This window comes from Artemia franciscana, chromosome 10 (assembly GCF_032884065.1).
Source record: "Artemia franciscana chromosome 10, ASM3288406v1, whole genome shotgun sequence".
In the NCBI taxonomy this organism is placed as follows: domain Eukaryota; kingdom Metazoa; phylum Arthropoda; class Branchiopoda; order Anostraca; family Artemiidae; genus Artemia; species Artemia franciscana.
Genome location: NC_088872.1, coordinates 8,372,388 through 8,511,244, shown reverse-complemented (window position 1 = coordinate 8,511,244; position 138,857 = coordinate 8,372,388). Strand labels below are relative to the sequence as shown.

General features: G+C 35.3%; 1 protein-coding gene, 2 long non-coding RNA genes and 1 pseudogene across 4 annotated transcripts in view; 2 read left to right on the top strand and 2 right to left on the bottom strand.

Moving 5' to 3' along the window:
- Window positions 1-4,267: 4,267 nt before the first annotated feature.
- On the bottom strand, window positions 4,268-9,606 carry LOC136031738 (uncharacterized). The gene is made up of 2 exons (XR_010618572.1): window positions 9,505-9,606; window positions 4,268-4,722 (listed from the first exon to the last, which is right to left on the bottom strand). It is a non-coding gene; the product is annotated as an uncharacterized LOC136031738 (long non-coding RNA).
- Window positions 9,607-17,525: 7,919 nt separating this feature from the next.
- Window positions 17,526-87,652, top strand: LOC136031737 (alkylglycerol monooxygenase-like). 2 transcript variants are annotated; one of them, XM_065711443.1, is made up of 9 exons: window positions 17,526-17,644; window positions 25,742-25,869; window positions 34,110-34,267; window positions 54,100-54,203; window positions 62,748-62,910; window positions 65,603-65,754; window positions 73,731-73,865; window positions 82,714-82,827; window positions 87,288-87,652. In XM_065711443.1, exons 1-9 carry the CDS (start codon window positions 17,534-17,536, stop codon window positions 87,549-87,551), a joined length of 1,329 nt encoding a protein of 442 aa, XP_065567515.1. In that variant the 5' UTR covers window positions 17,526-17,533; the 3' UTR covers window positions 87,552-87,652. The 2 variants fall into 2 exon arrangements, with proteins under 2 accessions (XP_065567515.1, XP_065567516.1); XM_065711444.1 differs by lacking the exons at window positions 82,714-82,827; window positions 87,288-87,652 and adding an exon at window positions 82,511-82,684.
- A 30,185-nt stretch (window positions 87,653-117,837) lies between these two features.
- Window positions 117,838-117,948, top strand: LOC136032519 (small nucleolar RNA U3; annotated as a pseudogene).
- A 13,139-nt stretch (window positions 117,949-131,087) lies between these two features.
- Window positions 131,088-138,857, bottom strand: part of LOC136031736 (uncharacterized) — a 52,661-nt gene continuing 44,891 nt past the window's right edge. Inside the window, exon 3 of the long non-coding RNA XR_010618571.1 lies at window positions 131,088-131,347. This is a non-coding gene — a long non-coding RNA (uncharacterized LOC136031736). The remainder of the gene's footprint in view (window positions 131,348-138,857) is intronic.

The following is a 138,857-nucleotide window of genomic DNA, read 5'->3' as shown; positions in this document are numbered from 1 at the left end:
GTTTATCCTCTTACTCTCAAAACTATATGAAGGATTCCTTTCAGATTGGCTAAAGAAAAAAATCCTACCTCTTACTGACCTGAGGCAATTTGAGAACCTAAAATCCACTTCTACTTCCCAACACCTCGTTTCTCTTGTTGACCACATCGGGAAAATCCTTGAAAAGCCTAATTCCTGGCTACATTTAATTTCCATTCCCTCCTCTGTTTTTTTTAAGTTTACCCTTTAATTTTTATATGTTTTATATTTCATTCTCTTTTTTGTGTTTATTCGCTTATTTTCGTCCCCCTTTTTTGACCAGTTTTCATTTTTTAGCTCTTTTATTGACTTTATGCCGTCAAATTATTGACACTTATATACATGCATACATATACGTATATATATATATATATATATATATATATATATATATATATATATATATATATATATATATATATATATATATATATACATATATATATATATATAATGTCCCTTTTAGTTCTTTCTCTGAATTGTATTTGTTTAAGTTTAGTTTTGCAGTTTTTATCTTTTTAATTTTTTAATTGACTTATTACAGTTTAATTATTGACTCATAAATGATTATTCAGTATGATTTTTCTTTTTCGTTGTTGTTTTTTTGCATTTCTGCCATAATTATTGCAACCATGTGATTTGTTGACTCCGAAGTGCCAATTCGGCCCTTTCTGGCATTGTGATAGAGATCTTTCTGAAATAAATATCTTATCTTACCTCCCGATGCTGTAGCAAAATTAGGAGAGGGTGCTAGGGGGCGGTAATGGGCAAAAACATTGTAGGTCTAAGCCAATATTACACTTCCAGCTTTAATTCCCTGTTCTCAGAAGAGTCTAATACGTAAGAACATTGTTTCGGTGGATTCCAGCCCTTAGAATGGGGCCCAAAAAGGAACCAAGAGCTCTATTTTAGTCAGCCCAAAATCGATTGTCTTAAATCCTTGGGCCAGTATGACTCCAGTGCACAAGAAAAAAAAAGTAAAATAAAAACTCGTTTTAAAGGTCAGAAGTCCATATAAAAATCAAAGCAGTTTTCAGTAGAGCAATAGTCCCAATTTGGACATTAGAAGGTTTGAGGAGGTCGCACTTTTTCTCATATTTATAGCAATTTATGTTTGTCTTAAATTTAATCAGATTTACATTTTAATATCCCTCCATTTTAAGATTCATCCATTTGTCCATAGCAGTATCTATGGCCTTTATGCTTAGTGTAATTATCCTTTTTGCACCACCTTTCATTCATAGTAATTTCTAGTTTTAACTTAGTAATATTAAATGGCTTTATTTTAAACGTTTTAGGTTTCAATGTAACTCTTTTACTTTTCTTTGAAATTTTTTCTTTCTGAAAAATTTTTTAAAGTAAATTTATGAAAATACTAATACAAATGATGCATAATAAGCAAAATACTAGCATAAAAATTTCAGTATTTAAAAAACTAACTACCAAGTATTTTATACTAGACTGCCATCTATATTTAAAACACTTACCAGCAAGTCATATAAATTTTCTGTTCTCTTATTTTCGTCAATGCCATTGCGATAACTTGATAACACATTTAATTCATACAATTGTAGATAGCTTTTTTTTTATTATATAGCAGGTATTTAGGTTAGGTTTTCTTACTCAGCAATCAATACATGATTATTTCAATTTATGGTTCGTTCTAACACTTTAAATAGATAGCAGAGAGGCATCTTCCAAAAAGAGTAAAAAAATTAGTATTTGAGCCTGATTCTAACAGATGAGTTTACTAACCCCAAAACATTTGTTGAACTTTTAAATATGTGTGTAGAGGGACGTAACTTTTTTTAAGCTATAATTGGCCGCATTTCCTTAATAATTATAAGGCCATACATAGCGCATACTTTTGAAGTCAGAAATTATTTTCCTGACAAGCCCTCATTTTGAGGTTTCTTCATGCTGACTTATTTGAAGCTGGCTAGATGTGGTGTTTTTTCCAACTATAACCACGCTTTACGCTAGCTTTTGAAGTAAGATCTCTTTTTACATTAACCCTCATGTTGAGCTTCTTTTCCACACTGACTTGTTCAAGATTGAGAGACTATCTCCAAAAGTCCTAATTCAGTATTTGCGAATTTACTTGCTGTAAAGGTTTAAGCTCTTGCAATCTCAGCTAACTTGCTACTTAATGGGGTGGCCAAATGAATTTTCGGCCTTGATTGTTGAGTTAAGTTGATTTGAGGTCACCTTTTGTCATCATGGACCTTGTAACCAGATTGCGGCTTGTTTCTCATTCTTGAATGTGCAGGAAACTTCCGACTTGCTATAAACTAAAAGACGATATACAATTTTATAGATAAGGCACTACATATTTCCAAGTTATCAGTCTTGGACAAAAATTCCAATATGAGATCAATTATTGTTAATGAATGTCCACTTCCATGTAGCATGATTTATCTGCATTGGTAAACCATTCAATGCAAATAAAATCCTGAATCTTTTGTCTGTAATTTACGTATGATGGATAATCAAACAGAATATGTTCCAATGTTTCATTTATTCAACAATTGTCACAATTGAAATTTTCACCATAAAAACGTCCCATGTAACTTTCTGTACCACAGTGTCCTGATCTTATACGAAAAGTAGCTCTTCCTCTTTGTCGGTTAAGATGATAGTATATTCCAAGATTTGATTTGATTGAGGTCACGCTGTCATTGCTTATTCTGCTTATTGCTGTGTTACATAGCCATAGTTGGTCATTCGTTGTTATCTTTTGTATTATGTTAGCAATTTGGCATATTTTATTTGGTGTGTCTGGCATTAAAATTTCACCATCTAATATGGGAATTCTCGGGCTTGAGCGTCCATGCTCATATATTTAAAATATCTGCCAAAACTACGCTGCCCTTTCTAACAGTTTGTGGTAACGAACTGTTAGTTTGGAGCGACCTGACGCAATAGTAACCGACATTCTAAAAAACTGAATTTTGATACAAATAGATACATCAAAAGAATCGGATTTTTATGTTCATTTTAAACATATAAAATTTGAAAATCTGAGAAAATTTGCCTTATTTTCGAAATAAGGGAGAAACACCCCTTAAGGTCATAGAATCTTAATGAAAATCACATCATCAGATTCAGCGTATCAGAGAACCCTTCTGTAGAGGTTTCAAGCTCCTATCTAGAAAAATGTGGAATTTTGTATTTTTTTGCCAGAAGAAAGATCGCGGATGCGTGTTTATTTTTTTTTCCAGTGGTATTGTATCGACCCAGTGGTCCTAGAATGTTGCAAGAGGGCTGACTCAAACGGAAATCAAAAGTTATAGTGCCCTTTTTAAGTAACCAAAAAAATTTGAGGGCACCTAGATCCCCTTTCATGCTCATTTTTTCCCAAAGTCACTGGATCAAATTATGATATAGCTATTCTTTTCAGCATAGTCGAAAAATCTAATAACTTTGAGGACGACTTAATCCCCCACAATTCCCAAGGGAAGGGTTGCAAGTTAAGAACTATGCCCATTGTTTACATATAGTATTGATTATTGGGAAGAATACAGACGTTTTTAGGGATGGGGGATTTTTTTATGGTGGGGGGGGGCGGAGGAGGGCTTACGTGGGAGGATCTTTCCATGGAGGTAATTTTCATGAAGGAAGAGAATTTCCATGAAGAGGGCGCTGAATTTTTCAGTATTATTAAAAACAATCAGAAATTAAAAAAAAAAAAAAATCAAATTTTCAACTGAAAGTAAGGAGCAACATTAAAACTTAAAACGAACCGAAATTATTACGTATATGAGGAGTTCGTCCCTCCTCAATCCCTCGCTCTTCACACTAAAGTATTTTTAGTAATTTCCTAAGATCTATTCATCCTTATTAAACGGCCTTTGTGATTCAGGGGTCATTCTCAAGGAATTGGAACAAAATTTAAAGTTTAGCGTCAAGAGTGAGGTATTGACGAGGGGGCAAACCCCCTCATATACATTATAAAATTATGAAAATATAGAATTTCGTTAGGTAAGTTAATTTCTAATTTATGTATATTTAATACTAATAAAAATGTTCGTATATCAAATTGAAGTTCTAGTGCCCTTTTTAAGTAACAAAAAAATTGGAGGGCTATTAGACCCCCACCCTGCCCCCTTTTTCCTCAAAATCGTCAAATCAAAATTTTGAGAAAGCCATTTAGCCAGAAAAAATGAAACTAATATGCAAATTCTGTTTTAATTATTCATGTACAGTAAGCCAAAATCAAAACCTGTATATATTCAAAAATGTTCAGAAATTAAACTAAAAAGTTTTTATAACTGAAAATAAGGAGTGACATTAAAACTTTAAACGAACAGAAATTACTCCATATATGAAAGGGACTGTCCCCTCCTCTACGCCCCACTCAAGTTTCTCAAGCTGCTTATCCGGAAGATACATTAAAATAGGCATAGAGCCAAACGATAGCCCATTCAATGCAATCATAAATACATCTTTCAGTTTTATTGTCCAATCTGAATGATAAATGGTTTAAATGATATTTCCTAAGAGATACTAATTGGGCATTTCTTGCTAAATGTTGCCTCGGATGTGTGCTCCATTTCCTCTATTTTGTCTTAGCTGTTGATTCCCATAATAAAATTTGTATCCAGGAATCTGCAAGATAGCTGAGTTGTGGCCATTTAACCAAGCTTCGGTAAGACTGATAGCTGAGTTGTGGCCATTTAACCAAGCTTCGGTAAGACTGATAACCTGAAAGTTAGAAAGTTCAGATTTCTCGTTTGAGAAAATCAAAAGAAGAATCTGATCATTGGCAGTTAAGGTAGAAAACTTTGAGGTCTATCACATCACCTTCACCATACTCAGATTAAATTTCCTTTTTATACAAATACTTTGAAATTTTATGTTTAAATTGTCCAGCTATCACAACATAATGTAGCTGCCTCATAAACATAGCCCAAAAACCTGCACTTGAAGGATCCAAATTTGAAAACAGCTAATACTCCAGGAATCGCCATTGTAACTACCCATAGTCATTAAATTTTAGAAACCCTTTGGTGCATAGTTTCCTTTCCCAACCCTCCAAAAAAATAAAAGAGTAAAAAACAAACACAAATTAACAAATTACACTTCAGAACACCAATAATAAAGAACAGTTCACAAGGAATTGTAAATTCTGATCTTCATCCTCCTTTGGAATCTTTATGGGAAACTTACGAAGAGAAAGATCATCGTGAAAAAGTGAATAGATGCTGAAGATCGCTATTTATTTTACATTAAAAAACAAATTCGAAAGTAGCAGTAATAATAATAAATATAATAATAATCTTTTATTGCCCATCATTATCTACAAAACCACAAAAATGAAAAGTCTATAAAAATACGTTCAGGAAAGTAGAAGTTTAATGCATTTTAATGTTTTTTTTTGGCAGTTTGAGTTCTGTGAAAGTTCGTTTTAAATAAAGTATCATTCATTCATTCATAGAATCAAAATCTACCCGCTTTGGATACGACTCAGTTCTTCTTCAGAAAGTATCTAAGGGGCTCGTGACTTCATGTCTGGTCGATGATGTGGTGTTGCTAGTCCAAAAGGGCAGCCGTAGTAGGTATTTCACATTTTATAAAACACTTTCTAATATCAGCAACATCACTTCGAATGAAAAACTGCCAAAAAGGCGAAAGAGCAAGCAAATGCGGGACTACAAAAGCACTGCAAAGAGATCGTTGGATAAGCGTTACCAAACTTAAATTTCATAGCAACTAAAAGACCAAAAGCTTTCTTATTCTTTTTCAAAAAAAAATCTTTCAACAAAGTTCGTGCTGTGTGGCAACTTTTCCCAATTGGTACTCCAAGGTATGTAAGGTGATCTTATTCATGAAGGACATGAACAGCAACAGACAAACAAACTGACTCTTGGATACAGCGTTATAAAACCAGGAATTCAGTTCTACTCTTGTTTAACGTTAATCCGATATGGTCACACTCCTCTGACGATGTACAGCAATTCTGTTTTATTTCAGTCTGCGTTAGTCTAATGTTCAGAATATCATCAGCGTAATTTGCTACCGAGCCATCACCCCCTTTAAATATACAAGGCCTCACAACTAGATGCTTAGGTTCAGTAATACTATTATTGAACAGGGGCGGAAGAGCCAAAGCTCCTTGTCTGATAAGTTTCTTAATCGGGACTTGCAGAGTAAGTTCATTAACACCTGGCAATATAATGATCTGAACTTTAGCATTCAGCTTCCTCTACATATCCCAAAATATATTTACAACTGAAGAGCTTTACAACAGTTGAGCTTTGGTAGTCCTTTGCCTTCCCAAACTTGGATCCTCTAGAGTCCTGTCAAGTGAGTTTTGGTATCTATAGCATTAAGTGGGTAGCCTTGTCTGGCAACCGTTCATGTGCTGGACTTTAAGATAGTTGAGATGGATGGAAAAACCTTTGTGAAGTGAACAATTATTCGAAGCCTTCTAACGAAGGAACGATTTTATTTCTCCAGAGACATTAAAATTTTAGAAATAGTTGTCACCAGATTTTGGAGCTTCTGCAAGTTTAAAAGTATGTTTATCTCTAGGTGAGTAGAAATTTCAAATTTGTTTTCATAAACTCATTTTTGTCGTAATTGATCGAACCGGTATGAGGTATTAAAGTTTCACCAAATTAAATAAAACTGCAACTTAGCTCCCGTCCAAGTGCTTTAAGCCTTAGCCCTCTGTTAAACCAATTTGCTAATTTGGCCTTTGCTAATAGGTTTTTCCCTTAGGTAGACTATTTTTTGGTAACCAGTATCACGAAAGGTAATTTATGTTATTATCTGGAAGTTTAAATTAATAGTTCGCGTGACTACCCGTAATAGGCAATGAAAAAATGACGAAGAGCGAGTTAGTTATATTATTTTGGTGAACATTTTCCACTGCCTGCAATCATTTCTTTTAATTTTCAACAGGAACCTCGATTAAGGGAGGGGGCAATTGCTCAGCCCTAGGTTTTGAAAAATCCTTGTTTTTATATTTTAATTAAAAACTACAGTGTCTTTTTTGCATTTAATCAGTAAATCGATAGAACCAGAAAGTTGAACCCTCACAGATTTTTAAATATTTTCACCCCCCTCCCCATAATTTTCCGTCGATTGACGCCCATAATCATCAATTTACAATTTGCGTTTCATAATTTTAAGCAATCTGATTCAACAGATCAGTGCTGTAAGTCTGATGGTATCCGTTATCCTCAAAAAAAGAAAAGACAATTTTTTATTTAGCAAGGAAATCGTATAATTCCGAAATAAAATTTTTATTATTAATGTTCCTCTCTACCGATAGAGGTTAAGTCAACGGTTTCACCACTACACAAGAGATTGGGTATTTCTTTTTTTGGCTAAATGGCGTAGGCAATAATGCTCCTAAACCAATGAAATGAATCTTAGTTTTGATCAGACGATTTTGAGAAATAAGGGGTGGGGAAGGAGGCCTAGTTGCCCTCCAATTTTGCTGTTGTTTAAATAGCAACTAGAACTTTTAATTTTTAACGAACGTTTTTATTAGTAAAAAATATTCGTAACTTAAGAATTAACTCACGTAACAAACTTTTATATTCTTATATTTTTATTATGTATATGAGGGGGTTTGTCCCCTCGTTAATACCTCGTTCTTCACGCTAAATCTTAAGTTTTGTCCCAATTCTTTAAGAATGACCCCTGAATCAGAAAGGCCAAAGAATAAATAGTTGAAATTATAAAAATACTTTAGCATAAAGAGCGAGGTATTTATCTCCTCCTAAATACCTCACTCTTTATGCTAAAGTATTTTTAGAACCCCTCATATGCGTAATAATCTCTGTTCGTTTTAATGCTACCCCTTACTTTCAATTGAAAAAACTTTTTCGTGTTTATTTTTTCTTTTCTTTTTTATAGTAATGCTAGAAAATCCCCCGCCCTTTTCATTGAATTTCTCTTCCCCCATGACATATTCCTCCAAGGAAAGATCCTCCCACATATCCCCCTCCCCTCAACCCCACCCCCAAACCAAAAAAATCCCCCTGAAAACGTCTGTACACTTCCCAATAACCATTATTGTATATAAACACTGGTCAAAGTTTGTAACTTGCAGCCCCTCCCCCAGGAACTGTGGGGAATACATCATCCCCAAAGACATAGTTATTATGGTTTTCGACTATGCGGAACCAAATGGCTATCTCAAAATTTTGATCCGTTGACTTTGGGGAAAAAATGAGTGTGGCCTAGGTGCTCCAGGCACCTAGGCTTGGAGGGCCTAGGTGCCCTCCAATTTTTTGGTCACTTTAAAAGGGCACTAGAACTTTTCATTTCTGTTACAATTATTCCTCTTGCAACATTCTAGGACCACTTGGTCGATACGATGACCCCTGGGAAAAAACAACAACAAAAAAACAAATAGACCCGTGATCTGTCTTCTGGCAAAAAATACGAAATTCCACATTTTTGTAGATAGGAGCTTGAAATTTTCGCTATAGGGTTCTCTAATACGCTGAATGCGATGATGTGATTTTCGTTAAGATTCTATGATTTTTAGAGGGTGTTTTCCCCTATTTTCCAAAATAAGGCAAATTTCCTCAGGCTCGTAACTTTTGATGACAAAGACTAAATTTGATAAAACTTATATATTTAAAATCAGAATGAAAAATCTGATTCTTTTGATGTATCTTTTAGCATCAAAATTCCGCTTTTTAGAGTTTCGTTTACTATTGAGCCGGGTCGCTCCTTACTACAGTTCGTTACCACGAACTGTTTGATAGCATAGTAAAAGGTGACAATGATCTTGGAAGGATAAAACTGTCAGATTTGACCTTTATGTGTGATAGGGTTAAGATAGTAAACATACCGAAACAGATACTTTTACATAATTAGAAAACTTCTAAACAAACAACGAAACATATAAAAAGAAAAAGTCAGACAATTGACGAAGCAACTGAAATCGGAAAAACTTCTCAATACTGAATTAGTGAAACACGACGAATAGCCTAAGGAAAATATGAGGAGTGTAATATTTTTGAATCACAAGGATATTTAGGTAAACGCAGTGTTTTTATATTTTCTTTTTCAATAAATCCTCAACGTGATTAAGTAGAAAAAGTAAACAACTTTGAATTAAAGTACCTAGTTGCTAGATAGTATAGACAAAAAAAGTAATCTTATTTGTCCCAAAAAATTTAAAGAATACCATGATCTTTTTTGTAGCTCATCAAGAACTGATGGGAATCTGACAGGGATTACATCAACAATTGAATTTTTACAAAAGATATTAAGGGACTGATCCCTGTAAATAACTCTTTTGTTTCAATAGCGTTTATCCAAAGTACACAGTCCTCCATTCACGCAATTCAGAAAGAGGACAAATGTTATTGTCGTCATTATGTAACTTCAATTATATCAAGTTTAATTCCCGTTTTTGTTTTATTTTAAGTCTTTTTTTAGCAAAAAAAAAAAAACACACAAAAAACTTGGCTTCTGCTATTTTATATTGTTTGCTTATAAAATAGGAAAACAACATACCTGAAAACAAACCTATTATAGTTTAAGATATATAACTGTTGGTATTATTTTCATACAATAAATTACTCGTAAAAAAGATGAACCTTAAGACGTTACTTATCTTTTAGTGCGCGTATTTTTTCTATCTTAGCAATAAGAACAATTTAATACAAACATTGCGTTGCTAAGTAGTGCACCATTATCTCTAAGCCTAATGTTTGTAAAATATTACTCACGTTAAATATATTTTAGGAACAAATTAGTATAGATTTAAGAAAACAAAAACAAAAATTGAACAGAGTAGGCGGTAAAGTTGAAAAAATAGAAAGTGGTAATACTAAAGTAGAAAAATGAGGAAATAGAAAATGGGGAAGTGAGGAAGTGTTTACATAATTTATTGCATCACGTACGCCTGCACAAACTTTGCCAAATTAAAGGGGGTAATAAGGGTAATAGAGTGAGAGTGTTTTTGTCCTTCTTTATTATTATTATTATTATTTTTTAAATAAATAGGTTGAGAATCAGAGGATTGCAGCCGTCCAACATTAGGCTGTTTGAGCCTTCCCCCGGCGGTTGTGTGTATGTATAGTTTTTTGTAGTTTAGTAGTTAATAAAGAGTTTATTCATTCAAAATTTATTATTATTATTATTATTATTATTATTATTATTATTATTATTATTATTATTATTATTATTATTATTATTATTATTATTATTATTATTGTTATTATTATTATCATTATTATTGTTATTATTATTGTTATTATTATTATCACTACGGACAGACTAAAAAAGATGAGCTGGGACTCATGCCACAATGGCTCATTGCCTAAAAAAAAGTAAAGAAAGCCACTAGGCAGTTGATACCCCTTCAGGCTTAGTATTCTGAGAGTGGGCTTGCCTATATCTTATTCTCGCCTTTGTAGAAGAGATGTCATTGCTATTTTCAATATGCCTACTACTGTTTTCATCTCAGCCTACCCCCACCTACTAGATTCAGACCAGCTTGGACAGGCTCCTCCCTTAAAAGTATGGGGAAGCTCACACGCTACTGTCGAGCTATCAGTGTCAAGTGAGATTTGATCCTCAGGGCTTTTACTAGCAAGAGAACTTCTCTCTCACCCTAGATTGGTCTCTCAAAGGGTCTTTCTTATACCACAGTCGACGCTTCATATATACAGGAGATTCAACCCTGGATATTATTTTGAAAGGCATTACTGGGTTTAGACCATCCAATATCGGCTGTATATTCCTAAAAATCCCCAGCCTCAGGGTCAGACACTGGGCAGAACAGCGAGTGGCTGGGTGGTTACTAAAATTAGCATTAGAATGCCACTATTTGTACCTAGTACTGTCAGAGGCACAACGAAAAGATTGCCGCAACTCCTCCCTTTAACCGTCCATAAATTACACTGTAGGAATTAAAACAAGGATTTAGATGTTAGCCTAAAGACTGAGTGGCTTCTAGAAAAACTAGCTTATAGACGATCCTAAAGAATCGTTACAATATGCGAAAAATGAGAAATAAAACTCCTCTGAGGTAAAACTCTCTAGCATTGTCTAAGTAAAAAGCCATGTGCCTTCAGATTCCTATTATTTTATTTTTTTTCTATTTTTCCCACCGTCACTTCGTACGAAAGGATGGTCTTTGAAACTTAGGAACGGGCATGTTTGATTGAAAATTGAAACTTCTATTGCCTTTTTTAAGGGTTAAAAATTGTTGAAAAGCAACAAGCCCACATCCCGTGTACTTCTCTGCTACCCCTCCTTTAACTTTTTAAGACATCCGATCAAAATTTACAGTAAGCTATATATATCGAAAAATAGAAAGGTTGAAAGTAAGTATTCGGGGATGAAATAAAGCCCAGGAGCCCCTAGGAAAGGAGGCGTAAAGTACACAAATTGCCAATTGGCTTACAGATAGGAGCAAGAAAACTGCGAATTTTGTTGCGGGAGAGGGTTATTGAGCCCATAATTTTTCTCTGTTCAACTTGAAACTTAAAGCCGTATGTCCTTTGATCAAGATGAGCCTAACGTGCAAACGATAATGTATTTGGGCCAGGAGCCTTCAAAAATAAGACCCGGAAAAAGGTCAAAATTTGTTCACCAAGTGGCTCTAAGCTTATGTTCTTTAGTCCTTGGGGTAAGGGGACCCAAGTACGGAAAAAATTGGTGCTCCTAAAATGGGACCTGAAAAGGGTAAAAAAGGGCCACAAAACTTGAGTTTTCTGAACATCTTGAAACTTAAAACTGTTAGTTCCTGGACTAAATTACTTCGATATATAGTTTGCAGATATGGGCTTACAAAAAAAGAGGCCCTGAAAAGGACATTTTTTTTTGTCTATTGGATCTGAACTTACATCTGTAGGTCTATGGGTCATGGGGGCATAAATGCACAAGAAAAAATTAAAAAAGTATATTCCTTCAAAAATACGGCCCAAAACCTTCTTTTAGCTGTTTCTCGGGCTCCAAACATCAGCTTGATTCCTAACCCACTTCAAGCATGTAGCAGTAAATGCCTGACCAAAGGGGAACTACATAAAAAAAGAAGAAAAATCAACTTTGTCGTAGGGTCTCCAGAATTTTCCTCCCAAAAGGGCCAACATTTTATTTTTTCTGGGCTCAAGACTAACTCCTTGGCCAGGAAGAATATAATTCACAAAAATAAAAGAGAAGAAAATAATGGTTTCCTAGAAAACGGACCAAGAAACTTCTTGCCTTCAAATAGCTGGAAACTAACAGCCGTAAGTTCTTGAGTTAAGGGAAGCCTCATGCGAAAAGAATATTTAGGTTGGAAGCACGGGCACCAAAAACTTAGGCCAAGAATTGCCTATTGACTTGATGAATACCTTTCTATCATTTCAAATTTCAAGGGTCGTTACCTCGGCAAACGGGACATGAAACATTCCTTTGGGGGGAGTTTTAGGGGCACTTCTCTAAATGGGACTCAAAAAGTGGCAAAAAAGCTTTTTATGTGAGCTTAAAACTTATCGAGGACCCTGAAGTAGAGAAACGTAGCGGAGTTTCCCCGAAAAAGAGTAAAGAGCCCTCCCTCCCAATAGTTTGAAACTTACATCCGTAAGTTCCTGGATGAAAATTTATTGGGGTCATGGGCTTCCTGTATGTGAACCAAAAAGTAGTTTTTGATTGGCTTTAGACATAGCCTTAATTACCTTCGGCAATGGGATCCTAATTTACAAAAAGAAAAAATGCATAAAACTATTGGCTTGCCTGAAATTAGGCCTTAAAAAAGCAAACGAATTCATTTTTTGAACAGAATGGTTTCCTTTTCTTAATCAGATATTAATTTGAAAAAGTACTTCGCAAAAACATGAGTTTTTTGAATAAAATTAAATAAGACGGGAAAGAATAATGTCATATAATAATCAAACAGTTCGTGGTAAGGAGCGACCCGGCTCAATAGTAACCAAAACTCTAAAAAATGAAATTTTGATACCGATGGCTACATCAAAAGAATCGAATTTTAATGCTGATTTTTAAAATATATAAGTTTCATCAAGTTTAGTCTTACCTATCAAAAGTTAAGAGCCTGAGAAAATTTGCCTTATTTTAGAAAATAGGGGAAAACACCCCCTAAAAGTCATAGAATCTTAACGAAAATCATACCATCAGATTCAGAGTATCAGAGAACCATACTGTAGAAGTTTTAAGCTCCTATCTACAAAAATATGGAATTTTGTATTTTTTGCCAGAAGGCAGATCACGGATGCGTGTTTATTTTTTATTTTATTTTTTTTTTCCAGGGGTGATCGTATCGACCCAGTGGTGCTAGAGTGTTGCGAGAGGGCTCATTATAATGGAAATCAAAAGTTCTAGTGCCCTTTTTAAGTAACAAAAAAAATTGGAGGGCACCTAGGCTCCCTCCCACGCTAATTATTTTCCCAAAGTCAACGGATCAAAATTGTTAGATAGCCATTCTATTCAGCGCAGTCGAAAAACCTTATAACTATGTCTTTGGGGCGACTTACTCCCCCACAATCCCCGTGGGAGGGGCTACAAGTTACAAACTTTGACCAGTGCTTACATATAGTAATGGTTATTGGGAAGTGTACAGACTTTTTCAGGGGGATTTTTTTGGTTGGGGGGAGGGGTTGAGAAGAGGGGGATATGTTGGGAGAACTTTCCATCGAGAATTCGTCATGGAGGATGAAAATTTCCATGAAGGGAGCGCAGGATTTCCTAGCATTATTAAAAAAAAACAATGAAAGAATAAATATGAAAAAGTTTTTTCAACTGGAAGTAAGGAGCAGCATTAAAACTTAAAACGAACAGAAATTATTACGCATATGAGGGGCTCACCTCCTCTTAATACATCGCTCTTTACGCTAAAGTATTTTTAGTAATTTCAACTATTTATTCTACGGCTTTTGTGATTCATGGGTCATTCTTAATGAATTGGGACAAAATTTAAGCTGTAGTGTAAAGAACGAGGTACTGACGAGGGGGTGAACCCCTCATATATGTAATAAATACATGAGAATACAAAAGTTCGTTACGTAAGCTAATTTATAAGTTACGTATATCTTTTGCTAATAAAACCATTTGTAAAAAATTAAAAGTTCTAGTTGCCTTTTTAAGTAACCAAAAAATCGGAGGGCAACTTGGCTTCCTCCCCCGCTCCCTTTTTTCTCAAAATCATTCGATCAAAACTATGAGAAAACCAGTTAGCCAAAAAAATAAATATGCAAATTTTGTTTTAATTATTCCTCTGTGGAGAGCCAAAGTCAAAACATGCATTGATTCAAAAAGGTTCAGAAATTAAATAAAAAAAACAAGTTTTTTAACTGAAAGTAAGGAGCGACATTAAAACTTAAAACGAACAGAAATTACTTCGTATATGAAAGGGGCTGCTTCCTCATCAACGCCCCACTCTTTGCGCTAAAGTTTTTTACTGTTTTAAAAAGAAGAGTTGAGAGAAAGAGTCAAACTTTAGCGTAAAGAGCAGGGCGTTGATGAGGAAGCAGCCCCTTTTATATACCAAGTAATTTCTGTTCGTTTTAAATTTTAATGTCGCTCCATACTTTCAGTTAAAAAACTTGTTTTTTTTATTTAATTTTTCGAACTTAAAACAAACAGAAATTGCTATAAATGAATATGGGAAATCCAAAATGAACATAAATTTACATTTTAACATAACTTAATACATTTTAACATAATATAGTAAATACATAAAATATCATACAATATAATGATGCTCGCAATAAATAAAATAAAATTTAACAAAAACAAATTAATAGCTATGAACAAAATTAGATTTTTTCTCAGGTGGTAAAATGTAGAAGATGATTAACTGTTACAAATCAAAAGAAGGAACCCCAAACTCTAAGTTTATGTCATACAAAAGAAGTTTATGCCGTGATCTAAGTCTTGTCAAGAAATGTCAACTGTCAGTCTAAAAAAAAAAAAAAAAAAAAAAAAAGTAAATTATCAATTTTTGAGTTATAATAAATTTCTTTTCAAATTATGAATGGATTGAAAATCTGTAAATTGAACACATCATCAATATTTCATAAATATCTCCTAGTTTGCTAATTGAAACAGATCGTGGTACCGAACTGTAGTAAGGAGCGACCCGGCTCAATAGTAACCGAAACTCTAAAAAACGGATTTTTGATACCAATAGATACATCAACAGATTATAGGTTTTATGCTGATTTTAAATATATAAGTTCCATCAAGTTTAGTCTCACCCATAAAAAGTTAACACCCTGAAAATATTTGCCTTATTTTCAAATAAGGGGGAAGCATCACCTAAAAGTCATAGAATCTTATTGAAAATCACACCATCAGATTCACCGTATCAGAGAAAACCCTACTGAAAAGGTTTCAAGCTCCTATCTAAAAAAAATTTGATATTTTGTAGCTTTTGTGAGAAGAAAGATCACGGATGCTTGTTTGTTTGTTTTTTTTTCCCAGAGGTGATTGCATCAGCCCAGTGGTCCTAGAATGTCACTAGAAGGATCATTCAAACGGAAATTAAAAGTTTAAGTGCCCTTTTTAAGTGATTGAAAAAATAGAAGGCAACTAGGCCCCCTCCCACACTCATTTTTCCCAAAGTCGCTGGATCAGCATTTTGAGATAGCCAAATTTGTTCAACATAGTCGAAAAATCTAATAACTATGTCTTTGAGGATAACTTAATCCCCAACAGTCCCTGGGAGTAGGGCTGCAGGCTATGAGCTTTGCCCATTGTTTACATATATTATTGGTTATTGGGAAGTGTACATATGTTTCCAGGGTGGATTTTCTTCTGGTGGTGAGGGAGGGTTGAGGGAAGGGGGGTTACGTGAGAGGATCTTTCCATGGAAGAATTCATCATGAGGGAAGAGAATTTCCATGAAGGGGGCACTGGATTTTCCAGCATTGTTTTAAAAAACAATGAAAAACTAAATAGAAAACAAGTTTTTTCAACTGAAAGTAAGGAGCAACATTAAAACTTGAAACGGACAGAAATTATTAAGTATATGAGGAAGTTCTTCCCCTCCTCAATACCTTGCTCTTTACGCTAAAGTATTTTCAGTAATTTCAAAAGAGCTATTTATTCTAATTAAACGGCCTTTGTGATTCAAGGGACATTCTTAAAGAATTGGAACGAAATTCGAACTTTAGCGTGAAGAGAGAGGTATTGAAGAGAGGGTGAACCCCCTCATGTACGTTATAAAATATGAGAATATAGAAGTTCGTTACGTAAGGTAATTCGTAAGTTACGTATATTTATTACTAATAAGAACGTTCGTAAATAAAATTTTAAGTTCTAGTGGCCTGTTTAAGCAACCAAAAAAACTGGAGGGCAACTAGACCCCTTACCCTGCCCACTTTTCTAAAAATCGCCCGATGAAAACTTTGAGAAAGCCATTTAGCCAAAAAAGTAAAATTAATATGCAAATTTCATTTTAATTATTCATGTGTGGTGAGCCAAAATCAAGACCTAAATTAATTAAAAAACGTTCAAAAATTAAATAAAAAAAAAGTTCTTTTAACTGAAAATAAGGAGCGACAATAGAACTTAAAACGAACAGAAATTATTCCGTATATGAAAGGGGCTGTCCCCTCTCAACACCCTGCTCTTTACGCTAAATTTTGACTCTTTGTCACTTTTCTACTTTTTAAAACAATAAAAAACTTTAGCGTAAAAGGTGGGATTGAAAGAGTTGAAGGTTGAAGAGGGGACAGCTCCTTTCATATACGAAATTATTTCTGTTTGTCTTAAGTTTTAATGTTGCTCCTTACTTTCAGTTAAAAAACTTGTTTTTTTTTTACTAAGAAATAAGACACGAGATTAGTGTTTAGATTAATGTCGCAAAGAATTATTTTCAGATAAAAGTATCATGTTTGTAATTAAGTTCTTTGTTTTCTTTGTTTTTTTTTTGCAAAAGCTATTTTTTTCCAAGACGAAGATCAAAGTAGATGATTTCTATGCCCATTTACCTAAACACAGATCAGGGTGAAGCAGGACTCCAAGTATTTTTAACCTATGCCTCCAATAAAACAACCAACTTCTGGGTTCAGCTGATCTAAATATCTCATGATCTAACTACCATTCTTTGCCCAAAAAGGTCAAGACCAAGAGGCCAAAGAAGAAGGTTTTTGGTCATTATTAACTTAAGCATGTATTACATAAAACTAGGAACTTCTTTTAGAAAGGCAATATTTATTTTTAGTTTACTATATGAAGAATAAAGAAGATAACTTCTAAGCCCCCTTCCCAACAATAAGTGTAGGCTTTCCCAGTATTTTCAACCCCCTAAACCCCCATTTTTAATGTTTTATATGAAGAATAAAGAAGACAATTTCTAAGACCTTGCGCTAATAATCCATGTAGGCTATCCTAGTATATTCAACCCCAGAACACCCCCTCCTTTCCTTCCTGAAAAGCCATCTAATTTAACCGCCACTTATTTTCCTAAGTAAAACGACATTTTGATTATTGACACGGACAAAAATTATCTGAAACTAGAAAAAGATAACATATTTCTAATTAATTGCGCTGCTCTCTTTGGCATTGTAATGTATATTTTCTAGTTTCCAAGATGGATGTTGTATCGAGTTTTCTTGTGAAACTAGGAAGATTGTTTTACGCTGTTAATCCAGCATCATCGACTTTTAAAAATGTTCATGAAGTTCCACCATATGTCGTAGAGGTAATGTATATCTTTTCGGATTTCTGCTTGGAACACTAATCCATTGAAGCCTGGGAGAGGGAGCGTTGACAGAAAAGGATAAAGGGGCTAATGAGCCAAATTGCGAGTTACTTCACCGTGAAAATATTGATATAACGTACATTTAAAAAGTTGAAACACTGGTGTATAGTTGCATAACAACTATGAAAATGAACTTTAGGGAGTATTTTTTTCGAGGGGGGGGGGGGTAGAGGGTAACTAAAGTCTTAAAAAGTGTCACTTTGGGCAAATATTATATAACTGGTTGTGAGGGGTACTTCAAAATGATTTAGGACGAGGGTGGTTGTCAGCCCCTATGTTTCCCTTATTTTTACGAATATATTTGGAATAGTTTTATGAAATTGGTTATATTGGTAACATACTTCCGTTTATTGTTCAAATTGAGTGTAATATTGAGTTGTAAATTCATATGCCTTTTTCCACAGAAAGTGAAGGAGGGTGGGGAGTAGCTTCCCGTAGGAACAAGATCCCGTATAGGAACTAGGAACAGGGGTTGTTACAAAAGGGGTTGTCGTGTGAACTTTAAGAGAGGCTCATTTGATTGGAAACGTATAGTTCTAGTTCCCATTTAAAAGTCAAACATATGGAGCGCTACTAACCCCCAAACCTCACATTTTCTTTTTCCAAAACGTATTCAATCAAAATTGTGAGATAGCTACTTTGTTACCAATAGTCCAAAAATCATGTAACGCTGTCCTTAGGGTGGGCACAATCCCCCCGAGCCTATGAGCAAGGGTTGTAAGTTATGCCCCTAGCCATTTATGGCTTTTATGGAACGGGTGGTCGCATAAACTTTGGATCAGATGGAGCTCATTTGATTTGAAGTCAGGAATCTTAGTACCCCTTTTAAGAGTCAAAAGTGAATAGAGAGCAATCAGCCACCAAGCCTATCATTCTCCAAAATCTATCTGATCGAAATTTTAAGAGAACTATTTTGTTCAGCATTGTTGAAAGGTCCAGTAATTATCTCTTTGAGGATTTCAACCTCACCACAGTCCTCAGTACAAGGGCAGTAAGTTAGGCAATTCGTTCATTGTTTACACATAATGTATGTTATTGAAAAAGCTATGCATGTTTGAACTTTACTTTCCAAGAAGACGAAGGGCATTAAGGTGAGCCTTTCAGAGAATGTCGAGGAAAGTGTTGTACTAAATTAAAACACGTTATGTGTATACAGATTGTCAAAATGGTGTAACGCTGGAATAAATTAGTATATAAATCTGGAAAATTAAGGAAATGATAAGGGGATGATCAAAAATGTAATATTTGCATGCTACAACTACTACTACAACTACCACCACTACTACTACCACAATACTCCATTTGCAATTTGCAAACTTGAACTAAATCAAAAGACACCATGTGCAAGCACATTGCTTGCACATAGCGTATTTTGGCGTATTTGGCGTACATAGCGTACATGGGGTATTTTGCTGGCAAAATACCCCAATCTACTTATAAGTATCTGCCCGCCCACAGGGGCCTTACTCGTTTGCTTTAGTTTCTTGTTCGTTCTGTTTTGTGTAGTGTTTGTTGGTACTCCGCTTTGATTTTTTGTAGTGGGTCAAAAATAAACTATTATTATTATTTATTGTCAAAGTGGCGTATCTCAAGAGCTGATTTGGGTATTAAGTTAGAACTTTCAGAGAATGCTTAAAGGGGGAGATCATCTCACTAAAAGGCAACATGTGCACACTACCACTAATACTATTGTTACTGCTACATTTACTACAGATACTACTTATACTACTACTCTACTAATACTTCTGTTGCATCTATTTGTAAGGCGAAGAGCAATGAAATAAAAATTACAAGAAGTATATGAACATACAGGTTATCAAAAGGACATATAAGCAACGTCACTGAAATGGCTAATTGTATTAAGTTGAAAATTACAGGAGTTGGTGAGAGGGATATCCTACTGATCAAAAGGCAATATGTTAATACTACTGCTGCTAGTAGTACTACCGCTATTCAGTACTATTACTAGTAATATCAATACTACTACTGTGACTACTATTACAGCTATGCCTAAGGGCATGAAGGTGAAATTTTCAAGGAGTTTTAAGGGGGAAGGTGAACTGAATCGCAATACGCCTTCTGGATGCAGCCTGTCAAAAGGGTGTAACAGCAATACATTTGGAATAGTTTGGTGTGAGAAGTTGAAACTAACAGAGTTTGTTGTGAGGGATATTTGCATCCTAATGCTACTGGTTCTACTCATACTACTACTAGGCCTACTGTTACTATTATTACCACTTCTATTGCTACTGCTGCCACTAAAGGTGAGGTCACTATAATTAATTCTACATGTACTACTGCTTCTATTGCTATTAAAACCATGGTTCTTAAGGCAAAAAATTTGGGACTTATAAAAACTGTATGGCTGACTGACCGTATTTCAAAAAGTAGGTTGAACGAAAAATGTGGTTCAATCCTGCTTTCTAGGGCTATAATGAAAGAAAGGTTGAGATGGCTAGGCCAGGTTCTGCGGATGAAGGATGACAGATTGCCGAAAATTTAAAGGAAATGAGAACTTCCTGGAAGGGTGTAAAGAGGGAGGCCTTGAATAGATTACGTTGGAGGAGGAGCGTGCGTAGCTGTGTTGGCCTCAGGTGGCTTGGTGCTGAAGTGAGTTATTAGTAGTAGTAGTAGTAGTAGTATTAGTACTCGGGGTGTTAAGGTGAAACTTCTGAGGCTATTACTATTACTACTTCTGCTCTTACAATTTAAATAAGTAAAAAGAGTGTAAGTGTATACAGGTTATCAAACAACATAGATAGAATCTTTTGGGAATGATATTAAGTTTTATTTTTCAGGTCAACTTCAGGAGTTATTAAATAAAAAAACAAACAAGTTTTTTTAACTGAAAGTAAGGAGCGACATTAAAACTTAAAACGAACAGAAATTACTCCGTGTATGAAAGGGGCTGCTCCCTCCTCAATGCCCCGCTCTTTACGCTAAAGTTTGACTCTTTCTTTCAATTCTACTTTATAAAACAGGAAACGAATTTAACGTAAAGAGCGAGGTGTTGAAGAGGGAACATCCCCTTTCATACTTGGAGTAATTTCTGTTCGTTTTAAGTTTTAACGTCCTTACTTTCAGTTAAAAAAACCTGTTTTCTTATTTAATTTCTGAACGTTTTTGAATTAATGCATGTTTGATTTTGGCTTTTCGCACATGAATAATTAAAACGAAATTTGCGAATTAATTTTTTTTGCTAAAAGGCTTTCTCTTAGTTTTGATTGGACGATTTTGAGAAAAGGGGTGGGGGAGGAGGCTTAGTTGCCCTCCAAATTTTCGGTTACTTAAAAAGGCAACTAGAACTATTTTTATTAGTAAAAAATACACGTAAGTTACGAATCACCCTACGTAACGAACCTCTATATTAGTATATTTTTATTGTGTATATCAGGGGGTTTGCCCCCTCGTTAATACCTCGTTCTTTACATTAAAGCTTTAGTTTTGTCCCAATTCTTTAAGAATGACGCCTGAATCACAAAGGCCATAGAATAAATAGTTGAAATTACTAAGAATGTTTGAGTGTATTGAGCAGGGTATCTAGGAGGAGATGAAGCCCTCATATGCATAATAATCTCTGTTCGTTTTAAGTTTTAATGCGGCTCCTTACTTTCAATTGAAAAAACGTTTTCATAATTATTTTTTCATTGTTTTTGAGATGGAATTTCTCTTCCCCGTGACAAATTCCTCCAAGGAAGATCCTCCCACGTAGCCCCCTCCCCCGACCAAAAAATCCTCCTGAAAACGTTTGTATACTTCCCAATAATTATTGCTCAATGCAAACACTGGCCAAAGTTTGTAGCTTGCAGCCCCTCCCCGGGGACTGTGGGGGAGTAAGTCAGCCCCGCAGATATAGTTATTATGTGTTTTGGCTATGCTGAACAAAATGATCGGTCTTCTGGAAAAAAATATGAAGTTCAACATTAACTTCGGAGCTTTAAACTTCTACAGTAGGGTTCTCTGATACACTGAATGATTTTGTCTAGATGCTATGACTTTTAGGGGGTGTTACCCCTTATTTTCCAAAATAAGGCAAATTTTCTCAGGCTTGTGACTTTTGATGAGTAAGACTAAATTTGATAAAACTTATATATTTAAAATCAATATAAAAATCTTTTCTTTTGATGTATCTATTAGTATCAAAATTCCGTTTCGGTTACTATTGAGCCGAGTCGCTCTTTACTACAGTTCGTTACCACAAACTGTTTGATAAAGTTAAATTGAAAAATACTGTTTGGGTCAGGATTAGAAATTGTTGAAAAGGTTTCTCTAACGTAAATGGAATAGTTTAACTAATGATATTAAGATTATTGGAGACCTCAATGGATTGAGGGAAACCATTAAGGAATTGCTTTTTGCTGATTATGAGTTTTGACTGATTGATTTATTTGATGATTGTGGGGATTTTGTTGATTTGCTGTTCCTGGAGAAAAAGTATTATATATGATATCCTTTTGTATTCATTGTTTAGTGTGATGGTATAAGTGGTGTCGGAGGCCAACTGTTCTTTGTGTTTTACGGTCTTTTTTTCTCTCCCCCCCACGGAGAAGCTTTGCTTTTTAGGGGAAGTAGCAATATTTTTTTTTGTATGTTTTGTCAAAAATCCTACACATGTCAAAACCCTCTCTCTCATATAATAGGAACCCAAACTATGGATTCTTATAAAAAAACTGAAAAAAATTTTAAATATTCTTTCCCATGAAAAAGACTATGTCAATAAGAAACGAGCAAAAATTAATTTTAAAAACTTTTTCCACCAAAGAAGCTTTTCAAAGAAAAGTAATGAGCTCCATTAAGCCATTAATGAACAGAAATGAATTAAAATAATCATCCAAGTGTAGAAATACCACAAATCATGTCAATAGATAAAAAAACTCAAACGAATTGGAATTACAATAAATAACCGAGTCAAACAAAACACGAGCAGAAATTAACATGAGTAGGGCTCATGACCCTCATGCCTTCTCAAGACCAGAACATAATTTGGGCTTTACTGAAGACAAAAGAAAAGTTTTAAATATTTTCCCTTTTCGCAGTTTCATAAAAAAAAATTACCAAATTTTTAAGGAATAAATATCAGTATATGTCAATTAAACTGTCAATCCACGTTCATTTGTTTTGTTTTTAACGTAACGTAAAATAGTAAGTATGCTTACTACAAACTCATCAAGAGTTTGTGTGCTTATCAGGTTTGGTTGACAGGGTTGCCAAATTTATGGTCCATGAATTTGTCCCCTGAGCATCCAAAAATGTGTCATTTTTAGCTAAAATTTGTCCATCTTGAAATCTCAAAAACAAAAGGCTATTTTTTTTTTACCAGTTGTATTATTGACCAACATTTTACTTTCAAATACTTTCAATTTACTTTCAAATACTTTCAAATTTACTTTCAAATTACTTTCAAAGCCGCCAGATAACATCCAATATAATGAAAACGAAAAAATTATTACAAAACATTGATACAAAATTACCAATTGAGAAAAAGCACAAAGCGTAATATAAACATATAAACCCTGGAGAAAATGCTTTACTTACGATATCTCTGACCAAAAACTGGATGACCAAAAAAAAAAAGAAACTTTAAAAAAAAAAAAAGAAAGAAAAAAGCACTGCTTTGCTGACAAGTGACATTTGTCTTTGTTTATCATTAAATAAAAAAAAAACAAGTTTTTTTAACGGAAAGTAAGGAGCGGCATTAAAACTTAAAACGAACAGAAATTACTTCGTATATGAAAGGACTGCTTCCTCATCAACGCCCCGCTCTTTACGCTAAAGTTTGACTCTTTCTCTTAACTCCACTTTTTAAAATAGTAAAAAACTTTAGCGTAAAGAGCGGGGCCTTGATGAGGCTAGATTCTAGGACCACTGGGTCGATACGATCACCCTTGGAAAAAAAAAACAAAAAAAAAAACGAACAAATTATCGCGCATCCGTGATCTGTTTTCTGGCAAAGAATGCAAAATTCCACATTTTTATAGATATGAGCTTGAAACTTCTACAATAAGGTTCTCTGATACGCTAAATCTGTTGGTGTGATTTTTGTTAAGATTGTATGACCTTTAGAGGATGTTTCCCCCTATTTTCGAAAATGAGGCAAATTTTCTCAGGCTCGTATTTTTTGATGGGTAAAACTAATCTTGATGAAACTTATATATTTAAAATCAGCATTAAAATGCGATTCTTTTGATGTAACTATTGGTATCAAAATTTCATTTTCATTTTTTAGAGTTTCGGTTACTATTGAGCCGGGTCGCTCCTTACCACAGTTCGTTACCACGAACTGTTTGAATATACAGCTCCAATTCGGAAATGCTTCGTTTTATGTCACAAATCTACATATTGCATCTCTGTTTTGTCCTTTCGTGTCCCAAATTTCTAAAATGTGTCACGATTTTGCCCTTTCATGTCATTGTGTCCCGGCACATAGAATATGTCCTTTTGACTAAATGTATCCAGTTGGGACAACCTGTTACTCAACCCTGGATACATGTACAGTTCTACTCCTCAGCATTTAGTTAATGAAAAATTAAGCAAGAAAAAACAAGTTTTAATTTCACCAAAGTAGTGAACAAAAAATAAAAACAAAACAGCACTTTAATTAAGAATTATTCCGAATATTTCGACCCCACGTCCGGGAGCCTTTCTCAACGGGAAAAAACAACGGAAAGAACGGAAAAACAACTAAAAATGTTAAAAAAAAAATAAAAAACACGCAAAAAAACACGATAACTAAACACACGAAGAAAAAAAGAGAAAAGAACAACTCACATTAAAAACAAACATCTAGCACTTATGTTACAACATGCGAAAAAAAAACAAAGTGAATGTCTATAGTGAAACCATATAATGAAAGCATTCGCTTTGGTTTTTTTCTTATGTTGCAACATCAGTGCTGGAAGTTTGTTCATAACGTAAGTTGTTATTCGTTTTTTTTTCTTCGTGTGTTTAATTGTCGTGTTTTTTTCGTGTGTGTTATTTTTAAAAAACATTTTCTTTTGTTTTTTCGTTTTTTTCCGTCGAGAAAGGCTCCTGGCCGTGGGGCCAAAATATTTGGAATGTTTTTTAATTAAAGTGTTTTTTTTTTGTTCACTGCTTTGTTGAAATTAAAACCCGTTTTTTCTTGTTTAATTTTTGTAAATGGAAAAGCAGTGTCGCCTAAGAAATTATTTAGTTAATTTAAAAGTTTTAAAAGTTTAAAAATATTTTATAGGGTTTATGCTTGTTTCAAAGTACCCAGTTTGTATTTAATTTATCGATCTTTCCTGAGTTTTATGACTAAAGATATGAAGCTCATTAAAAATGATCTCTAATGGATTTATTATTTCACTTTTATGCATAGTTGAAATTAAACTTATCTTCATCAGAAATTGAAGATTTTAACATTTGATTTTTGTCGAGTTAGTTGTTTAATAGGCTACTTTTTATTTTTATACTAAACGGAAGATTTCCAGCCCAACCCCTATTCAATTTTACAATCTTTATTTTAAACTGCCTATTTGTTTTCAAAGGGAAATAAATATTTATCTAAAGGGAAAATGCCAAAAATAAAGGGAAGGGTATCAACCCCCCTAAAAATAAAACATAAGAAATGCAGAGCTTTATTTCGCTCGAAAAAACAAAACTTTTCGTGAAAAAAAAACTGCTTGAAATGTTGCCCCTCCCACTTGAGGCTGTTGCTGCCCGCCATCTGTTCACTCGAAAAATTCACTTACCAAATGGAAATTCATGAAAGTTAAGATTAATTTTGAATTTCTGCCTGCACAGTTTTTTTTAGAGATAATAATTATTATTCTAAAGGCAAAAAGTAAAGAAAATCAAGAGCTCCACAAGAGAAAACAGGGTTTCAGGCCTTTGAGAAAATACAAAAATAATAAACTTTATTGCACTCAGAATAAAATAAGACAGTTATCTGGCAAAAAATACCTGTTCTCAAACACTATCCCTCCTTCACCCACTGCAATATCCCCCCTCCGACAGAAAAATTTTACATATAAAAGTGGTCTATTCATGCAAGTTTGAAGAAAATTTTACTTTTAGGCTGCACATTTTTTCGTTTTGTTTATTGTGCTGGAGAGGATCATTCTTATTCTAAAAGGCAAAAACAAGTCACAAATAAATGACTCGATTACTTCAGTGTCAAATGGTCTATTCATGGAGGTTTCCAAGTAAGTACCAATCATCTTCTATATCTATATATATATATAAAAATAAGTTGTCTGTGTGTGTGTGTGTGTCGAGTGACGTCATGTTTGTGTGTCGACTGACGTCATGTTTGTCGACTGACGTCATTTTAAGGATTGAGCTGTATGCGTCATGAAGTTGTTTGTCGACTGACGTCATGTTTGTCAACTGATGAAATTACATACCGGGACACCGGGACACAAATGACGACCGGGACACAGGGAATATAAATGACGACCGGGAACCTCAAAGAGAAATTACAGACTGGGACACCCGGACACAAATCACGACCGGGACACAGGGAATATAAATGACGACCGGGACACAGGGACACAACTACAACGGGGACGCCGGGGGCACAGGTTGGATATATAAATGACGACCGGGACACAGGGATTGTTCGAATAGAAAATACAGACCGGGACACCGGGACACAAATGACAACCGGGACACCGGGACACAGGGAATATAAATGACGACCGGGACACTCAAAGAGAAATTACAAACTGGGACACCGGGACACAAATGACGACTGGGACACAGGGAATATAAATGACAACCGGGACACAGGGACACATCATTAGAATAATGAGGTATAGATCTGAATATGGATTGTTTTTCCCATGGACAATTATATGTTGCATGTTCAAGAGTCAGTAAACCTTATTCTAATGATTGCCCTTGAGCTTTGTTGATGGTGATTGCTAATCGAACATTCCCTGTGTCCCTGTCGTCATTTATATATCCCCCTGTGCCCCCCGGCGTCCCCGTTGTTGTTGTTTCCCTGTGTCCCGGTCGTCATTTGTGTCCCGGTGTCCCAGTCTGTAATCTCTCTTTGAGTGTCGCGGTCGTCATTTATATTCCCTGTGTCGCGGTGTCCCGGTCGTCATTTTTGTCCCGGTCGTCATTTGTGTTCCGGTGTCCCGGTCTGTAATTTCTCTTTGAGTGTCCTGGTCGTCATTTGTGTCCCGGTGCTTTGTTGATGGTGATTGCTAATCGAACATTCCTTGTGTCCCGGTTGCTTTCTCTTTGAGTGTCCCGGTCGTCATTTATATTCCCTATGTCCCGGTGTCCCGGTTGTCATTTGTGTCCCGATGTCCCGGTGTGTAATTTCGTCAATCAACAAACATGACGTCAGTCGACACACAAATATGACGTCACTCGACACACACACACACACACACACACACACACACATACACACACACACACACACACACACACACACACACACACACACACACACACACACACACACACACACACACACACACACACACACACACACACACACACACACACACACACACACACAGACACACACACACACACACACACAGACAACTTATTTTTATATATATAGATAAATATATAAAAAATGTAATAAATAATAAAATGAATAATAATATAATAAATAAATATAATATAATATAAATAATATAATATAATATAATATAATATAAAAATATAATATAAAGACTTTATAATTAAAAGACAAAAGACTTAAATATAATATAATAAAAGGTATAAATATAATTGTTTTCTTTAACTACCACTGGCGGTGAAATTAAACCTGATTGTTTGAATTTGAAACTTCTCGTCACCATGTATATGTAAGGAAATAAAGAGAAAGAGAAGTTCAATTTTAATAAAAAAAAACGTCCATATGCAGTTGTATTGTTTTTGCTGGTAGCGGGTGCCAAATTAAAGACAATAATATGACTGAAAAATCAGCAAACAAAACAAGCACACAATTTTTATGGACGAAAAGTGGTCGTAAATTTAACTACTTATTTGTGCTTATTTATTTCCACGGATTAACATGATAACACTGATGAAAATGTATTATTCCACTAAAAACTCCATAATTTTGAAAAAAAACAAACAAAAAACAAATCTTAGGAAACCGTGGCTTTTAGGCATGAATAGACCTAACTTGGGTCCAGGAGTTAGTACATGCTTTTGTCTTGATGTCGTTGGTGTGTTAAGGTTTTAGTCGATGTCATGATGCTTGAAGAGAAAAAACTACTTTGAATATAAGAATTATAGAAAATCAATATATATATATATATAGGTTGACAAAGGCCTTTTAACAGATGAACCGAATTGTATACCCGTAATCTGGATTGTACATAATCATATTGATCCATTGACATTCAATACCATGAAAACCATTGGAATTGTGAGTTAGCTCGAAAGAGAAATTGCGGATTTAGGTTTTTAATTTTGCCGGTTTTGTGGGTATTAGATAGTTGGTACCTATTATTTGTTTCCAATGTATTTGATGATAAGACCCAGTTGGTTCCAGTGGTAAGACATGTAGGGGACTTGTAAGTAATAATCGTCTGCTAGGCTACAATCATCTTTAGTGAAGAGGGGTTTGTAACTTTTGCTAGTTGGTATAGCCTACCCATACTCACTGTAACCTAGAATTAAGTGTTTACGCAGCGGGTACAAACGATAACGTAAAACAACGAGGCAGTTTCGTAATAATTAATAGAGTGTCATCTATGGTATTTTGATCCTAAGAAGTTACGGATAGCTTTATAATACCAATTAGATTATATAAGATATTGTTCCAAGTTTTGATCCATCACGATGTCTACGATTAAAAGGATAAAGTTCAACTGGCTGCAAAGTCAATTTAGTCCCTTCTTTCGATATTCTTTTGTTATTGTTGTTTTTTCAACGCTGAGGAATAGCCTTTGATCATGTGATTACTGATCGCGTTCTTCTTTGAACATAACGTTTTAAAAGCTTCGATAGGCTGACAACTTCACCGTTTAACCGATAGCAAAGAAACAAAACCAAAGTGTTGGTCTCGCAACACTTTATTCGGCGAAGCCGGACAAAGGTTGCCACAACACTTCACGTTTCTCAGGCAACGTAGGTCTAGTTTGTCTTAAGTTTGTCAGTTTTAGTTTGCTAAAAGTTGTTTGAAATGCCGACTATTATAGATTTAAATACTTTTATAAAATTTTCACTTTTTTGAAATTGATTTGACTAGGCTAGATGGAAAACTGTGAGTGGCGGTTTATCATTCGAGAAAAGTTTGACAGTATTCTAGCATATTCGATCATCGAGAAAATATACTGGCCATAAAAATGGAAACTGCCCATCCATCATTATTCCAATCTTCAAGAAAGGGATTAAATAAAAATGATGCCTACTTTGGTTCTCGTTAACGAACGCATGCAGAATCTGACTGGCTTCGCGGAGTTGACTGTTGAAAATCACGCAGAAGCGATATCTTTGAGTAGAGCTAGAGATCTGGCGGACATCGGAAAGATAGTTCGATACATTGATCCCCTAGAAACATTCAGGCAGGATTCACGGCTGTTGAGCGTGGTTATTGGTGTCCGCGCTTCATCATCTGTAAACGCAGACGATGACAAATCTGTGAGAGAAACGATTCTGAAGGATATGGAAGAGAAAGACATTGACAAATATGTTTTCAGGAGAAAGGAGAAAGCTGTAACTATGGCCGATAAGTCATCCATGGTGATAGATAGCGAGAGGGTAATGGTCGACCCAGCTCTAATCTTCCAACGTGTAGCTGCAGTGGCTGGCACCAGTGGTTCTGACTTGAACGAGGTTCTGTCATCCGAGCTCTTTAGTTTTCCACCATCGATCTTTAGTTCTTTCGAGGTGGTGGGGATAACCGACAAAGCCTCTCTAATAATTGCACTTATAAAAATTGAGGGGCTCGATGGTCCAGTGACATTGCCAGCCACCCAGAGAGTTTTGGACGGTGGCTGGCTAGTCTACAAAATCTTATGGACTACCGGATCCACATACTCAGAGGTGGCAGGATCTTACGTTGATGATGTCACAAGACATTTCGGCCAGGCAGCAGTAGTTTTTGACTCACTGATACACCAACGACAAAAAATTGCACACAGCTGAAGAGAACCAAAGGTTTGTCGTGTCCAACGATTACATTCTCTCCTAACATGAAGATCGTCAAAAGTGAGGAGGAATCTCTGAGAAATACTAAAAATAAACAACGCTTCATCGATCTACCTACTGAGAGGCTGGCGAACTCAGGACTCAAAGTTCTACATGCTCATGATGATGCCGATGTCTTACTTGTACAAACTGCAGTCAGTTGCGCTGAAACTTCCTCGACCACTTTAAGTGGGAATGATAACGACCTATTAGTCCTTCTGCTATACCATATCAAGCTTGATGCATGTGCTATCTTCATGCAAACAGACACACATGGAAATAACCGACGAGTGTACAAAATAAAAAGGATCAAGAACAAACCAGGAACCGAAGCTGCAAAAAATCTACTCGTTTGCCACGCAATGTCTAGCTGCGATACAACATCTAGACTTCACGGCGTAGGGAAACCAGCAGTGTTTCCTTGTCACTTAGAAATGGGATTTGCAAAGATGCTTGCAAGATCTTCATGACACCAGGATTCAACCACTAGGAGATCGCTGAAGCTAGAGAGAAAGCTCTGCTCCGCATCTACAAAGGGAAAATAAAAGAGAAGACCCTGAAGGATGTCCGGTTGTGAGCATTTGCAATGTGGGTTGCAAGTGCAAATCCTTTCGTTCAGGCAGAGTGGCTACCACCGACTTTGGCTGCCGCAAAGTACCACTTTTACAGGTGATATCTGCAAATAATGAAGTGGCAAGACACGTCCAATTCGCTAAAGTCCGAAGAGTGGGGTTGGCACCTCTCCTCGTCACGGAATATATATCTTCCCATAATGCCAGATGCTTCACCAGCACCGGAGAACCCGCTGAAGAGGGTGTGGTGCCAGTGCACCAGCGGGTGCGAATCGCTCAGATGCAGCTGCCGTTGGAACGGTTTGCCCTGCAGCTTTGCCTGCGGGGAGTGTAAAGGGGCGTTATGTGCTAACGCTGAAGCACGACAAGATGAGGACGATAACGAAGAGGAGCGGGAAGAATAATTAGCTTTAGGTTGTACTTTAAAATCAAAATGTTCTTGTGATGAATTTACCTGAGTTCTAAACGTTCCTTTTTATAACTGATTGATCTGAAATTTTGATCTCGATTAAAGAAGTGTTTTTTCAAGATGTTATACCTAGCAACCCCTCATATTACAGGCCCCTTAGAGGTGGAAATGCGATAAATAGTAAACAAAAATGCTTTTGGACCTTATATTTGGCAATACGGTACTCTATTTGATATAAAATGATCCTTTAGCCGGAGCGATCCGACAAATAATGATCTTCGTACTTTACCCCCCCCCCCACCGTTCCTTGAAGGTGAAAATTGATACTGGGGTACGAAAAACTTGATTTCTGACGTCAGATTCAGATTCTTCATGCTTCATTTGATAAAAAACGACCACTTAAACCCAAAAATACGTCCAAATAGAAATTCTGATTTTCCCCCTTATTTTCCCTCTTCAAGAGAGGTCTCAGTGGGATTTGGGGGGATTTTTTCTGTGTGATTAAGCTGATTTTTCTGAACATTTTGGTGTAAAAAAAATTATGTTGCAATTTCCCCGAGGTCAAACCGTATTTTTCCTCCACTATAAAAGAGGGAGAGTTATTTAACTTCTCTTTCTAACATACGCTTAAAAAATGAAATCATAGGTGCAAATAACGTCTCAAAAGTAAATCTATGGAATAAAAGCACACTTTTTGACATGGAAATATGGACCAGTACATGTTGATTTTCATTCTTTCAGGACATGTTCTTATTTTTGCAATTGGAATAAAAATCATCCCTCCATAAAGCCATTCATTACCTTCTTTACTCATTACTTTAGAAATAACTTGCTAGTTGTTGAGATAGTAAAGTGGATGCCACAATCCTGTTGATTTTATCCAGTTCCCTTTCTTGAAGATTGGAATTATGATGGATGGGCAGTTTCCATTCTTATGGCCAGTATATTTTCTCGATGATCGAATATGCTAGAATACCGTCACACTTATCTCGAATGATAAACCGTCACTCACAGTTTTCAATCTCGCCTAGTCAAATCAATTTCAAAAAAGCGAAAGGCTTATAAAAGTATTTAAATCTATTAAAATGCTTATAATAGTCGAAATTTCAAACAACTTTTAGCAAACTAAAAGCGGTAGTAGTAGTAGCAGTAATAGTAGTGGTATACTTGTAGTGCCTTTTCATGTTTTGACGTTCCCCTCAACGTTCTCTGAAGGCTTCACCTGAATACCCTTATTGTTTTTCGAGACAGAGGGTTAATAATGGGAACCTAACGTGCAGCCTTTTTCCCAAGGCTGAAAGGGGTCATATCATCTTCGGAGGTATGGTTATTCGTTTTTCCAACTATGCTGAACAAAATGACTATCTAAAAGTTTTGATAAGTGCTATTGGAGAGAGGACAACAAAGAACGACGAGGGAAGGGGCCTGGCTGCCCCCGTCACTCTTGACCCTTAAAAAGCACTAGAAATTTCACTTTCCTATTGAATGAAATCCTTCCGAAGTTTCGGCTATTGGGTTCGACACAATCAACCTTAGGGAAAACAAAAAACATACATAGAGCCCACTTTGATCTTTACTTAGGCAGCAGTATTGTAATACCTATGAATAATTGAAGGAAAACATCAACTATACATCGGAAAACAACTCTCACTATTTACAGTTTTCGGACTATACACAAACCCAACTTGCCTTTAGGGAACTTTAACCACAGAGACAAAGAGAGATTACTTTTAAAAGTGTTGTAACTCAAAACTTTTCGTTCTATTTGATTTCAATTGTCAATAAGAATTAACCATTAAGATTTTATGTTATTTTTACCTTCTTAAAACTGCCGTAGTAAAAATGGGTAAGTATACGAACGTATAAAAGAAGTGGGGTTATTAGGAAAACTACAGTTTCTCCTTGAACAACAAGGGAAAACACCTTTTTTGTATGGAAGCAGTGATGTTTTCTCTTTTTTACTGTTTTGCTATTTCCATATCGGGAGGGTGGTCTTGCCGAGCCAGTCGTAATAAAATCTTGGGAGAGGACTCATTTGAAAGAAATCGCCATAGCTAGTGTCTTATCTAAAGTAATAAAAATAATATTAAACTAAATTTCAATTTCTGGCTAATGTTTCATCTTCATATAGAAGATGACATAACAAATGCATATTTTCAAAATTCCTCCTATGGTGTATGACACAATATTTGGGTAACTCCGTCACCGTATTCCCTGGCCACAGAATGTTGGGAGGGGACTCATTTGAAAGAAAATCGCCATATCTAGTTTCTTATCTAAGTAACAAAAAATAATAGTAAAATAAATTATAATTTCTGACAAATACTGCATCTTCATGTAGAAGATGATATAACATGTGTATCTTTTCAAAAGTTGCTCCTCTGGTATATGACACCATATTTGCGTAGATCCACAACCGTATTCCCTGGTCATAGAATGTTGGAGAGACTCAATTGAAAGGAAATCGCCATATCTAGCGTCTTAACTAAGTAACAAAAAATAATATTAAAATAAACTGCAAAATCTCACAAATGCTGCATCTTCATATAGAAGATAATATAACATATGTATCTTTTCAAAAGTTGCTCCTCTGGTGTATGACACCACATTTGGGTAACTCCGTCACCGTATTCCCTGGTTATAGAATGTTGGGAGCGGACTCCTTTGAAAGGAAATCATTATATTTAATGTCTTATCTAAGTAACAATATTATACGTAAACAATGAGCAAAGTTCATAATTTCTTAGACCACACTGCTTTTCCATTTACGAAAAAATAATTGAAGAAAAAACGGGTTTAATTTTTATAAAGCAGTGAACAAAATAAAATATAAACTACACTTTAGCTAACAAAAATAAAAATACTCCGAATATTTCGGCCCCACGTCCGGGAGCCTTTCTCAGCGGAAAAAAAAGAAGAAAATTACACACCAACAATTTAAGACTTTTTTTAAAACATTATAAATAAAATGCCACGACAGCTAAAACACCACAAAAAATATAAACAATAAAATAAATAAGAAACAAAACTCACATTATAAAGCAAACACTCCCTCACTGACTGTAACGTTAGAAAAACTAAAGTAATTGTATATATAAAGTAATTGTATATGTGGCAGAGGAAAGTGTCAATATATACAATTACTTTAGTTTTTCTAAAGTTACAGTCAGTGCGGGAGTGTTTGTTTTATAATGTGAGTTTTGTTTCTTATTTATTTTATTGTTTATATTTTTTTTTGCATTTTTTGCATTTTGTGCTAATAGGTACGACAGTGTTAATTCATTTTTATTTATAGGATATTGTTTCATGGCATCGAACACGTTGCTTATTTTTACATATATGAGAAATGGGGAAAGGGCAATCTAGAACTGCCCTGGGATTCAACCTGGACTTGGGTAATAGCTGCAATTGGGATGGATTTTGGCTACTACTGGGCCCACCGAGCAGGTCATGGTAAGCCGATAGTCTTCATTGTCAGACTGTGATATCCTGATTAACAGTTCTTTATTGCTCTGAGAAAAGGGAATTTGTTCTAATAACGTGAGCGGAATACTTTTATGCTGCTAAGTAGAAAAAAAAAATCATTTTGATGAAAATTTAAATGAAATAGATGATTTTGAAGAGCACACTGCCTTTCCATGGCGATAAATAAAAGTTCAAATAGGGATAAATCCTTTTAATAGACAAAGAAAAATTTCACAAAAAATACTGGATATTTTGGTCACATATGCAGTGACCGTAATCGGTAGTAATACTTACTGATGGTCAAAATATCTAATATTTCGTCTGTATTCTAATATTTCGAAATATCTAGTAGTACTGTTACCGTCATCAATATTACTACTGATGACAGTCACTGCATATGTGACCGAAATATCAAGTATGTTTTGTAAAATTTATCACTGTCTTTAGAAGGATTCATCCCTATTTGAACTTTTTATTTAAATGAAATAAAAAAAAATTCTCAAAGGGAAGTAAATTGATACAATAATAAAAATTATGCCAAATATAAGGAGGGTTGCTCTATCCTTAATTTCCTGCTCTTTACAGTGAAGTTCCATAGTGCTTTAAAATTACTTCTTATTCCCATTCAATGGCACTTTTGTTTGAGGAGTTGATCGTAAGCAATTTATTCTTTTTATTCCAATTCAATTTTTCTTGTGTTTGAGCCTCAGTTCTTTAAAAAAAAATGTAACAACATCCAAATTTTAGTCAAATTAGTCACAACGCTTTTTTGGGTGAACGAGTGGGGGGATCGCATGTGTTGCAATAGATGTTTTTTTTAGAGTTTTGGTTTTATTTTTCAAATATCAGTGTGGCCCCCCCCCCATATATTCTCACTATTTACGATAAGGATTTATAGTATCTTAAAAATACTTTTAATTCCAATTCAATCGTTCTTGTGCTTGAGCCTCAGTTCTAAAAAAAAAAAAAAAATGGGACAACTGTCAAATTTTAGTGGCAAGAATGTGGGACTTAAATGGGGCTTCCCCCTGATATTTTGAATAACTGTTGTTTGTTTTAAGTTTGAAAGCTGCTCTTTATTGAAAGTTGCTCTAGATTTTTAAAATTAAGAAAGGAGGCCGTAACTAAATTCTTGTTTGTAGCGGAACTGAATTTGTCGTGACCTGGAAAGAAATAAGGCTAAACTAAATATTTGATATATAATGATATCAACTGCTAAAAAGCCCATCAGTTCAAAATTTTGATTTTACTGTAATTTAATTTTTTATTTTCTATGTTGTAATAAGTACGTAAGAAAATGTTTGTAATAAAGCGGCATTTTCAGTAAAACGCCAAAGACGCAGTAGGCTTTAGACTTTTACAGTTAGGGAAGGAGGCAATGCCCATACTTTTCTTTGAATTGATTTTTGTTCAAGTTTTCTTCTTCACTTGATTAGTCACAACGCTTTTTTGGGTGAAGGAGTGGGGGGGATCGCATGTGTTGCAACAGATAATTTTTTTAGATTTTGGTTTTGTTTTTCAAATATCAGTGTGGCTGCACCCCCCCCCCTTATATACTCCCACTATTTACGATAAATATCTATAGTATCTTAAAAACACTTTTTATTCCAATTCAATCGTCCTTGTGTTTGAGCCTCAGTTCTTAAAAAAAAAAAAATGGGACAACAGTCAAATTTTAGTGGCAAGAATGTGGGACTGAAAGGGGGGCTTTCCCCTGATATTTTGAATAACTGTCGATTGTTTTAAGTTTGAAAGTTGTTCTTTATTAAAAGTTACTCTAGATTTTTAAAGTTGGGAAAGGAGGCCGTAACTAAATTCTTGTTTGTAGTGGAACTAAATTTGTCGTGACCTGGAAAGAAATAAGGCTAAACTAAATATTTGATATATAATAATATCAACTGCTGAAAAAACCCATCAGTTCAAAATTTGATTTTAGTGTAATTTAATTTTTATTTTCAATGTTGTAATAAGTACGTAAGAAAACGTTTGCAATAAAGCACCATTTTCAGTAATGCACCAATGACGCAGTAGGTTTTAGACTTTCAAACAGTTCGTGGTAACGAACTGTAGTAAGGAGCGACCCGGCTCAATAGTAACCAAAACTCTAAAAAATGGAATTTTGATACCAATAGCTACATCAAAAGAATCGCATTTTAATGCTGAGTTTAAATATATAAGTTTCATCAAGTTTAGTCTTACCCATCAAAAGTTACGAGCCTGAGAAAATTTGCCTTATTTTAGAAAATAGGGGGAAACGCCCCCTAAAAGTCATAGAATCTTAACGAAAATCACACCATCAGATTCAGCGTATCAGAGAACCCTACTGTAGAAGTTTCGAGCTCCTATCTACAAAAATGTGGAATTTTGCATTTTTTTGCCAGAAGGCAGATCACGGATGCGTGTTTATTTGTTTTTTTGTTGTTTTTTTTTTCCCCAGGGGTGATCGTATCGACCCAGTTGTCCTAGAACGTTGCAAGAGGGCTCATTCTAACGGAAATGAAAAGTTCTAGTGCCCTTTTTAAGTGACCAAAAAAATTGGAGGGCACCTAGGCCCCCTCCCACGCTAATTATTTTCCCAAAGTCAACGGATCAAAATTCTGAGATAGCCATTTTATTCAGCGTAGTCGAAAAACCTTATAACTATGTCTTTGGGGACGACTTACTCCCCCACAGTCCCCGTGGGAGGGGCAACAAGTTACAAACTTTGACCTGTGCTTACATATAGTAATGGTTATTGGGAAGTATACAGGCGTTTTCAGGAGGATTTTTTTAGTTTGGGGGAGGGGTTGAGAAAAGGGGGATATGCTAGGGGAACTTTCCTTCGAGAATTTGTTATGGGAGAAGAAAATTTCCATGAAGGGAGAGCAGGATTTACTAGCATTATTTAAAAAAAAAAACAATTAAAAAATAAAAGTGAAAATGCTTTTTCAGCTGGAAGTAAGGAACAGCAATAAAACTTAAAACAAACAGAAATTATTACCCCTATGAGGGGCTCACCTCCTTCTAATACCTCGCTCTTTACGCTAAAGTATTTTCAGTAATTTCAACTACTTATTCTACGGCTTTTGTGATTCAGGGGGTCATTCTTAATGAATTGGGATAAAATTTAAGCTTTAGTGTAAAGAGCGAGGTACTGACGCTGGGGCGAATCCCCTCATATATGTAATAAAAACATGAGAATACAAAAGTTCTTTACGTAAGCTAATTTATAAGTTACGTAAATCTTTTACCAATAAAAAGATTCGTAAAAAATTAAAAGTTCTAGTTGCCTTTTTAATTAACCAAAAAATCGGGGGGCAACTAGGCTTCGTCCCCCGCTCTTTTTTTCTCAAAATCATTCGATCAAAATTATGAGAAAGCTACTGAGCCAAAAAAAAAAATATGCAAATTTCGTTTTGATTATTCCTCTGCAGAGAGCCAAAATCAAAACATGCATTGATTCAAAAAAGTTCAGAAATTAAACAAAAAAATAAGTTTTTTTAACTGAAAGTAAGGAGCGACATTAAAACTTAAAACGCACAGATATTACTTCGTATATGAAAGAGGCTGCTTCCTCATCAACGCCCCGCTCTTTACGCTAAAGTTTTTTACTGTTTTAAAAAGAAGAATTGAGAGAAAGAGTCAAACTTTAGCGTAAAGAGCGGGGCGTTGATGAGGAAGCAGCCTCTTTCATATACGAAGTAATTTCTGTGCGTTTTAAGTTTTAATGTCGCTCCTTACTTTCAGTTAAAAAAACTTGTTTTTTTTATTTAATTACAGTTAGGGAAGGAGGCAATGCCCATACTTTTCTTTGAATTGATTTTTGTTCAAGTTCTCTTCTTCACTTTATTAGTCACAATACTTTATTTTTCTTATTGTTAGACGTTTCTGTTCTTTCCGACTTTTATTGGCATTGAACATGCCTCGTTTGATACTTTTTCTTATTAAAAAATAAAGCGTTCTATTTTTTATATTTACTGTCCTTATTCGATGACCAGCATTAACCCCCTGGAAAATACTCATCTCCTACAGAAGACATCCCTATGGAAAATACCCTACAGAAAATAACCCTCCACAGACCTCGCCTGGAAAATTTCACCCCACGCAAAGGACTACAGATCTCAAATTCTGATTCAATGAACACACTCTGAAGTTTCTGCGACTTTGAGGTGGAGGTCGGATGAGGAAGGGACAATCCTCCTCCTCTACGGAATAAATTTAGTTCATTTTGCGGTTTACTGTTATTCTTCACTTTCATAGTAACTGCGTAGAATAGAAATCTTCCCAGAAATCGTAAGGGACTCCATATTAATTTCACATTTTTGATGCGTTTTTAAAGTTTCTCTTGAACCCCAAGTCCAAGTTTCTCTTCAACTGAAAGTAACATCAAAACTTAAACGGACAGAAATTATTACGCATATGAAAGGGGGTTCCCCCTCCTCAAGACCTTGCTCTTTGTGCTAAAGTTCTTACTTTTTTTTTGTCCTAATTCCTTAAGAACGACTCCTGAAACACAATAGCCGTTTAATAAGAATAACAAGCTTTCTTTTTTCTCAATTTGCAATCACCTGTTATAAAAGAGTGTTGGTGTGTGCAGAATGGGGAAAGGGGTGAAACCACTTTGTCACTAAGACTAGGAATAAGTGAAGATGAAAAGGTGACGTTCGGTAACGAAAAGATTGATCAGATGGACAGCTTCACTTACCTTGTTAGTATTATTAGTAAAGAAGGTGGGAGCAGTGAAGATGTTAAAAGTAGAAAAGCCAAGACTCAGGGTTTTTTTCACAATTAAAAAAGTTTGGAAGAATAGGAAGAATAGTCTGCAAACCGAAATTAGAATAATGGAAGCTACACTGGTGATAGTGATCAAATATGGCGCGGAATCATAGGTGCTCTGACTAGAGGATGAAGATTTGCTAGATGTGATCTAGAGAGATTACCTATGGATTGTTCGGGGTATCCGGCTGACTGACGTATTCTAAACAGTAGGCTCTAAGGAAAGTACAATTCAATCTTAATTTCTAGGGCAATAGTGAAAGAAGGGTTGAGATGGCTAGGGCACATTCTGCGGATGAAGGATGGCAGATTATCAAAGATTGTCCTTTTCGGCCAACCGTCTAGGGCTAAAAGGAAAGCAGGTCAACCGCAGTTGGGGAGGGAGGATATCATAAACAAAGATTTTAAGGGAAAGGGAGTTTACTGGGAGGGTGTAAAGAGAGAGGCTTTGTATAGATGTGGATGGAGGAGGAGCATGCGTAGCTCTGTTGGCCTCAGGTGGTTTGGTGGTTTGGTGAGTTGTTAGTAGTAGTAGTAGTAGCATTGAATATTATAAATATTTTAACAGCAAATGCAAATTATTGAAAACATCAGTGCCGGCCCGGAAGTATTACGGTTTCTGCCAATTTTTCATGTGGAGATGTTCCGGCGGAATCATCCGGGAGCTAAACTGAACGTATTTTGATTTCTGGAAAATTATCTCCACGGAATGAGGCATCTTTGGAGGGATTGAGAAACTGATTAAAGATTAAAGGGTTATTCAAATAAAACGAAGCTAAAGAGAATTTGTCAGGCTGAATCGTCTGCAAGCAATTTTACAGGGTGAGGGATTTCCAGCGATAATGGAACTGTCTGGAGCGAATTTGACGGGGAGAAGGTTTACTCTAAGTTGGATGGAAATTCACCGAAGGAGATTTCTATGTGGGGAAGAGTTGCCCCCTCCATATATGAAGGGTGTCCCCCTCCTTACCCTACTCTTTACGCTGAAGTTTGACTGTTTGTCCCAATTTCTTAAGAGCGTTTACTGAAACATTGGGAATTTTTAATTATTATAGGAAGCTATTTTCATAATGGTAACAGCTCTAGCGTAAAGAGAAAGGCAATGAGGAGGGGGCATCCTTTCATATAAGGAATAAATATTTCAAAATTAATTTGCTTATTTTATTTTTATTTTTCTTGTACGATGACCCAAATTCGAACCTGCATTAGTTGAAAAACGTCCAGAAATTGAATAAAAAACAAATTTTTTTAATTGAAAGTAAGGAGCGACATTAAAACGTAAAACGAACAGAAATTATTCTATATATGAAAAGGGCTATCGCCTTCATCCCCTCCTCAACGCCTCAATGTTTATGCTGCAATATTATCAAAATATTACCTCATATTGGAAACATATTTTCAAGTGCAATGAAAACCTGTCTGATATTATTCAAATCTAGCTTGGTGCTATTAAAATCGTATGTGTATTATCAAAATTTTTCCAAGTATACCAATATATGGTGTGGCATTATCAAAATCTGGTCTGATGTTATCAAACATCTTGCATTGTATTATCAAAATGTTACCTTATATTACCAAATCTAGTCTAGTATCATCAAAATCTTTTCAGATATTATGAGAATCCTCTCTGGTATTATCAACATCTTATAAGCTAATATCAAATATTGTGAGTTGTTAACAAAATCTTGCGTGGAAACATCAGAATCTTACCTTATATTAACAAAATATTTTGTGGAAGATGGTAGCATAACTGAATTTTAAGATAGAGCAAATTGAGCTAACTGCTTTCAAGTTAGGTTCGTTTAGGTTCACTTATCGTGCCGGCCCACTAAGGTATGCAGTAATCTAAAACTAAGCTCGAAAGATGGTAGCACTTGAGGTATTGAAAATGTCTTGCCATCTAGACTTTTAATGTAAAACTCACTGAAAGTATCTAGCTTTCATTTGATTTTTTTGTGCGGCTGACTCCCTTGGTACTCTATGACTTGTCGTCGACAAAACCTCGATTTTTGTATGACTTAAATAAGTATTTTTTGTATATTGGAAGAATAAATGTTTACATCATCCATTAAAAGTGAAGATGAAATATTCTAAGAAAGTTTGTGCACATGATAGAGTTGTCACAGCAATGAATGCTGACAAGGACAAAAATTTAAACCATAAAACAACTACTAGTGGTAACAATACGGGAGTTTGTGTGTGCATTGTCGTCACAGCGAGAGATTAGTTTTCTTCGGAGTTTCAAACATTACTAATGGTGGATATGCGAGAGTGAGATATCAAGAAATGATACCACTCAAAGAGAACGCAAGCCTGAAACTATTAGTGGATGAAGAGGGACAACTTTTTGCTCATTGTGTGGGTAATACTTTACAAATTGATAAAACCCATCGCCATTTTCAGGCATTATCATTCAACAAAAGGTCAAAAGAAGACAGGCATACAAATCTAGCAATATCGTTAACCATATCTTGTCTATATGCCAAGAGTATAAACTATCTAAAAATAATGTGGCAATAGACAGTGAAATCGTAAGAAAAATAAAAAGGTTGTTGACATTGGTAGATTATTTCACCAAGGAATATAAGAACGAATCGATGAATGACAAAGTGCAAGTGAACATTATTAGTACCATTGATCGTATACCAACAGATACAGTCAATGAACCTAATAATACCAATGACAAGACGCATATTAAACATGTAAATGACATCATAGTAAAAATTGTGTATGATTCAAAATGGACTAATGACTATTCTACTGGTTATGAACTAAGAAAATAGAATCGCTACACTACTAAGAGAGAACCTGAACAATTTTTTTATGAAACCGATTCAAAATGTCCAAAGTTGTTCAATGATGTTAATAATATGTAATATGGTATGTAACATTGTTTCAATAAAAATGTTCCTTTCCTGTTTGGTGTTATGATAAGGATTTTTAATAGGTTCGTTAACGAGTTATAAAGGAAATATTAGATTTCCTTAATAACTCGCCAGAATTTGGTACTACCATAACAGATTTTGATAATACCATACAAGATTTTTGTAATACTTCGCAGGGTTTTGATAATATCACATACAGTTTTGATAGAACCATGCTAGATTTGGATAATATAATACAAGTTCTTTAGTACAAGAAACTAGTTTGTTAAAATATTTAGTTTTCATTATATCTGACAAGATTTCCGGTAGTTCAAAAATGTTTTGTTCAAATGAAATAAGATTTTAATAATACCACACAAAATTTTGTTATTAGCTTGAAAGATTTTGGTAATACCAAAGAGGATTCCCATAATATCTGACAAGATTTTGATAATAGCACGCAAGATTTTGGTAAAACTTGGCAAGATTATGATAATGTCCAAGAGGATGCTCATAATATCGGACACGATTTTGATAATACCACGCAAGATTATAGTAATAATTGCCAAGATTTTGATAATCTTCTATATATATAAAAAAAAGTTGTATGTTTGTTTGTTTGTACGCATATGACCTCATCATAAGTATATAAGGCTTTGTATATGACGTCATTATGTTCGTTTGTTTGTACGCACATGACCTCATCATAAGTATATAAGGCTTTGTATACGACGTCATTATAAGTATATAAGGGGGCGATTCAGAGAGAAATTTTAGTAAAAATCCTACAATGGCAGAAGAAACAGCCGAGGAAGCGGCTCAAAGAGTTAATTCAAAGAGAAATTTTAGTATAAATCCTACAATGGCAGAAGAAACAGCCGAGGAAGCTTCTCAAAGAGTTAATGTCAAAAGGCTTGCGGCTAATAGAGAAAGTAAGAAAAGAAAGCGGGCCGAGGAATCACAAGAACAGCGTGAAAACAGGCTTGTGTCTCAAAGAGAAATTACCAAAAAATCGTGCCGAGGAAGCACAAGAACAACTTGAAAACAGGCTCACGGCTCAAAGAGAAATTACCAGAAAAAATCGTGCCGAGGAATCACAAGAGCAACGTGAAAACAGGCTCACGGCTCAAAGAGAAATTACCAAAAGAAAGCCTGCCGAGGAATAAAAAGAGCAACCTGAAAATTATCGCCTGGCATTCTGGTACAGCCCAGTCGATGATTATAGCTTGAGTAAATGTGTTCAAATCGGGACTATGTCTAAAATTTGACCATATTGCAAGGCCTTGAAATTTAATGGTGAAACAATGGGAATGTGTTGCGCCTCAGGAAAAGTTAAACTTACTCAACTGGCTGCACCACCAGAGCCATTGAAGACTTTGATTACTGGAACTACGTCAGTATCTAAGCGTTTATTATCGAACATTCGAAAATATAGCTCATGTTTCCAAATGACGTCGTTTGGGGCCCAAATTGAAAATCAAGATAAATTTATGCCTACTTTCAAAGTAAAAGGGCAAATTTATCATAGAGCAAGGTCCCTTCTACCATTCTCAGGTAAGAATCATAAATTTTTACAATCAGTGATAGCAATTCTGAATTGAATGCACGTTGCAAAACTTCTCCCGATGTTGAAAGGTCTATCGTTTGCCAATTGCAACATCTTTTCCACGAAAACAATGATTTAGTTTGCCTGTTCAAAACAGCAATCGATGTGATGCCTACTGATACGCATAAAATTGTTATTTCAGCTGACAAAACACCTATTGGCGAACATGTGCGTAGATACAATGCTCCAACTATCGACTAAATGGCAATCGTTATGGTCAGTGATCAGTTTTTATCTCGAGATACTATTCTTCATAAGCGAAGCGCTCAGTTGGTAAGAATTGCTGAAACTCATCGATGCTATGATTCCCTACTATATCCTATCATTTTTTGGGATGGAGCCGACGGCTATCACTTTAATAATAAATTGATAGATCCAACCACTAACAAACAAATGGATAAGAAATGTAGTGCGATGAATTATTATTCCTATAGACTAATGATTCGTCCTAAAGACGAAAATTATATTTTAAAATGCCGTCAATTGTTTCCCCAATACATCGTTGATATGTATGCAAAGATTGAATCAGAACATTTGCTATTTATCCGTCTGAATCAGACCAAGCACCGCTATGAACAATACATTCATTTGCGAGATGCAGTTGTAAATGAATGTAATACCACTAACGTTGGAAGATTAACGATATTACCTTCGTCATATGCTGGCAGTCCCCGTCATATGCATGAATATGCTATTGCTTATTTTCGTCTCTATGGTCGTCCAGATTTATTTATTACATTTACATGTAATCAATCTTGGGACGAGATACAGCAGCTTAACTTCAAGGACAATCGGTGGTTCATAGACAAGACATTATGGCCAGTGTCTTCCGGCAAAAGTTGAAATCACTGATAAACTACATAGTTAAACTTAAAGTGTTTGGGTCAGTGCGATGCTGGATGTACTCAGTGGAATGGCAAAAACGAGGATTGCCACACACACATATTTTAATCTGGCTACATGATAAGATTACTTCTAATGAAATTGACGATATGATTTCCGCTGAAATACCTGATGAAAATGTCGATAAGGGCTTATATGATATTTTGGTAAAAAGTATGATACATGGACCTTGCGGTGCACTGACTGAAAAATCACCATGCATGGCCAAAGGAAGGTGCAGAAAGCAATATCCTCGACTTTTAGTATCCAGAACAATTACCGGCAACGATGGTTACTTGCAATATAGAAGAAGATCTACTGAAGATGGCGGTAAAACAGCAATAATAAAGAAGCATAACGGTACCACCATCGAAGTAGATAACCAGTGGGTTGTTCCATATTCACCTTTATGATCAAAAACATTTAATGCTCACATAAACGTTAAATACTGTAACTCCGTGAAGGCAATCAAATACATATGTAAATACGTCAACAAAGGCAGCGACACGGCAGTTTTTAGCTTGCAGTCAGAAATCAGTGATATCGATGAAATCGTACAATATCAGGCTGGAAGATGCATAAGCAGTAATGAAGCTGTTTGGCGAATTCTTTCATTTCTGATACATGAATGAAGTCCAGCTGCTGTTCACTTAGCGGTGCATTTACAGAATGGACAACGTGTTTATTTTTTGGAAACCAAAGTGCAACAAAGAGCTCCGAATCCACCGGATACAACGTTAATTGCTTTCTTTTCGTTGTGTCAAAATGATTCTTTTTGCAAAAAAACTGCTGTATACTGAAGTACCTTCGTATTACACGTGGAATGCTAAAAAGAAATCATTTGAACTTCGATAACAGGGTAAGTCAGTCGACGGCCAACCTACCATCTTCAAAAATACCGCGATAGGAAGACTCTACACCATTCACCCCAATCAACATGAATGCTTCTTTCTCCGCCTGCTTTTGGTGAATGTACCCAGTCCGACGTCCTTTGAGTATTTGAGAACTGTAAACGGTACTATACATGACACTTACCGTAGTGCATGCCAAGCTCTGAATTTATTGGAGAATGACCAACACTGGGATAACTGCATCAATGACGCGTGCGAAACGTCAACTCCAAGTCAAATTCGTGCATTGCTTGGAATCATACTAACTTCGTGCTATCCTTCAGCTCCTACAGAGTTATGGGAGAAATATAAATCGAAAATGGCCGAGGATATACTCCATCGAAAACATTTAGAGACGTTAGATATGACCTTTGATTTTACATCATAAATTCATAACTACACTTTAGTTATTATTGAAGATTTGCGCGTATGTATGGCAAACAAACCTCTTCAGGATTTGGGAATTCCTTCACCTAATCGTAACGCTGCTCTTTTGACATGTCTAGAATTAGATCGTGAATAAAGTTACAACACGAGTGATCTATTGTCGTATATACAAAATAATATTTCTAAGTTAACGTCTGAGCAAAAAGACATTTATGATAAGATAATGCATTGTGTAGATAACAACGTTGGAGAAATTTTCTTTTTGGATGTGCCAGGAGGTACTGGTAAAACGTTTGTGATAAAATTGATTCTGGCATCAATTCGATCAAAAAATGACAGCGTTGGCAATTGCGTCGTCCGGAATAGCCGTAACGTTGCTGCTTGGTGGAAGAACTGCTCATTCCGCTTTGAAATTACCTCTGAATTTCCATTCTACAGAAACTCCCACGTGGAATATATCCAAATCATCTGGGATGGGTAAATTATTGCAGCAATGCAAACTTATTTCTTGGAATGAGTGCACAATGGCACACAAAAAATCGCTCGAGGCTCTGGAGCAATCATTGCAAGATTTGCGAGGAAATTCGAAACCCTTTGGCAGCACATTAATATTGCTTGCGGGAGATTTCAGCAAACATTACCTATACATCCCCTGTGGATGAAATGAATTCTTGCCTGAAAAATTCTAATTTATGGGCACTTGTAAAGACATTAAAATGAACTATAAATATGCGTGTCCGATTGCAAAACGATGACTCTGGTGAAATATTTTCAGATCAATTGCTGGCAATTCGAAACGAAAAGCTCCCAGTAGACTCAATTTCAGGACGTATACAACTGCCTGCTGAATTATTTAATTTAGTGACGTCCAAAAATGAATTAGTTGAAAAGGTATTTCAGAGTATTATAACCAATTATAAAAATCGCAAATGGCTCAGAGAACGAGCGATATTTGCAGCCAAGAATAAAGACGTCCACGAAATTAACAATATTATTTTGACCAAGATTTGAGACCAGGAAGTAATTTACAAGTCAGTCGACACAGTTCTGGAACCAAATGAAGCGGTTAATTATCCATCTGAATTTTTAAATTCCCTAGATCTCCCAGGGTTTCCACCACACGCGCTACAACTAAAAATAGGCGTACCAATAATACTGCTACGAAATATTAACCTACCAAAGCTTTGCAATGGCACGCGACTTGCCGTACAAAAATATTGGAAAACGTAATAGAGGCAACAATCTTGACAGGGCCTTTTGAGGGTGAGGCTGTTCTTATTCCTCTTATTCCCATGATTCCAATGGATCTGCCTTTTCAATTTAAAAGATAGCAATTCCCGATTTGATTAGTATTTGCAATCACCATCAATAAAAGCTCAAGGGCAATCATTAGAAAAATGCGGTATAGATCTTAATACAGATTGTATTTCCCATGGACAATTGTACGTTGCATGTTCGAGGGTCGGTAAACCTGACAATCTATTTATATGCACAGACAATGGGACAGCGAAGAATGTTGTATATTCGCAAGTTTTACGTAGTTTATTTATAGTGTATATGTATATCTATTTATCTATCTATCTATATAAAAATAAGTTGTATATATGCATGTTTGTTTGTAAAAAGAGGGTTTGCATATGACGTTATTAAAAGTATATAAGGCTTTGTATATGCACAAACAATGGGACAGCGAAGAATGTTGTATATTCGCAAGTTTTACGCAGTTAAAAACATATATATATCTATCTATATTCACAGGTGGTACACAGGGACACAACTACAATGGCGCGTAACTAATATGGCGCGTAACGCCTTACGCGCGTGGGGGGGATTGGGGAGGGGGCGCAAAGTGCCCCCACCAACTAGGTGTTGATGTGGCGCGGAGCGCCACGCCAACAGCTAGTACCTCATAAAATTTTGGTAACACCTTACTAGATTTGTATAATATAAGACAAGTTTTGATAGTAGTAAAAACTATTAAGTCAATATGAGCTAAGATTTTGATAATATCGCGCATAGTTTTGTCATCACCTTGCAAGATTTTGATAACACCAAAGAGAAGTTTCGTAATATTTGAAAAGATTTTGAAATTACCACACAAGATTTTGGTAAAACTAGGCAAAATGATGATGATATCAGGCACAATTTTAATAACATCGTGCTTGATTCTGATAATATCAGACAAGTTTTCGTAGTTCCAAACAATATTTTTTTAGTATCAGGTAAGCTTTCGATGTTTCCACGCAAGATTATGTTAATCACTCGCGAGATTTTGATAATACCTTTGATAATTTCACGCAGATTTTGGCAATACTTGACAATGTTTGGATAATACCATTTAAGATTTTGATAGCACCAAGCTAGATTTGAATAATATCTGACAGTACCAATAAGTTTTGACAGTACTAGAAAATGTTTTTCTAGTGCAATATTTTTTTATTACCTTAGGATTCTCATAATATCTGACAAAATTTTGACGACATTAGACAAGATTGGATAATACCAGGAAAGATTTTGATAATGCAATGAAAGATGTCTGATAATATCAGATGAGATTTTGATAATACTAATCAAGATTTTAGTAACACTTGGCAAAATGTTTGTAATACCATACAAAATTTTGTTATTACCTTGTAATATTTTGATAACACCAAATAGGATTTTCATAATATTCGACAAGATTTTGATAATACAACGCAAAATTTTGGTAATACTTTGCAAAATTTTGATAATACCATGTACGATTTTGATAGCAACTTGCTTGTTCTGTTAATATCAGACAAGTTTTGGTAATTCCAGAAAACATTTTTTTAATATCAGATAAGATTTCAGTATTTCCACTCAGTATTTTTTAATAACTATGGATGTCGATCATATCAGAGAGGATTCTCATAATATTTGACAAGATTTTCATAATGCTAGACAAGATTGGGCAATACTAGACGATTTTGATAACGCAATGTAAGGTGTTTCATAATATCAGAAACGATTTGGGTAATACTTGACAAAATTTTGATAATACCACTTACGATTTTGATAGCACCATGCTAGATTTGGATAAAATCAGGACAATTTCTGATAGCACTAGAAAATGTTTTTTAATATGAGGTAAAATTTTGATAATACCACATAACATTTTTTTATTACCTTGCAAGATTTGGGTAATAACAAAGAAGATTCTCATAATATCTGACAAGATTTTGATAATATCACACAAGATTGTGGTAATACTGGCAAGATTTTGATAGTACTACATATGATTTTGATATCACCGTGCTAGATTTGGATAATATCAGGCAAGTTTTGATAGTATTAGAAATTTTTTTTTTAATATGAGGTAAAATTTTGATAATACCATAGGAAATTTGGTTATTACATTACTATATTTCTGTTATAACAAAGAGTATTCTTATGATAGCTGACAAAATTTTGATAATATTAGATATGATTTGGTAATACCATGCAACATTGCATGGTATAATTAAAATAAATATTTATTTAAAGGTCAATAAGTGAAAGATAAAAAAAGAAAGATAAATTTAATTAGATGAAGTTTAGATATTTTAGTATATTCAGGTGAGGTGGTTGTACGTCCGGGGAGGGAGGGAGGAACCCTATGGTTAAGATAAAAAAAGTATATAATGAGGAGGCGTGTGGTTGTGTCGAAGAGTGAAGTGGGAGCCGTAATGCGTGTTAGTGAAGAATATTTTATGTTTATGGGTCTCAACGTGAGTTTTGTCACAGAGCAGTGTACTTTAAGTTTAGTTATTTCCTTTTTTTAAATTAAACCCGATTGAACCTTGAACCTAAACCTTGATAATGCACTGTAAGATGTATGATAATATCAGACAAGACTTTGATAATACCAAACTAGATTTTGGTAATACTTGACAAAGTTTTGATCATACGATCTACGATTTTGATAGCACCAAGCTAGATTTGAATAATATCAGACAAGTTTTGACAGTAATAGAAAATATTTTGTCAAAATGAGGTAAGATTTTGATAATACCACACAAATTTTTTTTTACCTTTCAAAATTTTGGCAATACCTAAGAAGATTCTCATAATACCTGATATGCAAGATGTATGATAATATCACACAAGGTTTTATAATACCAAACAAGAATTTTGCAATAATTGACAAAATTTTCATTATACCATTTATAATTTTCATTGCACCAAGCTAGATTTGAATAATTTTAGACAAGTTTTGATAGTACCAGAAAATATTTTGTCAATATGAGGTAAGATTTTGATAATACCAAACAAAATTTTATTATTACCTTGCAATATTTTGGCAATACAAAAGAGGATTCTCATAAAAATCTGGAAAGAGTTTGATAATTTCACGCAAGATTATGGCAATACTTGGCAATATTTTGATAATACCACATGCGATTATGATAGCAACATGCTAGATTTGGATAATATCAGACAAGTTTTGATAGTTCTAGAAAACATTTTGTTAATATGAGGTAAGATTTTGATTATAAAACACAAATTTTTTTATTATATTAGGATTTTCTTAATATCAGACAAAATTTTTGATAATAGTAAAGAATATTCGATAATACTAGGCAAGATCTTGATAATGCAATGCAAGATGTTTTATAATATCAGGCAAGATTTTGATAATACTACACAAGATTTTGGTAATACTTGGCAAAAAAATTTTTATACCACACAAAATTTTGTTATTACCTTGCAATATTTTGATAACACCAAAGAGGATTTTCATAATATCTGACAAGATTTTGATAATGCCGGGCAAAATTTTGATGATACCACGTACGATTTTGATAGCAACATGCTTGTTCTGTTAATATAAGACAAGTTTTGGTAGTTCTAGATAATATTTTGTTAATATTGTGTAAGATTTTAGTATTTCCACGCGATATTTTGTTAATAACTTGCAAGATTTCGATAATACTATATAAGATTCTGATAATACCAGAGAGGATTCTCATAATATTTGTCAAGATTTTAATAATAATAAACAATATTTGGTAATACCATGCAAGATTATGATAATGAAATGTTTTTAATCAGAAATTTTTTATATTTTTTACTTTCATAATAACAGTGTAGACCAGAAATCTTCCCAGAAATCGGAAGGGAGTCCATACTAATTTCACATTTTTGATACGTTTTTAAAGTTTCTCTTGAACCCCCCCCCCCCTAAAAGACCTTTACTCGAAATCACCCTTTTGATACTTTTTTGCTGAGAAACTTTTCCGTTGAGAGGGGGGGGTTACCGGCATGATTTTTAAGAACAATCAGAAATTTTAGTCTTTTCAAATGAAAGTATGCTAAGAAAACTTTTTCACCTCAGATCATCTGTAAGAAATGTTTTTGGTGGAATTTTAAGCAACAATGGAATTGTCTTGTGGGAACTCCCATGTAAAGGTGTAGGGCATTTTTACGTTGGCTTTTTTCCGTAGGTAAAGGAATTTTTCACGGGGCTGGGGAGCCGGATTTCTCTGTGTAACTAAAAGCGATAAAAAATTTAATTATAAAACAAGCTTCTTCGACAGAAATTAACATTAAAACTTAAACGGATAGAATTTATTACGTGTATGAAAGGGGGTTCCACCTCCCCAAGACCTTGCTATTTGCGCTAAAGTTTTAACTTTTTTGTCCTAATTCCTTAAGAACGCCTCCTGAAAAGAAATAGTTGTTTAATAAGAATAACAAGCTTTTTTCTCTCAATTTGCAATCACATATTATAAAAGAGTGTCGATGTGTGAAAAATGGGGAAAGGGGTGAAACCACCTTGTCACTAAGAATAAGTAAAGCTAGGAATAAGTGAAGATGAAAAGGTGAGTTTGGTAACGGAAAGATTGATGAGATGGACAGCTTCACTTACCTTGTTAGTATTATTAGTAAAGAAGGTGGTAGCAGTGAATATGTTAAAAGTAGCATAACCAATGCTCAGGGTGTTTTCTCACAGTTGAAAAAAGTTTGGAAGAATAGGAAGATAAGTCTGCAAACTGATATTAGAATAATGGAAGCTACACTGGTGATAGTGGTCAAATGTGGCTTGGAATCATAGGTGCTCTGAAAAGAGGATGAAGGTTTGCTAGATGTTTTCTAGAGAGATTACCTACGGATTGTATAGGGTATCCGGTTGACTGACGTATTTTAAATAGTAGGCTCTAAGAAAAGCACGATTCAATCTTAATTTCTAGGGCAATAATGAAAGAAGGGTTGAGATGGCTGGGGCAAATTCTGTGGATGAAGGATTGCAGATAATACCATATAAGATTCGGATAATACCAGAGAGGATTCTCATAATATTTGACAAGATTTTGATAATACTAGACAATATTTGGTAATACCATGCAAGATTTTGATAATGAAATGTTTTTTACATTATTTACTTTCATAATATACTAGACAATATTTGTTAATGCCACGCAAGATTTTGATAATGAAATGTAAGATGTTTGATAATATCAGACAACATTTTGATAATAGCATACAAAATTATTTTAATGCCACATATGATTTTGATAGCACCATGCTAGATTTCGATAATATCAGGAGAATTAAGATTTTGGTAATACCACACAAAATGTTTTTATTATCTTACAAGATTTGGGTAATACCAAAGAGGATTCTCAAAATATCCGACAAGATGTTGATAATATCACACAATATTTTGGTAATACTTGGCAAGATTTGGATAAAACCACATTTGATTTTGATATCACCATGCTAGATTTGGATAATACTAGGCAAGTTTTGATAGTAAAAGAAAATATTTTGTTCATATAAGGTAAGATTTTGATAATTCCTCACGAAATTCGGTTATTACCTCTCTAGATTTCTTTCAACCAAAGAGGATTCCGATGATATATGACAAGATTTTTATAATGTTACGACAAGATTTGGTAATACCATACAAAATTTTGATAATACAATGCAAGATATATGATACTATTAGACAAGATCTTAATAATATCAAGCAAAATTTTGGTAATACTTGGCAAAATTTTGATAATACGTCCTACGATTTTGATAGCACCAAGCTAAATTTGAATAATATCAGACAAGTTTTGAAAGTACTAGAAATTTTTTCGTCAATATCAGTTAAGATTTTGATAATGCCACACAAAATTTTGTTATTACCTTACAAGATTTGGTAATACCAAAGAGGATTCTCAAAATATTAGACAAGATTTTGGTAATACCACGCAAGATTTTGGCAATACTCGGCAAGATTTTGATAATACCACATACATTTATGATAGCACTGTGCTAGATTTGGATAATATCAGACAAGTTTTGATAGTACTAGAAAATATCTTGTTATTATGATGTAAATCAACAAATAAATCAACTTAATTAAATCAAGCTTTAAAATGAGAACCTTGATCGTTTGAATTCTTATGGGAAAATTTTAAGCGGTAGAATTTTCCATGGAAGAATTTTTCGCGGGGAAGGGGAATTTCCACGGATGGGGATGTGAGTTTCCCGGCGTTATTTGAAAAAAAATTAGAAATTAAAGAAATTAAAAAACAGTTTTGCAATTGAAAGTAAGGAGCAACATTAAAACTTTAAACGAACAGAAATTATTTCGTAAATGAGCGGGGCTGCCTCTTCCTCAGTACCCCGTCCTTTACACTAGATTTAGACCTTTTGTTCCACAACTTGAAAAATGACTTCAATTAGGACCGTTCAATTAGAATAAAAAACTTTTTTTAAAGCGCTTAATAACTTTAGTGTGAAGAGATCCGTATTGAGGAGGAGGCAGCCCTCTCTTATAACAAATAATTTATATTCCCTTGTCAGTGTTAATGTTGCTTCTTACCTTCAGTTGAAAAAAACTTGTTTCATTTTAAATATACGTCAGATCCATCGGATATACCATAATTTTCACTTGATAGTGATGCTGACCTCTTTGGGGCAAAATCCTAGTTTATTGCAACAAAATGGCAAATAACGTCGTTTTCATGTGGTTCAATCTTTTTCATCTGTTCGCCCTCTCGCTATTTTCTAGGACCATTGGTTAGGTGCAAAGGAAGAAAAGCACAACAAAACAAAGAAATAATCACACATCCTTGATATTTCTTCTAAAACCAAAACAACTACAAAATTACGCACAGTTATATATAAGAGCTTGAAACTTCTACAAGAGGGTTCTCTGATATGCTGGATTCGATAGTGTGATTTTTTTCAAGATCACATGCCATTTTGGCCAAAGATGTCGTAAAGAAAAATGTAAGGAAATGGGGAAGTTCCTGGAGGATGTAAAGACGGAAGCTTTGATGACATTAGGATGGAGGAGGAGGAGTGTGTGTAGCTGTGTTGGCCTCAGGAGGATTTGTGCTACAGTGAGTTGTTAGTAGTAGTAGTAGTATATAAACTTACATCTACCCATACATATACCTAAGTATTGCGATTATTTGATTCAATATTTAATTGTTCTAGAAATTAATTTATTCTGGGCTGCGCATCAAGTTCACCATAGTTCAGAACATTATGATTTGACAACGGCTTTGAGACAAAGTGTATTTCAAGGCTGGTGTACCTGGGTAAGCTCATCTTTTATTCACCATGAAACAGTCTCTAGACCATAGTCATTGTCTTTGATATAGGTGAAGGCTAATTCTAATGGAATGTGTGTAAATTTTGTTTCAAGGATCATCAAACTTTGTTTTGATTCTTAGTCATAGAAGAATTGAACTTCTTGGGATGTTGGCTTATATACACTGTTTTTCTTCAAAGCTGTCTATGTTTGGGAAGAATTTGTGTACTTGATGTCGAAATTGTTTCTTCTTCAACTCAAAAATTCTTCCGGAGGCGACAAAAACTAATCTGCTTAAAATTCATGATTTGGTTGCAACCCCCTTTTTCTTTTAAAACGGTCTTTCCTCAGGAAAACTAATTTACACCCTGTTTCAAGATTCGGAAACCTTCCTTATCTCACAAATTCTTCAGGAGGCGAAAACAATAAACAAAATACTATACCTTAGAAAAGCTTCTAAGGTATTTCTTAAATCTTAAATCTTTCTTAAATCTACAATATTTGTATCTAGAAAAATTTTCCTAATTCTATTTTTTTAGTTTTATATTTTTAAATAACAGTAAATTAAAATAAAGAAGATAAAGGAGGGGGGCCAAGGCTTTTAATCACATTCTAATTGTAAAGTAATTGCATTATAATCCCGAATTATCAAAACTCTAATGAGAGCTCTTTCAGACCATTTTGAACAAAGTTGAATTTTGTCTCCTTACCTCAGTTCATTTGGAGGAGCCTATTTGGCTCAATAGTGAATTGAATGTGAGAAGTTCGACCTTCACGCGATGAACGTTCAATTTAAATACGATTGCGCTTTGTGTTTAGCTATTTTATTGTGTCAAACCTATTTGTGCTATTTATTTGCTGTGTCAATAAATAAATTTAAATGAGTCCAAGTTGTAATAATTCCCAAGTTGCATTATACAAAAGTTGAATTAATGAAAAAGGACTGCAAAGATCAGTCCTGAGTTGAGAGGACGCTTAGAAATCCTCACGCTTAGAAATATTGTTAAGGATGTTCTCAATGCACCAAGGACATTAAAATAGCCCAATTTTTGCCTCTTGGGCCCATCTAAATCCTTTTTACCATTCCTGGGATTTTTCTTTTTATTGTGTCAAAATTATGAAGTTTTTAGAGCAGCATCACCTTCTCATCAGTGTTGCCGTTTAGAACAGCAAAAATAAATAAACAAAACTAATTAGTTAAATTCGTCATAGCATTTCGTCTGTAAGAGTTTAAGCTTTAACAATTTGTTAACTCCATTTAGTTAGTAACTTCAAAAGTTACAATTTTCTTATGCAAGATTTTTGTTTCACTGCACAATAAAACTAAGAATTTAGACAGTTAAAGAATTATCTGCGCGACAGTAAGATGCATTGTGGCACCGCAGTGCATAAGATATCGGCTTGGAAATCCCATTTTTTGTAGCTCAATCCTAATTGTTACAATTAGTAGGAGAAAAATAAGTTTTGACCAGGAAAAAATTGGTACAGAAATGGTTTCTTCACCATCCGGACCGGAAAAAAATGCTTAACAACATATCAAAAATCTAAATCTCTAGCTCGATGCGAAATTGTTTTTTTTTAATGTTTTTTTATTTATTTTCTCAAAAACCGGGAAAAAAATTAAAAACGTAAACTATAATGTTTTACACATCTTTTTAGATCAGCTTTTGGCTCTGAATTCATTTCTGATACTCATTTCGTTACCTGACCAAAAGAAAAATATTTATCAGCAAAAAAAAAAAAATGGGGAAAAAAACTGTGTCTTAGGGGAAAAAAACTCTTACCAGCGTTGTAGTCTATTTGGCTATGTAAACGAAAGGCTTGGAAAAAAAAAGACTAAACAACAATAAACAGGAATGACGAAACACCTCAGCGCCAAACACCATGAGACAAGGTAGGTTCTAACTTAATGTGTTCAGAGAAAAGCTTTTATCTTATTTTTCAAATATACAAAAATTGCACATCATCAAAATGTAGGAACTAGGTTTTTCATCATCACAGTTAACTGTTATTCTTCTTCACTAAGTTCTTCTTCTTGAAACTTCGAATTGTTGCACGAGCTTCCCTTACAGGTACGGCAGGCTATAGTACACTCAAGTCCGTTTTTCTTACAGGTACACTTTTCACTATCACAGCCGTCAATACGACACGAGCATTTGATAATTTTCAGCAGCTGAGACGGAGCGGCAGGGAGCTCTGTTTTTATTGGCGCAAAAACTTCGTTATCTTGCAGTTTCCATCCTAGGCGTAAAGGGTCTACTGGGTTCCCGAGCCAGATTTGAACTTGGCAGTAGACACGTAGCGAGTGGTACTTCGCTGCTGCCTGAGTCGGTGGCAGTTCTTGTGGATGCACGAAAGTGGTGGCAGTGCACACTTTTCTGTGAAAGATTAGCTTTCTGGCAGTGTCCAGGTTCGAAACATCAGGGCAACCGTACAGTATCAACAATGCTCGCTCTCCTGCTGCCACAATATCGTCAAGCGATGCGAGCTTGTCGCCAAATATAGCAGCGCTGTCCCTGAAACTCTTGTTGGAAAGTAGCAGCTGAACGGCTTTGCCTTTTCCTATTCCGTAAAGGCGAGAGGTTGTGTCACAACCCAGCACGGCATGACAGAACGGTATCAGATTGCTGACATCTGTTCCTAGCTTCTGCTTCATCTCACTAATGTCCCAAGCTGAACTAGTACCGCCAAACTTAGCTTCAGGTGAGAAATATAAACGCCCGGAACGCGAATCTGATCGACTGATCAGAAGAACTAAGATGTCAGTATCATCAGCAACCACGATTGTGTCTGTAAGACTAGCAGCTTCTACGGCTTTTTCTACAATCAGAACGTCGGCGTCTCCTTCCGAGTGGAAAATTCGGAAACCAACGGCTTCCAAATGGTTGCCGAGCAGCTTCAGGAAACGTCCTTTGTTTGTCTTACATGAAAGAAACTCTTCTTTCTTCATGCAGAGGGTCATCTCTTCGGTGAAAAAGACTTGGCGGCCAACCATCCTTGCTCGACGTAAATGGGTAGCATCGTTGATTGCTGGACCACCTTCATATCCGTCAAACACAACGATCGCACTAGGGTACCTTGCTTGTACGTAATGGACGTATGAAGCAAAGATGACCTTGATGGTTGACCCTACCTTCCATGGAACTCGATGTAGAAGAGAAGAGGTCCATCATGGGCAAAAACAAGACGCTTGCCTTGCTGCGAAGGTTTCCCGTTTCATGATGTATTTGGTTAGAGAAAACTGACTGCATGAATCCATTCCAGCTCGGCCTTGGGACATTCAGGAACCCGGTAGCTAACCAGAGCTGATCGAGTGAGGCATACGGGTCGTTGACATTTTTGCCAGGGATCTTCTCATATTGCACCTTTGAAAGCACTGTCTCACTTAAGCGGTAAGGGTAGATGGGAATTTTTCCTTTTTGGGCTACTTCATCTAATGAAACTTCAACTCTCGGAATGGGCGATCGGCTGTTAATGAGAGGAGGCGTGACTGTTGCTAGCAGAGCCATCCCATGGAAAGTGTTTCTTCCGTCCATCGTGCAAACATCGTGATCTGCATTATCAGCTACATGCTGCACAGCATGTGCGGAGGTAACTCCTGCAAGGCTAGAGTCATCATGGACTGATGCACAGCGTTTAAATTTCTGGACTTCAGCATAGGAGGAGCAGAATCCATGGCTGTGTAAAGTGTCAATAAGAAATCTGGACTTGAAATGGTGATCCAGTTGCACTGCTAAGCCTAGTTGCAGTGGACAAATGAGGGCAAGCGGGAGAGCTGCCTGAACGATGGAATTGCCAATGGCAAGCACTTTGAAGGAAATATCGGTTCCAACGAATATTTCATCTAAGAACACCATTAGGCTATCAGGTAGAGAGCCTTCCAGCTGTTCTCCAGAAGAAATCTGCTTTGCGGTCATATATGATTCCTTCTGTGCTGGCAGTCCTTTGATATCACTTTTGATAATCTTTGCTGCTGCTCTAATAAGCTTGATTTTCTCACTCTCTTCGTTATCGGTTTTGTCCAAGTAATAAAAATTCTGGAATATCGCTGATGCTTTTTCTTTGAATGTCACCACGTCAGCCTTACCGTCAATAGTTGTAAATACTAGCTGGTCACTGAAATATTCCAGAAGCTTGCTCTTCAAGTACTTGTTACAGTACGGTTCAAGGTCTGTCCCATTCAAAAGCTCTCCCATTTTAACAACAAGTTCACTGACTGTATACTGTTCTTTGTCATTTTCTTCGAAAAAAGTAGCCAGCTTCAAAAACGCCTGATATCTTTCATCGTGACCTGGCCTCCCCCTTTTTGGACGTTTTTTATCTGGCTCAGTATCTTCGAGTATTCCAAAAAGTTCTTGCGTCGCAAATCTGGCTGGAAGGCTCTTATTTAATCGAAACATAGAAGAACAGGCTGCGTGATAAATGGCGTCAACTGCGTGCAGGTCTGACACTGCACATATTCGGCGGAAAAAGTTATTTGACCAATCATCATCACGGCTTTTGCACACTGCCTTTATACTCTCTTCAAAGTCTTTAGTCCGAACCTTGTACCACTCGTGTCCTTTTCTGTGGGTAGTGTGGAGATTTATCCTTGTAGTGCAGAAAAAGCAACACTCTTGGAAGTTGAAACTTGGAGTCCGTCATCGGAGTACCACTTTTTCTGCTTCCGTCTTTTCTTGCAAGGTTCGTCGTCTCTCATTCTCAATTTTCGACAGGTATATTTTGTTTGTGAAAGTCTTTCTGCAAGCAACATGGACTTGGTTCCCTGCCTCGACCGAGATGCTGGTACCTCTCGTTTTGCTAGCTTCATTGATCGCCGTAGCTCCTTTTTCTGCCAGTACCGACGATTCTGAGGTGTCTATTGAACGTTCACAAAGGGGACATAAAACTGCGGTCTCAGCCATTTAAAAAAGAGAACTGGGAATAAGTGAGCTGTCGGTGAATGTTACAACGAAAACCCTCATTCTGAACCGAAAAATTCGTGCTCCTCTTCGAAAAATACCCCGTGATCGTGTGTCGCTTGATTTTTTTTTTTTTTTTTTTTTTTACTTCATACAAAAACAAAACATAAAAAAGAATTAAATGATTAAACGTGATGTTTCTGTCTAATAAAAGAGCACAAAAACAATCGTTTCTTAAAAGGGAAACCATCAATAAACTACTTTTCTTTTCACGGTTCCTCATTCTCGGATTCTGGAAATATCTAAAAAATAGGCGCAAAAAACGTGAAAAAAAGGGAATTTCGCAACGGGATGGAGATTTAGATTTTTGATATGTTGTAGAGCTCTCTTTTCTGAACACAGTGGTGCAAAAATAGTTTCTGTACCAATTTTTTCCTGGTTCGACCATTTTTTTTCCGTATCTTTCCCCTACTTTTCCCCGCAGTGCATATGATATCGGCTTGGAAATCCCATTTTTTGTGGCTCAATCCTAATTGTTACAATGAAACTTCTGCTGAATGAAGTATCTCGAATTTGCTTTATTTTCGCTTTAAAGCTTTTTGATATAAAAAGTAGATTTTTACTATTTATGCTTGAAAAAAACACCATGTTACTGCGAAAACATTTTGAAGTATGGCTCTGATATTCATGATATTGATTTCTAAGGATTTCTAGCCATACATCCTGGGAAAAAAGTAAGTAGACGAAAAAAAGCGTTGTCGGAAGGCCCAAAAACTTTTTTTTCCGATCAGCTCGAAATTTATATTCTTAAGATCTTGGACTGAGAATATCCCAATGAATTAACTTTCTTTTATTCTAAAATAGAAAATTTAAAGCTTTAAAAAGGAGCAGTTTTCCATGGCTCCAAGAGAACTGACATCTAATTTTACAAACTTAACTGTTTGGGATTATTTTGGATAAGTTCGCTATTCATTTCTGTGTTTGATACTGAGGCAAAAGATTGGTTTTGCATGTGCCTCCTAAACTTTGATAGTTCTCATTGATAAAGAGATATCAATGAACTTTTAATTATCCGTCCTTACTCCTCCTAGTCCCAATTTCTTATCAGAAAGGGAGTCAACGTCATGCAAGTAAAATTATGCAAGTCAATTAATCTGTATGACTTCAGAGAACAAAGTAGACCTGTAGCCTAGTTGCTCTAAGATTCCTTCTCCCTACCGCCTCTTTTTCGCAAATAAGTAGACATGTTGTACTTTGTTTGAAGAAGAATTGCGCAAAGTATTTCGAGATAGTCTTTAAGGAGCGTATCATAATTTTTTTTTCTTTTTTTTAGAAAAAAATTCATCCGGATTATGGCTAATCCGTGTAGAATCGTAGCATTTGCTGCTTTTGAGTGTATTGTTAATCAGGCATATCGATTGGCCTAAAATTTTAAGATTGACCGTTTAGCCAAAACAGTCAAAAGGTCCAACATAAATGCTTCTAGACGTGATAGGTGCGGCCCAGGGTGTAATAATCATAGATCATACATATAGCCAGTATAAAACCGAAACTTCACATATACAGATTATTCAAACATGGACTTATTAAACAGAGATTCCACGTAACTTCGGCCCTTTATCTTTGTTACTTTATTAGTATGTAGTGTTTAAACTAAAGTATTTAAGTATTACACTTACCCAAACTTAAAACTAACAAAAATTAATGCAAACGGGAGTTTGACAAGTCCCCTTGCCTAACAGTAAACAATAAAAGGTTTATCACGTTGTTTTCACTTTACTGAAAACCAAATACATTTTAAACACTTTTTCTACAATTGAAACATTGAACGATTAAACATTACCACTTGTAAATTCTAGAATCTTGAATTACTAAGATTTTCAGGAATTAGTGTCATTATATATTAAGCATTCAGTTTATTTTCATTTGTTATTTTCAGTAATCTTAATTATTATAGTGATTTGATTTTTCCTAAATGCTTAGAAAAATTAAAGCACCCTATTCAATGTAAAAAAGTTTTCAATACAATACAGATAATGCCATAAAATTCGTAAGGTTACGGTTAGTGAAGGGGAGTGGGGGCAAACTCTACTTTGCGGTTATTTCTGTGCTTTTTAAGTTTGCTTGATTTTTCACTCACGTAAAATTTTCACTCATCTTATGATTTATTTTTTGTTTTATCTATACCAGTATTTGTTATTTTTGAGTTTGATGTGGTAATTTATTTTAATATATGGTCGTATTTTGCTTCAAGTATTCTTTGATAATCATTTCTGGTGGTTTTAAGTTTGAACTAATATAGGACTTCATTTCTGCTCATCTTAACTTTCTATATAGCTCTTTACTTTTCTTTGATAAACTTTGTTGCTAGATTAAAAAAAAATTATTGAAAAAAAAACGCAAACTAATTTCGAATTTTATGCATACTCTGTATCCCTGTAGATTTACACCTCTGTCATATATTCAAACCTAAGATTCCAATGTTTAACCCGTATTTATAGAACTTCTTTGTGTCTAAAAAAAAATTAAGACTAGAACGCAAATCAGATTTCCGAATATGTATTTTAATCAAGCTATATGTATATATCTAACTTTTTCTAGAACTCAAGGATTAATTCATTTATACAGGTATATTGTCTATATAAAAAGCACAAATTAATGATCTAAATGAAATTAATTAGTACAAATGAATACAAATTAAGTTATCAAAATACAAATTAATTATCACAAATGAAAATTAAAACTAGAACGCAAGTCAGATTTCCGAACATGTAATTTAATTAAGTTTGTATGTATATATCTAACTTTTTCTAGAACTCAAGGATTTAATCCATTTATACAGGTATATTGTCTATATAAAAAGCAAAAATTAATTATCTAAATGAAATTGATTATCACAAATGGATACAAATTAAATTATCAAAATACAAATTAATTATCACAAATGAAAATTAACACTAGAACGCAAATCAGATTTTCGAACATGTACTTTAATTAAGTTGTATGTATCTATTTAACTTTTTCTAGAACTCAAGGATTTAATCCAATTATGCGGGTATATTGTCTATATAAAAAAGCACAAATTAATTATCTATATACTTGTTTTACAGATGTTCTACGTACCTCTGGCGTTATGTCATTCCACCTTCCCATTTTTTTGGGTATATACAGGTGTATTGTCTATATAAAAAGCACAAATTAATTATCTAAATGAAATTAATTATTATAAATGAATAAAAATTAAATTATCAAAATACAAATTAATTATCACAAATGAAAATTAAGACTAGAACGCAAATCAGATTTCCGAATATGTATTTTAATTAAGTTGCATGTATCTATCTAACTTTTTCTAGAACTCAAGGATTTAATCCAATTATACGGGTATATTGTCTATATAAAAAGCACAAATTAATTGTCTAAATGAAATTAATTATTACAAATGAATTCGAATTAAATTATCAGAATACAAATTAATTATCACAAATAAAATTAAGACTAGAACGCAAATCAGATTTCCGAATATGTATTTTAATTAAGTTGCATGTATCTATCTAACTTTTTCTAGAACTCAAGGATTTAATCCAATTATGCGGGTATATTGTCTATATAAAAAGCACAAATTAATTATCTATATACTTGTTTTACAGATGTTCTACGTACCTCTGGCGTTTTTCATTCCACCTTCCCATTTTTTGGTACATGGTAGTTTCAATCTTTTATACCAATTCTGGATCCACACAGAGCTTATTGACAATATAGGACCATTAGAATATATATTGAACACACCAAGCCATCACCGTGTTCATCATGGTTTGTGTCATTTTCACCTTTTTTTTTGTATTTTGCATTTTACTCCAAAAGTGAATCCATCTCCAAAAATTATTTGTTTCTTTGTGATTTTTTTTCGAAAAAAAGCATTAAAATGTTATCAGTCCTCCTTTTTGATACTTGTGAAAAAAAATTGATATTATTATTTATGAAAAATTTAATGCTTACAAAAAATATTACTTGCTTTATTGCGATATTTCCTTAAGTAAAAGCACCAAAATACTATCTTTCGTTGTATACGAAGTACTTTATTCTTCACTAGAGGTCACCTCTTAGAGAGATCATGAGAGAAAAATATCATGTCACTGTCTCTATTATAGCAATTAAATAAAAAAAACAAGTTTTCTTAACTGAAAGTAAGGAGCGGCATTAAAACTTAAAACGCACAGAAAGGCGCTGTTCACTCCTTAACGCCTCGCTCTTTGCGCTAAAGTTTTACTCGTTCTCTCAACTCTACATTTTAAAACAGCAAAAACTTTAGCGTAAAGACCGGGGCATTGAGGAGGGAATAGCTCCTTTCAAATACGGAGTAATTTCTGTTCGTTTTAAGTTTTAATCTCGCTCCTTACTTTCAGTTAAGAAAACTTGTTTTTTTTTATTTAATTTCTGAACGTTTCTGAGTTAATGTATGTTTTGATTTAGGCTGTCCGCAGATGAATAATTAAAACGAAATTTGCATATTTATTTTTTTGGCTAAATGGCTTTTTCATAGTATTGTTCGAACAATTTTGAGAAAAAAGGAGCGGGGGAGGAGGCCCAGTTGCCCTCCAATTTTTTTGGTTACTTAAAAAGGCAACTCGAACTTTTAGTTTTTTCACCCACGTTTTCATTAGTAAAAGATACACGTAACTTACGAATTAGCTTATGTAACGAACTTCTATATACGTATGTTTTCATTACGTATGTGAGGGGGTTCGTCCACTCGTCAATACCTCGCTCTTTACACTAAAGCTTAAATTTTGTCCAAATTCCTTAAGAATCACCCCTGAATCACAAAGGCCGTAGAATAAGTAGTTGAAATTGCTAAAAATACTTTAGCGTAAAGAACGAGGTATTAGGAGAAGGTGAACCCCTCATATGCTTAATAATTTCTGTTCGTAGTAATTTTTAATGCTACTCCTTACTTTCAGTTGAAAAAACTTCTTCATATTTATTTTTTCATTGTTTTTTTTTAAATAATGCTAGAAAATCCTGCGCTCCCTTCATGAAAATTTTCTTTCTCCATGACAATTTCCTCCATGGAAAGTTCCCCCAACATATCCCCCTCTTCTCAACCTCTCCCCCAACCAAAAAATCCCCTTGAAAACATCTGTACACTTCCCAATAACCATTACTATATGTAAGCACTGGTCAAAGTTTGTAACTTGTAGCCCCTCCCAAGGGGATTGTGGGGGAGTAAGTCGTTCCAAAGACATAGTTATAAAGTTTTTCGACTATGCTGAATAAAATGGCTATCTCAGAATTTTGATATGGTGACTTTGGGAAAATAATTAGCGTGGGAGGGGGCCTAGGTGCACTCTAATTTTTTTGGTCACTTAAAAAGGGCACTAGAACTTTTCATTTCCGTTAGAATGAGCCCTATCTCAACATTCTAGGACTACTGGGTCGATACGATCACCCCTGGGAAAAAAACAAACAAATACAAAACAAACAAATAAACACGCATCCGTGATCTGCCTTCTCGCAAAAAGTACAAAATTCCACATTTTGGTAGATAAGAGCTTGAAACTTCGACAGTAGGGTTCTCTAATACGCTGAATTTGATGGTGTAATTCAAACGAACCGTTTGATTGAGTTAATGATACCCTGAAATTCAGCCTAGATCTAACATTCATAAGATTTGAACACCTAACCTGACCACTTGCCAATTCAAAGGGAGAAGACTTTAGAGGTGGCTCTTTAAGCAAGAGAGGAATTTATCTGTCTAGAGATGTATGCTTCAGATATAGTTAAAATTAATTCAATAACCTTTTCGTAAGTGGGCTTGGGTACCACATGAAAGAAAACAAAAAATGTACCATTTTGCAACATTCACAAAAATTATGATGATGTTCAGAAAAAAAATCCAATTTTTTTCTGGATTCTCTGAAAATACTTTTGCGGGCTTATCCATTCCCTGGAGAAGTGTACTATGATATCCATTTGCTGTAATGATAATTATTCTGAGAAACTAATAAAAGGAGAAAATGACGCTCTTCAAATATTGAGAATAGACGAAAATCTGAAAAGTATAAAAAATAACACGGATAAACGCTTTACTCTTTACTAATTTTGTGGTATGGCCCAGGCTGTGATAATAGTAAGGAGTTCTGAACAAAAGTTTAGTAGTCTCTACTTTTTGTTTACCAATTAAGAAACATAATAAAGGAGAAACGTCACTGTTTTCTAAGTCAAAACCGCCGAATATAGTTATTTTGATAAAATTTCAACAGAAAGGTTTGATGTCCTTCAACAAAAAATGATTGGTATAGACTGCTCTTGAATTTTCGAAAAAGCCTCACGAAGGCCATTAGACCTTTGAAAAAAAGTTCTTTGATAAATTTCGTCCTATTTCTTCACAGACATTTTCTGGAAAAGTTCAAATAACATTCTAGAAGATTTGACTGATCAATCATAATTACCGTTCCTCAAGTCTTGACATCTCTTCTTGTTTACATTTTCCTTTGTTTTTCAGGAGCAAATAAATATTGTTTGGATAAAAACTATGCTGGAGTGCTGATTATCTGGGATAGAGTTTTTGGAACATTTGAAGCTGAACGACAAGAGGAAAAACCAATCTATGGGCTTGTAACTCCGATTGAATCTTTCAACCCCTTACATAATCAAGTAAGTTTATATAATGTCAGTGGTATCGCATTAGACTAAACTTACTGCCGTGAAAATTAATATATACATGTATATATTTCATGCGCTGACGAGCCCCGGCACGGCTATGCTGCAGGCTGGTATATTTTGGTTCTCATTGTCGCTTGTTTTCTAACCGCAGTCTTTTTTTGATCTTATTGCGTCACCATATGTTCGACATAACCACCCTCAAGAACATACAATTTCTTTCTTAAAGTAGTGACCAATTTAGTTTGTCTTTGTGGCCAGAAACGTAAATATGCCAGTTAAAAAAAAATTAAAGAAAAAAATGCAGTCAATAAAACTACGTTTTTTTGTCATTCGACCTTTAAATTTTGTCATTATGAAAAACATAATGCCGAACCTTTGTTTTTTTTTAACAGAGGCTGATCCAGTATCAGGTTCTTGGCTAACGTCATTATAAACTCTATTGTCTTTATTTATAGCTATTTCATCGTTTGGAGCTTTTATAAAATGTTGAACGTCGACTTTTGCCCCGGCTTGTCTTTTTTCATTATGAAATACATATCGTTCAAAATTTGTTTTTTAACAAAGGAATGGTAAACATTGATGAACTTATCCATGTCAAAATCCTAAGCCAATTCATCATAACTATCATTTTCAATTTTGGCACATTTTTATGCTTGCTATCACTTATCTTATTACCGTATTTGTCTTTCCTCTTCATTTTGGATTTCAATTACTTCAGACAATTTAGCAATGCCATTTGCTTTAGCTGCTCGCATTGGTCGTTTCTCATTTGATGGTTCAGGCTATTGATTTTCAGCCATTGTAAATCTAATATGTTCAGCCGTTCTCTCGGTCCTATCACGTCTGATAGTTCAGGTGGTTCCAAAGAATCATCATTTGTAATACTTGCAAATTTTCATTTTTTGAAATACTTTCGTTTTTGTCTTTTTAGATAATTAAAAAAATTTTTTTTTTTATTTAATTTCTGAACATTTTTGGATTAATGCATGTTTTGATTTTGGCTTTCTGCACATGAATACATAGAACAAAATTTGCATTTTTTTTTTGGCTAGATGGCTTTTTCTTAGTTTTGATCGGACGGTTTTGAGAAAAAAGGAGTGGGGGAGGAGGCTTAGTTGCCCTTCAATCTTTTGGTTACTTAAAAAGGCAACTAGAACTTTTAATTTCTTGCGAGCGTTTTTATTAATAAAAAATATATGTAACTTCCGAATTAACTTTCGTAACGAACTTCTATATTCGTATATTTTTATTACGTATATATGAGGGGGTTTGCCCCCTCTTTACTACCTTGCTCTTTATGCTAAAGCTTAAATTTTGTCCCAATTCTTTAAGAATGACCCCTGAATCACAAAGGCCGTAGAAGAAATAGTTGAAATTACTAAAAATACTTTAGCGTAAAGAGCAGGTATTTAGGAGATGAGGCCCTCATATGCGTAATAATTTCCGTTCGTTTTTTTAATGCTTCTCCTTACTTTCAGTTGAAAAAACTTTTTCATATTTATCTTTTTATTGTTTTTTGTTTTAAATAATATTAGAAAATCCTGCACCCCTTCATGGAAATTCTCTCCTCCCATGACAAATTCCTCCATGGAAAGATCCTCCCATGTAACCCCTTCCCTATCCAAGAAAATAATTCCCCTGAAAACGTCTGTACACTTCCCAATAACCATTACTATATGTAAACACTGGTCAAAGTTTGTACCTTGTAACCCCTCCCCCGGGGACTGTGAGGGAGTAATTCTTCCCCAAAGACATAGTTATTAGGTTTTTCGACTATGTTGAATAAAACGGCTATCTCAGAATTTTGATCTGGTGACTTTGGGAAAATAATTAGCGCGGTAGGGGGCCTAGGTGCCCTCCAATGTTTTTGGTCACTGGAAAGGGCACTAGAACTCCTAATTCCCGTTAGAATGAGCTCTCTTGCAACATTCTAGGACCACTGGGTCGATACAATCACCCCTGGAAAAAACAACAACAAAAAAACAACAAATAAACACGCACCCGTGATCGGTCTTCTGGCAAAAAATACGAAATTCCATATTTTTGTAGATAGGAGCTTGAAAATTCTAAAATAGGGTTCTCTGATACGCTGAATGCGATGGTGTGATTTTTGTTAAGATTCTATTACATTTAGGGGATGTTTGCCCCTATTTTCCAAAATAAGGCAAATTTTCATAGGCTCGTAACTTTTGATAAGTAAGACTAAATTTGATGAAACTTATATATTTTAAATCAGCATAAAAATCAAATTCTTTTGATTTATCTATTAGGATCAAAATCCTATTTTTTTAAGTTTCGTTTACTATTGAGCCGGATCGCTCCTTACCGTTCGTTCGTTACCACGATCTGTTTGAAAAACAAACTAATTTTAAATTTTTTAATTATTTTTCATGTTTGAATTAAAACATTAAAAATATTGCCCAGACACCATAAATATTTGTGTAATTTACACGATAACCTTAGCGGTTCTAAAAGTATTCTTATAACGAAAGAAATTCTGTAATAATGTTATTTATTTTAGTCTATATATATATAATATGAAATGAAAATGATATACGTATGCTGCTCGTTTTTTCCTTTTAGAATAATAACATTTGTAGACGTGTTTTTTTTTTAACTTCGAATTTTTTTGAAAGACTATGAAATGAAAATAGTATGACGTGGCGCTCCACGTCAACCTAAACTACGATGTGCCTTTTCAAAGTTATTTCATTATTCAAACAAGTCAGATTTCTACCACCGATGGTCTCCTAAGCTTCAAACATTTGGTTTTCTTTCTTAAGGTTTTTGAATTGGTGTAATTCCTTCTTAATATATATATATATATATATATATATATATATATATATATATATATATATATATATATATATATATTGATGATATTTCAAGTAAATGTCGTACTCCTGATAACCAATTTGGTTTTAAAAAAGGTATCGGTCGCGAGCACATCCATTATATTTTAGCTGTCTTTTTTATTTTTTAATTATTTTTCATGTTTGAATTAAAACATTAAAATTATTGCTCAGACACCATAAATATTCGTGTAATTTACACAATAACCTTAGCGATTCTAAAAGTATTCTTATAACGAAAGAAATTCTGTAATAACGTTATTTATTTTAATCTATATATATAATATGAAATGAAAATGCTCATAGAAGTTGATGCGTTAAGTAAGTGTATTTTCCTGGCAAGTCAGGATATCCGCAGGGCATGTGACTGTAATACACGCTCACCTATTACTTGCAGCATATAAACGTGGCGTGGACCGGTCGGTTATTTTACCTTTCTGTAATATGTATAGTAAACTTTCTATCCGAGTTAAAGCGCCTTCTAGAAGTGGACCAGTCATTCTGCGTAACTCAGTACCAGTGAGGATGAAAGAGGGGATCCGACCCCTCTTACCAGTGAGGAGAGAAAGGGATCCGACAGGGTGCTATTTCGTCACCAATGTGGTATAATAATAGTGTCCTTGAGAGTCAGAATTCAGTAGAAAGAAGTTTTATTTTCGGGAGAATGGATCTCTCACTGTTAAATTATGTGGGTAATACTTTAAACTCGAGCCGTTGCCTTTCTAGAATTGAAGAACATTTTGATATACTTAGCACAGTGTATAAATAGATCAGCCTCGCATTTAATACTAACAAAAGTAAGTTGTTGCGTTTTGCAGAAAAGGATCGAATCTATAGGACCGTATTGTCAAGTTTGGTGATGATGATGTTGTTTTATCCAATTCTATTGTTTATGATGCTCTTTGTGAGGGAGTCCAATTATTTTGAATAACATTTTGCTGGGCGATGCTCATATTCACCATGTGATGTGACTAGTTTATCTCGTAGGTAATCATTTTTTTTGTGTCAGTTTATCCATTGCTGAAATGATATTAAATTTTCCCTTTTGTTTCGAAATGTTACAAATTTTCTTGGATTGTCTATTTTTGTAAATTACACATCTGTTTCATCTCAAAAAGGCATATAAGTATTTCCTTAGGGTTTTACATAACCTGCCTCACTTTACTAATGCTGCTGAGATGTTGGTGAATTTTGTTTTGCCTACGTCTCATCAGTTTTATGTTTCTTGTGTATACCTGGGTAGAATTTAATGACAAGTGTGTTGCAGCTTTATGAGTACCAAATTCAAAGCACCAAGGACGATGAAAACTAAAACTGATGGGTTGAACTGGTTGAGTCGAAACTTGCATATCATTTTCATTGTAAAAGATTAAGAAAAAACAGGTAATTCAATTCTTAGTGAAAAATTCCTCTATGTGCAATTGTGCATTTTTTTGTAGTTGTGGCTACCAAATTTACACAAAAAATGAAACATTGGCGAAAAAACAGCCAAATAATAGGCAGAAATATGTGGCACCAAAAACCTTAAAAAAGTATAGCTTTCCTTTGAAAGTCTAGTTGTCTTTGGAAATCAATCGACTGTTATTGCATGAGTTTTTACAGACAGAAAAGTATTGTCAAATTTAAAAAGTTAATTGTTAACTAATAAGTTTTTTGAATTTGTTGTGTGGATAATTACTAAACCATTATGCAGTTTTTGGTATCAGTGGCGCCATTTCAGAAAACCTTAGGGGGGGGCAAACATCGATTTTGGGCCCCAATCCAGCCTTTAAAATTTAAAATTTTCGAAGATGCCTTTAGGTACCGTAATATCTTTGGGGTTCGCATTTTGCAGCTTGTTTAGGGGCAAAAAAAAAGGGACCAAAATGGAAAATTTACTATATAAATCAGAAACTTACGTATACTTACTTCAGCAATGGATATCTCCTTTGCTTCATTTTTGCGAAGTCATCGACAAGCTTCTCAAAATTGAGCTCCTTCACTGCAGCTTTCTCAGAGAATATAAGCAGCAAATGCGAAAGTCGCTTGATTTCCATCGTTGTCCGTAGTTATTTGAAAACGTTCATTTGAGCACTTTGTGAGCGGGAGTGTGAGGACTACCCTGACGACCTTAAAAAGCTCAGAATAAGCTTCTTTCAATCTCCGAGGCTTTTGAAGACATCTAAAGTGTTCACCGGTTTCTGTGGAAGCTGCGACAAAATGCACGAGCTATTAAAGCTTGAAACTTCAGCTGCATAGTATCGATTCCCGCCTGATCGAAGTATGTTGCGATCACAAAAAGTAAATCTGAGTCCATAAAATCTTTGGATTTGGGGTTAAGGCAACGTGTAGCTTCTAGCACTGGCAGCTGGATAGAAAAACACTCTTCAAACTCACTTAACGCTCTGTCCCAAACCTCGTAAAACTCTCTCCATATTTTGTATTCCGTTGTTGTGCTTTCGGAGTCAATGTTGTGGTTTCCAATTGTTGTTGTCGTCAAGTAGTCTCTTAGTCTTCCAGATATCTTCTGAAATCAGTTTGATTTAGCAGGTTTGGCTGAAGAGAGAGCATTTGTTTCTGACATATTAGCTCTGACATTAATGGCCATCTCTTTAGACTTGCCGTATAGGACGCGAAAATACTCGTCATTACGCATTTTTATCAGTTCGTTCTTTGTTGCACTGATTAAAGTGCACACTTCTGAGATGACCAGATCTGCTACCTGTAGTTGTTCATAAAGAGGGTTTATGACTGCAAGAACTTTGTGAATGACATGCAAACTGAATATGAAGGGAAACAATTCTAGCTGGTTCTTAAGGCCCATAGCTTCTGCTGCTGCCTCCCTGTCAGAAGATTTTTTAACTACTGACAGAACTGCGAGTATGCAGTCATATCTAACCAGGATCTTAGCCACTGATCTATACCAATAAGACCAAAGTGTTACTACTGTCCTTTCAAGCGCTATCACAGGGACATTGACACTTTTTTGGGCTTTGAAGAACAACTGGTATCGAGTGTTGCTGTTGGAAACGAAACTGTAAACTGTTTGCAAAACTGAAAATACTGATGAAAATCTTTGGGTTTTCTGCATACAATCGCCAATGACAATGTTAAGAGTATGGGAATGACAGTGTGAGAACACCACTTGTGGTGCTATTTCCAGGAGACGGGCCTGTACTCCTGAAAAGTGTCCACTCATTACACTGGCCTCGTCATAGCACTGTCCAACACACTTCGACCAGTCAAGGCCGATACCCTTTATTTTGTTGAAATAAAGTCGGCCAAACTTTCAGCCTCAACCTTGAGCATGTAGTAGCAACCTATGACCCTTTCTTTGATTTTCAGGTCATGAACATAGTGCACTAAGATCGTGAGTTGTTCTTTTTTCGAGAGGTCTTTTGTCTTGTCAGCAATATCGGCAAAATATTTTGCTTCTCTGACTTCTTTCGCGATAGAACTTTTGATTTCATTTCTTATGACCTCAATGTAGTCGTTTTGATACTCGTGTGACATGTAATGGCCATAGACCTTACGAGAGTTTTTCATCAAGTCCGGGTTGATTTCCGTTAAAAGATGTACTGTAACTACGAAATTCCCTTGATTGGCACTAGACTCCCCTTCATCATGACCAGGAAACACAAGACCTTGCCGTCGAGTATTTCCTTTTCGCGTTCTTTGGAGAGGCCTGACGCAACATATTCGGCCGCCTCCGTCTCAATAGCTTTAAACTGAGTCAAAGAAATCAGTCGTTGTTTTCGTCGCTGTTTCGTGCTGCTCTATCAGTTCAGAAATGTCTTTCCAATTTCTAAATACTACGTCAATGAATGCTCTAGCTCAATACCTTTCGCCTGATCTTAGCGAGGATCCACTGAAACGTCGGCAATTGAAACAAATCATCGAGTCCTCTTCTATCGAATATCCGATTCTTGGGTATGCCAAGAAAAAGGAGCTGTTAAATTTTCGTCTGTGATTCCCGATGCTGGTGGTGGGATAGTCAGTCAAAATTAGTTGGCAGGGGTTCTTATACGGGCTCACGGACAAATTGGTACTGATCGTTCTGGAAGCCATTTCCTCCGTTTGTGGTTCGTGCAGATTTGTCTCTTCAGAAAGTTGTCTCACGTCCAGGGTCTGCTCGTTTGTCGGTAAAACTTTGGTTGTCGATGAGTTGTCCCCATAAAACTTGGTAGATTTACTTACAGTCGGTTTGAAAAACTAAGCCAATAGCAGTTGCATCTTTATCCTTCTTCTATCCTCTGGGCTTTTATTTTCCTTTTTTCCACCACTCGCACCGGATGAACATATGTTTCAATAATCTGATTTGAAATTGAACACAACTCAACACTGTTTCACGGTTCTTTATTTGATGAAGGGTAACGATAAACTAAATACAAAACTGGAATGACCCCCTGGTATGGATATCCCTCTTTTCCAGAAATTAGCCTACACATAAATGTGCCAACTGACGGGATCCATTAATTACTGGAGACATTTCAATGTCTCTTAGCCCAGAAAGGACTTTGTGAATTCCTGCCGAAAGGGGGACCATAAATTAACCAGAGAGAACGGCAAAAACAGGATACTTTCATGAAATGCAATAATCATGGAGTATCTTGAATTGGCTATTTAGTAATAATTTACAGTAGAAATAAGGTAAAATAAGAGAAAAAAGTAGAACAAGGATGAATAAACAAAGAATTACGTTGTTGAAATTGAGCCCCTCCAGAGATCAAAGGGGGCCATGGCCCCCCTCTGCTCTCCCCAAATGGTGTCACTGTTTGGTAGTAGCGTCAGCCAAATTTAAACAAAAAGAAATATTGGCGAAAATTCAGCAAAACATAAGGTAGAAACATGAGGCACAAAACACCATAATAGAGTGTTAGCTTTCATTTGAAGGTGTAGCTGTTTTTGACACGAATATTGACACTTAAAATTGACAATATTATCTGTGTGTAATGTTTAGACTTTTTTGTCCTTTAGTGTGTGTTTTTAGCATTAAATATTTTTGATTGGAATAAGCTACTGAATTAACTTTAAGATCTTTGAACACTTCTTAATATCATGATTTCCAAGCACATATTCGGTTAATTAATTTTTTCTCTGGTAGGATAATCGACAATGTCTTAACTTTTTCAGGTGTTTTACTACAAAGCGATTTTTGACAAAGTGTTACAAACCGACAGCTGGTCAGATAGGTTTTCAGTGATCTTCAAAGGACCTGGATGGAGTAAAGGAACCAAATGGACTGGAGATCTTTCTACTTTCCCTGATGTAAAACTCTTTTCCCTATTCTTTGATAAACTTTAAAACAACATCTATGAATCCTTTAATTTAGCATTTGGCTTATTTGGCGCATTTTCATTGCATCAAAAAGATACATCTCTACTATGTGAAATTGCGTGGAAATTGACAATTGAACAAAGACATAGCTAAGAGTCATTCGAGTGCTTCATCACCAACATCTTGAAACTAAAGGCGTCATACTATTTAACTGATTTGGTTTTAGCCTAAACGTATTTAGGCTGTCTGGCCCAAACCCGTACATAAGGAGGCCTAGGAGCCTGACATTCATTCTTTTAATGGTGTTTTTTTGTTTTTATCCTTTATATCTCAACAGCTTTCAAACAATTCGGCTATTGTTAAAGCTTAAAGGGGTCATATTTAAGGCTTAAAGCTCTTAACTCTCCTCTTGATACTTTTTTGTCCACTGTTTTATTTAAATATTTTCTCTCCTTTATTTTTCACCTATTGAACTATTTATCCTTGGTGAATTGATTGAATGTCTCCAATTTTTATCATCTTTGTCTGTCTGTGTCTAAAAATGTGTTTGTGTCTAAAATTTTAAACATTCCCTGATCTAAAAATCTGTTCCCTATTCTTTGATAAACTTTAAAACAACATCTATAAATCCGTTTGATTTACTTGATACCAAAATTTATGTAAATACACATTTTGGTAATATTTAAAATTTCTATGTAGTTTCAACTTCATCCGATGTTTTTTCTAAGGATTATCTCTATTTTCCATCCTAGCCGAGTGGTTAGCGGACTGGACTTGAAATCCTGAGAATAGGGATCCGAGTCCTGATGTCGCTGTTTATTCGGTTTGGAATCAGGGTCAATGGTGTGATTCTGTAAGCTCAGCCAGATCCGACCTGGCTCTTAGTGTACCTGGAAAAATCTGGAAGAAAAACACGGGAAGCGTCGGATGATTTGTCTCCAACCACGCATTGCACTCACGGCTGAAGGCAGTTAATCAGGAGATGGATCGATCTTTGATCAGCATTCGAAAAAGTTTTTTTCTCTTTCTTAGTTTTTCTTAATTCTCTCTTTCTTTCTCTCTTTTTCTGCAAAATACCTGCCCTTTCAATTGCCCTTTCAAACAATCCACAGGACTGCAGTGCCATTTATACTGTTAAAGGATCAAGATGTCAAGAGACTAAAGATGTCAAGAGACTAAAATAAAATCCTAAATAAGTCGCCCTGCTTGTTGAATGTTAGAATTTTAATATTGGAAAGTTCTATTTAGTCTTGTCTTTTTTAAAGTGTTTTGTTCTTTTTTCTATTTCTATTTCAATATCTCTCTCTTTTTAGTGTCTATTTCTCCTCTTTTTCTTCTTCTGTAAGAAAAGTATAGTTTTTCTTTAACTATATTATGAAAAACAAAAGAAATTCGCAAAACTTTAAGAGCGGATTTCAAACTTTAAACGAACAGGATAAAATAAAATGAAAACAAAGGGGCAAGAATCTATATATCTCAACATCTTTTCCCAAAAGGTAGCTTTCTGAGCTATTTTGGGGGAAGGGTGAGTTGTATGCAAATATAACTGAGCGTAGACCCAAGAATTGAGTATGAAACAGATTTTAATTCAGTATATTGACAATTTAATGAAGATCTAAAATTATAACAAAGATTTACTAAATTAACAGATTTGGCTCTCAAAATTTTTTAATTCATTATATTGCTCATATCTGGCAATTAAGTTAGCCAATAACTTTCCTAGCACAGCGAAATTCAAATTAGCTAAAAGCTACATGTCTGCTGTTTGTTTTAACTGTTGTTCAGAGGAATTTGTTCAGGTATGTGAAAGAAACTTCAAAAATAGATCTACAATTCAAAATCGATTCAATCCTTATTGTTGCAAGAAACCTGATCATTAGAGCCCAAGAAGGTTCTGTCAGGCTTGCCATGTTGCATAATGATGCTCTTCTTTTTTCAAAGCCAAGCTTCCAATCCATCTAAATTTATTTCTGCTGCTACATATCTACTTCAAATACACAAAATTTATCTACAAAAATTTGGATCATAATAATCCCAATATTTTTGTGATTAGGAGCTTGAAACTTCTACAGTAGGGTTGTCTGATACGCTGAATGTGGCAGTGTAATTTTTGTTCAGTTTCTATGACTTTTAGGGGGTGTTTCACGCTATTTTCCAAAATAAGGCAAATGTTTTCAGGCTCGTAACTTTTGATGAGTAAGACTAAATTTGATGAAACTTATTTATTTAAAATCAGCATAAATATTCAATTCTTTTGATGTGTCTATTAGTATCAAAATTCCTGTTTTTTAGAGTTTCGTTTACTATTGAGCCGGGTCGCTCGTTACTACAGTCCGTTACCACGAACCGTTTGAAATGGTTAATATGGACATTTATCTCAATGCTCAATTTAACGTTTAAACCCTCTTCATTCCTGGAAAATTGACAGTATACGCCTCTATAATTGGTGCTGGAGGGAGGGGGAATCAGTGCTCCTTCCACTGAGAGAATCTTTTCTACGTAGCATAAAATAAAAAAATCACTTGCATCACAGCACAGAGATGGAAATGGCGAGGCGGGAATCACAAACCTCACCGGGAACTTTTTTTTCTGGGAGGAGGGGGCTGACAAGTGGTACCAGGAGCTTTGTCTTAGCAATTTGAAAATGTCATATTGCTCTTTTTCTTTTTAAATACAATATTTGTATGTAATTAAACATATATGTATATACGATGTTTTTAACATTAGAGAGGCCACTTCAGAGGTTGAGATGGCTTCAGACGCGTAGAAGATCAAAAATCGTGGGTGATTTCCATCCATATGAACAATAGCACTCCTTTCCATCTACCGAAAATTCTGAAGTAAAAATATTATTAAAGGCTTGTTCAATAAAACTACTGTATATTGAAAAATCTGAATAAATAATCAGATTTTGTTCAAAAATTTTCATTATAATCCAACATCTTAATTCTTATGCTGAAACACTGAAAAACGGGAACCACTAACCTACAATTATTGACATATACAATTCAACAGCGAGAAATCAGAGGCACGTGGGCTGGTAGCCCACGTCATATCTAGGCTAGCCCTGGGCATGATTTAAAAAAACCCATCAGAAATTAAAGAAAAACTATTTTTTCAGCTGAAAGCAAGGAGTAACATTAAATTTTAAGAGGAACAGAAATTATTCTGTATCTGAGGGGTGTTGCATCCCCCTCAATCCCTTGGTGTTTATGCTAAAGTTATGTCCCAATTCCTTTAGAACGACTGCTAAAAAACAAGAGCCGATGAACGGAAAAAAACAAGTTTTTTAACCACTAAAAGTTGAAGAAGGAGGGGGAGGTATATGTATCGTAATCAATGGCACAATCCCAGGCTTTTCAATTATACAGACTAAACACCTCGCTTAGTTGTGACTTCAACAGGGTTTAACATTCCTCCTCAAAATATTTTGATCTAAACTACCCTGTTTCTTCAATTCGCCTTTTGTCTTATCTCCGTAAAAAAAAACTCTATTGAAGTAGCTATTGAATAAATCAACACCCTTATGCTTAGTGCTGAATATATCTAGGAATATGTTTATTAATACATTAGACCTATTTGATTACAATCTTTTACTTGTACTATTGATTCTATACCACAGAAAATGGAAAGGGTGCCTCAAATGATGACGTAGCTATTGAATACGTAGCTATTGATGACGTAGCTATTGAATACATTAGACCTATTTGATTACAATCTTTTACTTGTACTATTGATTCTATACCACAGAAAATGGAAAGGGTGCCTCAAATGATGACGTAGCTATTGAATACGTAGCTATTGAATACATTAGACCTATTTGATTACAATCTTTTACTTGTACTATTGATTCTATACCACAGAAAATGGAAAGGATGCCTCAAATGATGACGGAGTCACAAAAAGATTGATCCGATGCCCTCTGACTCGTTTTTCTACTTAAAAAAGGCACTACGCCTCAGAGTTCACGATCACATAGGCCTTCTTTTGATTTTGTACAATCCCTTTGTTTAACTCTTTTTAACAACTCTACTTGTTAAAACAATAAAAAACTTTAGCGTAAAGAGTGGGGTGTTGAGGAGGGGACAGTCCCTTTCATATGCGGAATAATTTCTGCTTGTCTTAAGTTTTAATGTCGCTCCTTACTTTTACTTAAAAAAATTATTTTGTTTTATTTTATCAAATATAAAACGAGCAAAACCTACTATGCATTAAGAAATGAGAACGAGAACAAACAAAAATTACACTGATCAATGAATCAAAAGCCAACTGAACAGAGATTTTCAGAAATTAATAAGGAATTGAAAACCAAGAAACCCCTCTAAAATACTAAACTATCATTTATGCTTTACTAAAAACTAAATAGATCTGTTCAGTAGCCTACAAAGTTGGTTTATTTAATTGATTGTCAATATATTTCATTGGACCATATACAAATAAAAGGAATGACGAAAAAAATGTTGAAAAAAAATTTAATTTTTGTAAATTGCAAATGTACTTTGACAGTGCAATCTCCGAAACTGCGAAAATTACACTTCTCAATTTTGTACGGGAGAGACACGTACAACATTTAAATCCTGGCTCGGGGCTAAAAAAAACATTTGAACCTCCTCCTTTTCACAGCATGTTTTTGTACAATGCTGTACTACTGCAAATAAATATGACAGGTCATTGGAGTAGAAGACAGTATTGGAAGATGAGAATTATACAATACATATAATTTCCCATACGTTTAGGTAGTATATTCTTTTTTAAACTTTAAATTTTTTACTCAATTGAGAATATAAATCCTAATAATTTTCGAGATAAAAATTTTCAGTTATAAAATAAAGAAAAACTTAAATTGTGACGTAAATTTCCATAGTACAAAAATTCATTAAGGATTTAGTCTTCCCCCACCCCTTGAAGACCCTACTCTTACGGTACCTGTAGTTCCTTATCAATATCAATAAAGCAGTCGCATCTAATCAATCCATTTCATGAACATAACGCATCATGCTAAAACCAGATTCGTTATTTTAATAATTCACAGATCCTAAAACAGATTTCTTTTAACCCCTACGATAGAGATGTAATTATCTTTAAATGCAGTTTCTTAATCTGTATTAGTTTTGTTCATGGATAAAACTATCTTATTATTAGATAGATAAACTATCTTCTTATTCATATGATTTCATTGCCGTGACTACAGAACTGAAGAGTGACACAATTTTCCACAGCGATGAAAAATACTACGAAGCATACTGCGAAGGTGAATGATCGCATTAAACTGTTATAAAACAGAAGAGGATTTGGGAGCAATATCGTTCTGTACCAAATCAAATTATGTATAAAAAATAAAAATAAAATTTTTGATGCATAGAGGTGGTTTGAACCTCTTTCTAATTGTTTGATCCTCGATTCTAGGCCTGGACAGGGGGAGGGTAGCTTTCCCCCAAGTTTTTCTGACATTAAAAAGTAGCTAAACAAAAAGTAGGTTATATTTGAGTGGAATGAGATGAGTTTACAAGAAATAATTTAAATTAAATTGGGACGAAAGAGGAGAGGGTAAAGAGCAAAGCTTCAAATAGACTGGGGTGTAGAAGGAGCATAAGCAGCTTTATTAGACTCAGGCGGCTTGGTGCCGCAGTGAGTTGCTATTAGTAGTAATAGTAGTATCGTACAGGTAGCTAAGTCATAATGTTCAACTCTCTGTTGGGGCATAATATTGTTTTTGTATATTTTTAATTTGAATTAATAAATAGTGATATTGATTGATTGATTGAACTCCTTTGACCTTTAATATGTGACATCCAGGACAAGATGCAAGAAAAAAAATTTGTTCAAGTTTATACATCCATCTCTTGCTATCCTATCAAAACCAAAAATTGACTTCTTCAAGCAGTGATAGATGTGTAAAACCTAGTGATTTAATTTGAACAAAGAACTAGTGACGGCGGCGGCGCAACTAGCGCGTAGATGGCACTTCTCTGCGGGCGGCATTTTGAATGCATAAAAAAGAAAACTTGATCACTTACTGCTTCAGAGAATTGCCGAAAATAGAAAAAATATTGTTATTATAGAAATTGTTATGGGCGCAAGTTTATATAAATTAAAAGAAAAAAAAACATTTGAGAATTTAGTTTCTCAAAAATTCCGCTAGCTGAAAAGTATTTCATTTAATTCTAGGGAAAATTTTGTGTCTAGATTTTCCTAAAATAGCTTACAGGTAAGTTAATCTCCGTGTTATTGAGGCAAATCCTCCGTTTCATTGTTGATCAATCAAAACGATCGTGGTAACGAACTGTAATTATCAGCGACCCTGCTCAGTAGTGCCCGAAACTCTAAAAAACGGAAATTTGATACCAATAGATACTTCAAAAGAATCAGATTTTGATTTTGATTTCAAATATATAAGTTTCAGCAAGTTTAGTCGTACCCATCAAAAATTGCGAACCTGAGAAAATGTGCCTTATTTTCGAAAAAAAGAGGGAAACATCCCTTAAAAGTCACAGAATCTTAATGAAAATCACGCCATCAGATTCAAGGTATCAGAGAACCCTACCGTTAAGGTTTAAAGTTCCTATCTGCAGAAATGTGGAATTTTGTTGTTTTTTTTTACCAGAAGAAACATCACGAATGCGTCTTTTTTTTCAGGGGGTGATCGTATCGACCCAGTGGTCCTAGAATATCACGAGAGGACTTATTCGAGCGGGAAAAAAAAGTTTTACTGTCCTTTTAAGCGACCAAAAACTTGGAGTGCAACTAAGCCCCCTTCCGCGCTCATTTTTTCCCAAAACCACCGGATTAAAATTTTGAGATAGCCGTTTCTTTCACCACAATCGAAAAATCTAATAACTATGTATTTGAGGATAGATTAATCCCCTACAGTCCCTGGAGGGTCAGGGGAAGGGGGTTATGCGGGAGAGTCTTTCCATAGAGGAATTTTTCCTGGGGGAAGAGAATTTTCATGAAGAGGGCACCGGATTTCCTAGCATTGTTTAAAAAACGATCAGAAATTAAATTAAAAAACAATTTTTTCAACTGAAAATAAGGAGCAACATTAAAACTTAAAATGGACGTAAGAAACCAAGGAGTGAATGGATATAATAGATGAAAAATCAAATCAAATAGGTGAGAAAACGAGGATTTTGCAAGCCAGTGGCAAAATATCAAGACAAAGAACCAGCAAATATTTCGACAAGGACCTCCACCAAGTCGTCTTCAGTGCTCATAAAAATAATCAAGCAAAAAAATCTGAACTTTAAAAATTGGATTGACAAATAAGATTTGTATTTGTTGTACCTTCCTCTTTACGCTATTTATAGGGCTATTTATTTCAATTAAACGATATTTGTGATTCAGGGGGTCATTCTTAAAGAAATGGAACGATATTCAAACCTTAGTGTAAAGAGCGAGCTATTGACAAGGGGGTGAACTCCCTAATATACGTAATAATTTCTCTTTGTTTTAACTTCTAATGTTGCTCCTTACTTTTAGTTGAAAAAGCTTGTTTCTTTTAATTTAATTCTAAGAGAATCCGACGAATCCTAATAACACCCACTGCTTGGAAACTTGCAGTTATGGATAAAACGTGTTTCGCCAGTTTAGTTTGATAATTGCTTGTTCCACTATTGGCAGCAAAGAAATGGTGCCAGCTAAAAAAAAAAAAAAAAAAAAAAAAAAAAAAAAAAAAAAAAAAAAAAAAAAAAAAAATTATGATGAATGACCAAATGACCTTTTGTCTTTTAGAATGATCTTTTTTGCTTTCAATGGGTTTGTTTTGGAGGAGTCCAATTTTCTGTCCTAATTAAAAAGTATTGAATCACCGTTTCTTCCGAAACTCAATTCTCTACTGATAATTTTATGACATAGCAAAAAAAAACTTTGAAAATTGAAAATGGTTTCTTACATCAAAAACAAGTATAAAATCCTCGAAATAAAATCTCCCCAAAATACTAGTTGAATCGTCAAAATAAAACAATTAAAAATCTATTTAAATGACGGTTTTATTCATCAGACTTAAAGATTTTGATATTTCCTAAACAAAAAAGAAAAGAGTGAAAGTAACAGTTTCTATTTTTATCAATTTTTTATTATTTCGTTTTTTTAAAGCTATAGTTTTTTAAAAGAAAACTAATTAGCCATGGTTTTCGATTTTTAGCTGTAGCTGCATAATTTGGCTGTGGCTATATATAAATTTGCCGCTGTTGCTATAGACGAGATTATTGTGAAGATAATTTGCAATGCATTTTTGTATTTGACAATTATATTTATTTTTAAGCAAAGCCAAAGGATAAACTTCAGATTATTTCTAAGGCTTTTAATTTTTAGCTATGGTTGCGTATTTTGGGCTATGGCTTTATCACCATTTTTGCCGTGGTTTTACCATAATTTGTGCTAAACCTTGTCTTTCATGTGTTTTTGGGATTTACAACTAAATTCACTTTTAGGTGAAGCCAAGAAAGAAACTTCACATTCAAATTTCAGCTTCGCAGAAACATTACGCTCTTCTCCATTTCTTGATTCAATTTTTAGCTATGGTTGCATATTTTGGGCTATGGCTTTATCTTCATTTTTGCTGTGGTTTTAGCATAATTTGCGCTAAACCTTGTCTTTCATGAGTTTTTGTGATTTACAACTAAATTCATTTTTAGGTGAAGCCCAGAAAGAAACTTCACATTGAAATTTTAGCTTGGCAGAAACATTACGCTCTCCTCCATTTCTTGATTCAATTTTTAGCTATGGTTGCATATTTTGGGCTATGGCCTTATCACCATTTTGCTGTGGTTTTAGCATAATTTGCGCTAAACCTTGTCTTTCATGAGTTTTTGTGATTTACAATTAAATTCATTTTTAGGTGAAGCCCAGAAAGAAACTTCACATTGAAATTCCAACTTGGCAGAAGTATTACGCTCTTCTGCATTTCTTGATTATGATCCCTGCTTATGAAATGTTTGCTGGCAGCGTCAAGGTATGGAAACATGTCAAAAAATAAGTTTTACGATAACCTTATTAAGAACACTAATCTTTTGTTCTCACGAAAAGTGAAGATCAAATGTAAAAACAAAAATGAAGAAACAAAACTTTTAATAAAGAAATAAAACCTAAACACAACAGAAATTACAATGAAAAATATAGAAAACGAAGGAAAATTAAAGAAAGAAATTAAACTTAAACAGAACAGAAATCACAGCCCCCTAATGTTGACACCCCCTTGAAGTCCCTAAGAGAATTATAATAAAGAAATAAAACCTAAACACAACAGAAATTACAATGAACAATATAGAAAACGAAGGAAAATTAAAGAAAGAAATGAAACCTAAACAGAACAGAAATCACAGCCCCCTAATGTTGAGACCCCCTTGAAGTCCCTAAGAGACTAGATTACCATTGCCTGGATTGATTATCTAATTTATAAGCCTTGCTCCTCTTTAACTTTTTCTAACTGTTTTTAAGAGTTTTTCTAGTGACGTTCTAAGGGATTAGATTTAAAATTAAGTAAAGAATGACCAAAAATAATTTATTTTTGAAAGAGTAAAACTAAATGTTTTTAGTGGTTAATCCATGAAATTGGCTTTGGGGGGGGGGGGGTTATTAATTCCCTTTTTTGAGGAAACACCAAAAAAGATATGTTTTATATTTGATTTGTTTAAAGTTTGAATTTACAATGGATTGCGTAACTTAAAAAGTTACTTTGGCTATTAACAATAGACGTTTCTGAAAGTTTTAAGATATTGAAATTACTATACATTTGAAATGAATGGATTCACTATTTTTAGATATTCAGGTCAAGTTGTCAATATCTATAAAATATGCTCGATCAAACAGCTTAAGAAACTGCAGCTTTCCTTTGAAGGTGTAACTGTCTTTGTGAATGGACATGTTGTGAATGTTGGAAATTCACGGGTGAACAGTGTTGTCAAATTTAACTTTTTATTTGGGTTATTCATTTCACAGCTCATCGTTTCAACACTGACAAAAATTTGGTAATGACTTTTTAATTTTTAATGTAAACAAAAGAAAATCCCTTAGAAAATCAGGGTTTTCAGGTGTGAATTGACCTAAGATGGACGGACAAAAATGTGCTTGACACTTAAATGTGTTTAAAAACAAAACTTTTTGTATATAAAAGTGCAATTTTGATCACAGAAATATCCCCAGGTGTCGAATTTGATGGCTTCTCATCCTCAGTCGGATAGGGGTTTACTCGAGCAATGGTGTCTTCCTTAAAACAATTTAGTTAATTAGAAAAAAATAATCCAGGATAGAGAAATACAAGAATAATACCTGAAAAACAATTCTAAAGTGGAATTAAAAATGAGCTATTTTCTTCTAAATATCGTCTCAACCTGTGATGATGGAGCTAATTAAGCTGCAAATTGTGATAGGGCTCACTGACGACTTGCATTAATTCAACCCCAGTTTCAAGACTTTTGACTAATCAGCCGAAATTTGGGAAATTTTCCCAAGAAACAGATGCGATTTTAATTCGTTTAGCTGGGTTTAAGTGATTACGGTGATCATTGACCACTTTGAGACATATTTCCTTTTTTCTCAGATTTCAACCAATCAGATTACTTGTGGGATCTCTAAGGCTGGTAATTTTTACCCAAGAAAGCAATGTAATTTTAACTCTTTTTTTCTAATTTTGTAACTATAAGGACTTAAAAAAAAATGTTTTTTCTGAACACTTTCCCAATTGGTTTTGATGGGGTTCATTGAACTTTCAAATCATGATAGCGCTGACTTAAAATAAACTAGTTCTAATCTAAATTGCACTGCTTTGAAATTGAAGTCAGGTTTAAACTAGTTCGTCTGATCAGACAAAATGCGGGATTTTAAAGGTCTATTGTTTTTTTTTAGAAACAAATGTAACCTGAACTCATTTAAGCCTGGTTCAAGCGATAAGATGCTCTTTGGCCACTCTATCATATATTTCCTTTTTCTGAATTTCAACAAATCCCTTTTGATGTGGAATGTTGAAGGCTGGTACGTTTTACTTAAGAAAACAGCAGCTTGCTTATAGATAAAATACCACCAGAGTACTGTTTATTTTTGGTCATATGGATTTTGAAGAATCCAGTCATAAATTAGATTTTAAACAAACACAGACTATAGAAGTTAGTTTCATCCGCCCCTTTCTTGAATATTCTTGTCTGGTTTGGCATTTTGGCTTAACTACTTCCCAATATTATTCAATAGAGTCAGTTCAGAAGCGAGCATTAATAATTATCTATGGCCAAGGTAAACTCTCATATCACTTTCTTCTTAAGAATTTCCAGGTCATTACCCTATCAGAGAGAAGAACCCTCCTGTGTACTCGGTTTGGCAACAAAGCCATGACAAATTGACGTTTCAAAGATTTATTCCCCCCGCCTTTTCAACCTTTAAGACCTCGAAGACCCAAATCCCAGAAAGTCCCCCCCTTTAATATCTCCCACAAATCCACGAGAGATATAGGAAGAGTTTCATTTCTGCATTTTTAAACATTATTAATCAGTGAATTTGTTGTATTGACTCAGTTTTTTAGTTGATCGTCTGTTTTTTTAACCTGGCAAGTGCCTGTCTGACACTGTGTGTCTGTGTCGGTGTTTTTCTCTCTTTTTTTTTATTTGGCAAGTTTTATCTGACTGTAATACCTGACGTAGAGCGCTAATTTGGCGCCAGGCACTGTGAAAGTCATTCGTAAAATAAAAGTCTATCTCTTTCTCTCTAACCTGGTATCAATGGGCTGTAAAAAAAGCGGGCTGGATCCAGGACTTTTGGAATATATTCAGTATAGATTTTCCATGATTTTTTTTTACGATCCAAAAATTACACAGAAAAAAACTTGTGTAAATGGTTGAAATAATTATCAATTTCTCTCTTTTTTCCTCTCAGTTTCAACCTTATGCTAGGTTTTGACGAGAGTCAAATTTTGCTTTGAAATTTGATGTCCCGTCACCCGCTGGAAACTGTCTTCAGATGTCTATCTCCCTCCTTAAGCTCCTAAATAAATTTGCCGTCCCCCTTCCTATTCTTAAAGGATTTATACTTCCTTTGTCTGCCTGCATCTTGAATATGCTCGTCCAGCTAGCACCCTGGCAACGGTCGAAAAGAATCAGAAGAGAATCGTCTCTCATCAAGAATCATCGAGAAGAATCATCTCTCGAGAAGGTGTTCAAATATTTAAATGCTTTAATGCTTTAGATCTGAGTTGAAAATCCACTTTTCTTGCAGACAAAATTTCCAGGAAGTTTGAATAAATTCTGCTTTTAATTGGACATACTAGCTGAAGCTCAGATAACAACTTTGCATGGTAGTTTTTGTATTACAAAAACTTTTGTTCCTTTAAAAGCTTGTCAATAATCGCAGACAAAAGGTATATAGCACAAATCTTTAATGAGCCTTGTCACAATAACCATGAGGAATTTGGGATAAATAAAGGAAATTTGGAAAGGGAATAAAGGGAATTTGGGAATTTAAAGAGCCGAAACCCTATAGGCAGGTGTGTATTCTCCTGATGAGCCCTTGTGTTGGATTGTCGCCTCTGAATTATTTGTCTTTTTTATTGTTTTTAATATTTGGTAAATGACGACTTATACTTACTTACGACACGACTACCTGTCCATGGATTATTCTTTACGGTTGATTATGTATGGCTATGCTGTTAGACCTATGTAATTGGATGGATGAGTAGGGTTAAGGTCTCGTTCAAGTACTGACCTTTATTAATAACTAAAGTAGGAAAACAGTCTTCCTTTCTCCTTCTGTCTTTCTTTTTTGTTTATATGTTTTTTTCTGTTTTTTTTTATGGTGCATGTTTATTTTTGTGCTTGTGATGTTGCATTGGTGATTTCTTTTTTCATTGTAAGTATCCAGAAGAAAACGTGTGATTTTTTTTGTTATATTTAAATCTGTCGAAACTCCTTTGTAAAGATGAAACGTTCTGAATAAACTTGTTTCTAGCAGCTACCATTACCACAAGCACCAAATTTATTGGCTACCAAAATAGATAGATAGATAGATAGATAAGTGTATTTCAAAAACCCATGGGCCATATACACACAAAAATATAAATAAATAACAATCAAGCAAGGAAATTAAGCAACAGTATGAATTACAAACACGCACAAAACACAATACAACGCGAAAATGCCTAATCTAACAACAAAAGAAATTAGTCATATGAAACTTTTTCTTCTTATTAAGGATTTATCTATATACACTCCCACTCGAAATATTGTGGTTGGGTTACTATTTTGCAGAATACCCGGAAGCATCAAATTAATCCCATGCAAGTAAATTTCCCGTAAATCCAAGAGCACCGGGGATTTCCGGAGAAAATGATCCAATATCCAATATTACTCGGTTGGATATCTCTACCACATATCTTTTGCTCGTGGCTATAATCTTAGAATCAGACTCTTATTGTTTTTTGTTTTTTTACAGCTGTTGACGACCATCCAGATAATAGGATTTTCTCTTTATTTCTTATTTTCGTTGACATCTATTGGTATGATCTACGACAACCACCCTATGAGTGCCATCTGTGAAATTATACGATCTGCCGTATTTATGGTGCTTACAAGCATTTACACATTTGGGATCAATTCAAGCGTACTCATGGCGTTCCGGATCTATTTCTTTTTGTCTGCCTTGTGCTGGTCTGTTCTTATACAAGTCAATTTGAGCGAAGAAAAGAAGGATATTTAGGTTATTACAACATGAATTATTTATGCTGTTTTATTTTTAACAGGTGTGGCTATAGTATGGTTCATGTGTTAGTAGATTGTGAAATAAAATGTCATCAACGATTTTATTTGCTTAAGTAGCATTCCGAACACAAGTCTAAAGACCAAGCTTTTTGTGTCATCTCGATTTCTCTTTGTGAGGTAGAAATCGAAACATGAACAAACTGATCAACATATTATCTATGCTACAACATATTATAATTACGACATATAACAATGTAATATAATTATTATTCATTTATTATTAACTACTGATTCAGTAGTCAAGAGTCAAAATGACTTTTTTTTGGTCAAAATGATTATCTTCACGTCAATACACAGAAGGGCGTTCAAAAAAACTCTAAGAAAAATTACTTTGACCTTATATCTATAATACTTACGAATAGCACAACCGGAGCTAACCTATTTGAACAAAACAGCGGAAATTGACATATATTGGTATGATATACGAAAACCATCTTACGAGTATCATCTTTGAAATTGCGTTATCTGCCATGTTTATGGTACTCACAGGCATTTGCACCTTTGGGATCAATTCAAGCGTACTCATGGCATTCCGGATCTATTTCTTTTTGTCTGCCTTGTGCTGGTCTGTTCTTATGCAAGTCAACTTAAGCGAAGAAAAGAAGGGTATTTAGGATGTTACAACACAAATTATTTATGCTGTTTATTTTTTTGACAGGTGTGGCCACACTATGGTTTAGATATTAGTCAATTGTGAAATAAATGTCATCAACAATTTAGTCTTGTTTTGCGTGAGCAACATACCAAAACTAAGTCTAAAGACCAAGCTTTTTATGTCATCTAGATTTCTGTTAATGAGGTAGAAGTCTGATATGGAAATTGATGAAACTGATCAACAAATTATCTATGCTAGAACATATCATAAATGCGGCATATAACAACGTACCATAATTAAAATTAATTTCATACATCTACCAATACATTATCATTTATTACAATATCAGAAATATCAAATAAATTACGTTTGCTACTGTTTTGTTTACCAAACATTTAAAAAACGATTATCTTCGCGTCAATATACAGAATGGCGTTCAAAACAATCTCCAACGGAAATTACTTTGACCTTTGGCCCATGATATTTACAAATAGCGTAACCGGAGCTAACTGGTTTTGACGAAAACAGTAATAATCGAAACAGTTTAGTTTTAGAACTGAGAATGTCGAGGAAGCAAAAAGTGGAAAGAGAACAGAACTGACAAAACTCATCAGTAAAAGGTGTTTTAAGTGACAAACCTGATGAGAATCATCAGTAGAATAAGGAAGTTTTTTAAAATGAATTCGAGACCGTTGAATTATAAACTGTAGCATATTTGTAGAATATGTAAATATTTGAACTCAGCCGACCCAGCCAAAATCCACAAGTCGTTTTTCGACTGCAGTTGTGGAATTCCCAATCACAATTATAAAACCACGGTCCTAATACTCGGCAACCAGCTTACACATGGTAGTTTTTGATTTAATTTTAAAGCAATATAAACTTTTTACGATAGTGCCTACTTTATACCTTTGCTAGGGTATAAGCTATACCCTAAGCAATTTATTCTCGACACCCTATATAAAGTAATAGTAGGAGCAACAGGAGTAGTATTAGCAATAGCAGTAACAGTATTAGTTATAAGAAGTAATGACATTCACATTGTGCCTTTTCGGTCTAGTACAAATACCTTCCTCATGTCCTAGCAGCTTCAAATTAATACCCCTGAAAATACTCTGAAAGTTTCAAACTAATGCTTTATGCGGTTCTTGATATACTGTTGATACGGCCGTTTGATAGCCTGCATACATAAAGTGTTTTCCAATTTAATTTAACATGCCCCCAACCTTTTCTGAATATGTCTTCTTAATACCCTTAGCCTTAATACTAGCATTAGCAGTACCAGATGAGGTAGTGTAGATACAGTACCTCTTGTTTTATTCAATGTCTCCCTTAACATGCAGTCAAAGTTTCAACTTAATACTCTAACCCGTTTCTGGGATATAGCTGTTATGGCCTTTTAATAACCTGCATCCATATAGCGTGTTTCACTTTAGTTCACTATCCTCTTCAACATTCCCTGAAGTTCTACTGTAATACCCTTAGCTTCAATAATATAATTAATAGTCGTCGTAGTAGTAGTTGTAGCAGTAGTAGTTGAAGAGTTAGTAGTTGGTGTAGTATGTATATTTTGCATTTCGTCTTGCTCAACATCCCCCTGAACATGTCCTGAAAGTTTCAACTTAATAATCCAGATTTAGAGTAAAAATACTCAGGAATATAAAATAGGAGATACACTCTGGGTTCAAAAACCAAATTTGGAAGGAACAAAAAAGCTAAAAGAAAAATGGGATGGACCTTGCTGTGTGTTAAAGGCTCTATCAAACAATTTAAGAGACAATTTTGAGGCATTCGGAAAAACAAACAGAAGAAATAGTACACCATAACCGCATCAAACCTGGTTTCTATCCCAAGCCATGGAAAGTGAAATCTGTTCAGGAAAATTATTTGGATAATGATAAAATGGCAGCCCTGGTTCTAACGCCTCGGGCATATTAGTTCTTAGACCTTTTTAACAATCATAACAAATTGGAAGAATTAAAGGAGTATCTAGCGCGCACTTGGATGAACTACCTCAAACAATAGAACTCGAAGGAAGACTTGTCAGATCCATCCGAATCGAGTGATGTCGAATCTGGAGACGAGGATCCAAAGCAACATATCTTTCCAACTAAACTGAGTTCACCAATTCCTCCGGCAGTCAATCCCTCCACCATTATAGAAGCCATCAGCCCAATAGCCCATCCACCAAGTATCTTGCAAATGGGGGAACAGGCGAATACACCAAATATCGAACTTACCGCAGGAAGAAAGTTACTAACTAGTCCAGTTTGGGGGGTGAAGTCGCACGCAAGACTGCAAGGAGCATGCAAATGAAGGATTTCTGGAGAGTGGTGGTTACACTTGTAGGCCCAACACCATCAGATCCAAAGAACCAAAGATGGAGTTTACTAGCTTTCTAAAGCCTGTGCCAGCAGAAGGTTTTAAAAGATTATACTCTTTGGAATCCCCAACAGAACTGAAAAAAATGGATGATGCAACAACCAGCTGCACTACGACAGAAAATGACCTCAGAGAACACTGGCAAGTCATCAACCGATACCGAGACCCATGGATCAGAAGGGTTAACGCTTCAAGAAAAACTTTGGAGGAAAGTTCACCAAACTGGAGTCTCCGAAAGGTCCGTCAAAATCTGTAGCTAAGGCACCCAAATAGCTCAAATTAAAAGCAAAACAACAAGAGGAAAAGTTAATACAAATATTTGACAAAGCGACAAAAATTAGGTCTCACTCAGATTCTGATGTTACCAAAAAGTCATGTAAGTACTACGGGGAAAAAACAAAACTATTAGGGCTTCCACAGGAGTCTGAGTCTCCACAAGAAAGTTCGTCGGGTAGGTCATGTTTGCCTCGGACAAGGTTATTTTTAAACTAATAAGTTAAAAAGAAAAATATAATAATAATAAAAAATTGTATCAAATGTAAAACCCCATAGAAGCGATCCAATTCCAAGGCGGTTCGCTTTGTAAACGATTGTCGGCATGTATTCTATGGAAGTAACTGAATTTGCAGTGCCCATGGGAGATATCTCCACATTATGGTAATTCTGCATGAAAGACAAGCGACATAACATGGTAACAAAAGATTTTTCATGAGAATGTTTACTAAGCATTTAAGCAGAGATTTTTGACAAGGTAGGAACTTATCATAGTTTTGAGTTTTTTTTTAAACTGAAAACAATGGTAGAATCATGAAAGATAACAATGACCTATGGCATGTGGTAAATCAAAAAACTAACAAATCTAGTGAAAGCTTTGCAGAAGTAAAAGTTAGAATGGATAGTTAGGATTTCGGATGAGATTTGTAAAATTGTAACCAGCAAGGATCCATTAGTCAAAATCACATATCTAAACTGTGGCAAAATTATGTAGAGTGAACTTTCAGGATTGCGCATATTTTCACCAAACTACCATTTGCTGCAATTAATTTGTTGGAAAGCATTAAAATAGAAAAAAAATTGAATAGAATATATCGTATCGAACAAGTTATTTTGATTTTCTCAGACACAATGTACTTATGATGTGGGTGTGCTCGTAGCCGGCAACCAAGAACTCTCTAGTCATGATTTCATGGTCAGATTTTCTTTTAGAAATGTTCAAAATTCTCTCTGGGAAAATTATTCTGATCGTGTCTATAAAGGGAAGATATGGGGGGGGGGAGAAAAATTGACACCAGAGAGAGTATTTGTACATGCAGTAGACGGAGGACTGGCTGTACAGTTATGCCAGGTGAGAGTTGTTGTGTCTTACTGGCAAATTTTATTTGATATTGATATGACTCACTTACAACAAATGTTTGAAATTTTAAAGTCAAAAACAAAATCGTATGAAAGAGTAACCAAAGACTTTTTCATTCGATAGTTTTATTAAAATAGGAAATATGAGCATGGCAAGTTCTGAGGAATCTGTATCGGCTAAGATATATGCCATGGAAAGACATATAGATCCGATCATGCCTATGATGAAATATAGGGTAAAACTTAATTTGGGAGCTCTGGTGGAGGAGCAAGGCAAAACTATGGTAGCAATCAAACTTCTAAAGGAACATGTGGAAATATTAAGCGCAAAAATACCCCTGGAAGAAAATAAAAGAACTGAAAAGGGAATTTATTTTCATGATATAAAGGCACGTATGTCACTGTAGATGGGGCAAAATAAAAATATTTCTAGCATTTTAATAAGTGAAAACAGGGATCAGATTCTTACTATAGGTGACAATATAGATGATAAAGTTTTAGAAAGAGGTATCTTGGATCCAAAATTAACAAAGCAAGGCATGGAAAGAACGTGCAATGATACCAGTCTTAGTTGTTGGGAGAGTATAGTACTAGAAAATTTTCAAGGCATTGACAATGCTTGTAGTTGGAAAGTCACGGGTCGATTGAGTACCACGGAAGGCATTGCTCGTATTAGCACATCAGAAGTAGTAATTACGAATAAGTTTAAGCTAGAGAGATCATGTATAAGAGATATAACCCTAGAATAATCAGTTTTCCATTGGTTATAAGATCTCCTTATGAATGTAGTCTATGGTACAAGGATACTGAATTTCGCTTAACCCCTCAGAAATTTGGTTAATGCTAAGAATGTTACCACAAAAATAGTCAATTATACTTTGAAATACATTTTAAGTGGAAATCAGTCAATTTTCACAACATAAAAAACTAAAAATCTAGTAGAGTCGTGGAAAAAAACTTCAACGAACCTATCGAATGGAGACAATTGTACAATTACGCCGTGGAAGAAAATGAAATAGCTCTAACTCAGGTGGATGTTCTTCTGTGAGTTATTAGGGCAGAAAGTGTTCAATTAACAGAGTTATTGCTAGTAGCATCTGCAATAGGAATTTTGAGCATAATTTAATTTTCACTGACGGCAGGATGGGTCATATATCAGAAAATAAGGATTAAGAATGTTACTGAAGAGATTACCGAACTCCAAGCATTATCAGTCACGCGTGAACAGCTCAGACTTATGAAAGAATCCGCAGATTATGTAGGTGTAGGTCGTTCAGAGGTCCAACACGTAAAAGCAAGTATAATTATTTTCGTGTTAAATCTAATCTGACACTTACAACTTCCAGATGGAGTTACCATTTCTTATTTTCATTTTTGTTTTAATTCATAAATCTTATGCCGAGTATAGGGTTGTCAAAGGAGTCGTCTTTTGGAAGCTGAATAACGAAGGACCAACCAAAGGCGAATGGCAAGTAACAATTCGTTTTGATGCATCACCTCTGTACTCGCTTCAAGGTCAAGTAAGTCTTTTGTCTAAGAACCTAGAATCTACAAAGCAAGACATGGTGTCTATGTTTCAGAAACATCTGTCCTTTCTTTCTGAGTTGAACGGAACTGGAAACTCGAGAACCAAATTATTTCTGCAACTAATTGCATCCCCTTTCATGGTATTGAATAATCAAATTCAGGAAACTTCTAAGGACGTCGATACAGTCCTTACGCTGCAGAAGGACACAAATAAAGAAAATGAAAAAGGTAATAACAAACAACGAAATAAACGAAGTTTGTTAGGAGTTGTGGGGATTTATTCTAATATCTTTTTGGGACTGTATCGGAATACATCTGGAAAAACACCGAGATTCGAATCGGCAAAATCACTAAAACTTATGAAAATTTAGTCCATGCAGTTGATATGTAAATTTCTATTCTGAGGCACCATGAAATTCGAATGTTAAAAATAAAAAATAAAATTAACCAAACCGTTACAACTCTGGCAAACTTTAAAGAGGAAATTGAAAATGCTTTTAAATTTACTTTAAAAATTGCTGGTGAGCGAACGACAAGAGGCGTCGGTTGATATGAACATACAACTAGCTATGCAACTATTATCTAGCACCATAACAGAGATGTCGCTTGAGTTTAGTCAGGTAGAATTGGCATTTCCGACCATCTTAACGAGAAGATTGCCAGCACAGCTTGTTAGATCCTCCTAAGCTAGTAGAGATACTCAGGAACATCGAGAAGAATTTACCATATCGTCTTAGTTTAGGACTAGAACCGACATGTGAAAATATTCTTTGTTTCTGCAGCGTGGCAACCACTCAGTTGGAAGTCCAACAAGGGGAACTTTTGATTGCCTTAAAAGTTCCATTAGTGCGAAACGAGGAATACACGCTCTAAGCTTGCTAATACTTGCTAATTTCCAACTAAGCTTGCTAATAGTACTTTTTGGATAAGAATTCAAAATTTACCCCCTATATAGCGATTTCTAGCCAGAGCTACATGTTACCAGATCGAGGAGAGGTTCTGCTGTGTCAACAAAATAAGCTACCATTCTACAAACTGGACTCGGTGACTTATGTTGGATCCCAAGGAATTTGCACCGTTCAACTTTAAGAAGAGGTAGATGACACCTATCCACTACCCAAAGAATGTGAAGCCGAAATAATAGGTAACTTCAAGTTAGAATTATGGAAGCAGGTGAGCGAAACAGATTTTATTTTTAGCGTTCCAAAACCACTCATTGGCCAGTGGAAGTGCCAGAATTATAGTAGAAAGGGAGCAAACACAGATATCCGTATTTCAGGGATCGGAGTCTTAACAATTTCACCGTTTTGTAAGCTTAGTACAAAAGAGGCACTGATAGTTTCGCCAATAGCGAGAATCACAAATGTTTTTCACAATTCCCTACAAATAAGACCTTTTCCAGAATTGAATATTGTAACTGTAAGAGGTTTTACTAATAACAACCAAAATGTTGTTATTGTTAAAAAGAATGTTGATAAGTTAATCTCAATTGCGATACCAGACGCCATTCCAAAGTAACACCCAAAATTGCTCACCACTCTGGATCAACTTAAGAAGATTATCGAATTTGATAGTCCAATATTCCAAACAGAAACGGAGAGAATATCTTTTTATAATAATTCTTTGCTTCACGGATTTGTTTATTTTTTGCAATTATGCTGGTTCTTTATTTAGCTAATCAAAGAATTCGATTGTTTGTCTGCAGTAAGTGTTCTAAGCAAAAGCTTCAAGAACAAGCGCACAAAGAACCGACAACCTGTCAGACATATAATGTATATATTTTTTTGGTGTGTTCTTAAAAAAAAGAAAAAAAAAGACGAGAAATACATGAAGAGAACACATGAAACCGCAAAATAAATTATGATAATAATCTGTGGAAAACATTACGATATAAGAAACCACATTTTTTTCTTTTCTTTTCTTTGTAAAACAGTCGTACTAGTTTAAACGTTATCGAGGGAATATTCTTTAATTGTTGTTAATAATAGAAAATCTAAGTTTCTTATTAACAAGCTATGAGAAATTAGTGGAAGAAGTATAGTTAGTGTGAAAATTTTATTGAAATGGGTACAGGCAGCAGCCACAGTAGGGGTGGCACTTCGTTTTAGTGACTGAGCATTTCAGTTACTAAAGGGAGAATGTATAGAGTTTATAGAAAAGATATACAGTGTAATTTTAGTTTTGGGTCCAAGTAAAAGGAATTTGATTGAAGGGCTTTGCGAGTACTGCAACATGGACCCGAAGGTTTTTCCAAAAATGTGCTTTTGGCTAGGTGTGGGGACAACTACAGTATCCGTTATAACTAGAGTATATGTCAACGCTAAGCAGAATTGTTGTAGATCATTAGAAATAACAAATGAAGAAAGGAGAGATACAGCCAACCAATATTCAAAGAGTAACTGTTGTTGCAATTTTATTTGGAATAAAGGGTAAAGAACTAAAGTAGGTAATCTACAATTGGATAGGATTGTCGACGAAATGATTATGGAGCAAGTATGGAAAAGAACATTTGGAGGGGAGTTGTCAATCAAAAATATGTATAAAAATGAGATAGATGAATCCGAAACTGGAGATAGTATGGATGTGGATAGGTTGGCTGATGACACTATAGATAATATATATAAAAGTTTGTGTATTGTCCAAAATAATGTTTTAATATATCCAATAATATTTAATGTATCGAATAATCTTTACCTCATGGTTACCGCTTCATGTGATGCTTTATATAAGATTATATAAGTAAAATTACGGTATAGTAATTTCTGAAAGCTCTATGCATAAACGTACTAATTTTAGTTCTTTTTATCATATATAAACCATGTTATTTTTCAGATCAAAGAGATGTAGGACACTTAATTATCAACGCTATACAAATACAGAAGAGGAATGCAGCATCGCTATAATCCGGCACGCTCCAAGCAAGGATAATTGAAAAAGGACAACAATATTGACGAAAAAGGAAACAATGGATATTAGGTCAAGTTATTGATATACACTAGAGGAACTAGTGTATATGGAAACCGTGGGGGTTTCCTGTTCTCTTAAATTGTGGGGAAAGGCAGTACGGGTCACGCACCTCCCATGTGATCTTCCTTAGTTCAGTATTTTCCACTAGTAAAGTCAGTTTCAATATAAAAAAGGACAAATGTAACACCCTATTTCTTTAAATGCTAATGCATAATTTAAGAAATCTTGTTGTAATAATTTTACTCATTCCAAAATTCAGGAAGCCATCTATTTTTCTGTGGTGATCTCATTTGGAAAAAAAAAAGATGTAAATAGGAATAAGAGACTAAAATCACTTAAATTCTATTTTTACTAAATTTGAAATTTCTTTCTTTATTGTTTCTTGGTAATTTGCTCTTTCGTACTAATTAAATAAAAAAACAAGTTTTTTAACTGAAAGTAAGGAGTGACATTAAAACATAAAACGAACAGAAATTACTCCGTATATAAAAGGGGCTTTTCCCCCTCAACACCCTGCTCTTTACGCTAAAGTTTTTTACTGTTCTAAAAAGTAGAGTTAAGAGAAAGAGTCAAACCTTACCGTAAAGAGCGGGGCGTTAAGGAGGAAAAACCCCTTTCATAAACGAATTAATTTCTGTTCGTTTTAAGTTTCAATGTCACTCCTTACTTTCAGTTAAAAGACGTGTTTTCTTATTTAATTTATGAATGTTTTTAACTAATGCATGTTTTGATTTTGGCTCTCCGCACATAAATAATTAAAACAAAATTTTCATGTTACTGTTTTTTGGCTAATTGGCCTTCTCATAGTTTTAATCAGAAGATTTTGAGAAAAAGGAGCGGGGGAGGAGGCCTAGTAGCCCTCGAATTTTTTGATTACTTAAATTCCTGTGATCCCTTCATTGAAATTCTCTTTCCCCCATGACAAATTCCTCCATGGAAAGATCCTCCTACGTACCCCCCTTCAACCCCCCCCCCCCAAAAAAAAATATATCCCCCTGAAAATGTCTGTACACTTCCCAATAGCTATTAGAATGTGTAAAAAACGGTCAAAGTTTGTAACTTGCAGACCCTCCCACGGGGACTGTGGGGGAGTAAGTCGTCCCCAAATACATAGTTATTAAGTTTTTCGACTATGGTGAATAAAATATGACGAGTAAAAAGAAGTCTAGGAGTAAAAAATTTAAACTAAGGCAAATAAAGTCAGCAAATTTTAGGAGATTTCAAGAGGTTATTAGCTGTATATCATGGGATGAAGTTTTAGAAGAAGGAAGATGTTTCAGTCGCTTTTGATCAATTTTTAAATGTGCTTTCACCGATTTATGATTCTTATTGTCCGATAGAAATTGTAAAGAAAAGGAAAAAAGAGCCTAGAAAACCATGGTTAATGGTGCGATAATAGGAAACATTGAAGAAAGTAACAAGCTTTACCGTTTCTATCTGGAATCTAATACGCAAGAAGACTTGTAAAGATTCAAGCAAGCAAGGAACTTGGTAGATTCATTGAGGATATCGGCTGTCTGACATTATTATTCGGAAAAATTTAGTGAAAACGCTGGTGATACGAAAGGTACCTGGCAAATTATAAATGATGTTTTGAAGGGTGAACGGAAAAATTGCAAAATTGATTAAATTTTAGTTAATGAAAAACGAGGGGTTTAATCAAAGCATATTGCTGATAAGTTTTTAACGATTGGAACTTTAGTAATATTTTTTAACGATTGGAACTTTAGTTGAAAGTGATATTGCCCAGTCTAGTGATGCGAGTGTAAGTAAAGGCTTCATTGATGAAAGAGGGACTGGAAACGTAAGGGTTATCGAGCCTGTACTATGCTGGAACTTGAAAAGGTTACTAAGACAAATAATTTGAATTTTGTTGGGATAGATGGCCTAAGTCTTAAGGCTTTTAAAGCTGTTGCATGCCATTTATTGCCATCTATTTTATTTTCATTAATCTTTCAATGGAGAAAGGTCAATTTCAGGATACTCTAAAGCAGGCAAGAACCATACCACTAATAAGCAGGCACTAACTAATATACCGAAATAAGAAAGAGATGACAGCTTGGAGACTAATATCAATCCTACCTTTGCTTTCAAATTTATTTGACAAAAATGTGCATGGGTGACTATATAGATATTTTCAGACATAGGGATTGCCATGCAATTCCCAGTTAAGAATTTAGAGAGGGCCAATCAGCAAGTAGTGCGATGCATCATTTGGTTGATAATATCAACATTGCATTTGAATGAGGAAAATTCCTTTAATGTTTTTTGTTGATTTCAAAAAGAATTTCGATACAGTTCATTCTGAATTATTGCTACGAGAACTTAGTGATTTGTATAACAGGGATAAAGGTCTTTAGTGGTTTCAATCCTACATGCATGGAAGATCAATGCGGGTTGCAATTAATGATACTAAAAGTGCTGCATCGCAAACAAATTGTGGAGTTCCACAAAGATGTGTTTTGATACCACTTTTATTTCGATATAAGTTCATAAGTTTAAGACTTTATCTTCCTGGTGCAGTTCTTAAAGCATTTGTGGACGACACAGCAATAACAATTTTAGAAGCGAACCTTTCAGTTCTTGTAGTTCGTACAAATGATGTCCTGCAGTACCTGAATATATTTACTAGTCTCAGCTTTAGAAACGGTTTAGAATAAAGCAGTTCTTCTTTTGGGGGAATGTGCTAATTTTTAGTGATAAACTTGTTGATTAATCCCATTTTAAAATTTTGAAGGTTGGTCAGTTGAGGGATCACCATTTATTAATACTGGTATACCAATGTATAAGTGGTGTTTCACCAGCTTGTTTTGTGGATATTTTTTTGTACTAATTCTGATTATCATTCTTATCATAGTAGGAATGTGGATAAGGTAGTATATTATAAAGAAAGAAAGTGAGATCAGCTTATCTTTGTTTCGTCACGCTGGCGTAACCCTCTTGAACAGCCTCCCAGTGAGTATTACGGGCTCTGAATCAGTTTCTCCATATAAATCCCGGATCGAAAAGTTCCTACTTGGTCGAGATACAGGATGAGCGCAGGTCCCATGTGAGGATTTAATCTTTTTTTTCTTTTCTTTTCTCTCTCTCTCTCTCTCTAAATTTCGTTTAATTATTCCTCTGCGGAGAGCCAAAATCAAAACATGCATTGATTCGAAAACGTTCAGAAATTAAACAAAAAAAAACAAGTTTTTTTTAACTGAAATTACTTTCAGTGAACGAAAACGGACAGAAATTACTTCGTATATGAAAGGGGCTGCTTCCTCATCAACGACCCGCTCTTTACGCTAAAGTTCTTTACTGTTTTAAAAAGAAGAGGTGAGGGAAAGAGTCAACCTTTAGCGTAAAGAGTGGGGTGTTCATGAAGAAGCAGCCCCTTTCATATACGAAGTAATTTCTGTTTGTTTTAAGTTTTAATGTCACTCCTTACTTTCAGTTCAAAAAACTTGTTTTTTTTTATTTAATCAAAGGAAAGAAACAACCTGTATTAAACCAAAGGTTTGCCAAAATAGAGTCAAATAATATTTCTAACGTAAAAAGACAATAAAACAATACCAGTACATAATTTCTGACACTTTGTATGTGAAGGGTGTTTATTTTGTGAGGAAGAATTAGTGACAGTACGAAAAGGATAAAAAAATGAAAAGGTCCATGTACTGGTAGCAGGGTAAATAAGTTTCTTCAACATGGTGTATGATGCTAGAATTAAGTTGCTGAAGAAAATGAAAATGATATGAAAAACAGGAGTACCTAGGGATTTTAGGAATACCCTAATTAAATTCCTCCACAAGAACGGTGATAAGAGTAAGTATGGTAATTATAGACGCATCACCCTGGTTGATATAGGAAGCAAATTACTTAGTATGAAGATACTTCTTAGACTTAAAGATGCTGTAGATAGCTGAAGATGCTGTAGATGCTTTGAAAGAAGAGTGCATTTGAAAGGGTAGAGGATGAGTTGGCTAAGTTTTTTACTCTTAGATGAATATTTGGGAAGTGCCTGAGTCAACAAACCCCTTTAGTTCACAGTTTTATAGATTATGAGCTAGCGTTTGATTCAGCTGATAGAAGAGTTTTTACAAAGATCCTATCCTTGTACCATATATCAGAAAAATATATTAAAGTGACTAATGATATATGCGAGAATAACGTTGCCGCGGTTAAGGTAGGAAATGATGTTAGTAATTGGTTTCGTATTAAATCAGGAGTTCAGCAGGGATAAGTTCAATTTCCATTTATAAGGATCATTTTAATGGACCGCCCTAAAGAGTACAGCAAAGGTAATGGGAGAAAAATCTTTTACAATTTTTGTTACTATTAAGCCATACTTACAGTGCGTTACCACGAACTGTCTGATAACAAAGGCCCAGAGTATTTTTCCAGTTGAAAAAAGTTTGGAAGAATCATAGACAGTGCAGAAGCGCAGCTTAAGTAAAGAACGATGTGGGCACAATGTATTTTTTCACCAAGAATACATCCAGTCAAAATTTTTAGATTATCATTTTGTTCAGCATAGTTGAAAGATCCAGTGCCTACGTCTCTGGGGACGTCAGAATTGTCAACCCCTCACAGACCTTAGAGCAAGGGCTGTAAGCTACGCAATTTCCCTGAATTTTGCATATAGTATCTGTTATTTCGAAATAGAACATATTTGACCATAATTGTCAAATATATGGTCCAATGTATGGGGGAGGGGACAAAGCAGACCTGATGTATTCAAGCAAAGCTTTCAGAGAATTTCTAGGGGAGTCTTGAACTAACTCCAAACATGTCATATCCATATGGGTTGTCAAAAAGAAGAAATTCATGATTGACAAAGGAAATCAAGTTGGAGGTTTAAGGCATTTAGGGCGTGTGGAAGTAAATCACAACACACTCTTTGGAGTCAAGTTCCCGAAAGGATGTGTGAGCGATTTCTCAGAAATAGTGTAGGTTATTCAGTTGAAACTTTAAGGATGTGTGGAGAGAGATGTTTAACCAACCAAAAGGCGCACTATACTTACTGCTACTGCTACTACTGCTGGTGTTTCTACTGCTCTTACTATTATTCCTACGACTACTCCTATTGAGGCTAAGGACAAGAAGTCTAACTTTTAGGGAATATTTATGGGGGTATTGGACTAAATAAAAACACAGTCAGTATAAGAAGTTTGTCAAAAGCCGTATCAGCAGTATCCTAGGAATCGTCTAGTTATAATCATATTTGTCTTTTTGTTTCATCTTAGTGTTTTAAGTTCTTAGTCATCTGTTCCATTGTCTTTTTCATTCTCATAATCGTTTCCTGTTTGTACTGATCCAAATTCAAATTCAAATTCAAATTCATTTTATTTAAAAAACATTCGACGGACAGAGCCGATTATTAGTTTTTATTGTCATACACACACAAAAATTCGTCGACAAGTCAAAATTAACATTCACAAAATTAATAATATATACAATTAACAATAATAATTGTCACATACACACGAAAATAAGTCAACAAATATACACAAAATTATAATAATACAATTAACAACAATAATCCGGATTAAAAAGTCGATCCAGCATTAAACAACTTAACAAACGAGGGCACAAAACTAAGCTCATAACGAGCATGTGACACAGTCACAGGTTGAAGTTTTGGTACAGGCTCTGCAACGGCCCTGAGTGGCCTTACCCGTGCCGGTTGATGTTGGGGAGGAAGGATATTTCGGTGTATAGGGCTGGACAAAATTTTATTACCAAAGGATAGGGCTAGTTTTAAACGACGAGATTGAAGGGTTTGAAGTTGAAACTGATTAAGGAGGGATATGTACGGTATTTTTGGGGCTTTTGAGATTACTAGGAGGGCACGGTATTGCACCCTCTCAACCCGGTCCGACTGTTCCCTAGTCAGCCCGAAATGCCATACAGGGCAACAGTATTCAAGTGTGGAACGTATAAAAGAGAAATAGATGCGTAGGAGGTGTGGTGCAGGGATTCCATGGCGAGCCAACAACTTTAGAGACCTGATGGCCAAATTAGCTTTTTTTAACATGCCATCAACATGTTTATTCCACTTCAGATCTGAAGTGATATGGACGCCGAGCAGTTTAATTTCGGTCACGTGACTGGCGCTGGGAATAGGTGGATTAAAAACTGGCGCAGATTTTAAAAAAGAAAATGTTAAAATTACAGATTTATCAAAGTTGACAGTCATTTTGTCCACCTTTGCCTCTTGACATATATCTTTCATTAATGAACCTGCTCTGCTTGGTAGGTTTTTCCGACAACATTCAATGAGCGACAGATCGTCGACATACTTCCAGCGATCGTCCAGTGTTGTTGCCAAATCATTTATTATAACAAGAAACAAAAGTGGTCCCAAGAGGGTACCTTGGGGAACTCCACAAAAAATGGGCAGTGGGTCGGAGTAGGTGGACTTATATTTTGTCCGTTGACATCTACCAGAAAGAAAACTAGCAATTAAACGTACAAGGAATGAATCTACACCTAGTCCAAGAAGTTTTTTTACAAGAATTTTGTGGCAAATTAAATCAAAAGCTTTTCTTAGATCTATTGCAATAAGATTAATCCAAGAATCTGGTTCATCGAGTTTTTGCAAAATACTGTCAATTATACTTACTAAGTAATGAGATGTAGATGTGTTTGGCATATTTCCAAACTGCCTTGGATCAATTTTGTCCAGAATACGGTCTTTCAGCCATGCTGCAACAAAACTTTCATACACTTTGCTAAAAATGGGTGTCATAGTGATCGGTCGGACACCCGAAAAATCATTGGGCGCATCTTTTTTTGGTATTGGTGTAATGAACCCATTTTTCCAAATTGATGGATACTCACCTGTTTTTGTCACCTGATTAAAAAGGAGTGTTAGGGGGCCACTAAGATAATCTGGAAATGCTTTGATGAGATCAATGGGAATATCTACAGGGGTAATGCTTGTTCTTTTAAGCCTTTTTAATTTGAAAAACACCTGGGACTCTGATATCAAAGGGAAATCAAAAGACTCAGGAGGAGGGGTGGGTATTCCCACGCTCAGCAAAGGCGGGAGGGATTGCACAATGTTACCCAGATGTTTATTAAGGGAGTTGGCTGTTACGACGTCATCTTCATCAATGCCAAAATCGACTCCTTTTTCCACCTTGCCCGTCATCCTTTGATTCGGTTGTACCACTGGCTTGGTTTGGACTCGAACAGATGATTAACTTTACGTTCTACATATTTGTTCGCGTGTTTTCGAGTGACTTTTCTTAGTTTATTTTTCAACCTGTTGGCTTGTTGGGTATTACCTTGACGGAAAAGCCATCTCTTTTCCATTACCATTTTCTTAACTTCTTGTGTAATATATGGTCGATCTGACGAGAAACGTTTTGTTGACTTCTCAGGAAAACAGACCTTGTAATTATGAAGCAAAGCTTCTTGGAAAATAGTAGCTTTTTCGTTGCTACTTTTAGCATCTTGGAATTTTTCCCATTTCTCGCAGCTTAACCATTGGCCAAAAGTCAGAAGTCCCTCACTTGTGATTGGTCGACTGATAGTTACAGTTGTAGTGTAATCGATTTTAATGGAACAGGTGGGGTTAAGTTCAAGAGAAAAGTGGTAACTTCCTCCAATTGGAGCCCCGGTCGTAGGTATGTTGTAAAATTCGTGCATATTTGTGGAAATTCGGTCAAGGGAGGTGCCACCTTTGGTTGTGGGAAAATTGACGAGCTGCTTCAGGCCGATTCCGGCGTCCAGGTGATGGAGCTTTAATTCATTGGCATCGCCCATCATGAAAATTCCGCATGATGGGTATTTGCCCAAAACAAAATCCGAACTGAGCTGTAGCTTTTCTACGAATGCTTGGCGGTATTCACTCGTCTGACCCGGCGAGTAATAATACACGCAGAGAGCAATACCAGTGAATTTCCGGGGGAGACGTCGTGGTTTTAGAATGACCCACATTATTTCGTCGTACTCAGTTAAAAAAGGGACATCAAGTCTAGCTGCTTTAAAAATTTCATGGGCATAAATAAGAACTCCGCCACCTTTTTTCCCCAGTGGATGGTCATCAGGTCGTATTTTTATAAACTCATCAAAACCACCTATTTTCAGGAGTTCTGGGTTTTGTCGATGAACTTCAGAAACCATTAGGACAGATGCCTTTGTTGCCTGAGCTAGACTTTCTAACTCAGCCACTTTATCAAAATTTAAACTTTCAGCATTTGCGTAAATAAACCTAGGGAAGGAAAAAACATCAGAATTATAATACTTTACCTTAGTGGTGTTTGATGTTCTTGTTGTAGGTCTTTGTAAGAATATGTTATTTCCCTGGTGGGTGAGGCTGTCATCAGGATTACCCATACCAACCAGGGGCTCAAATTTATTCAGTACTGGAATTTCGGCTGAAACGAAAGAAATTGTGTCCTCGCCATTGGGGGCTGTGAGGGTGGACAGGAGGGGGGAGGTACGGGGATTTGAAACACTGTCGGGGGGCTCGGGGACGTTATCTTTTGTGGGGGGTAGAAAAGTTGATGCTGCTGAGGTAGCGGATCCGGGAAAAACATTCCGACCGACCGAGAAGGCGCAACACACGCTTGGTTGGGGGCATGTTGATGTACGGGAGGGATTGTTGGTAAGGGGGGCCACGGAGGTCCGCAAAAGGTGTAATCGCGATGTTTTTGAATTCGTAACCCCCGTCCAATTAAGTTTTTTGATGCCGGGTTCGGATCCAGAAAAGTATTTTCCTGTCGATTGGTGTGACTGGAGCTACGTCTTTTTGATGTACCGCAACACGCATGCGCAAAAACACATTCTTTTTCCGTACATGATAAAACACAACATAAATCAACTTGGTCAAAATTACACTCATTATTACTGCAAGTTTTCGAAATAAAGCGCGGACATATATGTAAAAAACGACACTTTTTTCTGTGCTTACAGAAACCATTTTCATTAAAATACCGACATATCTTGTTAAATTTGGGAGCCTCTTTCACAAAAAACCTGCATATAATATTACATCCTTTACTGGTTAAGGGCTTGCGCTTAACTTTTTGTTGCACTATTTTCTCGAAAACAATTAACGGTTCATCTTCAGTCGGTTGAATGTTACGAAAATTATTCTCGTCAGTTAACCTTACGTCAGCTAATTTAACACTTTCCTGAATCTCGTTATCGAGGATCATTCTCACACTGCATGCACTTTTTACGTCACTTAATGAGTTACAAATCTGATTGCTCGGAGCTTGTATAGAATTATTCATTTCAGAGCTAAAGGGAGACGAGCGTAATTTCACGGGTGGCATGGGTGAAAGGATTCCCAACTGATTTAACTGCATCATTAGGGTGTCAATAGTTGTTGTTTTTTCGTCAGTTAAGCTCTGAAGGTTACGTAAATCAGATTGGAGTGATTCGTGAGCATTTCTTAAGGGTAATAGTTCATTTTGAATAGCTGAGAGTTGATTCTCAAGAACGGAACATCTGTTAGTTAAAGCTGAGACTTCATTAACGTATTCAGAACAATTCGTGCATGGAGTTTTATCCTCACTGCTGGGCCTAGTTACTGTCTTAGTTTTGGGATTAGAATTCCTTGGTGTGACTATGGGTGTGTTTTTGCCAAAGGATCTAGGTCTAGGGCACGCTTGTGGCGTAACTTTGCACGGAATTTTCATACCGCTAGTAAATGAAGGTGAAGTGGGGAAGTCACAATTTAAGCACAACCATACCTGTAGTTTTTCTCTTGCTCCAAGCGTGATCCTTGCACACTTAGGATGCCACCATTGACTGCATTTGGTGCACTGAACTGTCCCACTAGTTGCTGGGTTTCTACACTCAGGGCAGTAATATTTAGTCATAACTAACTTGGAAAAAACTAGGTGCTGTCTACTAGGCTGATTGGGAGGAGGACTACCTCGAACCCGACCAACTCGTCTTCACCCGGGGTAAAAACCACAGAAATTCTCTACCTGCTGTGCGGAGATTCAATATCCAAAATAATCCTCAAGTTCATATTTTTAAAACGAAAATCATAGATTAGATACACAAATGTCAAACAACGCCACTGCGTGTAAATAAAATTGAAAATATAATTTTGACAGCACCTCTCCGCACGCAAGTCAGATGAAGATTTTAGTATACGCACTCATTACTTATAGACTCAATACAAATCCTGGGATCCTGCAAATGCTGTAGGAAAAATAGTGTGTCTCCTAAAGTAGCAGAACAAGTGGTATTTATTGCGAATACTAAAATCGGTAGGTGATCGTCCCAATGATTTGGTTCTTGCTTGGAATGAATAACCAACATGTGTGCAAGCTCACGGTGTTTACGTTCTACTTTCCCGTTACAAATGTCCATATAAGCTGATATATACCACCTCTTTATCTTAAGGTAGCTGGTGACTTCGTCTAACAGTTTGGCCCGAAAACAAGGCCCATTATCTGGTTAGAATGGTCATGGGAAAAATACCGTGTTCCAAAAAAAGCGAGTGGCTAGAGTTTTCGCAATGGTGCTTGCTTTTTCATCGGGCACAGGGTAGGCGTATAAAAACGAGTTGAAATGGTCCACGATGGTGAGAACACATCTGTTTCCTTTAGCTGATGCTAGAAGTCCACCACCTGAGCCCCAGATGTCAATTGATATCAAGTCTGCAATTCCTGCTGGTACTCCATAAGTCCCTAATTCTGCTCGTGGCAGTGTTTGCGGTGATTTGCGTTTTGCGCAATCTTCGCAGCTCTGAATAAGTTTTTTGACCTTTTTATACATGTTTGGAAAATAAAAATCTCCCTTGATTCTCCCCATGGTTTTTGCTTCTCCCATATGGCACCCATTGACGACATGTGAGAAATAAATGACTTCTCCCTCCAGACTCTTTGGTATAACTGGTATTAATTGGGTTTCATTTTGCCTATACGTCTTTAATGGAGAGTTATATCTTCCTAAGACAACTTTGTCTTCGTCTAGTTTGTAATGATCTATGACCTTCATATGATGCTTGTAATGTTAAGGTAATTCATTACCCTCCGCTATAATTCTTTTGATTGATGAGAAAAAATCGTCATTTTCCTGATGAATTGCTATGTTTCTTATCGAGAAGGTGACACTGTCCTCTTGTATTTTGGCTACAGTCAGAGATTGTTCTGATTTTTCCTGTGGATTTTGAGACAGAAAATCTGACAATATGTTACTACGCCCTTTGATGTAGATTGGAGTAAGGTCAAAAGTTTGAAGACGAAGCACCCATCTTGTTAGCCTTACGGAGCTGTTTTGCATGGTATGCTACCAAATTAGCGATTTTTGGTCTACCCTCAAAATAAATTTCTTCACCAAGAGAAATTGTCAAAAATGCTCCATATACACGACGACAGCTAAACGTTCTCGTTCAATTGTGGAATCCTTTCTTTCATCCTCACTTAAAGCACGACTCGTATATTGAACAATCGACTCTTTTCCATTATGATTAATATTGAAGAGTACGGCTCCTATACCTCCGTTTATAACTGACGATACTGACGATGCATCCGTAATTTTACTGACGATGCATCCGTTTATAAGCACAAATCATGAGAAAAGTTTGGAAGCTCTAACACAGGGGCTTTTAACAATTCCTGTTTCAGCCTTGAAAGGGCTTCTACTGCTTCTGGAGGACATTCGAAATTTTCAGATGTCTTAAGGAGGTTGGTAAGAGGCTTAGCGATACTGGTATAGTTTTGAACGTAGCACTGGAAATAACTTAATACTCCACACACTGATCTACAGGTTTTCTGATTATTTAGAGGCTTTAGCTGCTTGATAATTTCTAGTTTATCTGGATTTGGAAAGATGGTCGCTTGATTTATTTGGTGACCTAAGAAGACCAGCCCCTGCACCAATATTTGTATATTTGTAGTTTTTGGAGTTTCAATTTCAAACCTGCTCTCTCGACTTTTCCCAGAATTTGTTTAGTCCGTCCAAATGACTTTCATTTGTTTCAGTGTTTCAGTGAACAAAATGAGTTCATCCAAATAACTCAGTGTGTCTGTTTTCTATTAGGTATTGGTGTGAGAAAGCTCTTCCTGATCGTTCTCTTTCAGAACCAAATTCACGAGTCTGCTCAAGCAATTCGGACGGAAAGACAAGCCGAAAGGCATCCGCTGAAATGTGAATGTTCTACCATCATCATTACAGTTTCCTTATGCTTGGTTTCGGGATCTAGTGACATTTGCCAGTAACCAGCTACCAGATCGAAACTAGTGTAGAACTTAGATCCTCATAGTGAGTCCAAAATGCAATCTATGCGGGGAAGTTTCATTATATCTTTCACTATAACAGTGTTCAAGGCTCTAAAATCAGAATATTGTCGCCACGTATTATCTTTCTTTCGCACAATAACCAATGGAAAACACCATTCGCTAACAGCTTCTTTGATGACCCCTTGTGTTTCCATGTCTTTAATTTGTTTATCCACCCACGATCGTAGATGATACGGTGTTTTGTATGGTTTCTTTCTAATCGGCGGGCCTTTTGTGGGTATTTTGCCTGTAATCAAATGTGTTAAACCATAGTCAGACGTGAGCCTAGCATAAAAGTCCATTCGCATTCCCACAAAATCTCACCAACTTGCTGCATCGTTCTGTGCGACAAATATTTGAGGTCAAACTGTGCCAAGAATTCAGTTTTTGTCATGCCATATTCATCCTGCTTTGGTCGCGGGGTATTGAAAAATGTATCCTGTATGCTATTCGCCCATAACTTAGAATTTTCAAATGACCTTACATTTTCATGAGAAATCTGTTCTGCTACTCCTAGCTTAATTTTTGGAATTTCGACAGTTTGATTGCTCAAACTCGATACTTTCAAGTACACTGTCCCCCTTTCTATGGTCAAAAGCTGACTTTTGACGAAAATAGAAGGATATTTCTCTAGTGTATAGCCTTCTATTAAAGCAGTAATTCGCTGATTGGGTTCAGTATTTGTTATTGCTAAAAATTGAGTGCAAGTACCTGCCTCTATTTTTTCCTGATTATTGAGCTACAATTCATACTTTTAGAGAAGATAAGTATCTTGTAAAGTTGTGCAATCGAAATCCCCTTTTATTGTGGGGCTAGTGATTTTGATTTCAACGCTGGTCGGATTCCAAATTATACCGCATTTTCGAAGTACGTCTACCCCTAGTATGCATGGAAATGGCAGTTTCCTGCAAATCATCATCCGCACGATGATCCCTTCTTTATCTGTATGAAGTTTTAAATGGCATTCTCCCAAAATGCTCAACTGATGGCCGGTGACTGATGTTAGGCTATTCGTACATTTTGAAATGTATTTTGTATATTTGACAGCAGTCTCCTAAATATTTCCTCTCTGATCATTGAAGTCAAAGCCCCCATATCAATTAGACAAGGTACATTTTTAAGACACTCTATACTAAAACAACGAACTATGGGTAAATTTGTCGAATTATTGAAATCACAGCATTGAAGACTGTATAAGGGTTTAATGTTACTCGCGGCCTTTCCGAACCTCAAAGGCTGGGCTTTATGTTTAAATTTGCCCCATGATCGTTTCCTGATATGTACTTTGGCCAAGATGAGCTGGGTGTCGATCCAGGACTCATCTGCTGCATTTTTCCTGATCTATTCCTTGGTTTCTGGGGAGGAATTCTACATCAAAACGTCCTCCATCTCTTCCAGGTGTTGTTTGGTCCTGGGATGTCCCTTTTAGCACTAAATGGTCTGAAAAATCGTCCTTTGCCCTTTCCTTGATGGGACTCTTTGGATTGTTCTCCTCTGGGTCCCCAAACTGGCTTTCCTGACTTTGACCCCAATCCTGAATTTGGGCTCCATATCCTCTGTAACCTCCGTCTCCATCACGAATCCTGGTGCGACATCCAGAATCACAATGATTAGGCTTTCCGCAGTAACAGCAGATGATCCCCTGTCTTTTTAGAATTTTCTTTTGGCCTCCACTTTGCTCTTCCTTATGAAATCGCTTCCCATCACCATTTGTCTCCTCCCATATGCGACGAGAAAAGCTTCTAGACGTGTCCTGTTGAGCTCCCTTCAAAAATCTTACTCGGTTTCTACCCAGATCCTTGTTATGCTCTTCTTCATTAATCGACATTTGTTCAAATTTTTTCATTGTTTCGTCTATTTTTATTTCTCTTTCTACGAGCATTGTGGCTTCTCCTAGTGAATCTGGTTTTCGAGAAAGTAAAAGTCTTAACAAATTTTTGACAATCCCTGCGTAAATGTGTGTAATTGTACTTTTTGGATTGCTTTATCTGCCCAGTTTTTCCTAGTTGCAACATACTACCCTACAAATTTTGTCTGCATACTCCCTAATGCTCGTGGAGCTATCAAATGTTACTAGTTCATTTTTTAGTTTTTCGGCCGAACTTGTTTCAATGAACCTAGCTTTAAAATCTTCTATCAATTTGTCCATACAGTGATATGCAATTTTCCTGTCTCTCACAGAATCAAAATATTGCAAGGCAATCCCTCTTAGCCTAGTCGCTAGAAACTGCTTCTTAGTCTTAAAGTCATACGGCTGCGCAAGTTCATTGAAGCTTTTGAGTCTTTCAATGAACTCATCTACGTTGCTTGTTCCCACATATTCAGGAATAGTTTACGCTATCTCTAATACCGTAGTGAGAGAGAATGTCTTCTTTTCCTACTCGAAGAAAATTTGTGTGGTTGACTTGCATGATTGGGTAATCATTGAGTCTTTATGTGAAGATAATCAGCAAGACCAGCCTGGAGGCTGGTCTTGCTTTAGCTGAAACTATTTTACGTTTCAGCAGTGCTTCAACGATCTTCGGCCTCTATATTATTGTCACTGCTTTAGCCCAGAGAGCATTTGGTACGTCGATGAAAGAGGATTATCGACTGTCCAAAAGTAGGGCACTGTCGTTGCTGAAAAGGCCCACAGACAAGTCTGAAAGGTAACGTCTGTCAAAAGAGGGGGAAATATCAGGCTTTGTGTCTCTGTCAGCGCTATTGGAAATACGGTTCCTGATGATGATTTTCTCCAGAAATAGGTGCCCTGAGATCCTACTAAGCGGAGCTTCACCAGGGACCGTTGGGTTCGAAAATGAATAAGCTTCTGGGTGGATGACGACCGAGCTTTTCGTGGTCTGGACGAACCACTTTATTAGTCGCATAAAACCATCAAAATCAAAAATCTGTTCTTTTTACTTTGGACAATCACATTACCAAACATTCTATCAATCTACTTGAGCTGGCTAAGGAAAACGGTGTTAATCCATTGACTGTACACCAGCATACGATTCATAAGCTGTAACCTCTTGATCCTTTCGTCATGTTCTCGATTAAGGCGTACAGCAATCGATAAGCTGTAGCTTTTATGATTAGAAACAAATGCTAAACCATAGCCGTCGCTAGTGTTGCAGAAATTCTTTTTTCATCTTGCTTCAACGCTGTTACCCTGTAAGGCATATTCAGCGGGTTCCACTGCACTGGAATCCGTCCATTCAACCCAGAAGCTTTCAAGACTACGCAGATCTAAGTTCATACGCTTGTGATAGACCAGAATTACCCTGATGGCCCATCTTCGCCTCAGAAGCTAACTGCACAATGTTCAGAAGGACCATGTGCAAGTGAACCACCCCTGAGAGACTCGGTTCCAGAACAGCGGCCTGCTTAAATATCTGGTTCTACTAACGACAGCTCTTCAGAAATTATAGATCGTTTCCCGTTGCCAAAAGAATCCCCAAAGAACTGAAAATATAGATCCCAACGGATATTCCGGTCAGAGTAAAAATTCACCTGCAGAAGGAAAAGAAAAACAAGAAATGAAAAGAGTTAGAAAATAAAGAAACAAAGCAATCATTAGAAAACTACTACTGCTACTATTAAGAACCCACCGCAGCACCAAGCCGCCTGAGGCCAACACAGCCACACACACTTCTGCTACATCCCAATCCATTCAAAGCCTCCGTCTTTACACCCTCCCATGAAGTTTCTGTTTCCTGTAAATCTTACTTTAAAACATCCTCCCACCCCAGACGAGACATTTAGCCCTAGACGGTTGGCCGAAAAGGATATTAGCAAAGCAATACAAATTTCCGAAGAGGAAGCTGTTTTGTGAAGCAGTTGAGTGTGAAAGTGGTTCTGAAGATCGTGTATTTGATTTTAATTCTGGCCTTGAAGAGAACTTGCATGTGGGTGGTGTCGAGGGTGAAACTGAAATATCTGTAGTCGGTGATTTCATTCTCAATGGAACCGATGGGAAAAACAGTGGAAAAAATTACCGTTTTGCGTAAGTGATAGAGATCAATGGTGACGACCTTGATGTCGAATTTTTCAAAATGTTGAACCAAAGAAGTTTGTTTATGCAGATGAGCAGGCTTTTTTCAAGAGACAATCAGTGGAAATGAAACTGATCAACCCGTTTCATACAGAGGGGCAAAACGGCAATCATAAAAGCTGACCTTCGGGGTCAATCTTTCCGCATGCAAAATAAAGTGATCTTGCAAATTTGATATGAGTTATTTGGTTTAAGTTTTCTTATATCAATATCTGATGAGTATTACACATTTTGTTAAATGAGAGTGACTCTTTTGACCTTTCAAAAGTTCTTTTCAATGCTTGGAGAACCAGTACCAGGGGCTGGCGAAGCTGTACCGGGGTCTTATAGGTTCGCCATATCTGATGAAGGTCATTGTTCTCTCAATTATGTCTGTAGCTGAAAGGCTACAAAAATAAAAATTTTTTTATTGATGTCGTAAATGTGTTGGTACATCTTGGTGGAAAAAAGTTGACTAAAGGTGACAAGCATTGCAGAAAAAAATTGTTTTAAGGAAAGTGATGAACGTGGGCAGGTCTCCCCTACACTAAACAAAAAAAATTATTTTAATATATGCAAAAGAAAAATATAATTGTGCTGACTTTAAGTTTGGAAAATATATTAATTACTGAAAGCATATGAAAATTGGAAAAGCTATAGAAATAAGAATTTAGTTCTTGTAGTTCCTGATGGAAAGGAAATTCAACATGCAAGGAAATTCAACATGCTTGAGAACAATAAATGTACTATCTACTAAATATAAAGTTTATTATTTTCTGGAGAAGGATGATCACTTATGTGACCATCCATAGTCTGCAGTCATTGATTATTCGAAAAGGGGTGATTTGAATAAATATTGAAGAATTTAGTGCCCTTTTAAAGTAGCAACTATGACTCTATGAGTCATACTCTAGCGAAATGACTCATCCTAGGAATTCTGATCACACCACTTTCATTGAATTCTTATACAGGTTAAAAAGTTTGTGAGTTTCTTAGGTCCAAAAATGACCAGTAATGATAAAAGCCTAAAACAAAACTAATCTTCAAATATGCACAATAAAACTTTTAAGAAATTTTTACTATTTATACATTTCAAACACATAACCTTTTCGTCTAAATAGTCTTACTTTGACATTTAAGAATATTTGCAGAAAAACCAATTATTCTCAATAAAGCATTGTATCCCCAGTGACGAATTTGACGGAAAGCCTTTCTAAATCTGTATCAACTGCAACAGTTTCCAAATTACTGCAAGTGGTTTTTTGTTCGCAGATATACAGTATATTTCAAACATGACTGGGAACATTGCCGGTATTTCATTTCCCAGGTGTGTTACTAGTATTGATCTACTTGACAAGTTTTCTCTTTGCCTCATAATGTTATTAGACAGAATCATAAAAGCTATTTTTATGTAGTCTATAGAGTCTAAGAGAAGTCCTAACAAAATGAGTAAAAGGTAAATTCAGCTGGAAGTGAATTTTAACAAAGCCTTTCGGGAGAATTTTTTTTTTCTTTCTGGAAATTTTCCACAGGTGGATAGTTTTGGACTAACAGTTTACCATAAAGTATAAAAAAAACTCTCAAAGACAGGCAACTCGCAAAAATGTAGGAGGGGAGTGGTAATATAAAATCCAGTTTTCAAAATCTAGCGGACAAAACTTTTCTTTAGCGAAAAAACCATACTAAGGTATTTTCCAGGCACAAGTTGCCGCAGTCGCAAGTAGTCGTAGTTGCAAGTAGTCAGACTCACACGTCGTAAGTAGTTGTAGTGGCAGTCACAAGTAGTCATAGTCACAAACATCACAAGTAGTCACAGCAGCTATCGCAAGTAGCGTACTTGCAGTTGTAGTTGCAAGTAGTCGCAGTCACAAGTAGCCGTAGTTACTAGTAGCCACAGTCATAGTCACAAGTAGTTACAGTCACAAGTAGCCACAAGTAGTCACAATCGGAAGTAGTCACTGTCGCAAGTATTCGCAGTCACAAGTAGTCACAGTTGCAATCGCAATGAGTCACAGGTGCAAAAGGAAAGTAGTCGTAATTGCAGTCACAAGTATTCGCTTGTGAGCACTAATAGTTTTAGTTTTAGGACGAGTACTTGCATTAACATCAGTAGCACTAGTAGCAGCAGTACTATTAACATCCTGCCTTTTGGTCAGCTGAACATCCCTCTCATTAAGCCCCGGAAGTTCCAACTTAATACAATTAGCCATTGCCATGATATGGCTGATATGCCATTTTAATAACCTGTATATCCATAGTGTGTTTTATTTAGTTGAACTTCCCCCTAAGACCTCCTGAAGTTTTCACCTGAATACTCTTAATGTTAGCAGCAGTTGTAATAGAAGTAGTATTTGGAGTAACTGTAGTATTAGTATTAGCATGCACATATTGCCTTCTGGTCAATTCATCTTCCCCTTTGAGCATTCCCTGAAAGTTTCAACTTAATTCCTAATCCATTCTTGAAATCCACAATTTTGACAACCTCTATGCACATAGTGTGTTTTGATTTAGTACAAAAATCCCCTCTATCCTCTCAAATTTTCATCTCCATATCCTTAGTCTTAATAGTAGTAGTAGTATCAAAGTAGGAGTGGTAGTAGTACGAGAAGTAGTAGTAGTAGTATAGCTATAGTGATGCATTAGTAGTTGTAGTAACTTTATTAGAAGAAGTGTTAATAGCAGTAGTAGTATGCTACTACTACAGAGAATGGGGATAAAACATACCCCCTCTCTCACTGTTAAATCCTAAATTTGAACAATTAGCAAATTGCATAATTTTCAACACTTGCCCTTGAGAATTAGGGATTTGTGTCGTCCCCAGAGGCATACTTATTAGATCTTTTGACGATTTTGAACGCAATGGTTGATTAAAATATTTAATCAGTGTGGAGGAGGGCATCGAAAATGACGAAGTGGGCCAGCTGCCCTCCAACCAAACTTCAATTAAATTTCAATTAAATACAATCTTTTCATTTAAAAATTTCAATTAAATACCCTCAGCTGCTCCTGAGATCTCACTGATTCGCCCTTCTGACAAACAGCAAGCATATATTATGTTTCGATATCATTCAACGTCTCCCTGAACATTTCCTAAAATTGCGTCTTATTACCCTAAGCCCCAGCACCCACGGAGCAATTGTTTTGAGACTAGAATTGCCATTCGATTGCGCACGCAACTGTTTCGTGACTATGGCCTTAAGTAGAGTGGGGCCCGCCGACGATACAATCTAGATGAGACTGGTTTCTAATCGGTCTAAAACTGGTTTCGTATGAGCTTCCAGCTATAGTCACAGTTACGTGGCTGAGTGTTGTCCCACACATTTTTGGGAGTTACCACGTTGATATTGTCAATTATTTTGGCTCTCAACATGTCCAACCAGGAATTAAACGTGATATTCATAGGAATAGTGGAGAAGCATGAAGAGCTGTACAACTATAAACTTTCTGTAAAAATTCTGTAAAATGCGACATTGTGTAAAATGCGATAAATTTTCTAGCTGTTTGAGACAGTTGTTTTGCTGCTAAGAACAGACGAGACTTTGCATTCTTTTCCACATATTGATGGACCCAATACTCCTTCTGAACCCTACGAAACCTGCGGTACTCATAGTAATCAATTAAGTCTTCCTTGTTGGAACTCAACATGGTCAAACACACTGTACTGCTCAATTAGATAAACACAACTGATCCGGATCCACTCGCGTCCGTGGGTGGAGACACGTTTCATTTTGGTTGTAAACTGGTCCTAAATCAGTTTCAAATGAGGCTAGTTTTCAACTATTGTATTGAAACAGCTGCCCCGTGGGCGCTGGGTCTAATTCTATGTGGATACTCAGAATCAAGCATGTTTCCTTTCCCAATAATAAATCCTATATATAAACAATTAGCAAAATGCATAATTGGCAGCCCTTACCCCTAGGCTGTGAGGCCTCATGCAATCCCTGGTGGCATAGTCATTATGCCTTTGAACGTTTTAAGAACTGGCTTTTAAATTTTGATCTGATTTAAGTGGGGAAAAGCTAAAAACACTAAAGGGGGGGGGGGGTTGATTGATCTCCGGTCACTTTTCTACATCCCCTGAAAGTTTTAACTTGATTTCCTCAGCCATTCCTGAGATTTTGAGTGTGAACTTCCCAACCAGCATGCACTTAGTTTGTTTTGATTTTTGCTAAACACAACGCTAAATGTTTCCTGAAAGTTTCATCTGAATATCTTAAGTGTGTTTGGAGACCCAGGATCAAACTTGCCCTTTTTTCGAAATAAAAAAAACCTCATATATTACCAATGGGCAATTTACATAGCTTAGAGCCCTTGCCTCAGAGGCTATAAGCGGTCTTTTTGTCTCCAGGGACATGGAAATCTTGAAAGATTTAACTTTCCTTGCACTAGAGATCCTAAGAGTACCTTAAAACAGAGGATCACACATCCAATGAAAGCTGTAGAAGACCAGATTAAATGGTTGAAACGGAAAACAGTCACACAAGCTGTGACCAATACTCTTGCAGGTTGTCTTCTGTTGTGAGTATGTTTTTTCTCCTCTTTTATTAAGTTATTTTTATCTTATATAGCTTTTGGGTGTTGATAATATCTGAGTGATTTATTTTTCTCCTTTTTTTTTGGTTTTGCTCTGTCTGTGTTTAATGATGGGTTTAACTTAATGGGTTTACACTGTAAAAAAAAGAATTTCCAACAAAATTTTTTCCTGGAACTTATAAACCAGTCAAAAATTCAGTTGTTTTGTTAAAACTGTGATTTGTGTTTGGAGTCTAGCAGATTATTGAAATTATAGAAGATTAATATACTTTTCGATAGAAAATGTAATTATTAATGTAAATAGGTTTTATTAATCAAAATGGAAACTTTGGTATCGTATCAAATTTGATTGTAATGCCACTTAAAGCAATTTTATCAAATAAATTAGAATTATCATAGAAAAAAGCGAAAGCTAAATGAATTTTTACTTTCAAATAAGTTGAATTTATTTGCCTACAAAACCAACACACAGAAATTTATGTAAAAACATTTCTAGCCAATAATTAGTATTTTGGAACAATTTTTTGGTACTTCTTATGAAATAGTTACAGTGTATTAACAAAAGAGAAAAATCGTTTTTGGCCATTTCTGCATAAACACAAGACAGGGACGACAAAAATTTAAGATCATACTTCACAAGAGCATTTCTGTAGTATGATTGCTTAGATTTTGCTTGGAAACCAACGCTTCCACAAACCACTATGATGAGTCGAAACGACCATCTCTGAGTGGGAGAAGGACTAGTCAAAGTTGCTACAGGTATTACCAGTGTAGTGTTTTAATACTTCCAGCTTGCAGATTTTGATCAATAGCTTAAAATGATCCACTAAAAATCTCCTGATGATCTTACAGTAGCCGGATGCTTCTGCTAGTCAGCCCAAAATTATGAAACTTGCTAGGAGACAGGAGGAAGAGTTTCTAAGGAGAAACTCTGTGAAACTGATGTTCAAAGTTTTTGACCATTCATATTATGATAGTACTCTTAACACGCTTCCTAGCCTTTCCACTCTAGATAAGGAACCAAAAAGTATCATTTTGTGCCACCCATTGGTTAAATATACAATTGGCTATTAAAAAGTATAAAGATATTTTAGAGGGGGGGGAGATTTTCTGGCTGGGATGCTCGGTGAGAGGATCTTTCGTGGAGAAAGGGAATTTTACATGGGATGGGAGCTGAATTTCCCACCATTACTTAAAAACTATTAGAAATTAAATAAAAAAACAAGTTTTTTCCACTGAAAGTAAGGAGACAGAATTAAAGCTTAAAACAAACATAAATTATTACGTATTTGAGGGGGTTGGCCTATCCTCCGCACCTCGCTCTTTACGCTAAAATGTTTTCAAAATTTTACAAAAGCTTATCATTCTAATTAAACGGTCCTTGTGTATCAGGAGTCATTCTTAATAATTGGAACCAAAAGTCAAACTTTAGCGTAAAGAGTGAGGCACTGAGGAAGCGGCAGCCCCTCCAATATGTAATAATTTCTGTTCCTGCTAAGCTTTAAAGTTGCTCCTTACTTTCAGTTGATAAATTCGTTTTTTATCTAATAATAACTAGGGAACTAAGCATTGCCAAACCCCAAATTCTTCTGCTGGGAAAAACTTTCCGCCCTTCCCCGGGGGCCTATGAAGGTCAAGTCATCCTCAAAGTAATAGTTAATTAGATCTTTCAACCATGTTGAAGAAAATGGCTATTTCACAACTTTGGTCAAATAATTTTGGGTAAAAAAAGGGGGAGGGAGTAGCTGCACTTCAATATTTTGGTCACTTGAAAAGGGCACTAGAAATTTTGATTTTCGACCGAATGAGTCCTCTCCTGATCTTTTAGGATTACTGGTTTAATATGATCAACCCTGGGAGAAAAAAACAAACAAGCAACAAATAAACACACATCCGTGATCTTGCTCTCGAAAGAAAAATTCAAAATTCCACAATTTTGTATGCACGAGCTTGAGACCTCTACAGTAGGGTTCTCTGACACTGTGAGTCTCATGGCGTGATTTTCATCAAGATCACTTGATTTCTCATGGGTGGTTTCCCCCTTTTTCAAAAATTAGGCAAATTTCCTCAGGCTTGTAAATTTTGATGGGTAACGTTAAATTTCGTGAATTTTATATATTTTGAAAAAGCATCAAAATTCATTTTATTTATATATCTGTTATTATCAAGTTTCGGTTATTATTGAGCCACGTCGCTCCTTATTTACAGTTCGTTATCACGAACTGTTTGATATCGACCTTTGGCTGAAATTCCAGCACAACAGACTTATGAACGTTACTCACGACACCTTCGATATCTTAATTCTTATTTAGACAAATTTGTAGTTGAACACATAATTTAGCTAGGATGAATGTGAATACATCACTTGATGCCTTTTTATGCTCTTTCTTAATTCAATAATCACTTTTAGAGAACTTGCATTCTGATCCCTTAATGTGGCCCAAAAAGGGAGCAAAGTAGTGTTTCTATTTCAAAATAATATTTCAAGGGGAGTAGGGATTCAAGTCCCAAATTGTGTAATCACATTAAAAAGCACGAATTAAGAAACCTGTTTATTGTGTTTTTTTTATGGAATCCAATTATGTTGACCAAAGGTATTTTTCCGTGAAATTTTACAATCTCAATTTTTATTAATGGATCTATCACAAAAAACCCTCAATCTGGATTGAAGAATATTTAATTCGACTGCAGCCAACTGCGATAAAAATGGCATAAATTGTAAAACTATCAATTCATGTTGTTAATACGATCATTGAATAAATTGATCGGACTCTTCTAACATTGATATCAGCTTTCAAACTGACAGAAATATTTTGAGTGATGAGTGATTGTTAGTGCTGGCATCGTTTTTGGTATATTTATGGAGAGTAGTCTTAGAAAAGATTTCATCATAGTTTATAGTAAAATTTTGGAATTTTTCCCCTGTTTTTGCAATCTCAATCGATAATCTTGATCTAAACTATGATTTTCATTTTGCTATCAGAGTACTACTTTGGATAATGGACCTGTTAAGGAAAAGCAAATTCGACAATCGAGATTGTTACAGAAAACGTAATATTTCCAAACCGATTTGTAAATTTGCAATTAGAATTGTCATAGAAAAAAGCCTATGATTTGTAAAGTTTGTTGACACAATTTATGTATCAACAAAGTTTGGGGTCAGCTGGTAATTTTTGCATTCAGAAAAAACATTATAGTTTTACAATGACTTAATATTATTGATGAAGAATAAGGGGTAAAATGAGTCCATTGTTTGGTAATCTTAAAGCTCCGGAAATTCAATCAAGTCATTAGTAAATCCCTCTAAACATTGTTTCAGTTGATCAATACTTTGATTGCCTTACTGTGTCATTCTGTCAGTTATCAGCTGTTTATTAATTTCGCTGTGATGTTATTTTTGAGGGGTTTTAGGCTCTTTTTAAAAATTCCTGCAAGTTTGTTTTTAAAATGAAATTTACTTTATATTTTCATAAAAATAATAATAACCATTCCTGAATCAGCTGCAAACGGTGCTTTTTTCTCACTTGGCAGTCTTTTTGTAGAAATGTGTTTTAAACTGTTACTTCCTATAGGGGCCGCATTAAGGGCTCAAAATGTAATTTCTCTAGAAGCGATTATTGAATTAAGAAAGAGCATAAAAAGCATATGAAGTGATGCATTCCCGTTCATCCCATCTAAATTCTGTTGTCAACTACAAATTTACTCTGATAAGAACTGGGATGTCGACGATATCATGAATGACGTTCATAAGACAGTTGTGCTGGAATCTCAGTCTAAGCTCGATAATAACTAGGGAACTGAGCATTGTCAAGCGCCAAATTCTTCCGCTGGAAAAAAGAATATCTAGGATCGAATCCAGTATGACAGATATAGCTCGAATCAAAACTGGATTATCTTTTTCGATGGCTTGAAACTAAACCCTGAAATTAATATAAAATATACTAATTCAGAAGTGATTCATAGCCTTAGGATGCTCCCTGATTACAATTCAAACAACCTTATCAGTGGCAACAGATTTAGAATGAATCCAGAACCATGTAAGCCAAATAAAGTCACCACTTTATTGGGAAGATTTAAGTCTCAACAAATAGCGGATACAATTTTTTTCCTGGAAAATGGAAACTCACAAAATCGAACATTTCTGCATCGGAGAACCCAATAAAAAAACAAAATCCCTTGATCGCTGGATTGTAGAGCCAAGTTGCAGGATAAGGCTACAGGACGATCTCGAGTGACATTTCAATATTAATGTCAATTAATTACTGTTTTTCTCATTTTTTCGTCTTTGGTTTGTATTTTAAGCATTAACTTCTGTATTTTATCGGTTGGTTAATAATTATTTAAAATGCCAGTTTTCTCAGTGGCCATTAAAATTCAGTCACGCAAGTCATTTATGTTTCAGTTGCATAATTGACAGTCATATTTCTTATTTCCACTTTTCATGACTCCTTTTATTTTTCGAACAGCTCAAGAAGGCTCAGATGAGAAAGGGAGGCCTTGCTCTTCATATAGATATCTTTCTTAGATATCTTTTTAGACATGTTTCTTAGAATGTTGAAGTTTTTAAGTCATTAGTGTGTTGCCAATGAAGTGTGCACCTACTAAAAATTACTGAAACACCAACGACCCTAATTAATGAATTATTTCTAATTTACCAATTCCTTGTAGCTATATCTTGGCCCTTCCTCAACCTTCATTTAATACAAATGCACTGTGAATAACTATTTGATATTGTTACTCCGAAAAGGATCAATAACGATTGACTATGAGATTGACTTTTTGAGACAGATTTTAATACCCATTTTAAATTATTTTTTGATTCAGTGAGAACTCAAATCTAACAAACTTGCAATTCCTCATCTCCGTGGGATCGGCAAAAAATCAAAGTTTTTAAATCTTTGGATGATGATTCTCGTTTTGCTCAAATGCTGTAGAAGAAAGAATTATCTTCGAAAAACTTCCAGGCTTGCTCTCAAGTATCTCACCTGAATGAATACAGGAGTTGAAGTAACGTATTTAAATCAAATTAACCGGGCAAAATCTTATTTCTATTCTAGAAGGTTTTATAAATGTAGGGAAGATGTAAACTAGTGAATAACAAATCTTATTTTGAAATAGCTTATCTAAAATTACTGGCACAAGAGCCTATAACAGAGTTTGAAATTTGTAAGATTGTCTCTTCCCTAAAGGGCACTTCCTCGTGATGCCGTAGATGATAATTCCTGCTAAGCTTATCAATTTCATTTTACCTGAAATAATTAAAAATTTAACTGAGCTTGTTCAAGCGTAAAAGAACGTTTCTATCATTTTAAGTTTTTCAGAGAAACAAAAATGTATTTGAACTCTTTGAGGGAATAATTATTTTTTTCAGGGTTAAGTTATCTAGCAAAAAGTAGCCGATGCATATATTTAGCAGGCTTAAACCAATAAATATATATGATATTTTATCATATAATTTTTTTTTATATATTTATTATAAATATTTTTTTTTATATAAATATTTATACATATTTATTTTTTATAAATATTTTACCAATAAATATTTGATATTTTAGATATTCTATTGTGTAGAACTTTTGCATGTATTCTTTTTTTCTTTTCGCGGAAGTTTAACCTTAAGAATCCTCTAAAGCCACAGCTTTTTATCTAGGAGTAAAATTAGGCAACGGTAATCTGAGGACTTTATGTTTGGCTCTTAAAGGATTTGATTTTAGGATGTGCAATTCAGTTTTCGATTCATCTTCGTCACCATGGGAGCCAATTCACTTGATGTATATAATATCTTTAAATCTTCGTATTTTAGACTTTGGTTTCTATTAGCCATAGTCGCTCCATATTTACGGTTTGTTGCTACGAAGCATTTGATTTTCAAAGTTAAGTTGCACACCAAAGATGTTGTCAGATTGACAAATTTTATTTTGTTACTTACCAACTACTAAAATCTCAAACAAGCTTGGCTTAGAGGTGATGGCAGAGGCAATGACGTAAGGCCTTAAACTGCATGGTTTAAGTGTTTAAGCAAATTGAGCCTTATTTCGAAACTGAATTCAAATTCTTATTTAGATATAGACTATATTTTGTATATATTACATATACAAAAAATCATGTCTTGACACAAACAAGGGTTTGTTCTTCCTTTCTGAACATGGTCTGGAGGACTTACTTTCCAAAGGGAGTCTTTAAATCATGGTCTATAAGACAGTTTTTTCCTTATATGTTCAAATTTGCACTTTTATGGGTTCAAAGTTATTTTGTGGTCTTATTTTTGCTACTAACAAATAACTTAATTCCCAAGCCCAAGACGCAACAGGTTCAAATTTTTCAGACCTGCCTAATTTTTCAGGGAAATATTGTCAGCTAAGTGGGAAAATCTACACAAGGCAAAGCAACTGCGTAGCCTACTATGTGGTCAACTATTGATTCCGTTTTGTCACTTTTTGTTTCGGAAGAGCTTTTGATAACAAAAAAAAAGATTTCACACCTTCGTAGGCCCCATAGATGTCACAAAAAATTCCTTTAATTGATTGAAGACTTAAAAAGAGACAGAAAATCAAAATTTTCTAAATGCAGAAACAGATATTTTAGGCGAGCTAAGATGGAATATTGTAGGTCAAGGATAATACTTTATTGTATTTTATTTATGTATTTATTACATATAAATATAATAAACATATCTATTTTATATATCTTATATTTATATTCTATTGTGTATTCTATATACATATATTTATATAAATATAATGAATATATTTTATTTATATATTTACTAGAACTTTATTTACACAGTAGATTGCTGAAATTTGGAAGGGAGTTTTAATTTTTGTAGCAAGATAATTAATAAACAATAATTCAAAAGTTGTTGAGGTATCCATGAAAATTATTTAGTCTAAAACGCTGTATAACGTTTATTCTTTTCTATATTTTCAGACATAGAGGTATATGGAGGGAAATTTCTTTTGGCCTACGCCCCGTGATTCCATCAGTAATTTTATTTTACTATAGATATAGCAAATATAAATATACTTGTAAAAATATATCCCCTTCATCACAGAGGTCAATCAAACATGAGCACCAGATATCGTCAGTATATTTATGGACCAGATTCTTTAAATAACTTCAGTCGGCTTTATCAGAGTCCAGTATTTAGGCAAATAAAAAGAGATTGATAATAAAAAATTGGTTTCATGAAAATTGATTTGTCGCATAACAAAAATATAAAAGTTGATTATAAGCAAAGCTTCTTGGGCCTAGTAATTACTTTGCGTTTTTTAATTGTTTTTTCTTTTACTACTACTATTAATACTACGAACACACCAAAGCGCCAAACCGCCTGAGGCCAACACAGCTACGCACGCTCCTCCTTCATCCCAATCTATTCAGAGCCTCACTCTTTACACACTCCCAAGGAGTTCCCATTTCCTTTAAATCTTTCTTTATGACCTCCTCCCACCCCAGACGAGGACGAACTGCTTCCTGCTTAATCCTTGACTGTTGGCCAATAAGGACAATCTTCAGAAATCTGTCATCCTTCATCCGCAGAACGTATCCTAACTATCTCAACCTTTCTTTCATTATAGCCTTAGAAAGTGGGGTTGAACCACATTTTTCGTACAGCCTGCTGTTTGAAATACGGTCAGTCAGCCGGGTATCCAGAACAATTCGTAGGTAATTTCTCTGGAAAATATCTAGTAAATCTTCGTCCGCTTTTCAGAGCGCCCATGCTTCAGAGTCATATTTGACCACTGCCATCACCGTACCTTCCAATATTCTAATTTTGGTTTGCAGACTTATCTTCCTATTCTTCCAAGCTTTTTCTAAATGTGAAAAACACCCTGAGCCTTGGTTATTCTACTTTTAACATATTCACTGCTCCCACCTTCTTTACTAATAATACTACCAAGGTAAATGAAGCTGCCCACCTGATCAATCCTTTCGTTACCCAACGTCACCTTTTCATCTTCACTTATTCCTAGCCTTAGTGACTTAGTCTTTTTAGCATTAATTTTCAAGCCTATTCTAGCACCCTGAACTCGCAAACATCTAAATTTCCATTCATTTTGCTCATACTAGGATGCTTAGATCATCAGCATAATCTAAGTCCAGGAGAGTTTTTCCCCTTATTTGATTTTCCTCTTTATTTGATTCCGTGCTCTCCCATTCCCATTCCTGTGCTCCTGCTTTTTAAGACAAAGTCCACAAATTGATCCATATAAAGGGGGATAGAACACAACCCTGCTTAACTCCTGTTATAATACAAAGCCAGCTGCTAACCTCATTTCCTACCTTAACCTTACCTAAGACCATCCCTTGCCTCCAAAGGTGCATCCACAAGCAGCCAGGGCATCCACAAGCAGCCGCCAGTCATCCCTCGTGTGCGTCGTAGCAAGAACATCTTCACATGTCGGTTGAAGGGAAGCATTTATGTTTCGCAGGTCTGTCTGATAGGTGTGACTGAGTGTGTTGCACGGCCTGTCCAGGATAGTTTTTCCCCTTATTTAATTTTCCTCTTTATTTGATTCCGTGGTCTCCCATTCCCATTCCTGTGCTCCTGCTCCTTAAGACAAAGTCAACAAATTGATCCATATAAAGGGGGATAGAACACAACCCTGCTTAACTCCTGTTATAATACAAAGCCAGCTGCTAACCTCATTTCCAACCTTAACCTTACCTTAGACCTTAGATCCTCCCGTGGCTCTAGAGGTGCATCCACAAGCAGCCAGGGCATCCACAAGCAGCCGCCAGTCCTCCCTCGTGTGCGTCGTAACAAGAACATCTTCCCACGTCGGTGGAAGGGAAGCATTTATGTTTCACAGGTCTGTCTGATAAGTGCGACTGAGTGTATTGCACGGCCTGCCTCTTCTTCTTCTTCCATTGGGTTGTCTCTGGAACGTTGCTTTTGGGACCCGGGAGTCATCAATACGAAGTACATACCCCCAGATATTTCCACCGACGTGTCCTAATGACATCTGTCGCTATGGGTTGTCCTGTCATCCATGTCGCCTTCTCATTAGAGATTTAAAGATTTTTGTAACCAATGGATGGCCTTAACCACAGCAGTCTTATTCTCGTATATAGCACTAATCACTTGAATGTATTTGTCTGGTATACCATATAGGAACAATACCTTTACTAAACCCCTTCTATCTACAGAATTGAACGCTCGCTCATAATCTACAAAACTAAAGACCAAAGGTGTTTGACAACTATGGCACCTCTCAATTATTAACCAAAGAGTGAAAATTTGGTCGACACAACCTCTACCTTTTCTGAAACCGCAATGTTCTTCTCTTAAAAATTTGTCTACAGCCTCTCTCAGTCTAAGAAGTATCATATTACAAAATAATTGTCTACCTACAGAGACCAAATAATACCTCGATAATTACGACACTCGCTCTTTTCAACTTTCTTATTCGGTGGATCTAATTAAGGTTTTCCTAAAATCGTTAGGTACTTCGTCTTTTTCAAAAATCATATTAATAATCTTCAATAACTTATTTCTAACTGTGGAGCCACCATATCTAAGAAAATCTTTATTTTTTAATCATTTTATTACTGTCGCTTATTCTTCCTCACAAAACAAATCTTGCTTCACTCCCAAGGTATCACACAATTTTTCATTTTCCTCCATATCTTTTCCTGCAACTGTATCTCTGTTTAGCACATTCTCAAAATGTTCCGCCCATCTCTCTAACTCTTTACTTATCACTAATTGTGGCCCCGTTCCTACATTTAACTGGGACATTTCAGGATTGACTACTCCCTCTCAATTTATTAACATACCAGTACAATATTGTGCTATTATACCGTCTAGCTCCATCTTCCAGATTCTCGACTATGTTATCTATGGCCTCCACTTCACACCTCCTTAGCTCATATTTTAGTGCTTTCTTTACATTCCTTTTGTTTTCATCAGCAACTTCACAGATTGTTTTTCTAAATTTATTCCAACCATCTTCCACATTATCAAATTTGAAACTCTCAAGTTTAGTATTCAATTGTTCCTGGAACGTTTCTTTCAAATTCTCATCCTGGAGTCGACCAACATCATAAATTTCCGGGAGGTAGTTACCCTTTCGAAATTTTAGCTTTAAATTAACCCTAGACACTACTAGATGGTGATCTTTACTTTTTACATAAAAAACAGCACTCCGATACATCTAAAGTTTGCTGTCTTACCATCAAGTGAGTACCATGTCAACTTATGGGCCATTTTATGACCAAACACCGTATTTATTATAACTAGATTGTTATACCTACAAAATTGCAAAAGTCTGTAGCCATTACTGTTTTCTTTTCCTAACGAAATTTCCCAATTCATATTCATTTCGTAGAAATAGAAGTAAAAGAACGTTTCTAATATTTTTAAGTTTTGCAGAGAAACAAAAACAATGTATTTGAACTCTTTGAGGGGATATTTTTTTTTGCAGTGTTGAAGCATGTAGCGAGAGATAGGCGATACAAAAATTTAGCAGGCTCAAATAAATAAATCTATACCTTTAATATTCATGCGCAGTGGTTTTTATTTGACATTTTAGATATTTTATTGCGTAGAACATCCGTATATTTTTTTTTCTTTTCGCGGTAGTTTAAACTTAAGAATCCTCTAAAGCCACAGCTTAATATCTAGGAGTAAAATTAAGCAACGATAATCTTAGGACTTCATGGTTGGCTCTTAAAGGATTTGATTTTTCCTTTGCAATTCAGTTTTCAATTCATCTACGTCACCATGGAAGTCAATACACTTGATGTATGCAATATCATAAAATCGTCGTATTTATTCTCCTAGTTTGGTTGCACCCCAAAATTGTTGTAAGTACGCATTGTTTTGAAGAACTCGTATGGGCTGGACAATGGATGCAAGTGTACCAAGCCAAACGCTACTACAATACAGAATATATGTATGGACAAGGAAAGATAAAGGAGCCATAGGACATAGGCAGGGAAAAAATGCTTAAGTTTTCTCATTATACCTAAGTTACTTATTAAAGGCACATAGATATAAAACTAGATTTCAAATGAGCCCTTATACATCCCTCATGATGTTTCAGTACCCCAGAAGTGCCGACAAAAAAAGAAGCAAAATGAAAAAGAAAACACAGCTTCTACTTATTCAAAAAAGCAATTCCACTATTAAGGATTTTAAACTACGATGTTTCCAATGATGCAACTTTTATTTCAATTCAACACCAATTTTGCGGGGCCTCATACTATTTTTGGAAATTCGTAAAAAAAAGCACACTAACTTTTACCTTCATCAAAATTATAGCTACCGTTCCTGAATCAACTTCAAATGGCTGCTCTTTTTTTTTCTTGACACATTTCTTATTATTTGGTTAATATGGACTGAACTTGGTTCATTACTAGGCTCTGGCGCATGTCACAGTCATAATTATTAATAGCTTAGTTTTACTCCTATCCATTGTTGACAATTTTTTTACGACACAAATTTCAATCTTTAATGCTCTACACTTGCATTTATCACCTGTACTCGGCATGCCAAGGTCACGCCTACTTCTATTTCTGCGAACAGCCCGCAATATTACTGGTATATGATTAGTAACATACCTATAAAGTGATAGATGATTTGATCTTTAATCCTTTGGATTGAAGAATTTAAGTAAAACTGCTTAAAGAACTGGAGCGCGCTCGGGCCATGGACTTGGTTAATTTTAGTTGAATTACAAAATCTAGCGTTCAAGTCAGGTTCCAGCGTTTTACCCTCAAACTCTAGTAGAACTTTTGTATAGATCCTACCATTTAATAAACAGCGCATAGTTAGTTAGGGGAGTTGGAAAATTAAATAATGGATTTTAAAATTTTTGAGAAAGGTGGTCTTCGGGTAGTTAAAAAAAAATTCCGTTGAACCCCCTGAAAATTTTGACCAATAATCTGACAATCACCTTACTGATAAAGAAGCAAACTTATGACGCTCTAAGCGTTGTCAGAACCACAGTAAAAATTAGGGTTGAATTAACTTTGCTCTAATCAACTACCGTAGTTCTGGATCTGACCGAGCTACTGAACACCTTTTCAGCAAATTCTACGACACATTTTGCAAAAACTGATGACAACTCTGTCAGATAGTCTTAAAATAGGCTTCTTTCTTTCAAACGTCCCTAGACCACACTATCTTTCCACTTATGCATAATTAAAAAGAACTGGAAATATAATTACGAGTAAAACTTTTAATGAATGCCCTTTATTAAGTCATTAGCCCTGCTGCACCACTTACAAAGTATGAAAATCTAAATTTTTCTTTGTATTATACTTTTTCTACTGTACTTAGTTTCTAATTTTTCTACTTTGTACTTTTTCTACTTATATAATTTCTACTATTCATCGGTATCTCTTTCCCATGCCAGAATGTTACGAGCCAGTAATAAAATTCGAGAATTTTGACATGAAATTAGAACAAAATTCAGTCCAATAAGCTTAGATCTTTCCCTCTGACAATATCCGAGTTGCAGCGGTACCTAGCAACCTAGTAAGAGACGATCACGTGCAATACTACTAAATATATTAACCCATAGCTCCTAAAGATCAAAAAAAAAAGTCAGATCAGATCAAAGATTAAAGATAAAGATTCAGATAAAGAGTCAGATCAAAAAAAGAAGCTAACTATTAGAACCGTTTTGTCCTAAACCCGTATACAGGAAACTTACCGTCCCTTGGGTTGAACAACAAGGGAAATATGTTGGCTATAAAGTCATAAAAAGTTGCTGCGACCACGATATTCCACATCGACAGCATTCTTTCTTTCATTTTTACTTCTACTTAGATAGCTGGACACTGGAAAATCATAGAGAGCTGTTTAATGGCCCATTTCAAAGAAAATTACTACATATAGGGCCTTGTGTAATTAAAAAGTAAAATAGTTTTCAAAATAGAAAAAAAAATTACAAAAAAACTGCATTTTCATGTACAAGCTTGACGAATCACGTTATAATCGTAAAGGTTATAACTATATATGACATAATGAGTGAATGTAGTATTTATACACACTTATCTTTCGAAAAGATAATATAAGAAATAAAATCAATTTTGTGCAAAAAACTGCCTTTTCCTATAACACTGTAGTAGCAAGTGTTATTTTTAACATTATAAAAAGCATGAAGATGCAGTTAGTAAAATGCAGTAATTCTTTTAGGAATTTTGACAAAGAATTTGATTTGTGAATTGAAACTAGAGAAATTCTTGTAAATTTAAATAAAATGATTTTATTTCATCTCTCATTTGAAAGCTATAATTGTCTCCTAGAACCAAACTTTTTTTTGGCTTAACTCGTAAAGTGCGTATCTCTATAATGTTTTCCTTTATTTTAAAAGAAAAAAATTCTTTTTTTTTCATTTCAAAGGCCGACTTGATAAATGGTAAAATAAAAAAGACCAGGTTGAGCCCAACAAGTTATGGAAGAGTGAGCATTATATGCAAATCTGCTTAGTTACAAATATAGCCAGAATCGATATTTTTTTCTGTTCACTTGATTTGTGTAAACAGGAACGTAGCAGACCGGGGGGAGGGGATGTGGCTCAAACCCCTTTCCCAATATCCAAAATTTTGCCTGACTTCTGGACAATTTTAATTTAAATTATAAAAAAAATTTCATTCCCTCATTATCTCTATCATAATTAAGAATGTCACTCTATTCAAATTATGAAAAAAATATCGATCCCTCATTATCTATATCATTATTAGAAATATCACTCTAGATAATTCCTGCGTTCGTGTCTAGGTCTAAAATGAAGAAAATATTTTTCTTTCGATTCCAAAACGAATCCAAATAACCAAATATGTGATATAACCAAAAATATGTGATATAATAAACATAATTGGGTTGGTCTTTTAGCTATAATAAAATCAGACTTTGCCACAGAACAAATCACAGATTATATTTCTTATAAAAACATCATTATATAAAAACTGACCAAATTCAGATCAATAAGTACAAATACAAGGATGGCACAAAAAGTAGCAAATACACAACTTGTAAAAAAAAAAGAAACGCCAATTTTGAGTTACGGCTTACAACGCCAAATAAAAGCGTCACTTCTGAATAGCGGAGCCGCCACTTTGTGCGGAGTTACCAGAGTCTGACGACTGAGAAGCAGAATTTTCGCTGCGGATTGAAGATTCTGAAATTAAAACTATAATCAACTTCATTATTTAACTAAATTTAGTTTATTAGTATTTATTTCATTTATGGGAAACAAATGAGTAGGAAAACAATATGATCTATATTTTCGATGTATTTCCTGCTTAAAAGTTGTTTAGTTGGTTCATTAGGGACAAAAAAGGGAAAGAAGAAAAAGAGGTAGGTTAGTTACCATGAAAAATTATAATTATTAAAATAACGAATATAACAAATCCACAGTCTAAATAAACAATTAAACCGCTTACACCATTTACTCTTTAGCTGCGAATAATTCTAAGATGGTGGGTGGGGACCCCATTATTGCTTCTGGGACGTTTTGGCCAAGATGTTCGAATGTTAAAAAAAACTTAGACCCTGTATAACCAGTTCGTAAAATTAGAATTTTGTCAGAGTTCCAGAAAATAGGGAGATTAACCAGAAAAAGAGAATGGGAGAGAGTGGTGACCGGGAGAACCTAAACATTTAAAAAGGCTACAGGCTCAAAAGAGTCCTCTGCATACACACCTGACACACCTGAATGAGAAAAAAAAATCATAGTTTACTGACTTACAATCCTACCTTAAGCTAATATATTTTAGAATATATATAGAACAGCTTGCGAATAATTTTTTACATAGAAATTCAAAACCAAAACTCAGTGACGTCAATGTGGCAAATTTCGCCCCTCCCTAGATTCTTAAAAATGCCATTTCTTAGGTATTTTCACTGAAACATGGTCTCTTTGTGTATTACCATTAGAAAAATCACCCCCCCCCCCCTATGAGAAAAAATATGTTTGTCCCCCTGGAAGAGAGAAGCCTCGTGAATTGAAGCCACTGGAAGATAGCCTTTATATCTAAACAATGGTCGTTATTTTCGAGCAAAACTGGCATTCGAGGATTTCTTATTTCAAAAATTAGCAATATGGAGGTAAGATTTTATCCCAAAACAAAAAAGGGTATGTAGCTTACACGTTTCAAAGGTTTGAATTAAAATCAAGTTGCCGTTAATTTATGGCTAATTGTAGAAAAGTTAGTCCAGCCTCCACTCCCGTTTGCATCCAAGAATTTCTGGGATCGTTGATTACAAATCTGCGGCTAATTTTATACTACTGAAGTCAAAATTCAAAGTACGGTAAGTAAATATTTCACAGAAAGGGTTTCATTCCCCCCTAAGCTAATATTTAAGATATTTTGCAGATCTCTTGCCTCATGATCATTCGAGGATTACTTAGGGAATGGTCCCAAAGGACTCAATATTAACCATTAACGGTTAAGGGCGTTAATCAGCAAATATACAATCTGACCCTTAGTTTCACCGACAGCGTACAAACCCCTAAAACAAAACTTTTCCTTCACATAAAGAATTCAGCTCTATTGAAACTACCTTCACTACAACCCCTCCTGCCATGACAGTTTCTACTGCGAAAATTTTCGCGACGAAAGTAAAACAGTTCAAAATAGGGATGAAACCTTTTTTTATTGACAGTGAACAAATATAAAATTTCTTAACTGGATATTTCGAACACATAACAGTATTCATCATCAGCAGTAAAACTTTTACTGCTGATGATGAACACTGTATATGTGTTCGAAATATCCAGTTAAGAGATTTTATATCTGTTCACTGTCAATAAAAGAGGTTTCATCCCTATTTTGAACTGTTTTACTTTCGTCATGGAAAGGCAGTGTGGTCTTCGAAGTTATCTATGACAATTTTCACAAAAGCCACTGCCATCTTGGTTTCTCCTACTTCTACTATTCCAACTAGGAATAATCCAAAAATAACAGCTTTTGCTATTTTCAGCTTTTGAAATGCATTTTGCTTTAAAAATAAATTCTATATCAAACCACATTTTCCTAGATATTGCAACTGTTTTTAAAGTCAAGTTACTCACTAGCTGTTGTATACTTTAAATCATCAAACCAAAATAAAAAGGATATATTTAACACTTTGACAATCTTACAAGATGGCAGAATTAAGGTTTTTCAGCTATTCATAAAAACCTACTAAAAAGGTATAGAAGCTACGGTGTAGAAGCTAAATAATGTAGCTTCATTGCAGTGTCTTTGACAGAGGCAATTCTAGGGAGGGACAGAAGGGGCAGTTGCTCCGTGCTCAGAAATTTTAGGGGTACACAATTTCAAACAAATAATATAACGGTTATAATCATTTTGTAATTTTTCAAGTTTTATTTTTATTAAAATAAAATGGAGAGCGTAGTTAATAGACCAAACTAATCAATAAATTATTAATCAATTCATATAGATAATTAAATTAGAATAATTAAAAATAACTTAAATAAAAAATTTAAAGTAATTAAAAAATTGGCTATTAGTATCATTAATAAACTGAAAATAATTTAGTTATTAATTGAAAATTGTGTTAATTTTGCCAAAAAATTTTGAGAAAGACGGGGGGGGGCTAATCAAGATCTTGCTCTGGGCACAAGAAAGGCCAGAACAACCGCTGAGTGGATTTATACAATGAAACCGTTGACATAGGGGTACTGAAGCGTTTCTCCTCAGGTCCTCTACATCCTTTGCAGTAATATGCTTCAGCAAAAACGACTAAAGAATCTTCTGGCTTTGTGACTCCTATTCCTTAATCAAGCAGGCAACTGTCTGTCTAACTCGTTTTCAAAAAAAATTTGAGATCGTTTTTAGGTACGAGAATATTTTATCGACTTTCCAGCATACGTCCCTGAAATTACATAAAGATCGAGTAGGAGTACGAGAACAAGCAGGAGTTATTGCATGGCGGGGGCAACACTTCGATTTTTGTTTTATTATTATTTTTTTATTTGCTGCAATTTCCAGTTTATTGCGAGAAGTGGTAAGATCCAAACTTCTTTGGTATGGACAGAGTGTTGTTCTAACGCCTGATTGAAGGACAGGGAATCGCATTTTGGGAAGATTCATAAAGTTCCTGCCTGGGGCCAAAAAGAATGATTTCACTTCTTTTTGGCCCAGAGCTTACAGTGTGTGAGCTGAGGTGGCCTTTTATAATCTACTATGTCAAGATGTTGCGCCAATATTTCGTTTCTTCGAATCATGATTCTACTTTTAAGTGGAAGGCCCTGTTAGCGAAAGCAAGCACCAGTTCCAAATTGAAGTCAAACAATAATGTAAAAAATACTTAGTTTGGGTAAATATTCCTTGATCAGATCACGAAAACGATTTCTTAGACGAATAAACATAAAAGTTTAGAAGTCATAGGCAGCTCAGTAGCGCTGCCTAAGTAAAGAGCAATGTGGGCAAAATGTTTTTTCTTTAGACCAGGGCACTTCGTATCGAAGGAGTTGTTGTAGAAACTTCGAAAAGGGTTCATTCGATTGGAAATTGAAGGGGTTAGCGCCCTTTTTTATAGTCGAAATTGATCAGAGGGCAACTAACCCCCCTCCCACGCCCACTATTTCCCCAAAGACATCCGATCAAAATTTTGAGATCACCATTTTGTTCAACGTAGTTGAAAGGTCCCAAAATTGTGTATTTGAGGATGACCCCCCCCCCAGCAACCCTCAGGGTAAAGGTTGTAAGTTATGCCCTGGGAGTATATAAGGTATATAGAAACAGTGGTCGTATAAACTTCGGGGGGGGGGGGTGAGGGCTCATTGGATTGCTAATCAATAGTTTTAGTGCCCTTCTGAGGTTCAGAGTGATTGAAGTGTGGATACCATCCCCCACACACTGATATTTTTCTGAAATGCATTTGATAGAAATTTTGAGATGGCTATTTGTTGTCGTAAAAACTTCGAAAAGAACTATTTGATTGGAAATTCAAAGTGCTTAAGCCCCTTTTTAACAGTCGAAGAAATTGGAGAGCAACTTTCACAAGTTCCCCAAACACGTCTAATCACGATTCTGAGATAGTCCTTTTGTTCAACGTAATTGAAAGGTCCAGAAAATATATCTTTGAGGATGACACCCTCCCCCCTCCTAAAGCCCTCAGGGCAAGTGTTGTAAGTTATGCCCTGGGGCATATAAGGTATATATATACTAGCTGTTGGGGCACTTCACGCCCCCCAAGCCCCCCCGCGCGCGTAAGTCGTTACGCGCCATATTAGTTACGCGCCATTGTAGTTGTGTCCCAGTGTCCCACCTGTGAATATAGATATATATATATATATATATATATGTCTTTAATTACGTAAAACTTGCGAATATACAACATTCTTCGCTGTCCCATTGTCTGTGCATATAAATAGACTGTCAGGTTTACCGACTCTTGAACATGCAACCTATAATTGTCCATGGGAAAAACAATCCGTATTCAGATCTATACCTCATTATTCTAATGATTGCCCTTGAGCTTTGTTTATGGTGATTGCTAATCGAACATTCCCTGTGTCCCCGTCGTCATTTATATATCCCCCCTGTGCCCCCGGCGTCCTCATTGTAATTGTGTCCCTGTGTCCCGGTCGTCATTTATATTTCCTGTGTCCCGGTCGTCATTTGTGCCCCGGTGTCCCAGTCTGTAATTTATCTTTGAGCGTCTCGGTCGTCATTTATATTCCCTGTGTCCCGGTCGTCATTTGTGTCCCGGTGTCCCGGTCTGTAATTTCGTCAGTCGACAAACATGACGTCAGTCGACAAACAACTTCATGACGGAATAATGCTCAATCCTCATAATGACGTCAGTCGACAAACATGACGTCAGTCGACACACAAACATGACGTCAGTCGACAGACACACAAACAAACAACTTATTTATATATATATATATATATATATATATATATATATATATATATATATATATATATATATATATATATATATAGAAAGGTTGACCGTAAAAACTTTAGAAGGGGCTCATTGGATTGATAACAAGAAGTTCTAGTGCACTTTTTAAGATTCATAGTGATCGAAGGGTGGATACCCCCACACACCTTGTATTTTCCCGAAATGCATCTGATAGAAATTTTGAGATGGCCATTTTTGTCGTATAAACTTTGAAAACACCTCATTCGGTTGGAAACTGAAAGGTCGAGTAACCATTTTAACTGTCAAAATTAATTGGAGCGTAACTAACCCCCTCCTGCGCCCACCATTTCCAAAACGAACCATATCAAAATTTTGAGATGACTGCTTTATTCAATGTAATTAAAAGGTCAGAAAATTATGTCTCTGAGGATGACACCCCTCCCACACACACACATCCCTCAGGAGTTTTAAGTTATGCCCTGGGGGCATATAACGCATATATATATATATATATATATATATATATATATATATATATATATATATATATATATATATATATATATATATATATATATATATATATATATATATATATATATAGAGGGCGATCGTACAAACTTAGAAGGGGATTCATTGGATTAGTAATCAGAAGTTCTAGTGCCCTTTTTAAGATTCATAGTGATCAAAGGGTAGATACCCCCACACCTTGTGTTTTCCCGAAATGCATCTAGTAGGAATTTTTAAATGGCCATTTGTTGCGATAGAAACTTCGAAAACAGCTTATTCGATTGGAAACTGAAAGGTCCAGTGCCCTTTTTAACTGACAGAAGTAATTAGGGGGCAACTAACCCCCTCCTACACCCATCATTTCCCCAGACGTACCCAATCAAAATTTTGAGATGGCCGATTTTTCAATCCCTCGTCAATACCTCACTCATTTCATTAAAGTTCAAATTTTGTTCCAATTATTCAAGAATGACCCCTGAACCACAAAGGCCGTTTAATTAGAATAAATAGCTCTTTTGAAATTACTAAAAATACTTTAGCGTAGAGAGCGAGGTATTGAAGAGGGGACGAGCCCCCTAATATACACAATAGTTTCTGTTCGTTTTAAGTTTTAATGTTGCTCCTTACTTTCAGTTCAAAAAACTTGGTTTTTTATTTAGTTTCTCATTGTTTCTTTAAGTAATACTGGAAAATCCTGCACCCACTTCATGGAAATTCTCTTCCCCCATAATAAATCCCACCATGAAAATATCCCCCCACGTACCCCCCAACCCTCCACCACGAGGAAAATGTCCCATAAAAACGTCTGTATACTCCCCAATAACCAATACTATATGTAAACAATGGGCAAAGTCCATAACTTGCACCCCTTCCTCCGGAGACTGTGGGGGATTAAGTCGTCCTCATAGACATTTTTGTTAGATTTTTCGACTATTCTGAACAAAATGCCAATATCAAAATTTTGATCCGGTGACTTTGGGAAAAAATGAGCATGGGAGGGGGCCTAGGTGCCCTCCAGTTTTTTTGGTCAAAAATTTATCAAAATTTCGTTTTTTAGAGTTTTGGTTACTATTGAGCCGAGTCAAATAAAGAACAATTTTAAACCCGTTTTTATCTTTAGTGCCGATCTCTACTTTCACTTTAAAGAAACTGTTTTATTATAATTGTTTAACAAGCGTCAGTAACCCCTTGTTGTTCAGATTTATAAAGGCAAGCTTTATTCTAAACGCAGCTGAAAAACCCCATTCTGCAGAATAAAAGTCTAATAAAGCTATACTACATCCATTATGCTATGGCATTTTCCATTTTCTATCATACATTATTTATCTATGAAAATGAACAAAGAGATCATTAGGAGTTGTTAATACCTAGCTTCGGTTCTTCAGAAAAGGATTCCTATAAATCGATTTTTCCCCAGGAAAATGAGCCATTGGCTATCATCCTTTTGCCTCATTTGATACATTTAAAAGCGAAAACCATATATAAACGAATTACTGGCTGAATAGGTTTGAATATTGGCGGACTTTGGTCGGAAATCATGTTTTTGTTTCTTCATTCATAACTAAAATGTGAACAATGAGGTCTTCAGTCGTAATTTTGACACGATAAGATATAGTAAGAGCAGAAAGGCAGAATAAGTATTTACTTGTTTCGTTATTATTTATATATTTGTAGGATAATTCTTCTGTTTTTTGTTTACCGTTTCAGTCTTTTCGGGCTAATAGTCAAGCCAAATAAGCAAATTTGGGTAGATAGGTCAGCAGATCGGTAAAATTATAGCAGTTCATATAATGGCTTACCAATAAAGTGAATATACCACTTGATGCCTATTTTTATGTTCTTTATGAATATAATAGTTGTTTCTACCGTAAATTCAAATTTAAGCACTTTTTGAGCTCTTAAAAATGACAAATTTTCAAAAAATTATGACAGTTCATATAACTAACTTACCAATAAAGTGAACATGCCACTTGATGCCTTTTTTTATGTGCTTTACATATATAATAGTCGCTTCTACTGCAAATTTAAATTTAAGTACTTTTTGAGCTCTTAAAAATGACAAATTTTCAATTAAAGTATGAGTTATTGCTCGTTTTCCTCAAAATAATACTACGTTTTCTCAGCACCATCTTTTTCATCGTTCTTTAAAAAATGATGCTACATTTTCTCAGAGTTAAAAATATTTATAATAAGGTTAGTTTAGGTTGTATTAGGTTAGGTTAAAAAGTGCTTAAATTTGAACTTCGGTAGAAGCAATTATTATATTCGTAAAGAACATAAAAAAAGGCTTTGAG

Bases quoted from the DNA above. Each gene is read 5' to 3' on its own strand.
- LOC136031737 (XM_065711443.1), top strand. From the start codon at position 17,534: ATGGATGTTGTATCGAGTTTTCTTGTGAAACTAGGAAGATTGTTTTAC. The intron at 54,204-62,747 runs GTAAGCTCATCT...CTTGTTTTACAG, and splicing joins TTCAAGGCTGGTGTACCTGG to ATGTTCTACGTACCTCTGGC. The intron at 62,911-65,602 runs GTTTGTGTCATT...TTTGTTTTTCAG, and splicing joins CCATCACCGTGTTCATCATG to GAGCAAATAAATATTGTTTG.